The sequence below is a fragment of the Bufo gargarizans genome, chromosome 11 (assembly GCF_014858855.1).
Source record: "Bufo gargarizans isolate SCDJY-AF-19 chromosome 11, ASM1485885v1, whole genome shotgun sequence".
NCBI lineage: Eukaryota > Metazoa > Chordata > Amphibia > Anura > Bufonidae > Bufo > Bufo gargarizans.
In genome coordinates this window covers 14,152,830-14,297,008 of record NC_058090.1, presented here as the reverse complement: position 1 = coordinate 14,297,008, position 144,179 = coordinate 14,152,830, and the positions used below count along the sequence as shown (strand labels likewise).

Genomic DNA, 144,179 nt, shown 5'->3' with positions numbered 1-144,179 from the left:
CCTTATAGAGGGAGGGGGGGAGACTCCCAAAATCATCTCCCCCAGCGACATCAATAGATAGCTTCTTAAATGGCATCTGTCAGCAGTTTTTGTACCTATGACACTGGCTGACCTGTTACTTGTCCACTTGGCAGCTGAAGGCATCTGTGTTGGTCCCATGTTCATATGTGCCCGCACTGCTGAGAAAAATAATGTTTAATATATGCAAATGAGCCTCTAGGAGCAACGGGGGAGTTGCCATTACTCCTAGAGGCTCTGCTCTCTCTGCAACTACCTCTGCACTTTGACAGGGCCAGGCAGTGATTTTATCTTTTTTCACAGCTTGTCTCTGTCAAAGTGCAGGGAAAACAGCAGTTGAGGTTTTAATATATGCAAATGAGCCTCTAGGAGCAACGGGGGTGTTTCCCTTACACCTAGAGGCTGCGCTCTCTGCAGCTGTAGCACCCTCTGCACTTTGACAGACAAGCTGTGAAAACATCATCACACCTGGTCCTGTCAAACAAAGTGCAGGGGACACCGCTTGTGCTTTGCGTGAAAATCGCAGCAAGCTCTATAATATTCTGTGCAGGGGCCAAAGTGTTAAGAATTATTTATAACGATTTAGAATTTTTTTATATTTTTTTATTTATTTTTTGTCCCTGTGCAATTCTTAGACCCTTATCTGTCATTATCCTCTATTTTAGATCATATATAAAATAATCCATTGTGCCGTCACCTAGGGTCTGGCCAGCGCGCTGTGTAGGGGATCAGTTTGTTACTGCTACATAAAACCGCCTTATAGTCCAGTCTTAAACTCACTGAGCCAATTGCTTGGCCGAGCTGGCAGGTGCTCTCAATGGGGAGAGGGGAACAGGCTGCTGTCAGGTGGAGACCTCCCCATACATATTAGACGGTCTGCCACTAATTTGTATGGGCACCTTTCAGAAGGGTTGTGCCACCATGTCAGCTCATCCCCTTATCGGTGGGGGTATTGGCGTTCAGACTCCCACTATTCAGATGTTTGTTCCCTGTGCTTAGGGGGATAAGTTGATATCGGGGAACAACCTCTTTTCATTCTGGAGTTTGCATGTCGAGGCTGAATGTTACTTGTATGCGGACTGATTGCCAGACTAGGCAGCAGCATCGCCCCCACCTAAGAGGAGCACTGCGCTCGCATCTGCCTTACCCTGTCCATGTGATTTGGCACTTCCAACCCTGCATAGTACGAGTGCAATGATCTGGATGCAGATGGAACCGACCTGCCCGGGTGAGAACTGGCAGAGAAGTCACCTTCACAGGAATGCAGGGCATCTGGCAGTAGATTTTATCACTGCCTCTATAACTGCTGAGGCCTCGTTAATTTCCAAGCTCTGCGTTCATCTCTACGTGTTTTTTGTGATGAGAAGTAGCTCTAGATGGAAAGTTTCTAGAGCGCCTGCCAGCAGGATCAACCCCAGTAAGGCATTCTTGCTTATTGAGATACATGCGTTGTAAAAATCGATTGTTAATCCAGGATTAGTGTTGAGCGAACTTGTGTTTTAAGTTTGGCGTCTAAAGTTCGGGTTATGGATTCTAAATTCCGTTATGGTCTGTAGTAGCGGAATCCATAACGCGATTCTTCGATAACCCGAACTTTAGACGCTGAACTTAAAACACAAGTTCGCTCAACACTACCCAGGATCCACCCTACCAGGCAGCATGGGTTGATCCTGCCGACAGGTGCTCTTTCAGTCTATATAACCCCTCGCCTGCCTCCATCCTTATTGTCACGAGTGGACAAGATTCCTGCCACATTCCTGAGATACAAAGTAGCGGTGCCCCCCGCAGCACGGAGTAACTCCAAAAAGTTTGTGACCTCTCATTGGTCTTCATTCACAAGGCGCTCTACATTACCTTAGGCCTCATTCACACATACGTGGATTTTCACGGACCACCTGCTGAGTGCACGGCAGCATTGGTTGCTTTGACGCCGTGCGCTTTGTGCCGCCACCGCTGTACAGTAATACACTCCTATAGATCATAAGTGTATTACTTTACAGCAGCACGAAGCGCACGACATCATAACAACCAATGACGCCGTGCAATCGGCAGGACGGAAAATCCACGTGTGTGTGAATGAGGCCTTATTGTTACATGTTCCACCTCTAGATCCTGTCCTGAAATACGGCATTTATTGCAGCACGGCATGGAGTTTAAGGGGCATTCTCGCCTCAGACTTTGGCATATCGCTCAGACAGTTGCAGGTTCCACCTCTGTGCGCCTGCCCGCTGTTAATTTCTATAGGAGTTTCAGAAATAGGTGACTGTTGTCAGTTTTATTGAGGCAAATGGCACAGTGGCTGCGCTTGCGCAGTGCGCTCTCCATTCATTTCAATGGGACTCTCAAAAATACCCGAGCCAGCGCTCTGCCATTTTTGAAAACACCCAAAGAAATTAATACAGGGCGTTCACTTTGGGGGCTCTGTTTTAGACATAGGCGTGGGGCCCAGAGGTGGAACCTGCACCTGTCTGTTATGTCATCAATGTCTGAGGGGACACAACACCTTTAACCCCCGGACAGTATACGATTACAGTTGTCACAAATATAAAAAAAATAATAATAATTCCCTAAATATTTTTCAACATTTTCTGGACCTCTGCTTGCTGTCAGTATTGAATATGCCACTAAGTACGTGTCTGTACTGGATCTATTGTGACTGCAGCTGTGAGAGCTCTGACCAGACGGGTTCCGTTCACTGACAGTGTCTTTACAATGGTAGGAACTGTAAGGCAAAGTTTAGTAGAAAGTTGCAGAACTTGTTATACAATGAATAACGGAACGCCTCTAAAAGCATTCCCTCATAGAATTGCGTTATGGTCCGTGGTAACGGAATCCGTAACGCAATTCACCTTTTACCAGTGAACAAATTCCATAACCGTAAATTCGCTCATCTCTAGCTAGTGAATGGGGTTGGCCGTGCTTCCCTTCGAGGGGCCCATTCTGAGACCTGCTCTATGGCAGATGTCAGGGGAGGGGTGGGCAGGTTTAGAAGGGTCACAGCTCCACACTCCCTCTTCCAGGATCGGTGAGGGGTAGTAGTGGTATTGGGCGCCGCTGTCTTGCCCAAGATGTTCTGCAGCAGGCACAGACTGATGCAAACAGAGGACTGGGAACCCAATGGAGACTTGGATTCTGTGCGCTGCCTGCGATGTTCCTGCTTGCAGGATTCTTACCGTAGATCTCTATATTAATGTTTGAGCCATTGCACTAACCCCCGGTGTGTTACCCCAAGAAGCAGACCGACACATGAAGTTCTGTTATTTTATTTCTTGGCAGAATGAAGACAACCAATAAATAAATACAGAAATAAGTACCCGAAAAATGAACAGGTGAGTCTCCAGGCACGTCGTCGTATATACAGCTATTGTACAGTTTTATAAAGTGCTTTTCAGTATTTTGCATTTTCCGCGTCCGGTGACGTCCGCTACAGGACACTGCAACCACCAGTACATATCCTAGAGCAGGGGGTCGGCAATCGCCATCTCCTGTGAAACTACAATTCCCAGCATGCATGCTTGCTTGGCTCTTCTTAAAATTCCAATAGAAGTGTATTGAGCATGCTGGGAGCTGTAGTTTATAACAACTGCTGACCCATGTCCTAGGCAGTGATAGGGTGCCTCTGTGACTCCAGCTGTTGTGAAACTATAACTCCCAGCATTCACACTTGCTTAGCTGTTCTCAGAGGTCCCATAGAGATGAATGGCGCATGCTGGTATTTGTAGTTTTACAACAGCTGGAGTCCCGGAGGTTGCTTATCCTTGTCCTAGACCAGGGTTTAGCAACTACAACTCCCAGAATGCGCCTGAAAATTCTATAGCCGTTTTGAAAACAACCAAGTGAGAGTATAAATGCTGGGAAATGTAGTTCCACAACAGCTGGAGGGCCGGAGGTTACCGACACCTGTCCTAGACCCTGAAATGTGCATAGTTGGGGGGGCCTGCCATAAAAATTTTTTAAAAAGCACCGTTTATGGCAGTAATCTAGAGCAGTGCTCTCCAGCGGTTACAAGACTACAGCTCCCTACTTTTAGGACATGTTGGGAGTTGCAGTTTTGCAACAGCTGAAAAGCTACGAGTTGGAGATCACTGTTCTGTAGCTTCTGCAATACCCACCCATGGTGGTAACAGGGGGCCCCGTCCCTGTCATCCAGTCCAGTGAACTCCGGTAGTGGTGAAACTACGACTCCCAGCATGCACACTCGCTTTGTTCTTTGTGGAACAACCACAGAAGGTAATGGAGCATGCTGGGAGTTGTTGTTTCACAGCAGTTGCTGACCCCCGAACTAGTACGCCCACTTATCTCAGGCCCCGATATTAAATGAAAGGAACATAAACCAGAAAAGTAAAAGATTAAAACAGAACTGAAGTGCAAACGATGTGAGAATCTATTGTAAAATCTCTGCGAGGGGCGCGTTCTGACGGACAGATTTAGGTCTAAAAGTCTCCCAATGTGTAGAATTAAGTACAAAAAAAGTCCTTTAATCCGGGATTTCCAAAACACAGTCCACGCCGGATGATCAGATGTTCTAGAAACAATTTAAAACGTGTAATGATATAGACCCTCCAACGAAAAATACTAAATTTACAAGAACAAACTCCCCTTTAGGCCTCATGCACACGACCGTGACGTTTTTTGCGGTCCGCAAACCACAAAAAACTGAAGGTGCCCGTGTTGCCGTACGCAATTTACGGAACGGGCGCCAGCAATATAAATGCCTATTCTTGTCCGCAAATCGCGGACAAGAATAGGACATGTTATTTTTTTTTGTGGGGCCGCGGAACGGAGCCACGGATGCGGACAGCACGCGGAGTGCTGTCCGCATCTTTTGCAGCTCCATTGAAATGAATGGGTCCGCATCCGAGCCAACAACGGCCGTGTGCATGAGGCCTTAAAGTGATAGTAGCATATTGAATGTAAATGACGCTAACTGGTTAGTGCGGGATTAGAAAAAAACGTCTTTTTATTTTCCCAAAACAGCGCCACACCTGTCCTCAGGTTGTGTGCGGTATTGCTGCTTAACGTCATTCACTTCTTTGCGGACACCCCCTTTAATCATTGTACATTGTGGACTTGACTTTGTGTTTCTATTCCTCATCCCTTACATCCGATGTTAGCAACACCTGGCACTCCAGCTGTTCTCCAACTACAACTCCCAGCATGCTGCATTCACTTCTACGGAAGAACAGCTGAGTGAGTGTGCATGCTGGGAATAGTAGTTACAGCTAGAGTGGTGGAGCTTGCTGACCCCTGCCTTGCATCATCCGCTACTTCCAAAGCTGCATGACTTGTTCTACCAGTGCTTTGTTTTGTAAACGCTATGGGTTTCAACCACTGCACGTAAATGGATGTTCCCATACGCTGACAGAAAGCGGAGATCTTAAAAACCAGGGAGTTGAAAAACAAAAGGCAGGATGCAGTTATCCCTGCTCGTTCTAATGGTGCTGATCTTCAGAGATTGTATGGAATAGGAAAAAGCATGGTCACTTAAAGTGACTCGCTTTGTTCCAAAAAGTAGCGCCACCCCTGTCTACAGGTTGTCTGTGGCATTGCAGTTCATTCCCATTCACTTCAACAGAACAGAGCTACAACGCCACATGTAAACGGTGTACAGGGGCGGCGCGGCTTTGGAAAGGGAGCAGCCATGTTTTTCTCATCCTGCACAAGAACTAGATGCCCAGAATTTCTGAATGATTGGATGTTAGTTTTTTTTTTTCCTGAAAATGGCTCACTACTGATATATACACCTTACACGTGGGGTGCCCCTTTACACTGATACACAAGCAGCTTTGAACAAGTCGCCATCTTGGCGCAGAACTGGGCATCTGTCTGTTGTACATCATCAGCTGGCAGCCCCTGACATTGCATGCCAAGTGCCTGCGTATTGCGTGTCACCCTGCTGACACTACATGATGGGAGTTAGAGGTGGAGGTTGGGGATAATCATCCTTGGGTGTTAAGACCCTCACAAAACAAAAGCTGTTCTATTTTGGGACTTGCTTCTGTAAGGCAAGGGGTCTTAAGAAGTCTGGTAGGGAGATCTCCTCCAGGACCTCTGGGAACCTGTCAGCAGGGAGGGCCCTGAGCAGACTCTGCATAGACAGAGTGAAGAGGGTAGGGGGAGAGGTGCCAGTCAACCATCTGTACAAGTCCTTTCCCAGCATTTCCTGCCAAGCCGTGCCCTCTTCTTGAAGCCGCTGCCTGGTGGAGAGGGGCACTCCTGCGGCCATGTACAGCAGCACAGAATCCAGGCACAGCCTCTTCAGGTGCATATCCTGCGGACTGTCCTGTATTGCTTGCAGAAGGCAATCGAGGGGGAATTTGCCACTGCAGTCCTTAACATACGGGCAGGCGCCGTGCCCCAGCAGCAAAATCAGACAGTCAACTCGCTGCAGCTCACAAGCCAGGTGTATGGGAGTCTTGCCACCCTCCACCCGCTGGCACCCACGCTGGTTGATGTAGACAGTCCGGCTTTCGGAAGGGAATTTCCGGAGGGTGCACAGAATTTCTTGCAGGATCTGCAGCCGGTTATAGCGCACAGCCATGGTGAGGTGAGGAGCTCCAGACTGGCAGCAGCTGAAGCTCTTGCTTGGCACAGCTAGGGCATCGTTCGGGAAGTGGTTGAGCAGGTAGTGGGCGTAAGGCTGGTGGTCGTGTACCAGGGCGTAGAGCAGCGCCTCAGAGGGTGTGTATGAGCTGATGATGCCCCCTTCCTCCCAGTGTAGTACCTCCATAAGCCGCATGTCCTCCAGGAGCCAGACTGGGAGCAGGTCCCGCACGGCCTGGTAGAAAGCGAATGAGGTCTTCTTGCATTGCTTCTGAGACTGGTACTCGGGCGAGCGGGGTGCCCATTGAATGGAGCCAGGCATCTCTGCGTCACTGCATTAACGAGTCCAGAGTACCCTTCACCGAAAATGACAGAAGGTACATAGGTAAACGCTAACCCCTTACATGGGGGAGGGGGTCACTATAACCTCAATGACTTCAGGCTGTCGGCGCCTGTACACACCACAAAGGATTCATTTCTGCATAAAGCATACGGGGGTCGGTAGATTGGAAGTGACAGTATGGGGGCCAAATTACCAATATATGGACTATGAAAATCAGCAGCGGAGGAGTTCATTATACCATATACAGTATTGGGGGGTCAATACACCAATATATGTACTAGAGCAGGGATGCTCAACCTACGGCCCTCCAGCTGTTGTAAAACTACAACTCCCACCATGCCCTTCTGTAGGCTGATAGCTGTAGGTTGTCCCGGAATTATGGGAGTTGTCGTTTTCCAACAGCTGAAGGGCCGCAGGTTGAGCATCCCTGCACTAGAGGGTCTCATACTAGTATATACACGGGGGGAGGTCATTACATCTATAGATAAACTAGTATATACACACTATACACCAGTATATACATATACTATTATATATTTATAATAATGGGGATCATTACCTTTGTATAAACACTATTATGGGGGTCTACACTAATCTGTACATTATATCGACTATGTCGATCACTGCACCAGTATATACATGCATTAGAGGGATCATTACAGGCACATACAGTACACTGTGGGGTGTCATTACACTGCTATATGGATGATGGGGGTAATTGCACCAGTATATACATGCATTACAGCAGGCATCCTCAAACTGCGGCCCTCCAGCTGTTGTAAAACTACAATGCCCTGCTGTAGGCTGATACTTGTAGGCTGTTCGGGCATGCTGGGAGTTGTAGTTTTGCAACAGCTGGAGGGCCGCAGTTTGAGGATGCCTGCATTAGAGGGATCATCACACTGAAACATGGATGATGGGGGTCACTGCACCAGTATATACATGCATTAGAGGGGATCATTACAGGCACATACAGTACACTATGGGGTGTCATTGCACTGATATAAGGATGATGGGGGTCAGTGCACCAGTATATACATGCATGGGGGGGGGGGGCATTACACTGGTATATGGATGATGGGGGTCACTGCACCAATATGCCTTCATTATACCAGCATAGACACTACTATACAAGAGGGAATTCCTGCACCACTACTCCCCCCATCATTCTATACACTTTCCTTTGCACATACATAGGAGACCTCCATATACAGAGCATATAGGCCACAATAGCAAACATGTAGGAGGTCAATGCACTGACCTGTGGAGAGTAACCCACCGTCTATAGGTCGTGCACAGGGGCTACCTACCCTCTACACAGAGCAGCAGCGGTTCCCTCCCCGCAGCCATTACTCAGTGTCAGGGGCTGCAGCCCCCCTCCCCCGCTGCAGGGCTGGCACCCACTGACATGCCCATGGTAATGGAGGGGGCTGCCCGGGGTGTAATGGGTGCCGCACTCACCGGTCCCGGCCTCTCAGGCTCCTTGTGCTGTCATTGCACAGGCTCAGTGGTGCAGCTGTACAGCCTCAGTGGTGCAGCTCTGCTCCCCTGCACCGTCCACTCCGCGCCTTCCTCCAGCAAACCCTCGTTCTCTCCTCCGGGCATTTTTATTCTACAGTCCTGAAGGTCGTCAGCACCGCGGAACTGTCCGCTCCGCACTGATTGGCCGGCCAGTCACGAGGCTCCGCGCTCATTGGCTGCCCTAAACCCCCTTCCCCTCCCTCCTCAGACACAGTGACGTCATAGTTTGAAAAGTTTCCAAGAAAGTTTTCTGTGCTGGAGTGATAGCGAAGTGTTGTGGAAGGAGGGAGGCTGCAGGGGGCTGAAATGTGCAAAACACACTGCCTATTACATAACTATTATATGGGTGTGTATAGAATAAGGTGTCACCACCGAACCTCCTGCCTGAGGCTCCTTGTTATTTATTGCATTATTCAGGCCCATACCATGTCCCTGATGCATCGGCCCCAGCCAAATGGCAAGATTCCCAACATAAATGTCAATGCAATTAAATATTTGCAACTTTTTATACCGCACATTCCTGACTCATTGCGATGAATCTCCATGGCAATGGAGATAATGACCAGAGAGAGCATTAACAGGAGTGTATAATTTATTCCTTGGGTTGTTTAGTTACCACTAATATATATATGAGCCCTTGTCCCCAGAGGGAACCACTATACTGCCCCTATATACAAGAATATAACTACTATAATACTGCCCCCTATATACAAGAATATAACTACTATAATACTGCCCCCTATGTACAAGAATATAACTACTATAATACTGCCTCCTATGTACACGAATATAACTACTATAATACTGCCTCCTATGTACACGAATATAACTACTATAATACTGCTCCTATGTACAAGACTATAACTACTATAATACTGCCCCCTATGTACAAGAATATAACTACTATAACACTGCTCCTATGTACAAGAATATAACTACTATAATACTGCTCCTATGTACAAGAATATAACTACTATAATACTGCCCCCTATGTACAAGAATATAACTACTATAATACTGCTCCTATGTACAAGAATATAACTACTATAATACTGCTCCTATGTACAAGAGTATAACTACTATAATACTGCTCCTATGTACAAGAATATAACTACTAATATACTTGTACATAGGAGCAGTATTAAACTACTATAATACTGCTCCTATGTACAAGAATATAACTACTATAATACTGCCTTCTATGTACAAGAATATAACTACTATAATACTGCCTGCTATGTACAAGAATATAACTACTATAATACTGCCTCCTATGTACAAGAATATAACTACTATAATACTGCCCCCTATGTACAAGAATATAACTACTATAATACTGCCTCCTATGTACAAGAATATAACTACTATAATACTGCCTCCTATGTACAAGAATATAACTACTATAATACTGCCTCCTATGTACAAGAATATAACTACTATAATACTGCCCCTATATACAAGAATATAACTACTATAATACTGCCTTCTATGTACAAGAATCTAACTACTATAATACTGCTCCTATGTAGAAGAATATAACTACTATAATACTGCTTCTATGTAAAAGAATATAACTACTATAATACTGCCTTCTATGTACAAGAATATAACTACTATAATACTGCCTCCTATGTACAAGAATATAACTACTATAATACTGCTCCTATGTACAAGAATATAACTACTATAATACTGCCTTCTATGTACAAGAATATAACTACTATAATACTGCCCCCTATGTACAAGAATATAACTACTATAATACTGCTCCTATGTAGAAGAATATAACTACTATAATACTGCTCCTATGTAAAAGAATATAACTACTATAATACTGCCTTCTATGTACAAGAATATAACTACTATAATACTGCCTTCTATGTACAAGAATATAACTACCATAATACTGCCTCCTATGTACAAGAATATAACTACTATAATACTGCCTCCTATGTACAAGAATATAACTACTATAATACTGCCCCTATATACAAGAATATAACTACTATAATACTGCCTCCTATGTACAAGAATATAACTACTATAATACTGCCTCCTATGTACAAGAATATAACTACTATAATACTGCTCCTATGTACAAGAATATAACTGCTATAATACTGCCTCCTATGTACAAGAATATAACTACTATAATACTGTCCACTATGTACAAGAATATAACTACTATAATACTGCTCCTATGTACAGGAATATAACTACTATAATACTGCTCCTATGTACAATAATATAACTACTATAATACTGCTCCTATGTACAAGAATATAACTACTATAATACTGCTCCTATGTAAAGGAATATAACTACTATAATACTGCCTCCTATGTACAAGAATATAACTACTATAATACTGCCTCCTATGTACAAGAATATAACTACTATAATACTGCTCCTATGTACAAGAATATAACTACTATAATACTGCCTCCTATGTACAAGAATATAACTACTATCATACTGCCTCCTATGTACAAGAATATAACTACTATAATACTGCTCCTATGTACAAGAATATAACTGCTATAAGAAAACAATGGTCCCCTAAGTTGTGGTAGTTACCGTCCAATCTCCCTACTGAACACGGATGTGAAATGTTGGGATAAAATCCTGGCCCAAAGGATCCAAACTGTTCTCCCCGATATCATCAATAGAGAACAAGTTGGCTTTGTCTCTGGCAGACAGGGGAGTGAGAATACGGCCCGCCTGATACATTTGATAGCTCGTGCTAGACAAGCTTCCATGCCTGAAGCCCTACTCCGTACGGACGCGGAGAAGGCCTTTGACAGGGTTAATTGGCACTTCATGTCCCGGACCCTGATGAAATTTGGCCTCCTGGATCTATTTATCTCTGCTATCTTCTCCCTGTACTCGTCCCCCTCTGCCAGGCTCAGAGTCAACGGCACCCTCTCACCGGCCTTTTCCATCACCAATGGTACAAGGCAAGGATGCCCATTATCCCCGGCCCTCTTCATCATTGCCATGGAGACTCTGCTTGCTAAGATTAGGCAGGACCCAGATATAGAAGGGATCCGAGTGGGCTCACAATCCCACCTCACAGCAGCCTTCGCAGATGACCTCCTGGTCATAACTTCTAACCCCATGACCTCCTTCCCTAGACTTCAATCCCTCTTTGAAGAATACGGGCTGATCTCCAATTTTAAAATTAATTACAGCAAGTCGTTGGCCCTAAACGTATCCTGCCCAACCGCACCACCGCTTTCTCTTGGGCTTCCAAATCTATACCCTTTCTAGGCACCCACATCCCGGCAAACCCTGATGACCTGTTCAACCTGAACCAGGCCCCTTAATCAGTTCTATTAGGTCTCACCTAAGTTCCCTGAAGCTTCCCTTCATCTCGTGGATAGGTAGGAAAAACTATCTTAAGGCCTTCATAGTCCCAGTCCTTGTTTGTGGAGGTTCGCCCAATTTTCTCCGCTTTTGTGTGGTCTGGCAAGTCCCCTAGGATTGCCTATGCTACCTCAACATGAGAAAAAAGACTGGGAGGTTTTGGTCTCCCCGATATATACCTCTATTACAAAGCTTCGATATCGTGTAAAGGATTTAACCTCCTCTCCCGGCAACCGCCAAACCTCTGCTCCCAACTGGAACGTGACATACTTACCTATAAAGAAACGTTAGTCTTATGGGGATTACGTTCATGCACGGCTAATAATAAGTTCCCATCTCCCATATGGAAGGGCTTACTAGTAGAATGGGCCAAACTATACCGGTCCACAGAACTTCAATTCCCTAGTCCTCATATACCCTTGCACCTCCTTCAGTTTCATATACATCCTTCCACCCTTGCGCCATCTGGGATATGGCCCCTACTATCAGACCTTACCCTACAGGATATTACTTCTGAGACTGGTGATTTAGATTGGAAGGACGAAGATCCTACTCCAAAGGTCAGAGCGGCCTCATTTCTAGCTACCATGGCCTTTCAGAAGAACTTCTTGAAAGACCGCTCCGGCCTACTGACGAGCCTTCCTGGTTGGAGAAGAAGCTCTCCTCGACTCGCCTCCCATCTAAGCCCCTCTCTACGCTGTATAAGGAGCTGCTCTCTTCCGCACCCCCAGACTTACCGTTTCTGAAGGCCTGGGAGAAAGAGCTCTCAGTAACTATCTGAGCCTGACAAAGCTCTCATTCTAACACTCTCATGGATTTAACCGCTGCATCAAGATCCAGGCTAATTCCTACAAATTACTGACGAGATGGTATAAGACGCCAGAGTTTCTTCATAGGCTCAATCCGGACATCTCGGACCTGTGCTGGAGGTGCGGATCAGAAGTTGGCTCGCGCTCCCATCTATGGTGGCATTGCAGTAAAATCAGCCCTTTCTGGTCCCAGGTAGAGAACATGATGAACCAGATCTGTGACACCCAGGTCCAGTGAGACGCAAAACTAACTTTGCTCTGGTGCCCTAATGGCTCTTTGACTCCCTCTAAATCCAATCTCCCGACCATGCCTCTTACCGCGGCCCGCTTATTAATCCCTCTTCTTTGGAGGAACGACTCCCCTCCCTCTATTTTGGCATGGATTGAGAGAACTGACCAAATATTTAGATTTGAGGAATTGGCTCATTGGGAAACTCACTCCAGACCTCAGTTCCTGAAATGATGGTCCCCCTGGAAGCATTTCTGAAATTTTTAGATCCTAGTGAGAAACGACATCTTTCAAACCCCCCCCCCCCCCGCCTAACCCCCCCACCTAACCCCCCCACTCTGTTCTTCCCCTTGTCTCCCCCCTAAGGCTCCTTTCACACCTGCGTTCAGGTGTCCGCTCGTGAGCTCCGTTTGAAGGGGCTCACGAGCGGCCCTGAACGCAGCCGTCTGGCCCTAATGCATTCTGAGTGGAGGCGGATCCGCTGAGAATGCATCCGCCTGCCAGCGCTCAGCCTCCGCTCCGCTCAGTGAGCGTTCGGGTGTCCACCTGGCCGTGCGGAGGCGTGCGGATCTGTTCCAACTTACAATGTAAGTCAATGGGGACGGATCCGCTTGAAGATGACACCATATGGCTCAATCTTCAAGTGGATCCGTCCCCCATTGACCTTCAATGTAAAGTCTGAACGGATCCGCCCAGGCTACTTTCACACTTAGAATTTTTTTCTAAGTTTAATGCAGACGGATCCGTACTGAACGGAGCCACCGTCTGCATTATAGGAGCGGATCCGTTCAGAACGGATCGGATCGAACGCAGGTGTGAAAGTAGCCTAACTGTTACTCATGTTTACACATGTTTTTTCATACTACAATGAGATTGATGTTATTATCTGTGACTGACCTAAAATTGAATTGTGTCGCCAGCTGCTTCTTGAGATAACAGGTCTTACCGTTGTTGACAACTTGCCTCTTAATAAAAAGAGATGTGGTTAAGAATATAACTACTATAACACTGCCTCCTATGTACAAGAATATAACTACTATAATACTGCTCCTATGTACAAGAATATAACTGCTATAATACTGCTCCTATGTACAAGAATATAACTACTATAATACTGCCTCCTATGTACAAGAATATAACTACTATAATACTGCCTCCTATGTACAAGAATATAACTACTATAATACTGCTCCTATGTACAAGAATATAACTACTATAATACTGCTCCTATGTACAAGAATATAACTACTATAATACTGCTCCTATGTACAAGAATATAACTACTATAATACTGCTCCTATGTACAAGAATATAACTACTATAATACCGCTCCTATATACAGGAATATAACTACTATAATACTGCTTCTATGTACAAGAATATAACTACTATAATACTGCTCCTATGTACAAGAATATAACTACTATAATACTGCTCCTATGTACAAGAGTATAACTACTATAATACTGCTCCTATGTACAAGAATATAACTACTATAATACTGCCTCCTATGTACAAGAATATAACTACTATAATACTGCCTCCTATGTACAAGAATATAACTACTGTAATACTGCCTCCTATGTACAAGAATATAACTACTATAATACTGCTCCTATGTACAAGAATATAACTACTATAATACTGCCTCCTATGTACAAGAATATAACTACTATAATACTGCTCCTATGTACAAGAATATAACTACTATAATACTGCTCCTATGTACAAGAATATAACTACTATAATACTGCTCCTATGTACAAGAATATAACTACTGAAATACTGCTCCTATGTACAAGAATATAACTACTATAATACTGCCTCCTATGTACAAGAATATAACTACTATAATACTGCTCCTATGTAGAAGAATATAACTACCATAATACTCCCTACTATGTACAAGAGTATAACTACTATAATACTGCTCCTATGTACAAGAATATAACTACTATAATACTGCTCCTATGTACAAGAATATAACTACTATAATACTGCTCCTATGTACAAGAATATAACTACTATAATACTGCTCCTATGTACAAGAATATAACTACTATAATACTGCTCCTATGTACAAGAATATAACTACTATAATACTGCTCCTATGTACAAGAATATAACTACTATAATACTGCTCCTATGTACAAGAATATAACTACTATAATACTGCTCCTATGTACAAGAATACAACTTCTATAATACTGCTCCTATGTACAAGAATATAGCTACTATAATACTGCTCCTATGTACAGGAATATAACTACTATAATACTGCTCCTATGTACAAGAATATAACTACTATAATACTGCTCCTATGTACAAGAATATAGCTACTATAATACTGCCTCCTATGTACAAGAATATAACTACTGTAATACTGCTCCTATGTACAAGAATATAACTACTATAATACTGCTACTTTGTACAAGAATATAACTACTATAATACTGCTCCTATGTACAAGAATATAACTACTATAATACTGCTCCTATGTACAAGAATATAACTACTATAATACTGCTCCTATGTACAAGAATATAACTACTATAATACTGCTCCTATGTACAAGAATATAACTACTATATACTGCTCCTATGTATAGATATACTACTATAACTGTTCCTATGTACAAGAATATAACTACTATAATACTGCTCCTATGTACAAGAATATAACTACTATAATACTGCTCCTATGTACAAGAATATAACTACTATAATACTGCTCCTATGTACAAGAATATAACTACTATAATACTGCTCCTATGTACAAGGACATAACTGCTATAATACTGCCCCTATGTACAAGAATATAACTACTATAATACTGCTCCTATGTACTAGAATATAACTAATATAATACTGCTCCTATGTACTAGAATATAACTACTATAATACTGCTCCTATGTACAGGAATATAACTACTGTAATACTGCTCCTATGTACAAGAATATAACTACTGTAATACTGCCTCCTATGTACAAGAATATAACTACTATAATACTGCTCCTATGTACAAGAATATAACTACTATAATACTGCCTCCTATGTACAAGAATATAACTACTATAATACTGCTCCTATGTACAAGAATATAACTACTATAATACTGCTCCTATGTACAAGAATATAACTACTATAATACTGCTCCTATGTACAAGGACATAACTGCTATAATACTGCCCCTATGTACAAGAATATAACTACTATAATACTGCTCCTATGTACTAGAATATAACTAATATAATACTGCTCCTATGTACTAGAATATAACTACTATAATACTGCTCCTATGTACAAGAATATAACTACTATAATACTGCCTCCTATGTACAAAAATATAACTACTATAATACTGCTCCTATGTACAGGAATATTACTACTATAATACTGCTCCTATGTATAAGAATATAACTACTATAATACTGCTCCTATGTACAAGAATATAACTACTATAATACTGCTCCTATGTACAAGAATATAACTACTATAATACTGCTCCTATGTACAAGAATATAACTGCTATCTGGTCGAACAAACCATCTAGGATAGCTTACTCCACATTGACGAGGGAAAAGAGGTTTGGTGGCTTCGGCCTTCCCGATGTCCACCTGTATTACACTGCCACGCACCTAAATAGGTGCTTCTCTCTTCTTTCCCGAAGCCCCCCAAATCTATGCACAGCTCTAGAGCGAGGCCTCGTTACATACAAAGATTATCTCGTCCTGTGGGGGGTCCGTAGCTGTACGCCCTCACATTCCTTTGCCTCCCCCATTTGGAAGGGCATGCTCGTTGAATGGGCTAAACTCTATAGATCTAAAGATCTGAGATTCCCGAATCCTCGCCTCCCTCTGCACTTATTGCAAAACTTAGTTCATCCCGAGACCACTGCCCCTTCAGGTGTTTGGTATCAGTTGTCTAACCACACACTACAGGAGGTAGTATCTGCGAGTGGGGACTTGGCATGGGACACGATTCGGGCCTTGCCTGAGGTTCGAAAGCAATCCTTCTTGGCTCTTGCTGCCTTTCGCAAGGATACTGCGATTTTGAAACTCCCTCCCTTCTGCACGGAAGAATCCACCTGGCTGGAAAAGAAACTAGATATGCCGATCCCCCCGAAGAAGCCCCTGTCAACTCTCTACAAGGAGTTACTCTCTTCCACACCCCCAGTACTATCCTTTTTAGTGGCCTGGGAGAAGGAGCTCTCGTACCCCCTCTCAGAACCCGAAAAAGCATTTATCCTCTCCAACTCTCACGGATTCAGTCGTTGTATCAAAATACAGGAAAATTCCTTTAAGCTTCTTACGCGTTGGTACAAAACGCCTGAATTCCTTCATAATCTTAATCACGAAATACCCGATCAGTGCTGGAGGTGTGGAACAGAGAAGGGGTCCCTATCTCACATATGGTGGTCCTGCAGTCTAATCCGTCCCTTCTGGACACAGATTGAGAGCCTAATCGGGCGCATTTGCGGCTCCCCTATAAGTCTAGATGCGCAATTAGTCCTGCTTTGGTGCCCCAATATAACCCTCCGCCCCTTCTAAAAACAACCTACCAACGTTACTTCTAACTGCTGCCCGCCTGCTAGTCCCTCTGCTGTGGAAGAACGACTCTGCACCTACGCTGCTGATGTGGCAAGAGAAAGTGGATCAGATATGTCGTTTTGAAGAACTGGCTCACTGGGAATCTCACACTCGCCCTCGTTTTCTGGACATATGGAGTCCCTGGAAAGCCTATCGCCACCCGGCGTCTTGAAAGACCCTGTCATGATCTGACTGACACCGCCATTATTGAACCCACCACCCCCCCTCCCTCCCTCTCCCTCCCTCCCTTCTTCTTGTTTGGTATTTCTTTATCCCTGTCCGTTGTCTTGTTTGTCTATTTGTGTTCCCCCCCCCCCCTTCATTTGTTTGCCTTTTGTTATATTTGATTGCATTATTCTGATGCCATCTGCGTATGGCGTTTGCTGTATTGTGGCACTTTATATCTATTTGCTTTCTCAATAAAAAGAGATTTGGTTAAGAATATAACTGCTATAATACTGCTCCTATGTACAAGAATATAACTACTATGATACTGCTCCTATGTACAAGAATATAACTACTATAATACTGCCCCCTATGTACAAGAATATAACTACTATAATACTGCTCCTATGTACAAGAATATAACTACTATAATACTGCTCCTATGTACAGGAATATAACTACTATAATACTGCTTCTATATACGAGACTATAACTACTATAATACTGCTCCTATGTACAAGAATATAACTACTATAATACTGCTCCTATGTACAGGAATATAACTACTATAATACTGCTCCCATGTATAAGAATATAACTACTATAATACTGCTCCTATGTACAAGAATATAACTACTATAATACTGCTCCTATGTATAAGAATATAACTACTATAATACTGCCTCCTATGTACAAGATATAACTACTATAATACTGCTCCTATGTTACAAGAATATAACTACTATAATACTGCTCCTATGTATAAGCATATAGCTACTATAATACTGCCTCCCATGCACAAGAATATAACTACTATAATACTGCTCCTATGTACAAGAATATACTATACCTCCTATTTACAAGAATATACTACTATAATACTGCTCCCCTATGTACAAGAATATAACTCCTATACTACTGCTCCTACTGTACAGATATAACTACTATAATACTGCTCCTATGTACAAGAATATAACTGACTATAATACTATGCCTCCTATGTACAAGAATATAACTACTATAATACTGCCTCCTATGTACAGGAATATAACTACTATAATACTGCTCCTATGTACAAGAATATAACTACTATAATACTGCCTCCTATGTACAAGAATATAAACTACTATAATACTGCTCCTATGTACAAGAATATAACTACTATAATACTGCTCCTATGTACAAGAATATAACTACTATAATACTGCTCTATGTACAAGAATATAACTACTATAATACTGCTCCTATGGTCCAGAATATAACTACTATAATACTGTCTCCTATGTACAAAATTATAACTACTATAATACTGCTCCTATGTATCAAGAATATAACTACTATAATACTGCTCCTATGTACAAGAATATAACTACTATAATACTGGCCTCCTATGTACAAGAATATAACTACTATAATACTTGCTCCTATGTACAAGAATATAACTACTATAATACTGCTTCCTATATACAAGAATATAACTACTATAATACTGCCTCCTATGTACAAGAATATAACTACTATAATACTGCTCCTATGTACAGGAATATAACTACTATAATTACTGCTCTATGTACAAGAATATACTACTATAATACTGCTCCTATGTACTAGATATAACTACTATAATACTGCCTCCTATGTATAAGAATATAGCTACTATAATACTGCCTCCCATGCACAAGAATATAACTACTATAATACTGCTCCTATGTACTAGAATATAACTACTATAATACTGCTCCTATGTACAAGAATATAACTACTATAATACTGCTCCTATGTACAAGAATATACTACTATAATACTGCTCCTATGTACAAGAATATAACTAACTATATACTGCTCCTATGTACAAGAATATAACTACTATAATACTGCTCCTATGTACAAGAATATAACTATATATACTGCTCCTATGTACAAGAATATAAACTACTATAATACTGCCTCCATGTCCAAGAATATAACTACTATAATACTGCTCCTATGTACAAGAATATAACTAGTACTAATACTGCTCCTATGTACAAGATGACGTACTATAATACTGCCTCCTACTATAATACTGCTCCTATGTAATAAGAATATACTACTAAATACTGCTCCTATAGTACAGAATATAACTACTATAATACTGCCTCCTATGTACAAGAATATAACTACTATAATACTGCTCCTATGTACAAGAATATAACTACTATTAATACTGCTCCTATGTACAAGAATATAACTACTATAATACTGCTCCTATGTACAAGAATATAACTACTATAATACTGCTCTATGTACAAGAATATAGATACTATAATACTGCCTCCATGTACAGAATATAACTACTATAATACTGCTCCTATCGTACAAGACTATAGCTACTATAATATGCTCCTATGTACAAGAATATAACTACTATAATACTGCTCCTATGTACAGAATATAACTACTATAATACGCTCCTATGTACAAGAAATAATACTATAATACTGCCTCCTATGTACAGAATATAACCTACTAGAATACTGCTCCTATGTACAAGAATATAACTACTATAATACTGCTCCTATGTACAAGAATATAACTACTATAATACTGCTCCTATGTACAAGAATATAACTACTATAATACTGCTCCTATGTACAAGAATATAACTACTATAATACTGCTCCTATGTACAAGAATATAACTATAATACTGCTCCTATGTACAAGAATATAAACTATAATACTGCTCCTATGTACAAGAATATAACTACTATAATACTGCTCCTATGTACAAGAATATAACTACTATAATACTGCTCCTATGTACAAGAATATAACTACTATAATACTCCTATGTACAAGAATATAACTACTATAATACTGCTCCTATGTACAAGAATATAACTACTATAATACTGCTCCTATGTACAAGAATATAACTACTATAATACTGCTCCTATGTACAAGAATATAACTACTATAATACTGCTCCTATGTACAAGAATATAAACTATAATACTGCTCCTATGTACAAGAATATAACTATAATACTGCTCCTATGTACAAGAATAAACTACTATAATACTGCTCCTATGTAAAATATAACTACTATAATAGCTCCTATGTACAAGAATATAACTACTATAATACTGCTCCTATGTACAAGAATATAACTACTATAATACTGCTCCTATGTACAAGAATATAACTACTATAATACTGCTCCTATGTACAAGAATATAAACTATAATACTGCTCCTATGTACAAGAATATAACTACTATAATACTGCTCCTATGTACAAGAATATAACTACTATAATACTGCTCCTATGTACAAGAATATAACTACTATAATACTGCTCCTATGTACAAGAATATAACTACTATAATACTGCTCCTATGTACAAGAAATAAACTATAATACTGCTCCTATGTACAAGAATATAACTACTATAATACTGCTCCTATGTACAAGAATATAACTACTATAATACTGCTCCTATGTACAAGAATATAACTACTATAATACTGCTCCTATGTACAAGAATATAACTACTATAATACTGCTCCTATGTACAAGAATATAACTACTATAATACTGCTCCTATGTACAGAATATAACTACTATAATACTGCTCCTATGTACAAGAATATAACTACTATAATACTGCTCCTATGTACAAGAATATAACTACTATAATACTGCTCCTATGTACAAGAATATAACTACTATAATACTGCTCCTATGTACAAGAATATAACTACTATAATACTGCTCCTATGTACAAGAATATAACTACTATAATACTGCTCCTATGTACAAGAATATAACTACTATAATACTGCTCCTATGTACAGAATATAACTACTATAATACTGCTCCTATGTACAAGAATATAACTACTATAATACTGCTCCTATGTACAAGAATATAACTACTATAATACTGCTCCTATGTACAAGGAATATAACTACTATAATACTGCTCCTATGTACAAGAATATAGCTACTATAATACTGCTCCTATGTACAGGAATATAACTACTATAATACTGCTCCTATGTACAAGAATATAACTACTATAATACTGCTCCTATGTACAAGAATATAGCTACTATAATACTGCTCCTATGTACAAGAATATAACTACTTAATACTGCTCCTGTGTACAAGAATATAGCTACTATAATACTGCTCCTATGTACAAGATATAACACTATAATACTGCTCCTATGTACAGAATATAACTACTATAATACTGCTCCTATGTAGAAGAATATAACTACTATAATACTGCTCCTATGTATAAGAATATAACTACTATAATACTGCTCCTATATATAAGAATATAACTACTATAATACTGCTCTTGTGAACAAGACTATAACTACTATAATACTGCCATTATATTTATGAAGCAGAAAGCTCAGGATGAGCATTACACAGTAAATTGGGTATTACAAGAATATAACTATATAATACTGCTTGTTGTTACACTTTAATTCCATTGTAGAGAAACGTGATTCCATCCTGAGTCATGTCTCACGTGTCACCTCATGAGGTTGTCACACAGCCCCGTGGCATGTGAAGAGATGTTTTGTGGGTGGCACACGGGTGTGTCGGGGTACCCACCATTGTTCTAGAAAGACAAACAAATTGTTACCTGTGCGTAATGTAATGACGAGTCACCATCCTGACAACGCTATGTACTATCGCCGCCCACACCTGACCTTCTCCCGAGGGCATCAGCACCCACAAACTGCCCCCACCCTGATCTGACCTCTGCTTGTTCGGTTATTTTCCCCGACAACTACCTGTCCTTGGGGGTGTCCCACAATCACCAGGGAGCAAATATATTTCAAATACATCTCACAGCTGAAGGTTTGCTACAGTAGCATCTGGTCTAACCAATCCTCTGTGAGATAAACAGTAGTCGGATACATTTCACCTGCACTGATACATTGTAACAAACGGCCAAGACAGGAAGGGGATCTGTGGGGCTCCTTTAGCCTTGGATGGATACAGTTGCAGCCTTAGGATTTAAAGGGGTACTCCCATCCGCCAAAAATGTTAGATTGGAGCGGGTCCCAGACATTCGTTCAAGAAAGGGACCCCCGAAGTGAACAGAGAGCAGCGGCACATGCGCGACTACCCTCCATTCACCGCCATCGTTTCACTATTTCCAGCAGCCCCATAGCAAAAGGTGGCCGCGCTTGCGCTGTGTGCTCTCCATTCGCCGATATGCGACTTCCTATTTTCGAAACTCCCACAGAGATGAATAGAGAGAACGCTGCGCATGCGCTGCATGCTTCACTTTGGGGGCTCGCTCTGGAGATAGGAGTGAGACCCTCACCTATCTGACACAGATGCCATATCCACTTGACATGCCATTAATGTCGAACCCCTTCAAAGAAGAATGTTCCCATTCAGTAACAGCAAGCAGAGATTTTGAAAGTTGCTGACATCACTACATCGTACCCTGTACTGTAAGCTCTCAGCTGCTGGGAGCCGGACTGGATCAGAATGGGTTTTCAGCTTCTGTCCGTCAACATGGATTGTCTGATTGCACTATTTCATTCTCTGAGAGCAAGCAGAGATCTTAACCAGCATCAGAAAGTCTATGAGAAAGTTGCTGAACTTGTTTCCATTACAGAAAACCTAAATTTCACAGTCCACCTTCGGGTCCACCAGCGCTCACAGTCCCGAGATCCGGGTCCACTCTTCCGCTGCCATAACATGACAATAAGACGGTCGCACCTCAGGAGATAAGCGTCGCCGCAGGAGGGTGGTTCTAAGGTCAGTCGCCTCGTCACCCGGGTGACTTGACACAAAGTTCACTGACGTTTAGTCGCTGACAGGTATGTCGCTATCAGCGTCTGGGTGTGAACGCTTCCATACCAAGGAGCCAGCAGATATCCGAAATGTACATTGCCCCGCATCCCAACTGTCGGCCATGTTGGATTCTTAAGTCGGTCGTCTATAGATCCGCGTCCGGCCGAACCCTATGTCTGTGTGCGAGATTATAATGCTCTCACCCAAACGGCCGTCTTACTGACAGTTTCCATTCTCAGGTCTAAAGAGAGGCTAAAGGGATGGGACAGCAGGGTCACATGACTGCGCCGTCCAATAGCTTCAGGCCGCAGTAACGCTTCATCCGTAGTCACCGGTATTCATTGCTACATTTGGGGCCGAAGCAATTATTTTGCTACCAAAGCCAATAGCGTTATGGGCGGAGCACAGTGAAGTCCCGCCCACGAGTAACACGTCAAAAGCAGAAATAAAATGTAGAAAGTTTGTAATAAATAAATTAATCTGATTATGACTGGAAACCATCAACAAGCTGCCGCTCAGCCTTTACTGACAGCCCCGTAACATGGAAAAATCCAAGTAGTCCAATTAATATAGGAATATGAAAAACCTTTATTAGGTGCGTTTCAGGGAGCCATGGCTGGAGGGGGGAGTGCAGGGGTTCTCCCAACTCCCAAATGTATATATATTATACACATACACACACATACTGTATATATATATATATATATATATATATACAGTATTATACACACACACACATACTGTATATATATAGTGCAGTCCTAGAAGAAGTGATTTTGCTTCGCTGACCAGTGACCACCAACATAGCAGAGCTAATGAAGCCAAGTCATTTACAGTCATTTTGGTCCTCCATAGCACTCTGCTGCCACCCAGTGGACAAATCAGATATGGCACCTGTAGGAGGAATGACATCTCAGGCTCTTTCATTTTGCCATCTTATTGGATACAATGCAAGAATATTCGTAAGGCTCATTGGGCTGAGTCGATTTTGAGACGATTTCCCCAGGTGGTAGTAAACGTTACTCATTCTCGTCAATTTTAATTGGCTACTTTTATATTGATGCAGGACTGCTTTAAAGCCCGAGGCTGCACTACTGAGAAATTCTGATATTGTCGCCTTTTGATTCCTGTCTAATGCAAAGAGCTTGTGGCAAATCACCAACTACATCTCCCCGTGCACGCACCAGGGCTATACTTGGGCCAGCTAACCATTATGGTGCCCACATAAAGCCATACGGTGCCTAGATAAACCGTGCAGACACAGAACCTCTCAGTAGTGCAGCCTCAGGCTTCGGGCCTGCAAGTTTCTGTGATCATATCTCAGAGTGAGATATTCATGAGCGGTTGCACATCTGTAGTGGGCGCTGCTCTGGTGGGGATGCTGGGTGTTGTTACCCGTCATGTCCGCAGATTATTACGTTTTGGAAGGGTTACCGATATAAGGGTCCAGCGGTGCCCAGTAATGATGCCCGGCCGGCGCGGACTCCTGCAGTGAGCAGCGCGGGAATTAATTGGACTGGTCACCCCTCAGCCATGAGGATCCTTATCACATCTGGCAGTTATGCCTTCAGGGGGGGGGGGGGGGGGGCCGTGTCCTACATTGTGTGAGCGAGAAGACGACGCACATGTGGGGGCGCGAACCCATCGCTGCATCTACTGGTGCGGATATGTGTCCGTTATCTGTGCAGACGGAGAAGGAGGCGGAAAAACAATTATACACATTACACACCAGCTCAGCAGGCAGTATCACAGAGGAGGTGCTTAGATACACCAGCTCAGCAGGCAGTATCACAGAGGTCGTGCTTAGATACACCAGCTCAGCAGGCAGTATCACAGAGGAAGTGCTTAGATACACCAGCTCAGCAGGCAGTATCACAGAGGATGTGCTTAGATACACCAGCTCAGCAGGCAGTATCACAGAGGAGGTGCTTAGATACACCAGCTCAGCAGGCAGTATCACAGAGGATGCGCTTAGATACACCAGCTCAGCAAGAAATATCACAGAGGTCGTGCTTAGATACACCAGCTCAGCAGGCAGTATCACAGAGGAGGTGCTTCGATACACCAGTTCAGCAGGCAGCATCACAGAGGAGGTGCTTAGATACACCAGCTCAGCAGGCAGTATCACAGAGGAGGTGCTTAGATACACCAGCTCAGCAGGCAGCATCACAGAGGAGGTGCTTAGATACACCAGCTCAGCAGGCAGTATCACAGAGGTCGTGCTTAGATGCACCAGCTCAGCAGGCAGTATCACAGAGGAGGTGCTTAGATACGCCAGCTCAGCAGGCAGTATCACAGAGGTCGTGCTTAGATACACCAGCTCAGCAGGCAGTATCACAGAGGAGGTGCTTAGATACACCAGCTCAGCAGGCAGTATCACAGAGGAGGTGCTTAGATACACCAGCTCAGCAGGCAGTATCACAGAGGAGGTGCTTAGATACGCCAGCTCAGCAGGCAATATCACAGAGGTCGTGCTTAGATACACCAGCTCAGCAGGCAGCATCACAGAGGAGGTGCTTAGATACACCAGCTCAGCAGGCAGTATCACAGAGGAGGTGCTTAGATACACCAGCTCAGCAGGCAGTATCACAGAGGAGGTGCTTAGATACACCAGCTCAGCAGGCAGTATCACAGAGGAGGTGCTTAGATACACCAGCTCAGCAGGCAGTATCACAGAGGAGGTGCTTAGATACGCCAGCTCAGCAGGCAGCATCACAGAGGAGGTGCTTAGATGCACCAGCTCAGCAGGCAGCATCACAGAGGAGGTGCTTAGATACGCCAGCTCAGCAGGCAGTATCACAGAGGACGTGCTTAGATACACCAGCTCAGCAGACAATATCACAGAGGAGGTGCTTAGATACACCAGCTCAGCAGGCAGTATCACAGGTTATGTGCTTAGATACATGGGCTCAGCAGTCACTCACACTGATGTGCTTAGATACATGGGCTCAACAGGCAGTATCGAAGAGGATGTACTTAGATACACCAGCTCAGCAGACCGTATCATAGGTGATGTGCTTAGATACACGGGTTCAGCAGACAGCATCACAGGTGAGATGCTTAGATACATGGGTTCAGCAGACAGTACCATACTGACCTTAGATATACGGTTTGAGCAAACAGGTTCACACATGATAAGCTTAGATACAGCAGTTCCGCAACCAGCATCACATATGATAGACAAATACACTTGCTCTGCAGGCGGTATCACCAATGGCATATTTAAATACGTTAGCTGGTGTATCCAAGTTTCAGACAGCCTTGGATACAGTGGCTCAGCAGACAGAATCATACCAGATACGATTAGACAGACCAGTTCAGCAGACTGTATCACACATGATAGGCTTAGATACAGTGGCCCAGCGGACAGTATCAGATATTAGATACACCAGCGCAGTAGACCGCACCACACATCAGAGGCTAAGTATACTATATATACATCGACTTAGATACATGGCTCAGCAGACAGTAACACATAGGATGGCCATAGCAGAGCAATGTCCCCTAATTTTTACACTGACAGAAAATAATAAAGAGATGTTTTTGTAGACAGTTTACAAGCTACAGAACAAGTATTGTTATTGAAACAATATCATTTAAAAACCATAAAACAGACCCAAATGCGCAAATATATTAAATACACAATAAAATGTCTCGATTTCCTGCCCTGGATAAAAATTAACAAAATATAGAAAGACCGTCAACCTCAGCCTACAGGAGCGGATGGTACATTTTTTATACAGCAACAACAGACTATTCAATTTACACATTAATACTTGTAATTTTACCTTCTGCCAATAGATGGCGACGCAGCGCACTGGAAAACAAGTAAATGCCCAGATTCTGCACTAGTCAACACCAAGAGACCTAAACATTTGCCGACCACTCAAAGCTGCAGAGTGTATGGATCTGTACTACACATACTGGGAAAGCTGAACCAAAGCCCATGAAACCTGAATGTGCAGAACACTCTGGGGAGCACTGCTAAGGTTTAGATACCCTTTAATGCTTCTTGCATCTTCCATGTACAAGAATATAACTACTATAATACTGCTCCTATGTACAAGAATATAACTACTATAATACTGCCTCCTATGTACAAGAATATAACTACTATAATACTGCCTCCTATATACAAGAATATAACTACTATAATACTGCCTCCTATGTACAAGAATATAACTACTATAATACTGCTCCTATGTACAAGAATATAACTATTATAATACTGCTCCTATGTACAAGAATATAACTACTATAATACTGCTCCTATGTACAAGAATATAACTAGTATAATACTGTCCACTATGTACAAGAATATAACTACTATAATACTGCCCCCTATGTACAAGAATATAACTACTATAATACTGCCCCCTATGTACAAGAATATAACTACTATAATACTGCCTCCTATGTACAAGAATATAACTACTATAATACTGCTCCTATGTACAAGAATATAACTAGTATAATACTGTCCACTATGTACAAGAATATAACTACTATAATACTGCTCCTATGTACAAGAATATAACTACTATAATACTGCCCCCTATGTACAAGAATATAACTACTATAATACTGCCTCCTATGTACAAGAATATAACTACTATAATACTGCCCCCTATGTACAAGAATATAACTACTATAATACTGCCCCCTATGTACAAGAATATAACTACTATAATACTGCTCCTATGTACAAGAATATAACTACTATAATACTGCTCCTATGTACAAGAATATAACTACTATAATACTGCCTCCTATGTACAAGAATATAACTACTATAATACTGCCTCCTATGTACATGAATATAACTACTATAATACTGCCTCCTATGTACAAGAATATAGCTACTATAATACTGCTCCTATGTACAGGAATATAACTACTATAATACTGCTCCTATGTACAAGAATATAACTAGTATAATACTGTCCACTATGTACAAGAATATAACTACTATAATACTGCTCCTATGTACAAGAATATAACTACTATAATACTGCTCCTATGTACAAGAATATAACTACTATAATACTGCTCCTATGTACAGGAATATAACTACTATAATACTGCTCCTATATACAAGAATATAACTACTATAATACTGCTCCTATATACAAGAATATAACTACTATAATACTGCCCCTATGTACAAGAATATAACTACTATAATACTGCTCCTATGTACAAGAATATAACTACTATAATACTGCCTCCTATGTACAAGAATATAACTACTATAATACTGCTCCTATGTACAAGAATATAACTACTATAATACTACACTGTACTATAGCACTGGAGGTAGGTGACATTATGTAGTCACCAATGAGACAGAATTTTTCTGCCCTTGTCCTTTATCCAATGTGGGGTTTCGCTCTGGTACACAGGATTAGCGGATGCAGGATAGAGTTTTCACACCAAACAGGTAGCAAGCCTTCATCCAGACACAAGACCCCCAGATCACAACACAGAGACCTCACTTCTGAGCCCAGCTGCCTATTTAAGGACAGCCAGGTGCGGCCAAAACCTGAATCGGCACTGAAATCTGGTCCAGTATTTGATCTCGCCTGGCTGTAAATCAGCCCAGCAGCCCATGCTGGGAGGAAAATACCTGTTTTCCCAAACAAAACCTCTCACTGTGTCACACCTATTACAGTTACGTTTCCTTAAAGGGGTTAACCAGGATCTATAATGCCCCCCATATGCCCGAGCCCCTCACCCAGATTGTACTTATCTCGGTCCCTTGCACCCACATAGCTTCTGATGCCGGCGCGGAGCAGAGCGGGGGTGGGGGGTACAGCCAATAGCAGGCCATGACGGAAACTAGCCTCCCTAGCGTCGCCCGCGATGCTAGGGAGGCTTGTTTTCATCCACACAACAGGGAGATGCAGCGGCAGCCATGTCGGCATCAGAAGTGACACAGGTGCCGGGGAGCAAGGTAAGTACAACCTCTGCGAGGGGCCTGGGCATATGGGGGGGCATTATAGGTATTAGAAAACATCAGAGAACAGATTACACGTAATAAGTGGAGACCGTGGACTCTCTGGTTCTGGTGTCACATCAGTATTGCGGTGTATTTACGGTTTCTGTACGCTTTTACATCGCTCAGGGCCTCAGGTAAGGTTCACCCTTAGCCCAGATTCTTCAGGCGTCGGTGACTCTGGAAGGAGACGTGTCGTGCTTCTCAGGAGCCGCTGAGTCAGACGCCAGCACAGCGTGGACTGTGCATTCTGCAGCGCACTCCGGAGCGGATGTGGGAGGACACTAGAAAGTACAAGAGTGCCGAGAAATCTGCAGGACTAGATGTTCACTAACTAAAAATAAACTTTCTTTTTGGATTGGCTGGTAACCATGGAAACAGGACATTTCAGGTTGAAGGTAACTGGAAAGCGCAGCACTTCCTTGGATGGCAGGATGGGGGTTTACACAGCAGCGGGCGGCCGTTCTCATCTGAGGACAGTTTATTCCTCATTATACAAAAACGCTCATGTACACAGACCCATTGAAATGAATAGGTCAGGATTCAGTGCGGGTGCAATGCGTTCACATCACACATTGCACCCGCGCAGAAAACTCACTCATGTGAAAGGGGACTTACTCTGTGTAAGAAATGTCAATAGGAGTGGGAGAAAGGAAGGGTCAACTGGTCGGAAAATAGCTGTGCCTCGTAAAGTGCTTGTCATGTGCAAGAATATAACTACTATAATACTGCTCCTATGTACAAGAATATAACTACTATAATACTGCCTCCTATGTACAAGAATATAACTACTATAATACTGCTCCTATGTACAAGAATATAACTACTATAATACTGCTCCTATGTACAAGAATATAACTACTATAATACTGCTCCTATGTACAAGAATATAACTACTATAATACTGCTCCTATGTACAAGAATATAACTACTATAATACTGCTCCTATGTACAAGAATATAACTACTATAATTCTGCTCCTATGTACAAGAATATAACTACTATAATACTGCCTCCTATGTACAAGAATATAACTACTATAATACTGCTCCTATGTACAAGAATATAACTACTATAATACTGCTCCTATGTACAAGAATATAACTACTATAATACTGCTCCTATGTACAAGAATATAACTACTATAATACTGCTCCTATGTACAAGAATATAACTACTATAATACTGCTCCTATGTACAAGAATATAACTACTATAATACTGCTCCTATGTACAAGAATATAACTACTATAATACTGCTCCTATGTACAAGAATATAACTACTATAATACTGCTCCTATGTATAAGAATATAACTACTATAATACTGCTCCTATGTACAGGAATATAACTACTATAATACTGCTCCTATGTACAAGAATATAACTACTATAATACTGCTCCTATGTACAAGAATATAACTACTATAATACTGCTCCTATGTACAAGAATATAACTACTATAATACTGCCTTCTATGTACAAGAATATAACTACTATAATACTGCTCCTATGTACAAGAGTATAATTACTATAATACTGCTCCTATGTACAAGAATATAACTACTATAATACTGCCTCCTATGTACAAGAATATAACTACTATAATACTGCCTCCTATGTACAAGAATATAACTACTATAATACTGCCTCCTATGTACAAGAATATAACTGCTATAATACTGCCTCCTATGTACAAGAATATAACTACTATAATACTGCTCCTATGTACAAGAATATAACTGCTATAATACTGCTCCTATGTATAAGAATATAACTACTATAATACTGTCTCCTATGTACAAGAATATAACTACTATAATACTGCTCCTATGTACAGGAATATAACTACTATAATACTGCTCCTATGTACAAGAATATAACTACTATAATACTGCTCCTATGTACAAGAATATAACTACTATAATACTGCCTCCTATGTACAAGAATATAACTACTATAATACTGCCTCCTATGTACAGGAATATAACTACTATAATACTGTCTCCTATATACAAGAATATAACTACTATAATACTGCTCCAATGTACAAGAATATAACTACTACAGGGCTCCAGATGGCGACCAAAATGGTCGCCAATGCGACTAAGAATTTACAAATGGCGACAAGACTTTTTAGTCTTGTCGCCATTTGCGACTAGACCCTCCGCGGCAGCTCTGCAGTAGAACAGCGGCGGGCACAGGAGCTGATAGTTCTCTGCCACCGATGTTCTTCTCAGCCTGAGTCAGCTCGGTCACAGCACACAGAGACGCTGGCAGCAGGGAGGGGAGGGGCTGGGAGGAGTGTAATCTGATCCTAGAGTGGAGGCTGCTCCTGCCAACCCCTCCCCTCCCCGCCCACCAACCAATCAGAGCTGAGGCAAGGCGAGCACTAGCAGCTCTGAGTCACTGACAAGTACAGGGAGAAAGAATCGAATGAGTCACAGGTGAAAAGAACTAAAGATCCGACTTGTGACTCATTCGATTCTTTCTTAGACTCCCTGTACAGTGTGCCCCCCCCCCAACACCTCAGTATAAGAAACATTGGTGGCACAGTGTGCCCCCCCAACACCCCAGTATAAGAAACATTGGTGGCACAGTGTGCCCCCCCAACACCCCAGTATAAGAAACATTGGTGGCACAGTGTGCCCCCCAACACCCCAGTATAAGAAACATTGGTGGCACAGTGTGCCCCCCCAACACCCCAGTATAAGAAACATTGGTGGCACAGTGTGCCCCCCCCCCCCCCCCCAACACCCCAGTATAAGAAACATTGGTGGCTCAGTGGGAAGTGCCAATGAGGGTTAAAAATTAACTTAAAAAAATTAACTCACCTCCTCCAGTTGATCGCGTAGCTGTCGGTCTCCTGTTCTGTCTTCAGGACCTGTGGTGATGTCACTGAGCTCATCACATGGTCCATCACCATGGTGATGAATCATGTGATGTATCATGTGATGAGCACAGTGATGTCACCACAGGTCCTTTGACAGGTCCTGAAGAAAGAACAGGAGATGATCAATTGGAGGAGGCGAGTTAATTTTTATTTTTTTAACCCTCATTGGCACTCCCCACTGCGCCACCAATGTTCATTATATTGAGGAGGGGCACACTGCGCCCCCCCCAATGTTTATTATACTGGGGTGTTAGGGGGGTAATGTTTATTATATTGAGGGGGGCACACTGCGCCACCAATGTTTACTATACTAGGGTGTTTGGGGGGTGCGCACTGCGCCACCAATGTTTATTATATTGAGGGGGGCACACTGCGCCACCAATGTTTATTATATTAGGAAGGCACACTGCGCCACCAATGTTTATTATATTGAGGGGGGCACACTGCGCCACCAATGTTTATCATACTGGGGTGTTGGGGGGCGCACTGCGCCACCAATGTTTATTATATTGACCTTCTACTCTGCATTCTGTATTAAAGAATGCTATTATTTTCCCTTATAACCATGTTATAAGGAAAAATAATACTGTGAATAGACTTTCATCCTAGCAATCATGAGTGAAAATCGCACCGCATCCGTACTTGCTTGCGGATGCTTGCGATTTTCACGCAGCCCCATTCTATGGGGCCTGCGTTGCGTGAAAAACGCACAACATAGAGCATGCTGCGATTTTCACGCAACGCACAAGTGATGTGTGAAAATCACCGCTCATGTGAACAGCCTCATAGAAGTGAATGGGTCCGGATTTAGTGCGGGTGCATTCCGGTATTTTGAATGCCAGATCCGGCACTAATACATTCCTATGGGAAAAAATGCTGGATCCGGCATTCAGGCAAATCTTCAGTTTTTTTCGTCTGAGATAAAACCGTGGCATGCTGCGGTTTTATCTTTTGCCTGATCAGTCAAAATGACTGAACTGAAGACATCCTGATGCATCCTGAACGGATTACTCTCTATTCAGAATGCATGGGGATATGCCTGATCAGTTCTTTTCCGATATTGAGCCCCTAGGACGGAACTCTATGCCGGAAAAGAAAAACACTAGTGTGAAAGTGCCCTAAAATATTAAGTTTAAATCCCCCCTTTCCCAATTTCACATATAAAATATATAAACAATAAATAAATAAACATATTACATAGCGCTGTCCAAACTATTAAATTATTAAAAAATGTCTCCTATGCGGTGAGCATTCGCCATTTTTTAGTCACCTTGTCACCCCAAAAAATAGGATAGGACTGCTCTATTATGGGCCGAATGTTTCATAAAATGCGAAATGCACGCGGCTTTTTTTGGTGTTGTTTTTTTTTATTGAGTATCGCAATACTTTTTTATGGTGACGAAAGCGAATCAAATTTTGGTATCAAAACAACCCTACGCCGATCTGATCGGCGTAGAGTTGTCACGATACCAAAATTTTGATTCGGTTTCGATTTGGCGACTAAATTTTTCAGTTCAGGAGCCAATGGCTACTAGGTATTTTTTTTAGTCTGGAGCACTGTACTATAATACTGTCTCCTATATACAAGAATATAACTGCTATAATACTGCTCCTATGTACAAGAATATAACTACTATAATACTGCACCTATGTACAAGGATATAACTACTATAATACTGCTCCTATGTACAAGAATATAACTACTATACTACTGCTCCTATGTACAAGAATATAACTACTATAATACTGCTCCTATGTACAGGAATATGACTACTATAATACTGCCTCCTATGTACAAGACTATAACTACTATAATACTGCCTCCTATGTACAAGAATATAACTACTATAATACTGCCTCCTATGTACAAGAATATAACTACTATAATACTGCTCCTATATACAAGAATATAACTACTATAATACTGCCCCCTATGTACAAGAATATAACTACTATAATACTGCTCCTATGTACAGGAATATAACTACTATAATACTGCTCCTATGTACAAGAATATATCTACTATAATACTGCCTCCTATGTACAAGAATATAACTACTATAATACTGCTCCTATGTACAAGAATATAACTACTATTATACTGCTCCTATGTACAAGAATATAACTACTATAGTACTGCTCCTATGTACAAGAATATAACTACTATAGTACTGCTCCTATGTACAGGAATATGACTACTATAATACTGTCTCCTATATACAAGAATATAACTACTATAATACTGCCTCCTATGTACAAGAATATAACTACTATAATACTGCTCCTATGTACAAGAATATAACTACTATAATACTGCCTTCTATGTACAAGAATATAACTACTATAATACCGCTCCTATGTATAAGAATATAACTACTATAATACCGCTCCTATGTATAAGAATATAACTACTATAATACTGCTCCTATGTATAAGAATATAACTACTATAATACTGCCTTCTATGTACAAGAATATAACTACTATAATACCGCTCCTATGTATAAGAATATAACTACTATAATACTGCTCCTATGTACAAGGATATAACTACTATAATACTGCTCCTATGTACAAGAATATAACTACTATATTTTAGAGGTAAGGGCCCTTTAAGAGCGGTCATTAACGAGTTAATATTATGGCCTCAGCCGCTCCGGCTGTTTTCCTGGAGGGATCAGTTTTATTTCATCACACGGGGCCCCCAGGAGACATCATCCTGGTGTAAGGAGATTAATGTCCCGTGCAGGGCACTGCTGCAGCTGATGCAATGATTGACTCAGTGAGAACAAGCTGCAATGTCTGCGCCTCGTTGCGGGAGATGCTCTGCAGTGCACCCACTAGAAACACTCCACTCATCATCTCAGGTCACATGATTCCTGAGGATGATGAGAGTCTCCATATGACTGGCTCCATAGTGATTTCCAGGGACAGTCAGATGCCAGGAATCGGCTCCCATTCCAAATCTGTAATTAAAAGAGCAGGCACTATGCTTAGTGCAGGGGGGCGGAGAATGTGTCAAGCTCCACCCCTTCATGCTCTGCACTTGGCATAAACCAGTTTTTTCAGTTTTGCCTTGAGTGTTCCCTAAAAGGGATTATCCCATTTTATGCAAAAGATATGTATGTAGGTTCCTCACTAGTGTTGGTCGAGCACCAAAGTGCTCAGGTGCTCGAGTAGAACACCTCGGGGTGCTCGGGTGCTGGAGTAGAACACCTCGGGGTGCTCGGGAGCTGTACCGAGCACAATGGAAGTCAATGGGAGAACCCGAGCATTAAACCAGGCGCCCCCTGCTCTGAAGAGGGGAGGGTGTCTGGTTTATAGGAAAAGGTCAGGAATTGATGGAAACACCACCGAAATGGTTCGGGAACAGCAGGGGGATAATGTCTGGATGCATCTTGGACTCCCAGGTCGCTGCTGGGAACCATGTTGTCCGAGTAGTACGCCACTTTTACAGACTGACAATAATACGCACAAAACCGAAGATAAAATCTATTTTAGAGGAAACATTGTTAGGAAACATTCTTTCCTGTATATTTACTTGTATATAAAGTGCAAGTGCTGCCAAAAATTACAAGGAAGAGGCCCTCCGATACAACCTGTATATCACATAAAGGAGGGCCTCATTCACATTGTGGTACAATTGTTCAGGTAGTGGGACTCCTACACTCATAAAGCCTATGCACTAAGGGAAAGGGCTGCCAAAAATTACACGAAACCGGCACTACAATACACCCTGTATTACACATAAAGGAGGGCCTCATACACACCCTTGAAAAATTATGATTGATGGCTGCTGGTGACCCTCAAAAACATTAGGGGTGAGGGTCTTCTGCTGAGACTTAAAAGCATTAGGAGCGAGGGCAGCCTAATAAGCCTTTTGATATGATGGAGGAGGAGGACGAGAAAAGGACGATTCACCCATATACCCTTTTTAGTGGTGGAAGGGGTGCATGGGAATACAGTGTATTAACTACACCATGAAAGCCACATTTAAAGTGCCTTTTTGTTCAGCCGCTTTCCTCCGGTGGAGCAGAGAAGTCGGGGCAATCCAGGCCTTGTTCATTTTTAGAAGAGCCAACCTGTCAGCATTTTCAGTTGACAGTCGGATGCTCTTATCAGTTATTATGCCCCCAGCAGCACTAAATACCCGCTCTGACAAAACGCTGGCAGCAGGGCAGGCCAGCACCTCCAAGGCGTAGAGCGCCAGTTCGTGCCACGTGTCCAGCTTGGACACCCAGTAGTTGTAAGGCACAGCGGGATCATTGAGGACGCTGACACGGTCTGCTACGTACTCCTTCACCATCTTCCAAAATTTTTCCCTCCTTGTGACACTAGGTCCCCATCACGGTGAGGGTGCTGGCGGGGTGTCATGAAACTGTCCCAGGCCTTGGAGAGTGCTGTCAGAACTGCTGCGTGTTCCCCTCGTCTCCCCTCCTCGGTTGCCCAAGGAACTATGTACTATGCTGCCAGCGTTGTCAGCTGGAAATTTTTTGAGCAAGTTTTCCACAAGGACCTTCTGGTATTGCACCATTTTGCCCGTCCTCTCCACCACAGGAATGAGAGATGAGAAGTTCTCTTTGTAGCGGAGGTCGAGAAGGGTGAACAACCAGTAATCCGTGTTGGCCAAAATGCGTATAACGTGAGGGTCACGGGAAAGGCAGCATAACATAAAGTCAGCCATGTGTGCCAGAGTCCCAACAGGCAAGACTTCGCTGTCCTCATCAGGAGGATGACTCTCAATCTCCTCATCCTCTTCCTCCGCTTCTGCCCATCCACGCTGAACAGATGGAATTAAACTTCCATGGGTACTACTCTCTGTAGCGGAGGCAACCGTCTCCTGCTCCTCCTCATCATCCAATTCGCGCTGAGAAGACGAACTGAGGGTGGTCTGGCTATCACCCTGTGTAATGTCTTCCCCCATTTCCACCTCTTCCACATGCAAAGCGTCCTCCTTCATTGTGAGCAGCGAGCGTTTCAGTAGACACAGAAGTGGGATGGTGACGCTGATAGCGTTATCGCCGCTCACCATCTTGGTTGATTCCTCAAAGTTGTGTGAAACCTCACAGAGGTCAGACATCAATGCCCACTCCTCGCTTGTGAAGAGCGGAAGCTGACTGGAAAGGCGACGACCATGTTGCAGCTGGTATTCCACTACTGCCCTCTGCTGCTCACAAAGCCTGGCCAACATGTGGAACGTGGAGTTCAGCGCGTGCTCAGGTCGCACAACAGTCGGCGAGTCGGCAATTGCAAGCGCTGCTGCAGGGTGACAGACCGGTGGAAGCTGTAGATGATTTGCGGAAATGGGCACACACGCGGCGCACCTTCACCAGTAGCTCAGGCAAATTGGGGTAGGTTTTGAGAAACCGCTGAACCACTAAGTTGAACACGTGTGCTAGGCATGGGATGTGTGTGAGCTTGCCGAGCTCCAAAGCCGCTACCAAGTTACGGCCATTATCGGACACAACCATGCCTGGTTGTAGGTTGAGTGGCGAGAGCCACAGCTCAGTCTGGTCCCTTATCCCCTGCCACAGCTCTGTGGCGGTGTGCTGTTTATCACCTAAGCAGATCAGTTTAATCACGGCCTGTTGCCGCTTCCCCACTGCATTGCTACACTGCTACCAGCTACTGACTGATGGCCGACTGGTGCTGCAAGATGAGAATTCAGAGGTGGAGGAGGAGAAGGGGGGGTTGCAGCCACTAATGTAGGTGGTGGCAGAAATCCTGATGGAATTAGCGCCCGCAATCCTTTGCGTCGGTAGCACCTGTGCCATCCCAGCATACGACTCGCTCCCGGCCTCCACAACGTTCACCCAGTGTGCAGTCAGGGAAATGTAGCGTCCCTGGCCAAAAGCACTTGTCCATGTGTCAGTCGTTAAGTGGACCTTCCCAATAACTGCATTGGTCAGGGCACGGGTAATGTGACGGGACACATGCTGGTGTAAGGCGGGGACGGCACACCGGGAAAAATATTGGCGGCTGGGGACTGAGTAATGAGGGACGGCCACCGCCATCAGGCTGCAGAAAGCCTCCGTGTCCACTAGCCTAAATGGCAACATTTCTAGGGCCAGCAATTTGGAAAGGGGCCCATTTAGTGCTATGGCCTGTGGGTGGGCGGCTGGGGATTTGCGCTTTCGTTCAAAGGCCTGGGGTATGGACATCTGCGCGCTGGGACACAGAAGTGGATGTGGTCGCTGATTGTGCTTGCAAAGGTCCAGGTGCAGGGCGGGAGGCATCCGGGCCTGCGTCTTGGACAGGGGATTGGCCAGCATGTAACACAGGGGAAGAGGAGGCAGTGGTGTGACCCGCAGACACTGGTTGTGGACCCAGGCATTCGGCCCAGCTATTACGGTGCTTTGATGCCATGTGGCGGATCATGCTGGTGGTAGCGAGGTTGCTAGTGTTCACGTCCCTGCTCATTTTGGTACGGCACAGGTTGCAAATGACAATTCTTTTATCGACTGCACTTTCCTCAAAAAAGCGCCAGACTGCCGAACACCTACCCCTTTATGCTGGGTTCACACCTGAGCGTTTTACAGCGCGTTCAAACGCGCTGTAAAACGCTCAACACATGAAAACCAATGCTTCCCTATGGCCCTGGTTCACACTTGAGCGTTTTACAGCGCGTTTGAACGCGCTGAAAAACGCCCTACGCTCAAAAAAGTTCTTGAGCTTCTTTGGGGCGTTTTGTCGCGCGTTCCTGTACAGACTTTCAGGAACGCGCGACAATGGGCGTTCGCTTGTCTCTGTATGCGCGATTGTAAACGCCGGTACAATCGCGCATACAGAGCGCTCCTTTCAGAACGCTCAGGTGTGAACCCAGGGTTACAAGGGAGATTGCCGCAAGCGGGTGCTCCGGGGGACAGTTGTGCGCCTGTTTGGTGTGGCCCGCCTTCTCCTTTTTGTCACCTCACTGCCTCTTCCAGCCTGTTGTGGTGCTGCGGATCCCTCCCCGTCTGTACTGCTGTCATCGCTGGGCTTGCCACCTTCCCAGGTTGGGTCAGTGACTTCGTCCACCACCTCCTCTTCCACTTCCTCACTCTGGTCATCCTCCTGACTTGTTGACCTAACAACAACCTCAGTTATTGACAACTGTCTCATCATCATCAACCTCTTGAGACACTAATTGCGGTTGACTTATTGGCAACTATGTCTCATCATCATCATCCACTCTTGGCTACAGAGACTGGACTTTGTGGAAGACAGGGTGGTGCTTAACCGACTGGAAGCATTATCTGCTGCAATCCAACCGACCACCTGGTCGCACTGGTCCGACTTCGAGAGTGGTGTCCTGCGCCGCCCTGCAAACTGGGACATGAAGCTTGGTATCGTGGATGAGTGTGTTTCTTGTGCTCGCTCTGGCAGCAGTTTCACCGCGCCCAGGGCCACGGCCTCTGCGTGCACCATCAGCAGCATGGCCACTTCCCCTTCCCTTACTGCTCGCTTTTCGCATATTAAATGGTATATATGCTTGCAAGTGTTACACATACAGTAGTGCAGGTTTTGTAAGTGTATGTGCAAATAAAGTACACAATGTCACAGATATTTAGGATATGCAAATGTTACACAGGAGATGTACCCCAGGTAATGTAAATGTCCGCAGCGGACACAGTCTACGGAAAAAGTACACTGGATGTCAGATATTTTTAGGCTGCGCACACGTTAGACAGGAGATGTAGCGCAGATAATGTCGCTGTCTGCAGCGGCCAAACAATTGCAAGTTATTCAGCGCCGGTTGCGCTAAAAATATATATTGCTGCCAGACATAATAGTCCTTAAAAGGACTTTTGGGTCTATAACAAGTATAAAAACTAAAATATTCCTAATGCAATCCCTACACTCTCTCTCCCTTCTGCTCTCCAGCTCTCCCTAAGGCCTCATGCACACGACCGTTGTTTCATTCCGTGTCCGTTGTTCCGTTTTTCGTGATTTTCTGCGGACCCATTGACTTTCAATGGGTCCGTTGAAAACTCGGCTAATGCACAGTTTGTCATCGGCGTCCGCGATCCGTGGTTCCAGTCCGTCAAAAAAAATATAACCTGTCCTTTTTTTTTTTCACGGAAAACGGTTCGCGGACCCATTCAAGTCAATGGGACTGTGAAAAAACGCAGAGGCACACAAGATTGTCGTCCGCGTCCGTTTTTTTCCTATAATTTGCATGGCAAACTTGACAGACTTTTTTTTACTTTCCTTCATGTCTGGAGATCCTCCAAAAATAAAAGGAAGACACACGGAAACAAAAACGGATAACGGAACAACGGAACCCCATTTTGCGGATCGGAACACAACAACGGTCGTGTGCATGAGGCCTAACACTGAGCCGAACACGTGTCATTGGATGCTTTATAGCACCCGAGGACGCGTTGCGGCCAGCCAATCCCTGTAATGCCAGTAACCAACATGGCTACGGCATTACAGTGAGTGCCAGTACTTACCTGCGCGTTTTTTGGCTGCGTAGCATCCAACAAACGTGCGGGGAGGAGACTCGAGCATGGCGCTCGAGCACACGCTGTAGTCGGCCGAACACCGATGCTCGAGTAAAATTAGTGTTCTGCCGAGCATGCTCGCCCAACACTACACATTTTCAAGATCACTGCTTGCTGTCACTGAACAGGAGCATTATATCATTCACCTCCACTTCGATATCTACAGCCCGTATACACAGTAACCGTATGAACAGCCCAGATTTAGGGGATTGCATTCACCCAGGCCTGCCAAAAAGTGGGTGCCCCCTGGGAGCAATGCAAGCGCACCACTGTCCCTTTCTCATACACTATTTAAAATTAACCCTTTCACTGCAACAGGCCTCCAAGAAACTTGCATTTAAAAAGGGGTTGTCTCAAGAAGACAACCCCCTGTCCACATGCCCCACATGGGGATCATCTAGTGGGGACGCCCCTCTATAGTCCACCATGGGGAGCCGCTCTGTACCTATTTTGGTTCCTATTTTTGGCATAGTGACGTCGACCTTGTATCACAAGGGCGTTCACTAATCTGAGCCTGTGCCATGTGATACCACATTCCTCCTTCACCGGCGGCTGTCAGCTGTTTGCCAGGGGTGCGGGGAGCAGGATCTGGGGTTGTCTCTGATGTCACAGCCTCTTTAACCCTTTTTCTACCCTAGACCACTAGGGATTTTGACTACCCGGGCCCTTGGATCTGAATATTTTTGTAATTAAAAATTTAGTATAGCCAGTAAGTTTTTTAATAAAATGTCTCTATATGGCGCCACCTGCTGTTTGTTATTTTCCTTACTTCTTGTCCACCTCAATGAGGTGGTCGCACATGCTCAGTTTAAATCTTCAACTGCACCCAAGCCATGTCTACTGTTAGAAGCTAAAACCGTTACAGGGAAAGAGCTGCAGCAGAAAGGACACTTTATCGCATCCGCCATCGTATGAAGCATTGTCCATACTGTCACTGACTTCCTGCTTATTCAAGCAGAGCTGCAGTGTAAAGCATGTTGGAGGCATACAGATACAGTGTCAGGAGCGGTATTGCAGACATTTTTACAAGAAATGCCGCTACGATCGCTGCAGTGCAAAACACGACAGTGCGGTCATATACTGGAACATAAGATTGCGGTATTTTCTTTTTAAGGTGGTCTGACGAGTCATAGGGAAGTTGCGTGTTCAACATTTCTCCGCTCTCCAGATAAAGAGCCTGAGGAGTTTTGGGTTGGAGTCTTCCGTCCGGCTCCAAGGAATTCCTGACAAATGAGGACACCGGGGGCAGGAACCGCCTGCGATAAAAATATCCCAAAAGTCCGTCCAGGGAGCCCGACTAAATTGATCTGCGCCTTAATTGCCTGTTATTTAATCTTGAGAGGAGATGACAGGAAGCGGCGCTTGTTACCATGGCGACCGCGGGGTGCGATTGCTTTTTTTTTTTTTGTAGACAGATTTTACGTGGTGACGGAGTCGAGTCTTATAATGGTCCGAAACGACGCGCTTCCAAGAGTGGGATATGGCGGAGGGGACCTTAACGGGAACCTGTCCCCTGCTTTGGGAGTTGGGAGTTTACGATCCCAGACCTGCCCAGGGCAAATCCATCCGTACTGGGAGAGTAAATGAAAATTGCAAAGAGTCCAGGACTCTTCTCCAGCGGCATCAGATGCAGGCGCGGTACACCTTGCCTCACTGAGAATGCGCCGCACATCGGACACATGCACAGTGAAGGGCAGCTCGTCGACACAGAGCTCCGGAGAAGATTCTGCTGGGGAAGAGTCCAGGACTCTTCTCCCAGAAGTTACGATTTACTACACTCTGCGGGTATGGACAGATTTGTTGTGGGCAGGTTTAGGACCCTAATCCCACATTTAGTGTCCCCGAAGCAGGGGACAGGTTCCCTTTATATAGCCTTTTAAAAAGCAGATGAACCAGCAAGCTCAGGATGAACAAAGTCTTTTTAATACACAATACTTTATGCTCCCATCAATTATTTTCAAGATCTCTGACTGCTGTCAGTGAACAGGATCGTTCTAGTATACAAGAGGCGACATCAGGTGTAGTTTGGTTGCTGAAATCGCCAATGCAAGATGCCCGGAAATCTCCAGCATAGACGAGTTGTATCCTCCTTGTTCCCTCCCTCCTAATGCTCAGCTGGAGTGTCAGTCTTCACTGTACTTCTACTTTTGTTTTATTCATGAACCTGGACATTCAGGTTGAACAAAGCTACAATGTGTCTTTTCAGTAGACAGTCCTTTATGCTTCAATCACCATTTTCAAGATCTCCGACTGTTGTCAGTGAATCGGATCATTCTAGAATACAAGAGACAAAATCAGCGGAAGGCTGAGTAACTGGGATGCCCCAGTATTAGAAGTACTTTGCAGAATTGTTTCTACCTTGTTCTCTCCCACTGCTCTGCCTGAGTGTCAGTCTGCACTGACTTTATTCATGAAGCAGGAAGCTCAGCTTTACAGGCTGTGCATTGCTGCAGGAGAGCAGAGTTTGGCTGACAGCGCTCTGTAAATCAGGAGCGGCTGGGATGTTCTGTGCAGAGTCTGTCTCCCTACAAGCACTTTCAGCTGATGCGGCGGCTCTGCCTGCTTGCACGGACTGTCGGTGATGAGGCAGCAGGGAGACTGTAGTGAGATCAACACAGGGAGAGCAAGCACTGCATCACTGGCATCACGTCCACTGCATCACTGGCATCACATCCACTGCATCACTGGCATCACGTCCACTGCATCACTGGCATCACGTCCACTGCATCACGTCCACTGCATCACTGGCATCACATCCACTGCATCACTGGCATCACGTCCACTGCATCACTGGCATCACATCCACTGCATCACTGGCATCACGTCCACTGCATCACATCCACTGCATCACATCCATCGCATCACTGGCATCACATCCATCGCATCACTGGCATCACATCCACTGCATCACTGGCATCACATCCACTGCATCACTGGCATCACATCCACTGCATCGCGTCCACTGCATCACTGGCATCGCGTCCACTGCATCACTGGCATCGCGTCCACTGCATCACTGGCATCGCGTCCACTGCATCACTGGCATCGCGTCCACTGCATCACATCCACTGCATCACAGGCATCACATCCACTGCATCACTGGCATTACATCCACTGCATCGCGTCCACTGCATCACTGGCATCGCGTCCACTGCATCACATCCACTGCATCACAGGCATCACATTCACTGCATCACAGGCATCGCGTCCACTGCATCACTGGCATCACATCCACTGCATCACTGGCATCACATCCACTGCATCACTGGCATCGCGTCCACTGCATCACATCCACTGCATCACAGGCATCACATCCATCGCATCACTGGCATCACGTGGACTGTAAGCAGAGGGTGGCATCCTGACTTTTTACAAAAGCAAAGCTTAAAGGGGTTGTCTGAGTGTTTAATACTGATGGCCTGTGCTCAGGATGTGTCATCATTATCAGATTGGCGGGTGTCCGACCCTAGCCGATAATCTGTTACAGGAGGTCTGGTGAGCGCAGCTAGCTCACAGCATCTCTCCCAAGCACAGCGCCGTCCATTGTATAGTGGCTGCGCTTGGTATTGCAGCTCAGCCCCATTCACTTCAATCGGGTTGAGCTACAACTAGGCCATGTGACCGATGTACAGCTGAACGGTGGGCCTCCCGGGTGTCGGACCCCCACCCATTATTTACTGATGACCTATCTTGAGGTTAGGTTCTCAATATTAATCACCGGATAATCCCTTTAAGTCCCATTCAAGTGAATGGAGCTGAGCTGCATTACCAAGTATAGCCACTATCTAATGGACGGCGCTGTTCTTGGTAAGCTGCGAGGAGTCCACAGCTCTCACAACAGAGAACAGCAGCCTCTTCGTACAGCTGATCGGAGGGGGTGCTGGGGGTCCATTTACGTCAGACTGGACGGGCCCTTTAATATATCGGGTCACCACTGAGACCCAAGCCCAGGATAGCTCATTTAAAGGGGGTTTCCACACTATGCCATTCCTCAGTGCTGTATCAGAAGACAACATGGGTGGGCGTCCGTTCGCCTCCACCTGTGTATAGAAACATCATACATCTATAACAGGTACCGACTGAGGGCTCACGCAACCGAGCGTATTTTCTTTCCGTGTCCGCTCCGTTTTTTTTGCAGACCGTATGCGGAACCATTCATTTTAATGAGTCCGCAAAAAAAGAAAAAAAAAAACGGAAGTTACTCGGTGTGCATTCTGTTTCTGTATGTCCGTTCTGCAAAAAACAGAACATATCCTATTATCCGAATTACGGACAAGGATAGGACTGTTCTATTAGGGGCCAGCTGTTCTGTTCCGCAAAATCCGAAATGCAAGCAGACGTCATACGTATTTTTTGCAGACCACAAAATACATGCAGTTGTGTGCATGAGCCCTAACTGGTAAAAGGTCTACTATTGACGAAGTGCAAAATCTGCATGCGTGTAATTACACATGTGCCCTATCTGCACGCGGTGCGGCATCGTATGATGCGGATTAGCCTCCGATCTGTTGCACCGGGCTGCGGGGGGGGGGGGGACGTTGCTCCGGCCATGATGCTGGATCTCCAGTCACATTACTAGCCCCAGGGTCACAAAAGGCAACAGGTGGAAAGCTGAGATGGAGGGAGAGTATCAGCAGGAGGCAGCGGCGGAAGAAAGAGGCTGACACAGCAGGAAGGAAGCATCTGCAACACCCGAGAAGGAGTCAGATTTCAGACAGACGGTCTGCAGAGGAAGAGATGGGGAGGGGGCAGGCACCATCTTTATACCTTGACGTCACCGACTAATCGGTGAGGACATCTGTCCGTCATTAAGCATTAAATTGATGGCCTCAAGATTCACTGCTGTTCTACTGAACCAAAGAAGCAAGGTTGCAGTGTAAAGCATGGGGGAACCTTCTAACACACTGCATAAGACTTCATAGATTTGCTGCATTTTGACCTGGACGACAACGAGTGGGATGCAAAGCACGATGAGAAATATGGCGGAGGAAACCAAGCAGCAAGAGGTCCCGCAGCTTTAGTTCACATGAATTGATTCACTCCAACAAAATGTGCCGCCCTCCTGTTATTTCTAAACATAGCAGAGGCGAGGGGCCGGTTCACCCCCCCCCCCCCCCCTCAGCGCCTCCGCCTGCGAATTTGCATGGACGCTTTTAGTCTTTTTGCTGCCAGAGGCAAAGGGTGGATCTGGAAAGTGCAGGAAAGAGCATGCCAAAATGCTGCCCCCGGCGGTCAGGGAACGATGCCCCTGAGCGAAGGGCTCATGCAAACAACCGTATGTATTTTGCGGTCCGCAAAACACAGAACCGCAAAAGAAGAAGGATGACGTCCATGTTGCATCCATTTTATTTATTTTTTTAAAACGGACAAGGACGTAGACATGGAATGCACAAGTAGTGAATGGTTCTGCATACGGACTTGTAAAAAAAAAAAAAACGGAACGAAAAAAAAAAAAATACGTCCGTTTGCATGCGCTCTTGGGTAAAGTCCCTAGGAAGGTACATCTCCTTTAATCTAAAAATAGTGCAAAATCTTATGCGGTTCGCTGATCCCTTGGACGGGCGCCATCATAGGACTACTCCCCTATAAAACACCATTATGCCATAGCTTCTGTGCAGGGCAGTGCTATGCAGGTTTGTGCCTCTAGGGGGCACATTATAGTAGATGTTCTTTGGAGTTTGCAGGACTATACTATATTTTGTGGCACCAGCTTCTGTTGAGCAGGAGACCCCAAGATCCAAGGATCAGAATAAAGCGGATTACGGAGAACAGACTGGCGTTACATAGCAATATACAGCATGCCATGTTAAAGGGGTTCTCCAGGACTAGAAAAACATGGTTGCTTTCTTCCAAAAACAGCGCCACACCTGTCCTCAGGTTATATGTGGTATTACAGCTCTGCCCCATTCACTTCAGTGGAGCCGAGCTGTAATTCCAGACACGACCCATGGACAGGTGTGGTGCTGTTTTTTTTAAAGAAACCGGACATGTTTTTCCAGTCCTGGACAACCCCTTTAAGGCTTAAAGGAATTGTCCAAACTGAGCAGCCCCTTCTCAGAACAAAGCCCCCGCTTGTGTTCAGCTAAAAGCAGCAGATCAGGCTTCTTGGACCCCCAACGTTCATGGGGAAGTGTAGTATTACATGACATCCATGCTTTGTAGGTCCACCAGGGGGAGCTGTTCCTCCAAGGGGCTCCATGCTGTAGTTTATGGGGGGCATCAAGCAGATTTCCCCTCCTCCCCATGATGTCCATATGTGACGACATCACAACAGCATCAATGTGGCCCGTGACCAGCAGAACAGGAACAGCACTGACATTTTTATGACTTTTTTTATGCCCCACAAATTTTTAAGGGTGTAAAAAAAAAATATTTAAAAAAAAGGGCCCTCTCGAAATTCCCATTCACATCAATTGGGTAGCTCCATTTCAGTCCCCCCACGAGCCCCTCCGTAGATCTGACCACAGGCCTCCAGGCATCACCCTCCTTCCGAGAGCCACCGGAGAACCTGTCTTTCCAGTATAATGCCGAGGTAAAGGGAAGGGCAGGCAGCGAGGATCGGGGAGTTTTCTCCAGGTGGGTGGAATATTAGGGGGTGCGGGGGTGGGTCGGCTCACTTTTATCATCCACCTGGTTAACCCTTTAAATCCCGAGAGGGGCTGCAGAGGACGGAATGTTCTTCGCAGCCGGGAGGATGAACTTCTCCTTGTTCTCTTCCAGGACGAAGACAAATCTACAAGTCGCCCGAAGGCCTCGTGTCCCCGTGAAAAGGTCTATTCATCCGTTCTGTCATAGGAAACGCTCAAAAAAAAAAAAAAAAAAAAAAAGGGCCATTTAAAAAATTCTGCAGATTCAATGAGGAATTAGCAAAAAACTTTAAATTCACTTTTTGTCCCAGATTTACAGCGGATTTCACTCTATGCCTAAGGCCTCATGCACACGACCGTTTTTTTTTTAAGGTCCGCAAAAACGGGGTCCGTAGGTCCGTGATCCATGACCGTTTTTTCGTCCGTGGGTCTTCCTTGATTTTTGGAGGATCCACGGACATGAAAAATGAAAAAAAAATCTAAGTCAAGTTTGCAATTGAAATGATAGGAAAAAACGGACACGGATCACGGACACGGATGACAATCTTGTGTGCATCCGTGATTTTTCACGGACCCATTGACTTGAATAGGTCCGTGAACCGTTAGCCGTGAAAAAAATAGGACAGGTCATATTTTTTTCACGGCCAGGAAACACGGATCACGGATGCGGCTGCCAAACGGTGCAGTTTCCGATATTTCCACGGACCCATTGAAAGTCAATGGGTCCGCGAAAAAAAAACGGCACAACGGCCACGGATGCACACAACGGTCGTGTGCATGAGGCCTTACAATGGCTAAAATGCAAAGTAAATTATGCAATATCACGGTGCGGATTTCAAATCTGCACCACGGATCAGTTTTCGTTCAGCTAACATGCTTTTTGTGTAATAGTCTGCAGATTCCCCCACACACAAATTTACAGTTTGTCCCCCACATATATCCTTATAGTAGTTTTATGCCCCATAAGCAGTATTATAGTCGTTATATTCCTGTACATAGGAGCAGTATTATAGTAGTTATATTCCTGTACATAGGAGCAGTATTATAGTAGTTATATTCTTGTACATAGGAGGCAGTATTACAGTAGTTATATTCTTGTACATAGGAGGCAGTATTATAGTAGTTATATTCTTGTACATAGGAGCAGTATTATAGTAGTTATATTCTTATATATAGGAGGTAGTATTATAGTAGTTATATTCTTGTACATAGGAGGTAGTATTATAGTAGTTATATTCTTGTACATAGGAGCAGTATTATAGTAGTTATATTCCTGTACATAGGAGCAGTATTATAGTAGTTATATTCTTGTACATAGGAGCAGTATTATAGTAGTTATATTCTTGTACATAGGAGCAGTATTATAGTAGTTATATTCTTGTACATAGGAGCAGTATTATAGTAGTTATATTCCTGTACATAGGAGCAGTATTGTAGTAGTTATATTCCTGTACATAGGAGCAGTATTATAGTAGTTATATTCTTGTACATAGGAGCAGTATTATAGTAGTTATATTCTTATATATAGGAGGTAGTATTATAGTAGTTATATTCTTGTACATAGGAGGCAGTATTATAGTAGTTATATTCCTGTACACAGGAGCAGTATTATAGTAGTTATATTCTTGTACATAGGAGCAGTATTATAGTAGTTATATTCTTGTACATAGGAGCAGTATTATAGTAGTTATATTCCTGTACATAGGAGCAGTATTGTAGTAGTTATATTCCTGTACATAGGAGCAGTATTATAGTAGTTATATTCTTGTACATAGGAGCAGTATTATAGTAGTTATATTCTTGTACATAGGAGGCAGTATTATAGTAGGTATATTCTTGTACATAGGAGCAGTAATATAGTAGTTATATTCTTGTACATAGGAGCAGTATTATAGTAGTTATATTCTTGTACATAGGAAGCAGTATTATAGTAGTTATATTCTTGTACATGGGGAAGTATTATAGTAGTTATATTCTTGTACATAGGAGCAGTATTATAGTAGTTATATTCTTGTACATAGGAGCAGTAATATAGTAGTTATATTCTTGTACATAGGAGCAGTATTATAGTAGTTATATTCTTGTACATAGGAGCAGTATTATGGTAGTTATATTCTTGTACATAGGAGCAGTATTATAGTAGTTATATTCTTGTACATAGGAGCAGTATTATGGTAGTTATATTCTTGTACATAGGAGGCAGTATTATAGTAGTTATAGCCTTGTACATAGGAGCAGTATTATAGTAGTTATATTCTTGTACATAGGGGGCAGTATTATAGTAGTTATATACTTGTACATAGTAGCAGTATTATAGTAGTTATATTCTTGTATATAGGAGCAGTATTATAGTAGTTATATTCTTGTACATAGGAGGCAGTATTATAGTAGTTATATTCTTGTACATAGGAGGCAGTATTATAGTAGTTATATTCTTGTACATAGGAGGCAGTATTATAGTAGTTATATTCCTGTACATAGGAGCAGTATTGTAGTAGTTATATTCCTGTACATAGGAGCAGTATTATAGTAGTTATATTCTTGTACATAGGAGCAGTATTATAGTAGTTATATTCTTGTACATAGGGGGCAGTATTATAGTAGTTATATACTTGTACATAGTAGCAGTATTATAGTAGTTATATTCTTGTATATAGGAGCAGTATTATAGTAGTTATATTCTTGTACATAGGAGGCAGTATTATAGTAGATATATTCTTGTACATAGGAGCAGTATTATAGTAGTTATGTTCTTGTACATAGGAGCAGTATTATAGTAGTTATATTCTTGTACATAGGAGGCAGTAGAAGCATACTAAGTGTATTACTCAGCAGAGGGACACATTAAAAACTAGGAAACACTCATGCAGGGTTGAACTGGGAACTTCAAGTGGTCCTGGAAAAACAACTAAAAGTGGCCCTAAGTTGTAGACGGGTCAATTAACATTAGACTGGGTAACATAAGTTGGTGGGGCCAGCACAACCACAGTGCAGAACAAAATACTGCACACATTAATTAATGCTGAGAGTATCAGATCTTTATGTAACTGGCCGGCGGCCTAGAGGAGGACTTGGGCATCGGCCCACCAGGAGATTTCCCTGTAGGGTCTATTGCCAGTGCTCCCAAGCTGCGAGTTTTATACACTGTCCTTCATTAGCCATTTTGCCCTAGGGCAGTGATGGCTAACCTCCAGCACTCTAGGTGTGGTAAAACTACGACTCCCAGCATGCTCCATCCATTTCTATGGAGTTTAGAGAGCAGCCAAGCAAGTGTGCATCTTGGGAGTTGTAGTTTTACCACAGCTGGTTCGCCATCACTCCCCTAGGGACACCAGAACAGGCTGACAATGCTTGCCTTGTATATCAGTAGAGGACTTGGATTTTGCATAAGTAACTGTTCAGACAATGGCTGGACATGGACTCTGTTGCCTCCGGAGCTTCCTCTTCAACTGTAAATAGTCAAACAATCATAGGAAGCTATCGCCACTAATTCAGCTGTTCCTGGCACATCGGGAACCCGAATTAATAGGAATCAAGGAAGCTGCAGCTCAGTGATTTCATATGTGGCTGGACTGGAATCCTTGCTGTAACCTCTAATTGGCAGCTGACATTCCAGGAGGGGCCCTGCTCTGCATCGGGCCCTCTCATCCCACAGCTCATTTTTCCTGCGGGCGCCGACAGTGTGGGCTGCAGTTGTGACTGGCGGGCACAACCTCTGCTTCCTGGGCACCACTTCCAAGATTCCTCCCATCTACAGAACAATCCACCCCACACACAGACACCAGCATCTTGGAGCCTGCGTCCCTTCCAGCTTCCCCGGCTGCTTGTCTTGGCAGGACGGCTTGTGTAAAAAAAAATAAAAAAAAATATATGTATATTATATTCTCCCTGCAGGTAAGAACCACATCTCAGGATGGAATATATACATTATTAGAATATGCAGCTTGGGGCCCCTGTACAAAGACAGTATGGTTTTCAGCATCTATTCTATCAATACAGGAGCTCCTCATTGATCCCTAGAGAAGAATGCAATTCCTGGAAATCCTTGTGGCAGGCCCCATTGCCTACAGCAATCGTTCTCGCGGGCCCCTGTACAGCAGCACGTGTAATTGACCGAATTATGAGGAGGAGCTCTGGTAATTTAAGGAAAAAAAAAAAAAAAAGGCATCTTTGTGATTTAAGTGGAATTTCCAAGATAATGTATTCTTGCAAGATGCTAATGTATATGAACACTATGCTCAATCAGCAGTAATGCATGGTCAGCAGTTACCTGTATGGCTCCCTCTAGTGGTGGCTGCAGGTAGACAAAATGTCATCCATCTCAGACATTGATGGCATATCGCTAGGATCTGTCAGCAATGTCAGATAGGAGCACGTCCCAGCTACCTACCTACCCCCGAAAGGAATCGGTGCACGGCACGCTTTCCATTCTTTGCTGTGGGAATTCTGGAAATAGCCGAGCGAGCACGCCTGGCTATTGAATGGAGAGCGGAGGGCACACCCTGAATGCATGGCCACCTCTCCAGTGACCGCTGTGGGACTGCTGGGAATCGACAAGACAGCGCTCTGATATAGCGGTGAATGGAGGACACGCTCACTTTGGGGGGATTTGTTCTGGAGAAAGCAGAGGGTCTCACAGGTAGGACCCGCACCTATCTGACATTGATGGCATATCCTAGCGAGATGGGAGCACCCTTTTAAAGGGAATCTGTCATCACCTACCTTGAAATGACTGTAGCGGTCATGGGAGATGTGCAGTTTTTATGGTCTGGGTCCCATCTCGATTTATGCTCGCAATTAGAGAAAATTTTCCTTTTACTTTTTATGCAAATTAGATTTTTGGTGCAACGAGGGTGCTACTGTTGCACCCGAGGTTCCACTCCTTTTCATTCCTGGCAACGCCCCACCGCTTTGTCTGACAAGGCCAGGCAGTGAAGAGGCAATCCTGCCTGGTCCTGAAATCTCACAACAGTGTATGCGCCTCTCTGATGGCTGTACAGTGCTGAAGCTAGCCGGACCGGTGGAACCTGTACTGTTCACGTATCCATCAGCCCTACCTTCCGTACTGTAAAGAGCGTGCGCCGGTCAGGTGCAGGCACGGTCGGTAGATTTCAGGGCCAGGCATGATGCCCTCTTCACTATCAGTGAGGTGGGGGAAGCTGGGATTTAACAGGAGCGAGCCTTGGGTGCAAAAGCCATGCCCTCGTTGCACCAAGAAGCCAATTTGCATAAAATTTAAAGGCTATTTTCTTCTAATTGCAGGCACATATCGAGAATGGACCAATACCATTGGATTAGTGATGAACGGCATAGGCAATATTCGCAATATTTTCCAAATTTTGGGCTGAATATATTTGCAAATACGAGAATTCGTGATCTCCAGTCATTGTTTATTTGATTGCGAAAATCGGCAATCTAATATATTTGTGATAAATTTGCGATTAGAATATTCAAACACTATTTGCAAATAAGAATATATAGCACTATATTCTAAATATTCGCGAATTCTCGAAGTGGCGATATTTGCGATTAAAATTTGCGATTCGAAGACTCGCGCTCAACACTACATTGGATTATGCTAATAAGCACACATCTCCCATGTCAGCCTCATTCATTCCAAGGTAGGCGGTGGCAGATTCCCTCCAACTTTAGTTATTTGCTTTAAAGGACAAGTCATGCTAAAGAAAAAAATAATTATGAAATCTTATAGTTGTCACTTCCCTTCCCCCGTTCCTCTTGGCAGTTCATATACTTTGCATTATGCAGCAGGGGGGCAACAATTAGCACAAAAGAAAGTGAAGTGTGCTCCACCGGAGGGGGGAGGGGAGCGACATTCGAAAAAAAAAAAAAAAAGAGAAGATGATCGGTTTTATACAGAATGTGACACACGATGTAAGTGAGTAATGATTACTGCACTAATGATGTCGGTGTAATGTAAGGTCTGTGCGCCGGCCGGGTACTGCATAATGCAGATATCATACACATAGTGATACCGCTGCGGTCACCATAGATACCACATTCACCTGCTGATAACGTAGGGGCCGCCATTCTCCATCTCCTGAGACGTCTTATCTTCTTCCTGTCAAGATTCCTCGGAATGATTAGTTTATATTTCCATTTTAGTTCTCTGTAGATTTCAGCAGCAATGTATGATAGATAGATAGATAGATAGATAGATACAGATAGATACAGAGGGATAGATAGATAGATACAGAGGGATAGATAGATAGATACAGAGGGATAGATAGATAGATACAGAGGGATAGATAGATAGATACAGAGGGATAGATAGATAGATACAGAGGGATAGATAGATAGATACAGAGGGATAGATAGATAGATACAGAGGGATAGATAGATAGATACAGAGGGATAGATAGATAGATACAGAGGGATAGATAGATAGATACAGAGGGATAGATAGATAGATACAGAGGGATAGATAGATAGATACAGAGGGATAGATAGAGAGATACAGAGGGATAAATAGATAGATAGATAGACAGACAGAGAATAGATAGATAGATATGAGATAGATAGATAGATAGATAGATGGATACAGTTGCAAGAAAAAGTATGTGAACCCTTTGGAATGATCTGGATTTCTGCACAAATTGGTCATAAAATGTGATCTGATCTTCAGCTAAGTGACAACAATAGACAATCACAGTCTGCTTAAACTAATAACACACAAAGAGTTAAATGTTACCATGTTTTTATTGAACACCCCATGTAAGCATTCACAGTGCAGGTGGAAAAAGTATGTGAACCCTTGGATTTAATAACTGGTGGAACCTCCTTTGGCAGCAATAACTTCCACCAAACGTTTCCTGTAGTTGCAGATCAGACGCGCACAACGGTCAGGAGTAATTCTTGACCATTCCTCTTTACAGAACTGTTTCAGTTCAGCAATATTCTCTGGATGTCTGGTGTGAATCGCTTTCTTGAGGTCATCCCACAGCCTCTCCATCGGGTTGAGGTCAGGACTCTGACTGGGCCACTCCAGAAGGCGGATTTTCTTCTGTTTAAGCCATTCTGTTGTTGATTTACTTCTGTGCTTTGTGTCGTTGTCCTGTTGCAACTCCCATCTTCTGTTGAGCTTCAGCTGGTGGACAGATGGCCTTAAGTTCTCCTGCAAAATGTCTTGATAAACTTGGGAATTCATTTTTCCTTCGATGACAGGAATCCGTCCAGGCCCTGACGCAGCAAAGCAGCCCCAAACCATGATGCCCCCACCACCATACTTCACAGTTGGGATGAGGTTTTGATGTTGGTGCGCTGTGCCTCTTGTTCTCCACACATAGTGTTCTGTGTTTCTTCCAAACAAATCAACTTTGGTTTCATCTGTCCACAGAATATTTTGCCAGTACTGCTGTGAAACATCCAGATGCTCTTGTGCAAACTGTAAACGTGCAGCAATGGTTTTTTTGGACAGCAGTGGCTTCCTCTGTGGTGTCCTCCCAGGAAATCCATTCTTGTTTAGTGTTTTACGTATCGTAGATTCGCTAACAGGGATATTAGCATATGCCAGAGACTTGTGTAAGTCTTTAGCTGACACTCTAGGATTCTTCTTCACCTCATTGAGCAGTCTGCGCTGTGCTCTTGCAGTCATCTTTACAGGACGGCCGCTCCTAGGGAGAGTAGCAGCAGTGCTGAACTTTCTCCATTTATAGACCATTTGTCTTACCGTGGACTGATGAACAGCAAGGCTTTTGGAGATACTTTTATAACCCTTTCCAGCTTTATGCAAGTCAACAATTCTTAATCGTAGGTCTTCTGAGAGCTCTTTTGTGCGAGGCATCATTCACATCAGGCAATGCTTCTTGTGAAAAGCAAACCCAGAACTGGTGTGTGTTTTCATAGGGCAGGGCAGCTGTAACCAACACCTCCAATCTCATCTCATTGATAGGACTCCAGTTGGCTGACACCTCACTCCAATTAGCTCTTGGAGATGTCATTAGTCTAGGGCAGTGGTCGGCAACCCGCGGCTCGCGAGCCACATGCGGCTCTTTTGATCCTTAGATGCGGCTCTTTGGTTCGGGCTGGCGGGTGGGCGGCCTTTCTTGCAAAATGTCAAGCTTTCAAAAGGTCCGTCATGCGCCTCCTGCCCCGTCTGTCTGCTCCTTCCACTTTATGAATGAAGCAGGCAGGCGGGGCAGGAGGCGCATGACGGAGGGTGAGATGTCACGCTGCGCACAGCAGCAGAAGGGCGGGCAGCGGCGGACTTTCAGCACAACACCGGCCATGTGAGGAGTGGTGAAAAGGCCGCCGCTCAGGTCCAGGAGGAGCGAAATGTCCTGCAGAAGAAAGGTAGGAGCTGCCCCCGGTGTGTGCACCGGCCCCACCGCAAGTGTCCCTGCCTCCTCCCTTCCCCCCCACTAATACATTACTTTACTTACTGGAGGGCACTTATGGGGGATATCTGTGGAGGGCACTTATGGGGGATATCTGTGGAGGGCACTTATGGGGGATATCTGTGGAGGGCACTTATGGGGGATATCTGTGGAGGGCACTTATGGGGGATATCTGTGGAGGGCACTTATGGGGGATATCTGTGGAGGGCACTTATGGGGGATATCTGTGGAGGGCACTTATGGGGGATATCTGTGGAGGGCACTTATGGGGGATATCTGTGGAGGGCACTTATATAGCATCTTATGCTATATATGTGTCATCCACAGATATCCCCCATAGGTGCCCTCCACAGATATCTCCCATAAGTGCGTCATCCACAGATATCCCCCATAAGTGCGTCATCCACAGATATCCCCCATAAGTGCGTCATCCACAGATATCCCCCATAAGTGCGTCATCCACAGATATCCCCCATAAGTGCGTCATCCACAGATATCCCCCATAAGTGCGTCATCCACAGATATCCCCCATAAGTGCGTCATCCACAGATATCCCCCATAAGTGCGTCATCCACAGATATCCCCCATAAGTGCGTCATCCACAGATATCCCCCATAAGTGCGTCATCCACAGATATCCCCCATAAGTGCGTCATCCACATTACATCCACATCTGCAGACAAGTTTAATAAACGTAAAAAATGATAAAGATAAAATGAAATAATAATCAAGATCCAAATAAAAGAAAGTACATATAAAAGTATGTAAAAACACACTCTGGGCTCATGCCCACGAATGTAAGGGCGCCGTGCCTGTGCTGCGGACCGCAAATAGCGGTCCGCAATGCACGGACACAGACCATGGGGCAGCTGTATGAGGATCGCGGACCCATTCACTTAAATGGGGTTCGCGATCCGCATCCGACTGCCCGCACCGCAAAAAAAGTAGCGCATGCTGAAGTGAATGGGTCCATGATGCGGGCTGCACACGGTCGTGTGCAGCCCGCATCATGGACCCATTCACTTCAATGGGTCCAGGATCCGGGATATGAGTGCTACAGTGTGCTTCCGTAGTGCTTCTGGCTGTGCCTCCGCACCGCAAAAAAGTAGTGCATGCGCTACTTTTTTGCGGGGCGTAGGCACAGCCAGAAGCACCACGGAAGCACACTGTAGCACTCATATCCCGGATCCTGGACCCATTGAAGTGAATGGGTCCTTGATGCGGGCTGCACACGGCCAGTGCCCGTGTATTGCGGACCCGCCGTATGCGGCCTGCAATATGGCAACGGCGGGCACACAGTCGTGTGCATGAGCCCTAATAGTCCTCACTGGTACTGTTGACACAATATTTTAGGTTTTAAAAATGTGGCTCTCGAAATAAATTTTAATCGTGGTTTTGGCGATATTTGGCTCAGTTGAAAAAAAAGGTTGCCCACCACTGGTCTAGGGGTTCACATACTTTTTCCACCTGCACTGTGAATGTTTACATGGTGTGTTCAATAAAAACATGGTAACATTCTTTGTGTGTTATTAGGTTAAGCCGACTGTGATTGTCTATTGTTGTGACTTAGATGAAGATCAGATCACATTTTATGACCAATTTGTGCAGAAATCCATATCATTCCAAAGGGTTCACATACTTTTTCTTGCAACTGTAGATAATAGATAGATAGAATATGAAATAGATAGATAGATGATAGATAGTAGATGATAGATATATATATATATATATCTATATCTAATAAATAGATAGGCGATAGATATGAGATAGATAAATGATATACTATATATATATATATATATACACTCACCTAAAGAATTATTAGGAACACCTGTTCTATTTCTCATTAATGCGATTATCTAGTCAACCAATCACATGGCAGTGGCTCCGATGCATGTAGGGTTGTGGTCCTGGTCAAGACAATCTCCTGAACTCCAAACTGAATGTCAGAATGGGAAAGAAAGATGATTTAAGCAATTTTGAGCGCGGCATGGTTGCTGGTGCCAGACGGGCCGGTCTGAGTATTTCACAATCTGCTCAGTTACTGGGATTTTCACGCACAACCATTTCTAGGGTTTACAAAGAATGGTGTGAAAAGGGAAAAACCTCCAGTATGCGGCCGTCCTGTGGGCGAAAATGCCTTGTTGATGCTGGAGGTCAGAGGAGAATGGGCGACTGATTCAAGCTGATAGAAGAGCAACGTTGACTGAAATAACCACTCGTTACAGCCGAGGTCTGCAGCAAAGCATTTGTGAAGCCACAACACGCGCAACCGGGGCGGATGGGCTACAACAGCAGAAGACCCCACCGGGTACCACTCATCTCCACTGCAAATAGGAAAAAGAGGCTACAATTTGCACGGGCTCACCAAAATTGGACTGTTGAAGACTGGAAATATGTTGCTGGTCTGATGAGTCTCGATTTCCGTTGAGACATTCACATGGTAGAGTCCGAATTTGGCGTAAACAGAATGAGAGCATGTATCCATCATGCCTTGTTACCACTGTGCAGGCTTGTGGTGGTGGTGTAATGGTGTGGGGGATGTTTTCTGAGCACACTTTAGGCCCCTTAGTGCCGATTGGCCATCGTTTAAATGCCACGGGCTACCTGAGCATTGTTTCTGACCATGTCCATCCCTTCATGACCACCATGTACCCATCCTCTGATGGCTACTTCCAGCAGGATAATGCACCATGAAAAAAGCTCAAATCATTTCAAATTGGTTTCTTGAACATGACAATGAGTTCACTGTACTAAAATGGCCCCACAGTCACCAGATCTCAACCCAATAGAGCATCTTTGGGATGTGGTGGAACGGGAGCTTCGTGCCCTGGATGTGCATCCCTCAAATCTCCATCAACTGCAAGATGCTATCCTATCAATATGGGCCAACATTTCTAAAGAATGCTATCAGCACCTTGTGGCATCAATGCCACGTAGAATTAAGGCAGTTCTGAAGGCAAAAGGGGGTCCAACACCGTATTAGTATGGTGCTCCTAATAATTCTTTAGGTGAGCGTATATATAGAGAGAGAGATAATAGATAGATCAGACACAGGTATGGCAGCACACAACCTACTTTCTGATTTTCTTCTGTAAAATCAGTTTGAGGTTTATGAAAGTTTAGAAACACAGGAAACATCCCCTTAAAAGAGGGACTTTGGGGGTCCTCGTTTTTGACACCGGTCTTAACCCCTGCGCTGGCTGTGGATCAGCCGAAGTTAAGTAGAGGCGCTGGCCGGCCGCACAGAATCCAGGAAGCCTCGGTAACAGATACGGCGTTGCCTCCTCTGTTTTCCATGCACTGACACATTCCCCCAGGGGTAGGCAACCTCCGGCACTCCAGCTGTTGTGAAACTACAACTCCCAGCATGCACACTTACTTGGCTGTTCTTGTAAATCCCGTAGATGTGAAAGGAGGATTCTGGGAGTTGTAGTTTCAGAACAGCTGCCGTGTCGGAGGTTGCTGATCCCTGCCCTATCAGGCATTATCCCATCATCCAGATCCTTCCTTATCTAAATGTCTGACTTAGGGCTCATGCACACGACCGTGTGGCCCCCGTGGCCGTATTTTGCGGCCCGCAATACACGGGCCACCGGCTGTGTGCATTCCGCATCACGGATTGCGGACCCATTCACTTGAATGGGTCCGCAATCACGGAGATGGGGGACGGAGGCACAGATCGGAAACCCCACGGAAGCGCTACGGAGTGCTTCCTTGGTGTTTCTGGCAAAAAGTGGCGCATGCACTACTTTTTTGCAGTGCGGACCGTCGGATGCGTATCGTGAACCCCATTCAAGTGAACAAGTCCGCGATCCACATGCGGCTGCCCCACGGTCTATGCCCGTGCATTGCGGACCGCAATTTGTGGTCCGCAGCACGGGCACGGTTCATTCACACGACCGTGCCGTGTTTTGTAATCCGCAAAACACGGATGCCGCCTGTGTGCCTTCCGTAATTTGCGGAACGGAACAGGAGGCCCATTATAGAGGTGCCTATTCTTGTCCGCAAAACGGAACGGAGCAACGGATGCGGACAGCACACGGAGTGCTGTCCTCATCTTTTGCAGACCTATTGAAATGAATGGTTCCGTATACGGAATGTAAAAAACGCTTGTGTGAACGAGCCCTTATCCTCAGGTTCTGGAGCATTTACATAGCAGTGTCCCCTTATTAGATCAGTCATATTCAGCTGTAATTTACATATCACGTTTCTATTGGGGTTACCTGGTGGGCCACAGACCTAAAGAGTTAATTGCATTTCATGGAACTTTCCATCTGTTCAAATAATGCAAAAACGATTTTACAATCTGGCGAGATCCATAGACGGATGCAAGAACCTCTTCCATGCAGCCGGTGGAAGCGGGGAGGACCCAGAGCTGATAAAGGGGAATATTCCGATTTTATGTATGAAGCGCTGGTACGAAAACCTCCGACAGATTATTACTACTGACGAAAACGGAGCTAAAACATTAACATTCAAATCCAAATCGCACGTCGTCGGGAGGCTCAAACATCGCCCTGATTTCATTAAGGAATCCACCAAAACCAAATGTGACAATGAGACACGGAATACAAACTGCACATTAGAAGATCTGGGCCTTCAGTAATAGAAACCTGTCCGTCTAATTCTCCACCCAAATAAAGAACACAGGCAAGAGCAGCTAGATAGATACGAGATGGATAGATTTATATCAGATAGACAGACCGATGCGGTGCTGCATGTTCACAGCTCAATGGGCCTTCCCTGCTTGTGGTGCTGCATGTTCAGAGCTCAGTGGGCCTTCCTTGCTGGTGGTGTTGCATTCTCAGAGCTCAATGGACATTCCCTGCTTGTGGTGCTGCAGGTTCAGAGCACAGTGGGCCTTCTCTGGTTGTGGTGCTGCATGTTCACAGCTCAATGGGCCTTCCTAGCTTGTGGTGCTGCATGTTCAGAGCTCAGTGGGCCTTCTCTGGTTGTGGTGCTGCATGTTCAGAGCTCAATGGGCCTTCCTTGCTGGTAGTGTTGCATTCTCAGAGCTCAGTGGACATTCCCTGCTTGTGGTGCTGCAGGTTCAGAGCTCAGTGGGCCTTCTCTGCTTGATTTGTTACATGCTTCAGAGAGCCTTCCCTGCTTGTGGTCCTACATGTTCACAGCTCAGTGAGAATTCCCTGCTTGTGGTGCTGCATGTTCAGAGCTCAGTAGGCATTTCCTGTTTGTGGTGCTGCATGTTCAGAGCTCAGTGGGCCTTCTCTGGTTGTGGTGCTGCATGTTCACAGCTCAATGGGCCTTACTTGCTGGTAGTGTTGCATGCTCAGAGCTCAGTGGACATTCCCTGCTTGTGGTTCTACATGTTCAGAGCTCAGTGGGCCTTCTCTGCTTGCCGTGCTGCATGCTCACAGCTCAGAGGGCCTTCCATGCTTGTCGTGTTGCATGCTCAGAGCTCAGTGGACATTCCCTGCTTGTGGTTCTACATGTTCAGAGCTCAGTGGGCCTTCTCTGGTTGTGGTGCTGCATGTTCACAGCTCAATGGGCCTTACTTGCTGGTAGTGTTGCATGCTCAGAGCTCAGTGGACATTCCCTGCTTGTGGTTCTACATGTTCAGAGCTCAGTGGGCCTTCTCTGCTTGCAGTGTTGCATGCTCAGAGGGTGTTCCATGCTTGTGGTGTTGCATGCTCAGAGCTCAGTGGACATTCCCTGCTTGTGGTTCTACATGTTCAGAGCTCAGTGGGCCTTCTCTGCTTGCAGTGTTGCATTCTCAGAGCTCAGAGGGTGTTCCATGCTTGTGGTGCTGCATGCTCAGAGCTCAGTGGGCGCTCCCTGCTTGCGATGCTGAATGTTCACAGTTCAGTTGGTGTCTCTGTGAAGCTGTACTCACCTGCAGGTTCTAGCTTGCAGATATGCAAACTGAAATGTGTGCTCCCCTCATCATACTGAAAAGATTTCTGGCGGTGCACGCTGAGATTTCTAGGAAGAACCAAAGCTCAGGAGGTTCTCGGGGATTCACAATCTGCTGCACGAGACTAAAACTGACCTGCGCCGACTACAGATGTCTCCGCAGCGCTCCACAGGAAGAGGGGTGATGAAGGTTTCTTCATAGTATATAGGCACACAGCGTCACGCTGGAGCCCTTAGGTCTGGGCAGGAGCTGCGTACACAAAACAGCTGAAAATTTGTAAGCAAAGCTCATTACAAAGTTGCTTTATATCTAGATGATTACAAAAAACATTCACTCCCAATGATGCTTAAAACACAGCTACGGTTAACCCTTTCAGTCAGGCTTCCTGCAGATGCTGCAGACCCATGTGTACCAGATGAAACATGAGACCTGCTGGGAAATAATCAGCTACTATGCGGTGGATTGTGATTTAATCAAGAAGTCAATACCGCACAATTCTGAGCAGTGAAGGCCTAAAAGAAGAACACTTTTTGACGGTGGGCGATATACGCTGATTTATGCAATTCAGCCACCAGATTGCAGCACAAAGATTCTGCTTGTAATGCAAAAACCTGAGCTGAAAGATCCAATCACTTCCACCTCTCCTCCCCTCCTTTCCACATGCGTCCCACACCTACAATTTCCTATTAGGACAGATAATCGGGCGGTCACCTGCGTCTGCTGCGCCGAACCCCGTCCTGACCCTCCCTGCGTTCTGCTGCTTTTATATCTTATCACCGGCAGGTGCTTGAGACGAAGGTTTCCTGTTGTCCCAGGCTTAGTCACTTCGTGCTGGAGACTGACACAGCCTGCATTCTTGCTGGAGGAATTCACAAGGCCATCTGGTCCGGGGACGCTGCGACGATTTTATTCTTCATTGTGGTAGTAGAAAACCGCCAGATGATGTCATGTTAATATTGTGGTTTCTTCCGGAACAAAAAGAGTTAAATGCAGTACATTCTCTGCTGAACTGAGGTCCAAGGTCAAAGCACCAAGAAAAGTCAGAGATACATTCAGTTCAGCAATGTCAATGTCTTGATCTGATAAGTCCAAAGTCCTGAGACATTTTACATTCACATAAAAAGCTTAGTCGCAGTGTATATCCTGTACTGATCCTTAGTTACATCCTGTATTATACGCCAGAGCTGCACTCACTATTCTGCTGGTGCAGTCACTGTGTACATACATTACATTACTTATCCTGTACTGATCCTGAGCTATATCCTGTATTATACTCCAGAGCTGCACTCACTATTCTGCTGGTACAGTCACTGTGTACATACATTACTTATCCTGTACTGATCCTGAGTTACATCCTGTATTATACTCCAGAGCTGCACTCACTATTCTGCTGGTGCAGTAACTGTGTACATACATTACATTACTTATCCTGTACTGATCCTTAGTTACATCCTGTATTATACTCCAGAGCTGCTCTCACTGTTCTGCTGGTACAGTCACTGTGTACATACATTACTTATCCTGTACTGATCCTGAGTTACATCCTGTATTATACTCCAGAGCTGCACTCACTATTCTGCTGGTGGAGTCACTGTGTACATACATTACTTATCCTGTACTGATCCTAAGTAACATCCTGTATTATACTCCAGAGCTGCACTCACTATTCTGCTGGTGCAGTCACTGTGTGCATACATTACTTATCCTGTACTGATCCTGAGTTACATCCTGTATTATACTCCAGAGCTGCACTCACTATTCTGCTGGTGCAGTAACTGTGTACATACATTACATTACTTATCCTGTACTGATCCTTAGTTACATCCTGTATTATACTCCAGAGCTGCTCTCACTATTCTGCTGGTACAGTCACTGTGTACATACATTACTTATCCTGTACTGATCCTGAGTTACATCCTGTATTATACTCCAGAGCTGCACTCACTATTCTGCTGGTGGAGTCACTGTGCACCTACATTACTTATCCTGTTCGCCAGAGCTGCACTCACTATTCTGCTGGTGCAGTCACTGTGTACATACATTACATTACTTATCCTGTACTGATCCTGAGCTATATCCTGTATTATACTCCAGAGCTGCACTCACTATTCTGCTGGTGGAGTCACTGTGTACATACATTACTTATCCTGTACTGATCCTGAGTTACATCCTGTATTATACTCCAGAGCTGCACTCACTATTCTGCTGGTGCAGTCACTGTGTACATACATTACTTATCCTGTACGGATCCTGAGCTATATCCTGTATTATACTCCAGAGCTGCACTCACTATTCTGCTGGTGGAGTCACCACCATCTGAAATCAATCAGTGTTAGGGCTCGTTCACACGAACGGATCCGCAAAAAAACGGATGCCACCCGTGTGCCTTCCGTAATTTGAGGAACGGAACAGGAGGCACATTATAGAAATGCCTATTCTTGTCCGCAAAACGGACAACAATAGGACATGCCTCATCATTTTTGCGGGGCCACGGAACGGAGCTACAGATGCGGACAGCGCACAGAGTGATGTCCGCATCTTTTGCGGACCCATTGAAATGAATGGTTCCGTATACGGACCGTATGTGGAATGCAGAAAAAGGCCCTTAGTAAGCACGCCTCTAATGGATTTCTCTACACTCCCAAGATGCAATACAGCTTCTACAGATGCTGAACCAGTACGGGCAGGGGTAAGATATGAAGCTGCACACCCTTAGAGGACCCACAAACCTACGTCCCTGCCATTTTTAGTCATGCCCAAAAGCTGAAAACGGACGCTCTCCACTTCCTACTTATTTTCTTATGACGCTGCCTATAGAGAACAATGCGAGGACTTTCCCGGGAAAATCCTTGAATCCTGTCTCTGTCCTGGAGACGTGCGGCAGCTGCAAATCCATAATGAAGTGCAACCACCTCCAATAGATGTGCAGCATTGGCAGAGGCGCCAGAGGAAAACCTGGGCACACGTGAGGCCCTGCATGGCAGCTGCTCAGAAACAATATGGCTCTTGTTCCCAGTGACCAATCTGCTCACCCTGTGATTAGTGCACTTAATGTTGTGTTCATCCTCATGCAGTGCACCCCTGCCCCCACTGAGCTGACACCCTACCCCTCCCCTCATCTGCCAGGCTCCCGCCCGTCTGGCCTGTCTTTTTTTTCTCCTGCATTCACTGAACTGCCCCCCCGGGCCCCCACCGAAATACGTGAGGTTCCTTTAAGGGCTCCTGCACTACGCCCCATAGAGCTGCTTACTCATAATGGTCCTCCCATAATTCCATACACTATAGCATTCCCCTTTCTGGGCGGGGCTTACAGGGTTGTTCATCCTGGGCTTCCTGGTTAACAAACTGCAAAAACTAATAGGAGTAACAGAAAGGGGAACTCCGCATACTACATGCCAGGCATCAGCAACCTTCGGCACTTCAGTTGTGCTGAAGCTATATTTCCCAGAATACTCCGTTCACTACCAGGTCTGTTCATCCTGTGCTTCCTGGTTCATAAACGGCAAAAACTTCTAGGGGGTCACAGAAAGGGTGCGATTTACAAGGGAACGCTGCATACTATATGCCAGGAATCAGCAACCGCCAGCACTTCAGCTGTGCTGAAACTACAACTCCCAGAATGCTCCGTTCACTTCCAGGGTAGTTCATCCTTACCTTCTTGGTTCATGCAAAAACTACTAAGGGTAAAAGAAAGGGTACAATTTAAAAAGGGAACTCTGCACACTATGGGCCAGGGATCAGCAACCTCCAGCTTCCAGAGTTGTTCATCCTGGGCCTCCTGGTTCATGAACTTCAAAAACTACTAGGAGTAACAGACAGGGCGCGATTTAAAAGGGAACTCTGCATACCATATGCCAGGGATCAGCAACCTCCAGCACTCCAGCTGTGCTGAAACTACAACTCTCAGTATGCTCCATTCACTTCTATGGGAGTTAGAAGAACAGTCTAGAATGTTTGGATGCTGGGAGTTATAGTTTCACAGCAGCTTGAGAGCTGAAAGTTGCTGATCCCTGCTATATGCTATTCGGGACCTTTGGAAAAGCTGGGTGACAACCTTTCTCAGGGGGCGTGTCCTTTCTCAGGGGGTGTGTCCTTTCTCAGGGGGCGTTGTCACGTAGAGCGCAAGGATGATTTTAGGGCAGTTTCGGGGGGGGGGGGGCTGGCGATATTTTGGGGCGATGCATCGTCTCCTGTTTTAAACGGGATGCCACTTGCCGTCGCCGCGCCGTTTTTATGTTGCCGTCAGGTGCACGAGCCTCACTGTATGTGCCCCACATCTCCGTGTAGATCCAACGCACACGTCAAGATCATGTATCATCCGCTGCACACCGGAAGCAAAGCAGATCCTCACTGCTGCAAAACAGCGATAATTTAACCCCTTCTTGCCTCCAAGCACATACACTACGTGCAGAATTATTAGGCAAATGAGTATTTTGACCACATCATCCTCTTTATGCATGTTATCTTACGCCAAGCTGTATAGGCTTTCGAGCCAAACACTCCATTCCAGGAAAGCAAGCCGTCTTTACCCCCCATCCTTTGTGGGCAGCTTGACCCTGAGGTCACTTTCTTCTCCCTTGTTTGCTATGGTTGTGGTGGCGGCGCATAGCTTTACCCCATGGGGCAAAGGGAGGAGGCCCCCCATACCCCTCCTTGGGCCCCCTGGTAGCTGCAGGTGTTGGCTCCATGGTCTGCTCCCACATGGGCAAAGACCCCAAAGACATCGCTGTAACTGTAAAGAATCAGCATAAGGCCTCTTGCACACGAGCTTATTTTCTGCTGTGTCCGTTCCGTTTTTTTTGCGGACCGTATGCGGAATCAATCATTCACTTCAGTGGGTCCGCATAAAAAACGGAAGTTACTCCGTTTGCATTCCGTTTCCGTATGTCCGTATTCCTGTTCCGCCAAAAAAATAGAACATGTCCTATTATCGTCCACACTACGGACAAGGATAGGACTGCTGTATTAGGGGCCAGCAAAATACGGCATGCACACGGATGTCATCTGTATTTTTTGCGGATCTGTTTTTTGCAGACCGCAAAGTACATACGGTTGTGTGCAAGAGGCCTAAGGAAGAAAGAGAAACATTTCTCAGTGTCGGGACCCCCCCCCCATAGACAGAAAAGGAGAGTCCCTACAGAGTCAGAGTGCCCCAGTAAATAGTTCCAGAGCAGCCACATAAACAGAGACTGGGTGCCCCCATATACAGCATCAGGGTGCCCCCATATACAGCATCAGGGTGCCCCCATATACAGCATCAGGGTGCCCCCATATACAGCATCAGGGTGCCCCCATATACAGCATCAGAGTACCCCAATAAACAGCATCAGAGTGCCCGCATAAGCAGTGTCAGAGTATCCAAATGAACGCAGTGTCGGAGTGCCCCCATAATCAGTGTCAGTCTGCGCCTATTAACAGACAGAGTGCCCCCATAGACATCGTTAGGCAGACTGCCCCATAAACAGTGTCAGACAGAGTGCCCCCAAAAACTGTGTGAGGTATAGAAAGCCCTCATAATACATTGCGATCGACGTGCCCCGATAAAGTGTCAGGCCGAGAGTGCCCCCATAATCAGTGTGAGACAGAGTGCCCCCATTAACAACAAGAGACTGAGCATCCCCATAAACAGTGCCAGAGTGCTGCCATAAGCCGTGTCAACCAGACAGTGTCCTCAAAATAAGGTGCAATCAAGAGAGTGCACAAATGACAGCCCATGAGTGCCCCCCATACAGTGAGAGAGTGCCCCCCATACAGTGAGAGTGCCCCCCATACAGTGAGAGAGTGCCCCCCATACAGTGAGAGAGTGCCCCCCATACAGTGAGAGAGTGCCCCCCATACAGTGAGAGAGTGCCCCCCATAAGGACTTAGACTGAAAGTGTCCTCATAAGACCGTGCAAGCCAGTGAGAGGTAGACAATAATGTTTTCATTCACTGACAGCAAGCAGAGAGATATGAAACATGATTGCAAAACAAAATATATTAGAAAGGTAGAGAACCCGTCAGTATTTGCTGGCTAGCAGCTCTGCTCCCAGTGCACACTCAGGTTGGCTGAGCTCCCATGCCTGGCACCGCTTATCCCTCAGGGAGACAAGTGATCAGATGTCAAACCGCAAAACCCCTAAGTAACTGGCCCCCGAGGTAAGTGACCGCCGCTTTCTATATCCTGCAGACACCTGCAACGAGTAAATCACCACTAGCAGAAAATTCTTATAAACGTATGTGAGGAACAACAACTCTCCCCGTAGGAGGCGCATCCTGTAGGGACTAACCTTATAGGGGGCCATTTACTATCAGCGATACGCCAGTTTTCCGGAGTAGATCCGTCACAGATTGCGGCGCAAAAAGTTATTGGTGCTGCAATCTGCAACTTTTCACGACTCACGCCCGGTCTAAAAATGGGAGCGTGGTGCGGGCGGGGGAAGGGGGGCGGCCAGCAGACCCGTCCCATTCATCATGGTGTAGAAAAAGTTCTAAATCTGCGCCACCAAGGAAGCTGTCGTATATTTAGACCGGCGGTGGATGCGCCGAAGTTATGGAGAGGCCGGCGCCTCTTCGGCAGATTCACTGCCAGATATAGGGGCTATTAAAACCGGCGTCTAAAATGCCGGTCTTAAAAAAAAGTCCCTCTTTTAGGGGATTTATCTAATCTCTAAGTATCTGATATCTAATTTAATATCCGTCTACCTATCGCAAATGTATCTAATATATATCTATGTAAATATCTCTCCATTTTATATCCATCTCCTAGTCAATCCATCCATCCATCTCCTATCTATCCATCCATCCATCCATCCATCTCCTATCTATCCATCCATCCCCTATCTATCCATCCATCCATCCATCTCCTATCTGTCAATCCTCCATCTCCTAGTCAATCCTCCATCTCCTATCTATCCATCCATCTCCTATCTATCCATCCATCCATCTCCTATCCATCCATCCATCTCCTATCCATCCATCCATCTCCTATCCATCCATCTCCTATCCATCAATCCATCTCCTATCTATCCATCAATCCATCTCCTATCCATCCATCCATCTCCTATCCATCCATCCATCTCCCATCCATCCATCCATCTCCTATCCATCCATCTCCTATCCATCCATCCATCTCCTATCCATCCATCCATCTCCTAGTCAATCCTCCATCTCCTAGTCAATCCTCCATCTCCTAGTCAATCCATCCATCCATCTCCTATCTATCCATCCATCCATCTCCTATCTATCCATCCATCCATCTCCTATCTATCCATCCATCCATCTCCTATCTATCCATCCATCCATCTCCTATCTATCCATCCATCCATCCATCCCCTATCTATCTATCCATCCATCCATCTCCTATCTGTCAATCCTCCATCTCCTAGTCAATCCTCCATCTCCTATCTATCCATCCATCTCCTATCTATCCATCCATCCATCTCCTATCCATCCATCCATCTCCTATCTATCCATCCATCCATCTCCTATCTATCCATCCATCCATCTCCTATCCATCCATCCATCTCCTATCCATCCATCTCCTATCCATCCATCCATCTCCTATCTATCCATCCATCTCCTATCCATCCATCCATCTCCTATCCATCCATCCATCTCCTATCCATCCATCTCCTATCCATCCATCCATCTCCTATCTATCCATCCATCCATCTCCTATCCATCCATCCATCTCCTATCTATCCATCCATCTCCTATCCATCCATCCATCTCCTATCCATCCATCCATCTCCTATCCATCCATCTCCTATCCATCCATCCATCTCCTATCCATCCATCCATCTCCTATCTATCCATCCATCTCCTATCCATCCATCCATCTCCTATCCATCCATCCATCTCCTATCCATCCATCCATCTCCTATCCATCCATCTCCTATCCATCCATCCATCTCCTATCCATCCATCCATCTCCTATCCATCCATCCATCTCCTATCCATCCATCCATCTCCTATCCATCCATCCATCTCCTATCCATCCATCCATCTCCTATCCATCCATCTCCTATCCATCCATCCATCTCCTATCCATCCATCCATCTCCTATCCATCCATCCATCTCCTATCCATCCATCCATCTCCTATCCATCCATCCATCTCCTATCCATCCATCTCCTATCCATCCATCTCCTATCCATCCATCCATCTCCTATCTATCCATCCATCTCCTATCCATCCATCCATCTCCTAGTCAATCCTCCATCTCCTATCTATCCATCCATCTCCTAGTCAATCCTCCATCTCCTATCTATCCATCCATCTCCTATCTATCCATCCATCTCCTATCTATCCTCCATCTCCTATCTATCCATCCATCTCCTATCTATCCATCCATCTCCCATCTATCCATCCATCTCCTATCTATCCATCCATCTCCCATCTATCCATCCATCTCCTATCTATCCTCCATCTCCTATCTATCCTCCATCTCCTATCTATCCTCCATCTCCTATCTATCCTCCATCTCCTATCTATCCATCCATCTCCTATCTCTCCAGTGTGCTAATCCTATCTTGCTGATGTGATTTTGCAGCCTCTCCTCCCTTCTGACATTAGATCATTAGTCGGACCCTGTTGCTTGAGGTTGTCCATGGACGGCAGGTAATTCTCCCATTAGGAGTAATAATACGCTTTCACGCTGATAATCTGCGCGTCTATGGTAACTGCCCCCTCCTTTACGGCTGGTAGGAATCTGAGGGGCCCGCTGCGATATGTTTATTGCTGGCAGATTATTATGACGCTCTGGAGAATTTTCCCAGGACGGAGCGACGAGAGTCTCCGTCTAATCACCGACCCATTGTCCTGAATATCTACGCTTTGGTCGTAATGGGGCTTGCCTGCTCCGGCGAGGAAAGGGTTAATGTGCCGGCTGCTGATTTTCATAGACTGCCTTTGGTGTCCCTAGTAAATTATTCACCAGGCAGATTGCTCATCAGAATCCCCAGGAATAAATACGGATCCATGTCGCAGCCCGAGCGGCCACACGAGGACTGATCTGAGGCGCAGCGATGTATATCAAGGGGGGGGGGGCGTTTGGACTATCTTCAATGTTAATTAGATTAGTTTGGCAGTGTTTTATGGCTCGGCAGGTCACACACAATGCAAACTGCGATTTCCTCCATGCATCCCTCCCCGCTGCTCACCACCATGGGGTGTGGGGTCACGTGGCTGCTGTACGGGGTGTATGGCCCTTTAAAGACCAGGGAATGGGGTCCTGCTCTTTGGGCTGGCACTGGTCCTTATCTCTACAACATTGAGGGGGGCTCCTTTACTGCAGGCAAATCTGGATGGGGCATAATGGGGGTCATGCGGAGTCCCTGTTTGTCTGCCCTATGGATCCTCCACTATCAGCCAGAGCAATTAGAAATAAAGGGCCCTGGCCATGTATTACATGGTTGCCCATTCGATTAAATAGGACGCTACATTTCGCCTGTAGTTGCGCGGCTGCAGCGTCTTCCCACAGGTGATCACAGGGCTTTTCCAGACCGTATTCACTACCTCAGCTACAAAGAAGAAGGCGAATATCACAGTTTCATCGGTTTCCTGCATCTAGGCCTATGGAAGATCGCCGCAGCACGTGGAAAAATCGCCCAAAATGTGTCCCTGCTGGGACCGGTAATCATCGGCACCCAGAGGTGAAAGCTCAGAAGGTCACTTCCATTTCCTTGCAGCAATCAATGCCCCGTGTGGATAAACAATCTCTAATACGATCATTCATCCAACTTCCCTGTTCACATGAAGTAGGGGGAGGGGGAAATCAGGGAACTGCCGGCGCTGGACTGAAAGTACTGGTTTAAACTTAAAGTATTAATCACTATTTTACTTCCCTGACATAAAATTGATGGATCAGAGAAGCTTTTGTCGCTCAGGGATTGGCGCCCCCCGCTTTTATCCACACTCGTTCTACCCGAGCGGTAGCTGCATCTACGGCTGAGAGGAGCCTAGTCCCTTTGGAGCACACTTGTGCTGCTGCCTCGTGGAGTTCCCACTCTTCATTTGTAAGCCATTACAGGCTTGACTTAAGGAGTTCAGAACACACCGCCTTTGGCAGGTCTGTCTTGAATTCCGTTCAGCTGGAGGACCCTCCCTCATAGGTTCTCTTCTTGGTAAGTCCCCAGTTGTGCTGCTGTTGGGACGTAAGGGAATCTTTAATTTCTAACGATAATCTGTTTTCCCTTAGTCCTAACAGCAGCACATGTATATCCCTCCCTCTAACTTTTTGTGGGTTTATCACTTAACATTTCGCACAGTGTGTGTTTGGGGAGGTCTTTATAGGGGCCTAATTGGTTAATTATTACTTTATTTTGATTTCATTAATAACATTTCCACCTGTCCTGATTGTCCACAGGGGCAGTAATACCCCAGTTGTGCTGCTGTTAGGACTAAGGAAAAACAGATCATCATTACAAATTAAAGGGGTTCTTAGGGGCTTTTAATATTGATGACCTCGCCTCAGGATAGGTCATCAATATCAGATCGGCGAGGGTCCAACACCCGGCACCCCTGCCGATCAGCTGTTTGAAGAGGCAGCGCGCGCCGTGCCAGCGCTGCCTCCTCTTCTCTGTTTACCTTCTCTGCAGCGGTGAGCAGGTGTATTAAAAGCCCGGAAAACCCCTTTAACGATTATTATTCTCCAGAAATGATCAAATCAGCCGCCAAATGAGAGTTTCCTTGTTTGTAGAGTGACAGGAGGCAAATTTGCACATGGAAATGATTGGAAAGTAGTGACCGCTCCTGATCATCAGCTCGTGAAAATAGGCCCTAAGGCGCAGGTGCAATGTGTGATGCGAACGCATTGCGCCCACACGGAATCCGGACCCATTAATTTCAATGGGTCTGTGTACATGAGCGTTAGTTTTCACGCATCACTTGTGCGTTGCGTGAAAATCGTAGCATGTTCTATATTCTGCGATTTTCACGCAACACTGGCCCCATAGAAGTAAATGGGGCTGCGTGAAAATCGCAAGCATCCGCAAGCAAGTGCGGATGCAATGCGTTTTTCACTGTTGGTTGCTAAGAGATGTTGTTTGTGAACATTCCGTTTTTTATCACGCGCGTGAAAAACGCATTAAATCATATTGCACCCGTGCGTTAAAAACTAGACAAAACTGAATGAACTTGCTTGCGAAATCGCGCATTTTTCACTGAACGCATCTGCAACTATTCCGCTCACGCTCGTCTGCAAGGGCCCTACGTGTTGAATTCCCCTGCAGCAACACCACATGGGAAATTAAAGGTGTTTTCCAAGTGTTTAAGGGCTCATGCACACAACAGAGCCATGTTTTGCGGTCCACAAATTGCGGATCCATAAAACACGGATGCCAGCCATGTGCGTTCTGCAACTTACGGACCGGGCGGCCAATGCCTATTCTTGTCTGCAAAACAGACACATTTTTTTTGGTGGGGGGAGCAACGGATGCAGACAACACGTGGTGTGCTGTCCGCATCTTTTGCTGCCCCATTCAAGAGAATGGGTCCGCATCTGAACTGCAAAAAATGTGGCTCAGATGCGGACCCAAACAATGGTCGTGTGCATGAGCCAAAGTACTGATGACCTATCCTCAGGATAGGTCATCAGTAACTGATTGGTGGGGGTCCGACTCCTGTCACCACTGTTTGAAGAGGCCACGGTGCTTTGATGACCACCGGGGCCTCTTTCTAGGCCAGTGACATCACATTTATTATTCATATGGCTTAGGCGCAGCTCAGTGCCATTCAAGTGAATTTAGCTGAGCTGCAATACCAAGCACAGCCACTATCCAATGGATGGCGCTGTGCTTGGTGAGCTGCGAGGAGTGCCACGGCCTCTTTAAACAGCTGATCGTTGGGGGTGGTGAGAGTTGGACCTCCACCGATCAAAAACTGATGACCTATTCTAGGATAGGTCATCAATATTAAACCCCCCGAAAACCCCTTTAACTTCATAATAGGCTATATGCAAAGGGATTTCCAGAAATAACCCTCATTTCTGGGACCCTATTCCCACTAATGAACTGTTATTACAAAGGGAGCAGACAAAAAGTGACTACTTGCTGTCAGTGGGCAGCCTTTAAGTAGAGGCAGCGATGAAGTAAGTGTCCTCTTTGGAAATCTCTTTTTGGTAGAAGTGTCCACTGATGATAAGCTGACCACGAGGTGTCCGACTGCTGAGACCTCCAGCGATCAGCTCTGCTCTATGGGGGGACGGCCTCTCAGTAAGGCCTATTGGACACGTATGTTTTTTTTTCTGTTTCGTTTTTGCGGGTAACCATTCCGCTAAAAGATAGAACTTGTCCTATTATTGTCCGCAAATAAAGTTCCGTGGCTCCATTCCATTTAATGGGGCTGCAAAAAATACAGAATGCATACGGAGCACATCCGTATGTCATCCGTTTTTTGCGGATCCATGCCAGGATCCTGATCAATCTTATAAATGCCATCAGTTGGCATACGTTTTCCCGGCGACAGAACTGCCTGCCGGATCACTCTGCCGCAAGTGTAAAAGTAGCCTTAGTGTTCAATTTCCCTGCAGCACCACCACAGGGCAAATGTGGCATTACATGGTACCCATCAAAATAAAAGGATTGTTTATCCAATGCAGGAATGAATGTGCTGTGTCCTCCAGGGAAGGACGGGAGCTCCTTGCAGCTGCTCTGGCTTATAGAGTAAAGTCCTGAATGATGCATCCTCTATATTAACTCAGAATTCCCAAACAAAAAATCTGCAAAAATACACACACCATACAGCCTTTAATCTACCGCTATCCTATGCACATGTCTGGGGAAAAGCGCAATCTCACCCTGCCAATAAGAGGTGATCATGGAGGAGGAGGAGGACTGGCGGCAGTGCTGAGCACACCTCAGTGCGGAATGGAGGTTCACATTTAAAGGGGGTATTCCCATCTCAGACAATGGGGGCATAACGCTAGGATATGCCCCCATTGTCCGATAGGTGCGGGTCCCACCGCTGGGACCCGCACCTACAACGAGAACGAAGCGAGGAGAGCTGTGGCTGGAGGTGGAGAACCCCGGATTTCCCAGGGCCCGTCCACCACCAAGCGCTGCTCCCAGAGAAGTGAATGGGGGCGCACCACGCATGCGCGGCCCCTGCTCCCATTCATTTCTATAGGGCAGACGGCGATAGCCGAGCCAGCGCTCAGCTATTTTCGGCGGCCCTATAGAAATTAATGCAAGGGGCGGCTGCGCATGCACAGTGCGCCCTCCGTTCATTTCCCGGCTCCGTTCTCATTGTAGGTGCGGGTCCCAACGGTGGGACCCGCACCTATCAGACAATGGGGGCATATCCTAGCGTTATGCCCCCATTGTCTGAGATGGGAATACCCCCTTTAAGTTTCTTACATTGAGAGAAACCTACCTCCTCATAGATTGTAAGCTCTTGCGAGCAGGGCCCTCATTCCTCTTCTTTTAATTGTTGACTTGTTTATGTTTGTACATGAACCGCCTGATTGTAAAGCGCTGCGGAATAGCTCGGCGCCATAAGAATAAATATTATGGCAGGTTCCCTTTAAGGACAGTTATGTGAAGTGAAACATTGTATCAAATAATGCTGTGAAATAAAGGTTACATCAGGAGACGTGGTATAATGCCGCACTCTCCCTTCACACAGATCTCTCAGCTTTTCAGACAGCAGGGCCTGCAAGGTCTTTTCTGAAGCCGAATCATCACGAGTTCATCTGTGAAAAGCAAGAACATATCCCCCGGCTTCCTACCCTGGCAAACAACCTGCAGCGCCTGGCAGGAGCGCTCTACCCTGACCCTAATGAGTTAATGGTACCTACCTTCATGAGGGCCTTCTGAAAACGGATATTTGTACCTACAGGAAAGCAGCAGAGACTGGAATCCGAGGTTATGTTCTCATTGCACAAGTACCTTCAGTTCTTAAAGGGGTATTTTCATCACAGACAATGGGGGTATATCACTAGGATATTCCCCCATTGTCTTATAGGTGTGGGTCCCACCGCTGGGACTCACACCTATATCGCAGCTGCCCTCCATTCATTTCCTATGGGGCGGCAGAAAATAGCCGAGGGCTATTATATTATCATAAGTAACACAGGATGTAACTGAGGATCAGTACAGGATAAGTAATGTATGTACACAGTGACTGCACCAGCAGAATAGTGAGTGCAGCTCTGTAGTATAATACAGGATGTAACTCAGGATCAGTACAGGATAAGTAATGTAATGTATGTACACAGTGACTGCACCAGCAGAATAGTGAGTGCAGCTCTGGAGTATAATACAGGATATAACTCCGGATCAGTGCAGTGATGCAATATATTTATAAGGTTGCTTAGCATTTTGCAGATATATCAGTATGAAAACTGTTTAATTCTGTTCAAGGGTGAACAAATGCTGTAAGTATAGGTTCAGCAAATATTCCCTATTTTTAGCTAAAGCTGAGAACTGCATTTGACAAGGGGGAGGTGTCCCTCCTTCTGAATAGGGGGCTCACAATGTGAAATAGGCTTGTTATAGCGATGCCACCCCTTTCATAACATCATCATCCATTCTATACAAGCCTTTGCTAGGCACTGCATCAGCTCTACATACATTGATGCAAAAAAAAAACTGTACACAGATACAATGGTAAACAAAGAACTGGGACAAACCCCTGTAGGGTCCATTTAGAGATGTAGCTCAACCCCCCCCCCCATCTCATGGGTGATGTGATCCTGCAGACAACTTCTCTTTTCCTCTGGCACTGAAATGTTAGGACACACACAATGGGGGGGGGGGGAATCCCAGGGCTTACTCTGCCCTTCTTTGCTAGAAGATATTGGAGGAGGACCAAAAAGCATTAGGCCCACCAGCTCCATGACAGGGTATAGTGTGGTAGTGTGAACCATCACTAAGATGGGGAGGGGGGGGGGGGGGGGGAATTCACACTAATCAGTGCTAAGAATGGGCGAGCAGTGATATCGCCCACACAGGTTACAGACAATGCACTGCCATCCTGCAGGTATTCATCTGCAGCTTTGTTCGTACAGGATGCTGAAGGGAAGCAACAGACATACATAATACAGAGTCGGGGCATTACCAACAACCAGAACCTGCGCCACTTAGATGTTATACACAGAGTGGGATGGATTTAATTCAAAGAAGATGATTTATGCCTAAGAAAGAAACCAAACCTTCCCCCAACTAATAGGAACTTAAATGCTACAGTCATCATCATATCTTTAGATACATTGTAACATATAAAAGAATACGTTTTCCTAAGTAAACTAAAAAAAAATATATACTATGTGCAAAAATATTGCCCCTATTTACAATAAAACAACTATAATACTGCTCCTATGTACAAGAATATAACTACTATACAACTGCTCCTATGTACAAGAATATAACTACTATACAACTGCTCCTATGTACAAGAATATAACTACTATAATACTGCCTCCTATGTACAAGAATATACCTACTATAATACGGCCTCCTATGTATAAGAATATAACTACTATACAACTGCTCCTATGTACAAGAATATAACTACTATAATACTGCTCCTCTGTACAAGAATATAACTACTATAATACTGCCTCCTATGTACAAGAATATAACTACTATAATACTGCCTCCTATGTACAAGAATATATCTACTATAATACTGCTACTGTGTACAAGAATACAACTACTATAATACTGCTCCTATGTACAAGAATATAACTACTATAATACTGCCTCCTATGTACAAGAATATAACTACTATAATACTGCTCCTATGTACAAGAATATAACTACTATAATACTGCCTCCTATGTACAAGAATATACCTACTATAATACTGCCTCCTATGTACAAGAATATAACTGCTATAATACTGCTCCTATGTACAAGAATATAACTACTATAATACTGCCTTCTATGTACAAGAATATAACTACTATAATACTGCTCCTATGTACAAGAATATAACTACTACAATACTGCTCCTATGTACAAGAATATAACTACTATAATACTGCCTCCTATATACAAGAATATAACTGCTATAATACTGCCTCCTATGTACAAGAATATAACTACTATAATACTGCCTCCTATGTACAAGAATATACCTACTATAATACTGCCTCCTATGTACAAGAATATAACTGCTATAATACTGCTCCTATGTACAAGAATATAACTACTATAATACTGCCTTCTATGTACAAGAATATAACTACTATAATACTGCTCCTATGTACAAGAATATAACTACTACAATACTGCTCCTATGTACAAGAATATAACTACTATAATACTGCCTCCTATATACAAGAATATAACTGCTATAATACTGCCTCCTATGTACAAGAATATAACTGCTATAATACTGCTCCTATGTACAAGAATATAACTACTATAATACTGCCTCCTATGTACAAGAATATACCTACTATAATACTGCCTCCTATGTACAAGAATATAACTACTATAATACTGCTCCTATGTACAAGAATATAACTACTACAATACTGCTCCTATGTACAAGAATATAACTACTATAATACTGCCTCCTATATACAAGAATATAACTGCTATAATACTGCCTCCTATGTACAAGAATATAACTGCTATAATACTGCTCCTATGTACAGGAATATAACTACTATAATACTGCCTCCAGCACCAGAGAGGCCGGTGCCTTTTCCTATAGTGTGCAAGCACGACCACCTCTGATAGATTGCGGAGTGCTAACTATGGAAATAAGCAGTGTATAATGTGATGGAAAAAAATGAATCCAACCAGCAAAGGAAGCAATATGGAGAATCACAATACATTAGTAAGTGACTTGTAGTAACTATCTCTACATAAAAAAAATTCTACTTTCTGAAGTGCGAGAACCCTTTTAAGATAAAGATCCTTAAAGGGGTTGTCTAAGTTATATTTATTGATGACCTATCCTCAGGATAGGTCATCAATGTCAGATCGACTGGGGTCCGACAACCGACAACAGCTGTTTGACGAGAAGGCGCGCGCCGTGCCAGCGCTGCCTGCCCTTCACGGTTTACCTTCTCGCCATTGCATCTGCAGCGGTGAACAGGTGTAATTACACCCAAGCCGTCCCATTCATTTCAATGGGAAGGATCGCTCCTTACACACTTGAGTGGGACGGCTTGGGTGTAATTACACCTGTTCACCGCTGCAGATGCAACGGCGAGAAGGTAAACCGCGAAGGGCAGGCAGCGCTGGCACGGCGCGCGCCTTCTCGTCAAACAGCTGATTGGCGGGGTGCCGGGTGTCGGACCCCAGCCGATCTGACATTGATGACCTATTCCGAGGATAGGTCATCAAATAATATAATTTAGACAACCCCTTTAAAATAAATTGGCCAATAAAAATGTGGTTTTAAATGTGTGCACGGAGGAGGGTCTATAATCACCGGGTTTTCCTGCACTCCGGCCACTGAGTGACGCAGGGGGATCGCCGGGTCCCTGCAGACAGTGAGGCTTGTTCTGGAGCGCTGCACGCAATTACTGCGCGATCAACACCATTCGGAAAAAAGATTAAAGACACCAGCAGGACCCACCACAACCTCCCAGTACAGATCCATCACCTGAAAGAGCTATCCGGCAGCAGCAAGGCCCCCTCCCCCGCTTTCCTTCCTATTTAGGAGACATTTTGATAAATGGATTGTGCAGTTTTCCAACAGATCATAGGAAACTATTGTGAGAAAAGGAAAGATGGCGTTATATGCGGTAATCCATTTCACCAAGTGTCTCCAATCATCTGACAAGGTCACACAGAGAACAGTCCAAAATGAGGGCACGGCGACATCCTCGTAGAGGGGACGGCGACATCCTCGTAGAGGGGACAAGGGCGTCAAATGTTCCGTAGGGTTGTCCTATCTTCCCTGAATTTGCACCTGTCCCCTCTCCTGACATCAATATTTTACAAACTACTTGCATTCCCCATGTAATAAGAATTCTGGGGCATCTATTCTTATGATTCTATGTTGTGCCATTCCTCTGATATTCCTCCTAGAATTTTATGAATGAATTGCCAGCAGTATGCAATGAAGGTCCAGCTGGGTGTTACCAGTTGGGGGGGTGTACCTGCACAGTCTGTCAATGGTTGCATTGACCAGAGTAGGCATGCTCAACCTGTGGCCCTCCAGCTGTTGCAAAACTAAAACTCCCATCATTCTCTGACAGCCTACAGCTATCATCCTACAGAAGGGCATCGTGGGAGTTGTAGTTTTACAACAGCTGGAGGACCGCAGGTTGAGCATCCCTGGACTAGACGGTTTCCGACTGTGCAGGGACACACCGCCAACTGGTAACCCCCAGCTGGACCTTTATTGCAGACAATTCATTACTGCTGCTCCATCCCATTAATATAAAAAAAACGGACAACCCTCTTAAATAATAGAAGGAATAATAGAGTCCTAAGAAAAGATGCTGTTGAATTGTTAGCAACTAGTTACTACAACAGACAAGTCAAGAGAGGGGACAGGTCTTCCAAGACTTTAATACTGAATAGGTCATCAGTATCTAAAATCGGTGGGGTCCGACCCCCGGGACCCCCGCCGATCAGCTGTTTGAGGATGCACCGGCGCTCACAGTAGCGCCGCAGCCTTCTCTCAGCTTTTCCTAGGCCACGTCACATTCATCTGCCACGTGGCCTAGGAGCAGCTCAGCCGCGTAGAAGTGAATGAGGCTGAGCGCGATGCCAAGCACGGCCACTATACAATGTGCGGCGCTGTGCTCGGTGAGAAGACGGAAGGCTGCAGCACTCACAGGAGCACCGCTGCCTTCTCAAAACAGCTGACTGGCGGGGGTCCCGAGTGTCGGACCCCCACCAATCAGATACTGATGATCTACCCAGAGCATAAAAGTCTCGGAAAAACCCATTTAAGTTAAAAGGTAGCTTTCCAATACACTTTGAATTTCAACTCTTTAAAATTTTACGATGTCTGCTTACTGTCAGTGAATGAGAACATTCTTGTTTATAGTCAGAGGCTGAAAGTCCTGACACACCTTGTCCCACTGCGCAGCGTGGTATACTGTACCCGTGCCCTGCGCTCAAGACTGGTCACTGGCGGTCTATGCCGATTTACGGCGTGCGATGCGATGGCACGGCAAATGTATTGTAAATATTGCAATTTCAATTGCATTTTGCATTGAGAACTTACATGCAATGAGATTTTAAAAAAAACGTGCATATATCCCGATTGAATGGAGCTGCATGCCCACAAGACATTTTAGCAGCAAAACTATATTTTGATACATTTTATGCCATTTGCGCCATTCTCACTGACAAGTAAACGCATGCATCCTGCCACACACTATTGACAGATCCTCCCCTCGGAATACAATCAACATCGCCATTCACTGACAGCAAGCAGTGGCTATTAAGGCAATGAGGAATTGAAATAGAAAGTAGCTCAGGTCTTATGGGAGGGGGGGGGGGGTGCTGTACTGGGGGGTCCCTTGTTTTATACTATTTACAACCCTAGGGGGCGCAGTGGGGGTGACAAAACGGATGCACTGGGGTACTTACAGTAAGGGAGGGTCCAGCTTTAGGGCTCATGCACACAACCGTATGTATTTTGCGGTCCGCAAAAAATGTGGATGACGTCCGTGTGCATTACAGTACAGCTGGCCCCTAATAGAACAGTACTATGCTTGTCCGTAATGCGGACATACGGAAACGAATTGCACATGGAGTAACTTCCTTTTTCTTTTTTGTGCAGACCCATTGAAATGAATGGTTCTGCATACGGTCCGCAAAAAAAACTGAATGGACACGGAAAGAAAATATGTTTACACTGGACACATCTGGTCAGGAAGGATATACGAGACTGTACATAGGGCCAGTTTTCCTTCACAGCAGAAATCTGAGTGCTTCTTCTCGCCGTCTGCTATCTATAATGTACGGTTGCATATAGCGGGGCAGTGTACCCATGACCTAATGTACATGTGCCTACCAGCGGGCGGTCACCAGAATTCGCAGGTCATAGGTGTTTTTTTCCCCCTAGGAATTCTGGGAAGTGTAATCCAATGAGGGAGGAAGTAGCTAACTTCTCCGCCATCTAGGTTTCAATGCTAATGAGTATACATACAGCCCGAGACATACGAGTATGAACAAAGACGTAGCAAATCTACTGTACAAACCAAGACACATATCTGGAACCGACTGTATCCAAATCTTTGGAAATATGGAGGACTAAGTGCCAGAAAAGACATCCGGTGGCAATCAGACAGCTACTTCCTGCCGGAGAAACTGCAGACGGGTGACATATGCAGCTCAAGAGCTTGAAGGGGTTTTCTGAGAATTTAATACTGATGACGTATCCTCAGGACGCAGCTTACCAAGCACAGCGCCGTACAATGTATAGTGGTGGTGCTTGGTATTGCAGCTCAGCCCCATTAAAGGGAGTCTGTCACCACATTTTAGCATGTTAGACCGTTAAAATAGGGTTATGTGATCCACCCAGAACATAAAAACGGTACCTTTGTTGTAGAAAACTGACTTTTCTTTTTGCCGAAAATGAACTTATAAGATTATGTTCTGAGCCCTCTCAAGTGCCCAGGGCGGTCTCTCAATCCTCGGAGCCCCAGGCAGGCACCTCCTAAACGGCTCATAACCCCGCCCTCCGTGCGCCTCTGCCCGCCCGTTTACTCCCCTCCCCTGTCCTCTTCCACTGCTGCTGTGCGGTCCAAATCGTAGCGGGCGCAGCTCATATAGGATTCTGTAGACTGGATACCATTGTAGCATATCCTCAGCTGTGACTGTGAAGTATTCGGTCTGTACAGGTTTTCAGGCCCTGCAGTGTATGCGAGAAGTTCTCATTCACTTACAGCAAGCGGAGGTCTTGAATACGGCCAGGAATCAAGGCATTAAATATATGAAAGTTGAAATAACTTCCTGTTTAAAGGGGTTTAATACTTGAAAAAAGTGGCCATGCTTTTCTAACCCGGAGCATCCCCTGTAAAGGTTTATTTTCAGGAAATTACAGTTTTTCTGACTATAAGACGCACTTTTTCCCTCCAAAATGGGGGAAATGTGCTTCGTATGGTCTGAATGCTAACGACTGCCTCCATCATGACACTGGTCACCAGCATGCGGGAGGCTCAGGAAGGTGAGGGCAGCACTGCGCTGGCTGTACTCACCTTCCCTGGTCTTCTGCCAGGTCTGGCTGTGGTGTTCTGACCGGGCACAGTGGCAAGACGTAGTGCGCGTAGGCACGCACTATGACCTGACGCTGTGTGTGGTCAGGACATCACGGCGGGACCTGGAAGAAGCAAAGGAGCTGTGTGTCCTGGATCTGCAGTGCCGTCCTGAGCAGGCAAGGTCATTTTTGTTTGTTTTTTGTGACGTCATAGGTCTGATGGGGGCTGGGTGTGCAATCTGAGGCTGATGGGATCCCATTAGGGGTCTGATCTGAGGCTTTGGGCCTGGGGGGTCCAATCTGAGGCTGAGTGTGGTGGGGGATCTGAGGCTGATAGGGTCTGATGGGGGGATCCGATCTGGGTCTGATGGGGGGATCCGATCTGGGTCTGATGGGGGGATCCGATCTGGGTCTGATGGGGGGATCCGATCTGGGTCTGATGGGGGGATCCGATCTGGGTCTGATGGGGGGATTCGATCTGGGTCTGATGGGGGGATTCGATCTGGGTCTGATGGGGGGGATCCGATCTGAGGCTAATGTAGGCTGGGGGGGGGGTCTGATCTGAGGCTGGGAGGGATCTAATGGGAGGCTGATGGAGGTTGGGGTCTGATTTGGGGGTCTAGTGAGGATTAGGGATCTGATGAAGAATGGAAATCTGATTTGGGGGGTCTGCTCTGAGGTCTAATGGAAGATATTTTTTTCTCATTTTCCTCCTCCAAATCCTAGGTGCGTCTTATAGTCCAGAAAATATGGTAAATATTGCTAACTTATTCTCAGTATCTCATTGGTGGGGGGTCTGACTCCCTGCACCCCCTCCAATCAGCTGTTGCTGTCTGGTGAGCGCAGCAGCCTTTTCATAGACCAGTGACTTCACAGTCATCGGTTACATGGCCTAGGCTGAGCTCAGTCCCGTTCAAGTTAAAGGGAGTCTGTCACCACATTTTAGCATGTTAGACCGTTAAAATAGGGTTATGTGATCCACCCAGAACATAAAAACGGTACCTTTGTTGTAGAAAACGGACTTTTCTTTTTGCCGTAAATGAACTTATAAGATTATGTTCTGAGCCCTCTCAAGTGCCCAGGGCGGTCTCTCAATCCTCGGAGCCCCAGGCAGGCACCTCCTAAACGGCTCATAACCCCGCCCTCCGTGCGCCTCTGCCCGCCCGTTTACTCCCCTGTCCTTTTCCACTGCTGCTGTGCGGTTCAAATCGTAGCGGGCGCATGCGCAATGCGATGCCCGCTCCTGGCAGGGCATCGCAATACCTACATGCTGCTGGGTTCAGGATTGTCTAGACTGGACGCAACTGGAACAAACCCTCAGCTGTGAGACGTCTTAGGCCTGTACACATTTATAGCCACTGGATGTGCACAAGAACGTTCACCTCTGCTGAAAGCAAACAGAGGTCTTAAAAATGGTGTCACAATATACAATAGAAGCCTTGAGTTATTTCTATGAAAATGGAAACTCCCTTTATGGCAACACTATTGCCACTGTGTCAGTCTTCACTGCTGTACTGGCGTTCTGTTTCTGAACCTGGAAGCTCAGGATGAGCACAGGTCTGGTGAAATTCCTTATCGGTTAATGTGTCAGAGGAAGCAGCGCTGTGTCTGTCGCTGAGGCTTCCCGGATTCTTTGCGGCCCCGTCATATGTATTAAATCTGATCACGTGTTACGGTTAGCGCTAAATAGGGCAGGTCAGCACGCACTATGCTAAAGTGGAACTCCGAAATCGCCTCCACATGTTCCCTCGCATTGCATACTTTTACTGTGCAGTAAAGGGCGGCTTTAACTCCTGCATTGCTGGATGGTCAATTCCTCCGTCCTACCATTACCGTGTTTACCAAGAGCAAATAAAACGTCTTAATACGCAGCTCAGGCGCCTTGCAAGCGTTAACCCCCGGCGGTCTGCAGGGGACAGCTGCATGCAGCGAGCGCTCCTGTGATCGCTCAGCAATGTCACCTCAGGAGACAGAGGGTGGAATCGACGTCTGCAGGATCCTCACTGCACAGGAAGTAGCTCGATTTCTGCTTGAGAGAAGAAGAAGAAATGAAGTCTGACCCCCCCCCGGGCCCCGGAGCCAGCAGAGCCGGAACCCAACGGATATACCACATGTATCTTGTAGATTTCTAATCCTAATGGAGCAAACCGAGGGATCCCTTCCTAGGATCGGGGGCAGGTTGGCTCCACTGCACATCATCACATGCAATAATAAAGTGACCCTATGAGGAAACAAAATGCCTATAATTTGGGGTTATCCCCCAAAAATCCAACATGAAAACACGAGTGCAAACACAATTCTGTGCAGCAGAGCTGTGCCCCCCCCCCCCGCCCGCCTTTAAAATGTCGTGAGACTACAACTCTCAGTCTACCCAGACCGACAGAGGCTGCAATCACTACAATTCCTACAGCAATGATTTCTGCATCCCATACTGTTGTGAGACTACAACTCTCAGCATGCACAGACAGCCCAAGCTCCTAAGGGCAGTGACCTCTGGATCTCTAGCTGTTGAGAGACTACAATTCCCAGCAGAGCGGGATAGAAAGAGGCCGTGACCACTACAAATCCTTATGGGAGTGATCTCTGCAACTCATACTGTTGTAAGACTACAACTCCAAGCATGCACAGACTACCCAAACTCCTTAGTGCAGTCACTTCGGAACATCCAGCTGTTGAGAGACTACAACTCCCAGCACACCGGGACAGCCAAAGGCCGTGATCGCTAAAATCCTTACGTCAGTGATCTCTGCAACACATGCTGTTTTGAGACTACAACTCCCAATGTGCCCAGACAGCCAAAGCTCCTTAGGGTAGTCATCTCTGGACCTCTAGCTGTTGAGAGACTACAACTCCCAACATGCCTAGATCCCCCAAAGACAGTGATCTCCAAATTCCTCCTGTTGTGAAACTAAAACTCCCATCATGTGTGAACAGCCAGATCTCAGCGATCTCTAACCACTAACCGTTGTCATACTACAACTCACAACATGCACAGCCAGTGATGTTTGGATCTCCAGCTGTTGAGAAACTACGACTCCCAGCATACCTGGACAGAAAGAGGCAGCGATCTCCAACCTCTGACTGTTGTGAGACTGCAACTCCCAGCATGCCTGGACAGCCAGAGGCAGTGATCTGGAAGCTTCTTACAGCAGCAAGCTCTGGACCACCTGCTGGTGTGAAACTACGACTCCCAAAATGCATGGACAGCCAGAGGCAATGATCTCCTCCCTCTAACTACTGTAAGACTACAACTCCCAGCATGCATGGACAGCCAGAGACAGTAAAGCTTCTTACAGCAGCAAGCTCTGGACCTCCTGCTGGTGTGAAACTACGACTCCCAACATGCATGGACAGCCAGAGGCAATGATCTCCTACCTCTAACTACTGTAAGACTACAACTCCCAGCATGCATGGACAGCCAGAGACAGTAAAGCTTCTTACAGCAGCAAGCTCTGGACCTCCTGCTGGTGTGAAACTACGACTCCCAACATGCATGGACAGCCAGAGGCAGTGATCTGGAAGCTTCTTACAGCAGCAAGCTCTGGACCACCTGCTGGTGTGAAACTACGACTCCCAACATGCATGGACAGCCAGAGGCAGTGATCTGGAAGCTTCTTACAGCAGCAAGCTCTGGACCACCTGCTGGTGTGAAACTACGACTCCCAACATGCATGGACAGCCAGAGGCAATGATCTCCTCCCTCTAACTACTGTAAGACTACAACTCCCAGCATGCATGGACAGCCAGCGACAGTAAAGCTTCTTACAGCAGCAAGCTCTGGACCTCCTGCTGGTGTGAAACTACGACTCCCAACATGCATGGACAGCCAGAGGCAATGATCTCCTACCTCTTACTGCTGTGAGAGTACAACTCCCAGCATGCCTGGACAGCCAGCGACTGATGCAATGATGGGCCCAAGTCGTACTGTGCCTCATGTCTGTCACATATGTACACCAAATGCTCATCCAGAAGAAAGTGTACGACTTGCTGTCAGTGAATGGAAACATTTGTAACAAGTCTGTAACAAGCTGCTCAAGAAATGTTTCCATTCACTGCCAGCAAGCAGAATACATGAAAACAGTGAGGAATGTATATTATTATTTATACTTCGATTACGTAAAAATCTGAAAATTCTTTTAAAAATTGAGACATTACCATTTCTTACCGGCCGCTCAAAAGGGCACCTCGATCTATAGAGGGTCATTAGAAACTATGGTCTGCATTTTTTCACAGAAACAGCGCCGCCCTTGTGGGCCGTGTCTGATATGGCATCTAACTGTAACAAAAGACACAGTTGGATTTATTTGTCCAGCGCTGGGGAAAGTTGGTAGCTTACTAATACAGACAGCGCCACCCCTGCCCACAAGGTTGTGTGTGGTACTGCAGCTCAGTCCCATTCACTTCTCTCATGGGGGGAGGTGTTTTGACCAGAAGGCCTGCCAGGTTTCCCTGATCCTGGACAACTCAGTTTCAAGCAAAAAGCATTTACCACCTAGCCATAGTTTTCTATGATGGGAGAGAAGCATCCACTTGGGCACCGCTTATCTGGAGACAAACAAAAGGAAAAAAATAAATAAATCTAACCTGTCTACTTTTTTTTTTTTACCATGGGGTGGGAGGGGCAGTTTGTACAAGCATTCAGTATTTGCACCTACCTCGCCATGCCCAGGTCCAGACGACTCTCCTTCTTGTGCTGAAAGAAGAGAAACATGCTTAGAAAAAAGCTCAGGCCTAACGAGAAAAGCCATCACCCAGCTTTCCCGGGATCCTGACCAGCATCAGCCTATTAAGCAACAGTCAGAGAGCAGGCGGCCCCCCAGGGAGTAGGGCAGGGAACAGGCTGTCCCCCCCCGGGGAGGGGGTGGCGAGGAGCAGGCTGTCCCCCTGGGGAGGGGGGGGGAGCAGGCTGTCCCCCTGGGGTAGGGAACAGGCTGTCTCCCTGGGGAGGGAGGGGCAGGGAACAGGCTGTCCCCCTGGGGAGGGGGGACAGGGAGCAGGCTGTCCCCCCCCGGGGAGGGGGTGGCGAGGAGCAGGCTGTCCCCCTTGGGTAGGGGGCAGGGAACAGGCTGTCCCCCCCGGGGAGGGGGTGGCGAGGAGCAGGCTGTCCCCATGGGGTAGGGGTCAGGGAGCAAGCTGTCCCCCCGTGGAGAGGGGAGGGCAGGGAACAGGCTGCCTACCCCAGGGAGGAAAGTGGGTTAATCCCCCCTCCCCCATGGAGGTGGGAGGGGCAGGGAACAGGCTGTCTGCTGTCCCCCCATGAGGGCAGCAGGGAGCAGGCTGCCCCTCCCCCCCTCAAAGTGCCATTTATTTTGTTGGAATGACCCAAATAAATAGGGATTCAGCCTACTCCTGGCCACCCTGCTCTATAGGGGGAGGGGGCAGCCTGCTCCCTGCCTCCCTCAACAGGGGGATAGCCTGTTCCCTGCCCCTCCCACCTCCATGGGGGTAGGGGTCATGGAGCAGGCTGTCCCCCCCCCCTGGGGAAGGGGCAGGGAACAGGCTGTCCCCCCCCCCCTGGGGAAGGGGCAGGAAACAGGCTATCCCCCTGTTGAGGGAGGCAGGGAGCAGGCTGCCCCCTCCCCCCATAGAGGATGGTGGCCAGGAGTAGGCTGAATCCGTATTTATTTGGGTCATTCCAACGAAATAAATAGCACTTTGAGGGGCTTGCAATAAAATGACCGGAAGCTGCAGAACATCTTAGGCAGCAGAGCCGTCAGTCATCATTAGCGTAGCTCAGATTTACACTAGAACAGAAATCCCCCCCCCCCCCCCTCAGTAAACATGTCTCTCCAATATGTTCTGCAGCTTCCATTGACCTTCCTACAGGGTCCTCTTAAGGAAATATAAGTTCTTGAGTCACGCTCAGCCCCCTGAAGACGTTCTGCAGCGTCTTCTGACCCGACAGTAAATCTCAAGCCTTCCTTTCTATTTACCTGGTCCAGAGTGACCCATTGGAGTCCGCTCCAGTAGGATGACAACCAATATGGCCGCCGTGCCATTTCCCATAGGATTCAGTTTGTTACCCTAGCCTTGTACCATTTAGAATTGCTTATTACCCCCACCACGACACCCTTCCCCTCCCCCAAACCTAGAGGAGTTGTCACCCATCTTTGGGTATGCACTGCAGGCGCTGAACCCAGTGCTGTATATTTGGCCGCTCCGCTAAACCTGGATGACCAATAACGCAGCGGCCATCTCGACGGCCACTCAGCTTTCCCAGGAACGGAACGGATGTGGATTTTCTGGAAATGTCATTTAAAGGGCCCTGAAGGAATGTGAAAAGAAGCTGCAGAACCTCTTGGGGAAGTAAAACGCTGATCGCCGCTCTGCTCGGAATTAACGTACTGTGAATTTACGGCTAATATTTCGTCCCATAAGGCGCTCGTAACCTTTGCATAAGGCGTTCATCGTCACCCGTGCCCCGTTATTAACAATAAAATTATTATTAATTACATTTATGGGAAATGTGCAATAATCAGATAATTAGAAATAAATTAGGCGGTGGAGACGGAAAAACTCCTGGAAATGCGCTCATTCCACAAGTTGCATGTGGATGCCTGATTTTTCTGGCTAATAAGACATTGCAAAATTATTTGCCCCCCTCCTATCTAAATCTCTCTCCCCCCCCTCCAATACTCCAGGCCTAGAAGCATAACCCCCATCATGGACCTATCACTCTTCCCTATGTATTATACTAAGAGATAAAGAAGTCTACTCTGTGTATCCTTCCGCCCCAGTGAGCAAAAAAATAGTCCCCTTCACTTCTAATTCTTTTTATTGCTTTCAAAGTGTCTCCCACAGCCGGCGGAGCCTCCTTCTCCCCTTCTGTGGAGGTTTCCCGGTGACTTTCATTCAGGTGCCTCTATTTCCACATTCTTTCCACATAAAAAAATAAAAATCCTCACAATAAAAAAAAAAGAACCTGATATCAAGGGGCGTAGAGATTGCAAACCCCAAACCCACGTACAAGAGAGAGAGAGGAGCTGCGCCTCAACCAAGCGCGGACAAACGGAAGCGCCGGCTTTCTTTTGACCGACGGCCCCATCGACCAATGGAAAGAGAGATCTCCATCCAAAATTCCCCAGCGCCCAATAGGGATGTCGGAAAGGCGGGAATAGCCCGAGCAGCGGGTTAGGTTGCGCCCTCAGCCGCTGTGGCTGTGAGGCAGAGTGTGGCTGTAGTCGTGCGGGCGGCGATGTGACGGGAAAGTTGTCGCTTGTTTTGTGGGTGACTCGCTCGGGCGCCCGGCGCGGACTTCTCATTACCGGGGATTTATTAATCGCCTCCTTTTAATTCGACTTCACGCCTGGTGACTACTGCCTTCGCCCATTTTTATTTTATTAGAATTTTTTTTTTTTCCCCTACCTCGGAGGGGCTCCCCTCTAAATGCCGGCAGCCATGCTAGAAAAGGGGACAGAGGGGTCGGCCAAGAGGAGGGGCAGGAATAACGCTGCCAGCAGCAAAAGTTTGACGGCTCCCAATGGCAATGGCAGCAACTCGTGGGAAGAAGGCAGCAGCTCGACCTCGTCCAGCGATGATGAGCACGGTAAGGTGGTAGCCTCGAACTCCCCGCCCTGCACCCCCTCTCCGGGGTCTGCCACCCCCCCATCCTGGCCTCACCCTCTACCTGTCCTCTCTTCCAGGTGGCGGGGGCATGAGAGTGGGCAGCCAGTACCAGGCTGTGGTGCCAGAGTATGACCAGGGTAAGTTCTGCACTATTGTGCTGCTGCCAGCGGTGGAGGTGGTAGCCTAAAACTCTAGTCATGTGCTCGCTTCCAGGGGGGGCTAGCTCTTCCCATGGCTTGTCTGATGGGTGACATGTCTGCTTAAGGAATGGATTGAATGGGAATTAAAGGAAAAAAACAACAACTTTTTTTTTTTTCATTATTATTATTTTTCTTTTCTTGTTGCATGGAGAATAGCAGGAGATGTGCATCCTGGGAGGGAGAGGATGCACCGCCTGGTTAATTACTGGGGGCGGGCGGTTATTTGTTGTTTAGTCAGTGTGATGCAGGGTAGTATTGTGTGAAGTCACCCAGCTTACCCAGCTGACAAGGGGGGGGGGGGGGGATAGGCAGCCACTTAGTTTTCTTAGACAATAGGTGGTCGTGCATGTCCCCAGTCATAGATTAGAGGGAGAGAATGGCGGGGCACCCAGCTTCCCGAGCCTTGTCGTTACATGGAAGTGAAGGATTGTCACCCAGCTTTCCCAGACTCCTGACCCTTAGTTACAAGGACGGGGAAGGTGGTCACCCAGCTTTCCCAGACTCCTGACCCTTAGTTACAAGGACGGGGAAGGTGGTCACCCAGCTTTCCCAGACTCCTGACCCTTAGTTACAAGGATGGGGAAGGTGGTCACCCAGCTTTCCCAGACTCCTGCTCCTTAGTTACAAGGATGGGAAGGGTGGTCACCCAGCTTTCCCAGACTCCTGCTCCTTAGTTACAAGGATGGGAAGGGTGGTCACCCAGCTTTCCCAGACTCCTGCTCCTTAGTTACAAGGATGGGGAGGGTGGTCACCCAGCTTTCCCAGACTCCTGACCCTTAGTTACAAGGATGGGGAGGGTGGTCACCCAGCTTTCCCAGACTCCTGACCCTTAGTTACAAGGATGGGGAGGGTGGTCACCCAGCTTTCCCAGACTCCTGACCCTTAGTTACAAGGATGGGGAGGGTGGTCACCCAGCTTTCCCAGACTCCTGACCCTTAGTTACAAGGATGGGGAGGGTGGTCACCCAGCTTTCCCAGACTCCTGGCCCTTAGTTACAAGGATGGGGAGGGTGGTTATCCAGCTTTCCCAGACTCCTGACCCTTAGTTACAAGGATGGGGAGGGTGGTCACCCAGCTTTCCCAGACTCCTGACCCTTAGTTGCAAGGATGGGGAGGGTGGTCACCCAGCTTTCCCAGACTCCTGACCCTTAGTTGCAAGGATGGGGAGGGTGGTCACCCAGCTTTCCCAGACTCCTGACCCTTAGTTGCAAGGATGGGGAGGGTGGTCACCCAGCTTTCCCAGACTCCTGACCCTTAGTTGCAAGGATGGGGAGGGTGGTCACCCAGCTGTCCCAGACTCCTGACCCTTAGTTGCAAGGATGGGGAAGGTGGTCACCCAGCTTTCCCAGACTCCTGACCCTTAGTTGCAAGGATGGGCAGGGTGGTCACCCAGCTTTCCCAGACTCCTGACCCTTAGTTGCAAGGATGGGGAGGGTGGTCACCCAGCTTTCCCAGACTCCTGACCCTTAGTTGCAAGGATGGGGAGGGTGGTCACCCAGCTTTCCCAGACTCCTGACCCTTAGTTGCAAGGATGGGGAGGGTGGTCACCCAGCTTTCCCAGACTCCTGACCCTTAGTTGCAAGGATGGGGAAGGTGGTCACCCAGCTTTCCCAGACTCCTGACCCTTAGTTGCAAGGATGGGCAGGGTGGTCACCCAGCTTTCCCAGACTCCTGACCCTTAGTTGCAAGGATGGGGAGGGTGGTCACCCAGCTTTCCCAGACTCCTGACCCTTAGTTGCAAGGATGGGGAGGGTGGTCACCCAGCTTTCCCAGACTCCTGACCCTTAGTTACAAGGATGGGGAAGGTGGTCACCCAGCTTTCCCAGACTCCTGACCCTTAGTTACAAGGATGGGGAAGGTGGTCACCCAGCTTTCCCAGACTCCTGACCCTTAGTTACAAGGATGGGGAAGGTGGTCACCCAGCTTTCCCAGACTCCTGACCCTTAGTTACAAGGATGGGGAAGGTGGTCACCCAGCTTTCCCAGACTCCTGACCCTTAGTTACAAGGATGGGGAAGGTGGTCACCCAGCTTTCCCAGACTCCTGACCCTTAGTTACAAGGATGGGGAAGGTGGTCACCCAGCTTTTCTTATATCAGGGTTCAGCACTGCCAGCTTCCAGAATCCTTTCACGTTTTCTTCTTCTATGGGAGGTCCAAGAACAGTCGAGTAAGTGTGCATGCTGGGAGTTGTAGTTTAGTTTCACCGCAGCTGGCGTGCTGAAGGGGACATCGCTATGAGGAGGAAAACGATAGTCACCCAGCTTTCCCAAACTCTTGGGCCTCATAGCTACGAAGGAGGGAAGGGTAGTCGCCCAGCTTTACCAGTTTTCTTAGACTTCTGGCTATAAGGAAGAGACGGATCGTGACCCAGCTTTCCCAGACTCCGGAGCTTCATCGCTACAAGGGAGGGAAGGGTAGTCACTTTGCCACTTTTCTTGGCCTTAGCTGTAAGAAAGAAAAGCATAGCTGCCCAGCTTTCTCAGCTGCAAGGTGGGTAAGGGGAAGTCACCCAGCTTTCCCAGAATCCTGAGCCTCATTCCTACAAAGGAGAGATGGGTGGTCACCCAGCTTTCCCAGAATCCTGAGCCCTATAGCTACAAAGCAGAAAGCGTATCCGTATTTCTTAGACTCACAGCTGTAAGGGAAAGTAGAGTAGTCACCCAGCTTTTCCAGGCTGCTGAACATAATGGACACAAAGGGGAGACTAGACAGGCACTCTGCTTTCCTGGAGAATAAGTAGACGACAGACTTCCCCAGACTCCTGAGCCTCGTAGATACAATGGAGATAAAGGTGGTCACCCAGCTTCCCCAGGTTCCTGAGCCTCATTCTTACAAAGGAGAGATGGGTGGTCACGCAGCTTTTCCACATGACTGAGATTTCTACAAGGTGGAGAATGGCTAGGCACACAGCTTTCTCAGACTCCTGAGTTTCTTGGGGGGTCGTCACCCTGTCTAAAATTAACCTATATAGAATCTGGCAAAGCTGGGTGACTACATTGCTACTTATGCAGCTCGTTGCTGTTCATATGGCTGATTTATGCAGCAATCTGTTTCTGGGTGACAACCAGTATGATAGCCATACTATCTAAGGCAGGGGTTGTCACTCGGCTTTCTTAGCTTTGCAGGCCTTCAGTCTGTGGTAGTGTGCGGGCAGACAGATTAGCTTTTCAGGAGTCTTGAAAAGCTGATTGGCAATCCCTAGAAGAGCTGCAATAGATTCTACCTAGTCACCCAGCTTTCCCAGGAACAGATCTACCTAAGCAATAGTGATTTAGAGGTAGTGGTAGCCTAAAACTCTCCAGCACTTGCTGCCACGCTGCAGCTGTTTCCTCATGTAATCCCCTATGTGGACAGCAGGGGGCACCATCCTAATCTCCTGCAGATCCACCCCCCCCCCCCCCCCAATATCCACCATTACTTGTATCAATTCTGGATTTATATATTGATTAAATAAATAATAAATGTGATTTCCCCCTCCGTAACAATATGGTATCTGGCCAGGAATTGTGCCCTGCAGAGAGAGGATGAGACAGGGGCTTCACTGCTTGGGGTGGGTTGTAGGATGAAAAGCCAATTTATTGTGGTTCCATTCCATGGATGTTGTGTTTTATATATTATTTATTTGTATATGTTTTGGTTTTACTGCAATGTCTTGTTATTTTGTAAACAAACAAACAAAAAACCTGATGTAAAAATAGCAATTTGTATCTGTAGGCACACCCAGCTTTCCCAGAAGCCTGAGCCCCTGAACGGACTATGTGTCCTGGCTGTATGACCTCATGGCCGTCAGTCGTGGTCTTAGCTGTGGGTGGGCGCTGCAGAGATTCAGTCACACCTTGTGCCTGAGGGGGTGAATGGTTCCTCCTGCTATAAATGCCGAATTATGGATTTGCCTCAGGAATCCATAGGTTGCAATGACTGCTGTTATTTGGGGGGTTTGTAAGACTGTATTAGGGGGCAGGAGAACATTTGCTGCATGGCAGTTCCTTTTACAGTGTGTGTTTTTTTTTTTTTTCTTTTCTTATTCATAAGTAGAGCTAAAATAAGGAGTGATATAAGAGCACCTACTGTTCAGAGAGAGAAACGCAAGCGAGGAAAACGCGTCCTGCCAATATAGACCCGAATAGTCCCGGCTGCAATGCCCCGGGTCAGGAGCGCACGGCCGGCTGCTTGCTCTATGCAACTCCTTGGGAAATTGTGCACTAGGTTTTTACCAATGCATCCATTTCCCTAGATTTCCGCGGAGTGTGACTGTTGTCTGATCCAAGTCGCCGACCGCTGCAGGGAGGTAATGAGACTGGCTGGCTGCCAGGCTATAGGCCGTAATGTTGGCGGAAGTTGTCGTCTGTCCCCGGGCCTCATTGCCTAGTCCTGCTTTTGATGAGAGTACCACCATTGGAGAATATCTATAGACCTCCTGTCAGTGTGTATATATTAGGATAATCTCACTGAGCTGATTCGGCTGCACTTACTAAGCCGGCCTGCAGGAGGTTTTATATTTTTTTTATTTTTTTTTTCGCTAATGCAGTGTATTGGAGCTGGCCGTGCATTCGTCGTTTAGCACCTTTGTGGATGGAGGGTGTTGACTTTGCTGGAGAAGTGCACTGCCTGCTGGAGAAGTGCGCTGACAATTTTTTTTAATTTTTTTTTTTCTCCCCATTATTCACTATGCATTGTTATGGGAGACTGCATTAACCAGTTCAAGGCTGGAAACTATTCACAAAGCTTTTTTTTTTTTTTTTCCCCCTTTATTTTACGCCGGCACATATTGCACACCCTCCTCTCTCTATTCAGTGAGGCCCTCTTTTAAGCTATGCAAATGGCAGCAGCCCGGGCCAAGACAGATTCAATCACTTGTTCTCAGCAAAGACTCCTGCATTGTATTTCTCATGAGCTGTGAAAACTGCCCGTCCGCCTACTTTACAATATGGCGAGCGTGCGTGTGCTTTGTTAGGGGGGTCTGCAGTCCTGAATAACTTTTGTACTTTTTATTGCTCACCATAAGCTCCTTGCAATTAGGTCCTTCCTTATATAATTCTGTTTATGTTGCTGTACATGGAGAGTATTGATAGTCGGGCGACTACGTCCTCTTTACTGCTGCATTGTGTGTTCATACTGTGTAAACGCCTGTTATTTTGTTAGAAATATAGTATTTTATGAAATGTTTATTTAAAAATTTTTTTTTTAATGTCCTCCCCATAACATTGTTTCACACTGTATAACATTAAATGGGTATTCCCATCTGGGATATCTATGGCATATCAATAGGAAATACTATACACGTCTGATAGGAGCTGGTCCCACCTCTGGGACCAGCGCTTATCTCAAGAACCGGGTCCCAAAGTGAACAGAGGGCACACTGCGCATGCGCAGGATCTTGTCAGTTCACTGCTGTGGGACTTCCCAAAATAGCCGTAACCATAGAAGTGGATGGAGAGCGAACCACACAAGCCTGGCCACTTCTCATTTGACCACTGTGGGGCTTCTAAATAACAGCCGGCGCTCAGTTATTATTGCCCCAAAGCAGTGAATGGAGAGTGGCTGCGCATGCACAGCTTGTTCTCCCTTCACTTTGTGGCCCTGTTCTGGAGATGGGAGTGGGTCCTTTCTCTGAGACTTGCTCCTATCTGACATTTATGGCATATTGGAAGAATATGCCATAAATATCCCAGATGGGGATGCTCTTTTAAATTCTTTAGGTTATGCAGATATATATATTGTATTTAGGTTGATCTTGTTCTAAAAACAAATATATATATATCAGTTATGCCAAAACAGATGAGCTCGCCTAAATTATGCAGATGCATAATAGCTTTTTTGTTTTTATCTAAAAAAAAAGCATTTTGATCACTTTTTGTAACTTTATTTTTTTTTCTTTGTATTGAATCTTTGAATCTCTTTAGGTTTAGCATACATCTGTCATCTGTAGACGTCATTGTGTGTGACAGTTGTTAGGGCAGTATGTAGTCTACAGACAACACTGGAGTCGTTTCTAGGCCCCTGAGGCTAAATGCACGGGATTCCCAATTGCGTCCCTGAGAAAACAGATGACGCGATCTAATGTGGGAGTTCTGTTTTGATCATGTTGCAGTCACTCCTGCCCGAGAGGTTTTCTGGGTTCAGGATATTTTTCTTAGGGATAGGCCATCAACATTGGGTCGGTGGGGGTCCAACTCCCTGTCCTGCCACTGAAGGGAGCACCGGGTGCAGAATGAATGGCAGAGGTGCTGAGTTCGACCCCCTGTGATATTGATGGCCCATGCTGACTACTGGCAAGCAATACTAAACCCCTTGAAGTGGCTGGGGTCGGAAGTACTGCTATAGCATGAACTAGGCTGTCATTTGTAGGACTGCACAGGACACCCATGCAGCACTGTGCTCTAGAATTAGACCTAATAACCCTTTCAGGACCAGAGGGGTATTTTGTAAATTTCTTTTTTTTTGCGTTTTCGTTTTGCGCTCCCTAACTTCTGTCTGTTCACATAGCCATATGAGGGCTTGTTTTTTGCGGGACAAGTTGTACTTTCCAACGCCACCATTTAATATTGCATATGATGTAGTGGGAAGCACTATAGTTTTTTTTTTTTTTCTTGTGTTTTGATAGTGCTAAAAAAAGTGGGCAAAAAGTTTTTTTCTTTTATTTATTTTTGTCAGCATATTTTGACCTCTAACTTTTTTATAATTATGTGTACGGAGCTGTAAGGGGGGCTCATTTTTTGCGGGACGATCGTAACTTTTCATACCATTCTGGGGTGTGTGTGACTTGTTGATCACTTTTTCTACAAATATTTTTTGTTTTTTTATAAAATGAAGCAACCAAAAAACGGTGAATTGGCCATTCGGACGCTTTTTTTCCGTTTCACTGTATGGGGAATGTATTTTTATACTACGGGCGTTTTCGCACACATTGCAGCACCCATGATGTGTATTTATGTGTTCTTGCATAGCAAGACCACATACTATTATCTCACATATATATTATTATTATTATAGCCAAATTTGCCACCCTAACTCCTCCCACAGTTTTTACACTACATAGACAAAAATTTACCAAAACGTGCAGATTGTACCCGATCGGATTGCTATTACTTTGTGGAGCGATCCCACCCCCGGGGCCCCCGTGGCGAGCCCCGGAAGCCCCCTTTTTTCCCATAGACTTTGACAGGGTAAATTTTCAAATCGCTCCCACTCGCCAGGCTTTGACGCTAAAGTCACCAAACTTGGGTCACTTAGTCATGGAGTCAACCCGAAAATTTTGGGCACATTTCGGGGACCCCAAAAAGTGGGCGGGGCCATACAGAACCAATCAAAATCTCCCCATTGACTTTAATGAGAACTTCAAATTGCTACTCCTCCCACATTTTTAGGAGTACAAATTCCAGACTTTGCAGACTTGGTCGGCACCCACCCGAGTACCTTGCTTTTGCTTTGTTACCCGATCCCACCCTCCGGGCCCCTGGGACAGGGCCCCCAAAATCCATGTTTTTCCCATTGACTTTGACAGGGACAATTTTCAAATCGCTCCCAGTCGCACAGATTTTAAACTAAAGTCACCAAACTTGGGTCACTTAGTCATGGGGTCAACGCGCAATTTGTTAGCACATTTCGGAGACCCGAAAATGTGGGCGGGGCCACACAGAACCAATCAAATTCTCCCCATTGACTACAATGAGACGTTCAAATTGCTACTCCTCCCACAGATTTAGGAGTATAAATACCGAACTTTGCACTCTTGGTCGGCACATACCCGAGTATCTTGCTTGTGCTTTGTTAACCGATCCCACCCTCCGGGCCCCTGGGGCGGGCCCCCGAAAACCTCTTTTTTTTCTCCCATAGAGTTTTATTGGAAAGATGCAAATGTTTGTCACTCATACAGCTTCGGAGTGAAACTCACCAAACTTGGGTCACTCAGTCATGGGGTCAACCTGAAAATTTCTGTCACATTTTGGGGACATTAAAAAGTGGGCGGAGCTACAAACAACCAATCAGATTTTCCCTATTGACTTCAATAAGAAACCTTTAAATTGCTGTCATTCTCACAGTATTTAAGCCAGAATACCCAAACTTGGCACCGTAGGTCATTGGGTGACTGGATTCAAAAAATAATGAAAAAGTGGGCGGAGTCTACAACGGCCAATCAAATTTCAGCCATTTGTTTAAATGGGAAAAATTCAAACTGCCGCTGCTCTTAGACTGTTAATGGCAGGTTTCCCAAACGTGGTACAGTTGGACAATTTAGGATTAGGATTAAAATTTTGAAAAGTGGGCGGGGCCAAAAACAACCAATCAGATTTCTTTCATTGATTTCAATGTGGAAAAAAAAAATGCAGAAAATTGAAAAATGCTTCCATGATTGATGTCAGGGGCTTCAAATCTCTGAAATCAGGTGATAGATTAATTTGGATTCAAAAATTTAAAAAGTGGGCGGAGCCAACAACAACAAATCAGATTTTCCCTATTGACTTCAATGAGAAACCTTTAAATTGCTGTCATTCTCACAATATTTAAGTCAGAATACCCAAACTTGGCACCGTAGGTCATTGGGTGACTGGGGTCAAAAAAAATTAAAAAGTGGGCGGGGTCTACGGCCAATCAAATTTCAGCCATTTGTTTAAATGGGAAAAATTCAAACTGCCGCTGCTCTTAGACTGTTAATGGCAGGGTTCCGAAACTTGGCACAGTTGGTCACTGGAGGACTGTGCCAATGTATATCTCATTTTGGGGATGCTAAAAAGTGGGCGGAGCCACAAACAACCAATCAGATTTTCCCTATTGACTTCAATAAGAAACCTTTAAACAGCTGTCATTCTCACAGCACCCAAACTCGGCAGGGTGGGTCAGTGTGAGACAAAGGTCAAAATTTATAAAAGTGGGCGGAGTCTACACTCCACCCAGTTACTCCGCCCACTCCAGTTGTAAGCTACTGGTGGAGGCAAGAACACATCACACAATTTCCCCAGAAATTGTACCTTTTCTAGTTTTAAATTATTTTTTTTATTTTTTGGGGAAAATGTTTTGGTTTTATTTTTTATTAAATTCTCCAATTGCCACACGGTGGAGCTGAAACACAACCGAAAGTGCGCACTTTCAGTTTTAGCGCGCTCAGATGCCTTGGTCAGGATTGACCACCGCATCTGAGGGTTTAAATGTCCGCGATCGGCATTACTGCCAGTTGCGGACATGAGCCGCGGGTGTCTGCTAAAAGAAGCAGGCGGCCCCTGCGGCTATGGCGCCCGCAGCTGGCATGAGAGGGCGCAATCTTTTAAAAACCCGCCCAGCGCCGTACATGTACGGCGCTGGGAGTGGAAGGGTTAATGACCGCTGTGTAAAAAAAAAAAAAAAAAAAAAAAAAAAGTTGACTTTTATTAAAGGGGTTATCGTAACAAATTTAATCCAGACATGACAATCTATTTCTAACAAAGCTAGAACCGGCCCTGTACCTCACATGGTTCCAGAGATCTCGCCATTCATTGTTCTGATAGATTTATTTCAAGCTGACAGCTCAGGAGGTGTGCCCTTTCTGCTGCAGCAGGGTGCAGCCCTGTCATTCTGCTGGTACATCAGTGTTTCATTTGCATGGAGAAATGAAAGGACTAGGAGGTGGTATGAAATTCCTTCAGTATGGCATCTGATCTGATGGAAGGGCGATGCGCTTCTATTAATCTTTATGGGGATTCTGAAAATGGCACTTGGCTATTTTCGGCGGGCCAATAGGAAGGCTTGGTGGTGGCCGGACCCGTCCCTGCCGGCCACCACTTTGCCTGCTTCGTTTCCGGCTGCGATTGAGATTGGTGCAGGTTCTGAGACCTGCACCAAAGCAGACAATGGGGGCATATCCTTTGGTGTCAGTCTAAACTGTAGTTCAGGTGTTTTATTCTTGTACCAGGTATAAATCCCAGGTTTTCAGCTGTCCTGCAGTGTGTGGTCATGCATGGAAACTGAAATCAGTGGGACTTTAAAGACGCTGGGCACACGTGCTCAGTCACTCTCCTGACAGGCAGGTCTCTGCATAATGATCCTCTTCACTGCCGAGCAGCCAGTAGAAGGAGCTTTTTGCCTTTTGTCCAGGAAGAAGCAGAGCCTCGGCAGTAGCATGGCAGTAACCCTCCTTCTGCAGAGGAAGCACATTGTCAGCTGCCAGAGGGGGAAGGTGACTGATTCTGTTCAGATCCCACCCCAGCATACAGATTAGCAGCAGCAAGGGAGCATAAAATAATGAAAATGGTATGTTTACCGCTAGAAATACTGCAAATTACTTGTGATTAAACTGCTATTAACAGCTTGAGGGGAAATGCGATGACTATTTGATGTGATATGATTATTGGATTTGATTGAAAATTGTTGTATGAATTTGCCTAATTGTCAGGTCAGTGGCAGCGAGGGTCATGGAGTCTTGTACTGGGAGCATGTTAGCGAGTCGTAAATGGCTGCCAGTGCCGTGCCTGAGCGTGACCTTGTGTACTGCAGACTATTGACCGTGTGCTGGAGTATAAAGCCATGGTGGAGGGCTGTCTGGCTCTGTCCAGAATGATTGCGTTTTTATATATTTACGTACAGACATATGGGAATAGACTGTTTATTGTAATCCGAGAGAAAACTCTAGGATGTGTCTGTGGCATTGTTCTATTGTTCAGCAGCTTTGTGCAGCCATTTCTGTGACTATTCTGACTTTCACATATACAAAATAATAAATTTAAAGTGGGGGTATTAGATCTTTTTGCTGAAAAGCTCAGTGTTTCTTGCCCCATTTGTGTGCATCCCCCCCCCCACCACCAAAATACCCAGCAGCCCTTTGTTACCGCAGCAGCTTTTGGACAAAGCCTGGCGTACGCTGTAATGCGGATCTCCCGGCCGCTGTGGACCGGTACTTGTAAACCATCCCATAAAGTGATCTAAGGCTCTGTTCACATCCTCCAACTGACTTGTGTGGCCTGCCACAGTTTAGGGAGGAAACTGAGCCACTGACACAGATGTGAATGGAGACTTAGGCCTCTTTTCACACGGGTGCAATGCGTGAGGTGAACGCAATGCACCCGCACTGAATCCGGACCCATTCATTTCTATGGGGCTGTGCACATGAGCGGTGATTTTTAGAAGTGAATGGGGCTGTGTGAAAATCGCAAGCAAGTGCGGATGCGGTGCGATTTTTCACGCATGGTTGCTAGGTGACTATCGGGACCCGATATTTATTATTTTCCCTTTTATAACATGGTTTTAAGGGAAAATAATAGCATTCTTAATACAGAATGCAAAGTACAATAGGGATGGAGTGGTTAATATATATATATATATATATATATTTTTTTTTTTATTAAACTCACCTCATCCACTTGTTCGCGCAGCCCGGCTCGTCTTCATTCTTCTTTGATGACCTGGGAGGAAAAGGACCTTTGGTGACAACATTGCGCTCATCACATGGTCCATCACCATGGTGATGTACCATGTGACGAGCGCAGTGCAGTCATCAAAGGTCCTTTTGCCAGGTCCTGAAGAAAGAAGAGGAGATCCGCTACGCGGCCAAGTGGATGGGGTGAGGTAAATTTATTATTTTTAACCCCTCAATGGACATTTTACTAGGCATTCTGTAATAAGAATGCTATTATTTTCCCTTTAAAACCATGTTATAAGGGAAAATAATAAAACCTACAGAACACCTAAACCGAACTTTAGTGAAGAAGTTCGGGTCTGGGTACTAAACATGCCGATTTTTCTCACGCGTGTGCAAAGCACATTAAAACGCTTTGCACTCGCGTGGAAAAATCGCGCATTTTCCTTCAACGCACCCGCTTCCTATCCGGCCCTCACACGCAATGCCCATGTGAAAGAGGCCTTAGATTACAGATAAAGATGCAGGTCCCATTTATATTAAACATGGGATCCTATTGTCATGGCATACATTATGGCGGCAGGTTGTAAAATGCATAATTATGCAGATCTACTTGTCGCTGTAATGCCATTAGTGGCTGTAATACAAGGGACAATGCGCTAATATATCTGCATAGAAATAGCTGTTTTTGTGACACAAACTAGGAGCTTAGTCCCATGTTCCCAGCTGATGCATTGAGGATGAATGAATGGCCGTCAGCATCACATTTCCCACTGCCTCGACCTTAAAGGGGTTCTCCAGGAATTAAGAAAATGATAAAAATTACTTTATTAAAAAAAGATGTTCTCAAATACCTTTTATTTATAATGGCTCGTTTTTTTTCTGGGGTGCAATAATCAGGGGAAACAAAATTACTTCAGAGCACTGAGGTAAAGAGCTGCCTCATCCTCCTCCTCCTCCTCCTCCCCTCTACCTGTCAGGGATTATGATCCTGAATACAGATGATAAGAACTTTAGCTGAATCTCTGGGGAATTTAGTTCATGAGGAGACATGAAGTACAGAGAGGACGGACTGTGGTAATGGAGACTGTAAACCAGTGCTGCTGCTCATTAGCCTCACCTCACCCTCCTCTCCTGTCTCCTCATCTTCTCCATTCCCACAGAGATTCGCCTGTATTCAGGATCATGGTGACCAGCAGAGCAGAGAGGAGGATGAGGCAGCACTAAGGCTCATTGTGGTGAAGTAACTTGTCCTCCTGTGTGATTAGGACAGGTATCGTGTGTACTAATAGGACGGCGGCCATTTTATTTCACCTAATTGCTCCCTAGCCAAAACAAGCCATTCTAAGTAATGAAAGGTATTTGAATATATTTATTATAAAATAATGTTCAAGTATTTTTATTTTTTTATTTTTTATTCCTGGGGAACCCCTTTTAAAGAGGTTTTCTGAGACTTTTAGGCCCCCTGCACACGATCAGGATTGCGTGCGGAAAATCCGCACCGTAGGTCATGTACATTGTATTCTATGAGAATTTGAAATTCTCAATGCACACGATGCAGATTTTTTCCGCGCGGATTTTGACCTGCGGTGCGGATTTTAAAATCCGCGACGTCAATTTTTTTTTTTTTTTTTCCTGACCGGATTTTCTTATTCACTTAGTGAATTCCGCATGCGGAAAATCCGCACGCAAATCCACACCAATTAATGCGGATTGACCGCACGGATTTGCCTGTGAACACGTGCGGATTCTCCGCACATGAATCCTGAACGTGTGCATGTAGCCTAATACAGATGACCTACTCTCTGGATAGATCATCAACCTAAATACAATATATATAAGTTATGCCAAAACAGATAAGCTCGCCTAAAGTTATGCAGATACATAATGATAGCTTTTTTGTTTTTATCTAAAACCCCCGCCGATCAGCTGTTTGAGGATGCACCAGAGCTCACAGTAGCACCGTGGCTTTCTCTCCACTTTCCCTAGGACAGTGACGTCACATTCATCTGCCACGTGGCCTAGGAGCAGCTCAGCCATATAGAAGTGAATGAGGCTGAGCGCGATGCCAAGCACGGCCACTATACAATGTGCGGCGCTGTGCTTGGTGAGAAGAGGGAAGGCTGCAGCACTCACAGGAGCACTGCTGCCTTCTCAAACAGCTGACTGGCGGTTGGACCCCCACAATCAAATACTGATGACCTATCCAGAGGATAGCTCATCAGTATTAAAATCTCCGAAAACCCTTTAAAGCCTTATTCACGCGTCAGTGATTGTGAGCCAAATTCGGGATTGGAGCCTCCACAGACTTAAGGTATGAGGCTGGGTTCAGACCTGAGCGTTTTACAGCGCGTTCCTACGCGATGTAAAACGTTCAACAGGCAAGAACCAATGATTCCCTATGGGAATGGTTCTCACCTGAGCGTTTTACAGCGCGTACGATCGCGCTGTAAAACCCCCGACGCCCCAAGAAGTACAGGAGCTTCTTTGGGGCGTCTTGTCGCGCGTTCCCGTACATAGACTTCCGGGAACGCGCGACAATGGGCGTTCGCATACTACTGGAGCCGCGTATGTGAGACGCCGGAGAATCGCGCATACACAGCGCTCAGGTCAGGACGCTCAGGTCTGAACCCAGCCTAAGGGAAAGATCTGCACTTGGTATTTGCTCAAAATCACTGATCAAACACTGAAGGTCCCTTTACATGGGACGATATTGCAGCAGATTGTCCAGAAGGAAGGCATTAGGAGGACAATCCATAATAATAATAATAATAATATTATTTTTCAAATCCTGTTGGAGATGAGCGGCACTTTGTGTTGGCAGCTGATTACCACAGCGTTCCCCTTGTAGTCGCTTTCTGCTCATCCTTCATTCTTAGGGCTCTTTCACACGAGCGAGCGCAATGCGTGATTCGAACGCGTTGCTCCCGCACTGAATACGGACCCACTCATTTCAATGGGTCTGTGCACATGAGCGTTGTTTTTCACGCATCACTTGTGCGTTGCGTGAAATTTCGCAGTATGTTCTATATTCTATGATTTTTCACGCAGCCCTGGTCCTAAAGAAGTGAATGGGGCTTCAGTGAAGAAGGCGCATCAAAATGCATTGCACCTGCGCGATAAAAACTGAACGCGATCGCAGACAAAACTGACTGAACTTGCTTGCAAAATCGCACATTTTTAACTGAACGCATCCGGAGCCCATCCGTCACGCTCGTGTGAAAGAGGCCTTAGTTGCCGTCTTTGGTCTTAAAAAGTTGGACGTTACCTCTACAGAAGAAGGTGCATTTCTAAGGCCTCTTTTTCACATGAGTGAGTTTACCATCCAGAGGCAATGCGTGTAGAGGACGCTGAGCATCCGGACTGAATCCCGACACGTTAGTTTCAACGAGTGTCGACATTTATTTATTTTTTCCCCTCCGCATCATCTCTGCATCCAGGGAAAATCCCAGCGTGTTGTATATTGGGCATTTTGTACACAGCCCTAGCTCCATAGAAGTGAATGGGGCTTGAGTAAAAAATCTGGATGCAATGCGTTTTTCACAGTTGCTAAAAGAAGTAGATTGTTGGAAAAAACGCACACAGTTGCAGAAAAGATAACTGATAAAAATAAATATTTATTTATGATATTTTTATTTATTTTTTTGTCCTGACACAATCCGTATAGCTCGTGTGAAAGAGGCCCAATTGTCTTCAGCGCCCTTCCCTTGTAACAACGTGTTCCCTTCTGTGCGGCTGTAAAGCCAGCAGCCCGAGCGGCACAGTCCTGGGCAGCAGGAACGTTACACATCAGACGGCACAAACACGGGCAGATTGCTGAACGCTGCATTGTACTGCGTGTTCCCAGAGTGCTCTCAGCACCCACAGAGATCCTGCTGATGCCAGCCGCTCTCCCACCGCCAGCTCTGGGAGGTCTTTATGTGGTGGTCTTATGCTTCTATTTCTGCCATTTAGCTCCCATATGTGGATCTTTTTAATTTCTACTTCCTTCCCCTTTTGCCTCTGCACATGGATGTTTATAGTAGGACCGAGCGCAGACAGGACGTTGGATGCGTCAGCAGAATCCACACTAGAGCCGTCTGCGTGCAGTTTCTGCTCTGAAATTGTGGCTTGGAAACAAGCGGAGTGCCCCCTCTTACTATCTTTTCCCTCTTAGCTGATCACATATTCATATTGAATAGAGAGAAAAAAAATTCAGCAGTTCCTCCTTCTAGGCGTTATCTCTATACCCCCTCCCTCTAGTAGCCAGAGCAGAAACCTGCCAAGTAAAAGTAAAACAACCTCCCCCCCCCCCCCCTCTCTCTCCTGATTGCCTACCCAAACCCCTCCACCCCTGACAGTAGTGCTGGCTCCCTAGTGCGCCAAACCCCCTCCGCTGACAGTAGATCTGGCTCCCTAGTGCCTCCCACCGACACTAGTGCTGCCTCCCTAGTGCCTATACATCCCCCGACAGTAGAGCTGGCTCCCTAGTTCATACACGTCGTCGCCCAACCTACAGTAGTTCTGGCTTCCTAGTGCTGCCTCCCTAGTGCCGATGCATCCCACCGACACTAGTGCTGCCTCCCTGGTGCCTAGCGCCCCATCCCCTGACAGTAGTGCTGGCTCCCTAGTGCTGAAACCCCTCACAGCTAGTGCCGATGCATTGCGGACTGCTAAATGTAGTCCACAATAGGGGCACGGAGTACTTATGGTCGTCTGAATGAGCTATAAATTCAAAAAATCTGGGATCTTAACCCCTTGTGTTCTCTGCAGGATTTGTAGGATAAAACTTCAGGGCATAGGAACCCCAAATGGTGCAAAAGTTAAGTGCTGGAGAAAAGACATTGGGGGAGATTTATCAAAATTGGAGTAAAGTAAATTTTACTTAGTTGCCCATAGCAACCAAGCCAGGTTTCATTTTCACCAGTTTTGATAAATCTCCTCAGAAGCGTTTTTGCTGATCCGTGGCAGATCCAGCAAAAACGCTGGTGTAAAAGTAGCCTGTTCTAACAGGGTGCTGGCAGCTTGTGGTTTTTTTTTTGTTTTTGTTTTTTTACACAATACAGATAAAGGGAGGTTTTCTTAGTTCGATCAAGTCCATTTGACTTTTTAGTTCTATGGAGGAGATAAGCGGCTCTCGGACCTCAGTGGTGCTGCTTATCGCAACAGGTTAGGACAAAAAAAAAAACATCCTATCTGTTCCTTCCTTGCAGTTATCATCTGATTAGTAAAATTAAAAAATATTAACATGAGTTAAAAGCCGGATTCATTGATTACTCTTACATGGAGGACAGTGTATCCAAGTAACTGGTCTTAATTAGATTTTCAAGGTCTTGCTGATCTATAGACCATCTGTCAGACCATGTAGGGTTGAAAGGTAAATCAATTTTTTGTTTCCTGGAAATCCCTATATTTAACTTCCTGTTAAGATTAAGAGACTATTTGATGCAGGTACACGGCACTGAGCTAATTTTAATTGCTTCATACTCCTCATTAGAGAACACGGTAACGTACTGCTTTCATATAGCTTCTTGTATCGGCATGCCTGTGTAACCTAGTACGCCATGAGCCTGGAGCTGTGATCCCCATGGTCAGCTCTTAGGACTTTTGAAGGGCTTGTAGAAGATCAAGAGAAATGGTGCCACTCTTGTTTGCAGCCTGCGACTAGTATTGCAGCCCCATTCAACTGGGCGTTTCCAGTTTTTCACTTTCTAATAAACTATGAGGGAGAGCTCCTCCGCTGCCAGACTATGCGCCCAATACACAATAGAAAACGGATCGGTCCCCCATTGACTTTCAGTGGTGTTCATGACGAATCCGTCTTGGCTGTATAAGACCTAATACAACCGGATCTGTTCATGACTGATGCAGGCGGTTGTAATATTGTTACGGAAGCATTTTTGCAAATCCATGACTGATCCGCAAAAAAAACGCTAGTGTGAAAGTAGCCGTGTTTTCATTCCTCATCTGTTTCCAAGATACTTTTGTTACAATTGTATCCACAAGTCTTTAGTTTTCCTGATAGTTTGTTAGGGTACTTTCACACTTGCGTTGTTTGATTCCAGCAGGCAGTTCCTTTGCCTGAACTGACTGCCCGATCAGGCAAACTGTATGCAAACTCATGTAATTTTTTTTCTGACTGATTAGGCATTTTTCAGACTTATCAGGATCCTTATCAGTCTTAAATATTCCTGATCAGTCAGAAAAATGCATTGAAATACCAGATCCGTTTTTCCGGTGTCATCCGGCAAAATGGATCCGGTATTTATTTTTTTCACATTTTTAAAGGTCTGCGCATGCGCAGACCGGAATGCCGAATCTGGCATTCAGGCAAGTGTTCAGTTTTTTTTGGATGGTGCGGTATTATCTCCGTCCTGAAAAGTCAAAAAGACTGAACTGAAGACATCCTGACCGGAATGCTCTCCATTCAGAATGCCTGGGGATAAAACTGATCAGTTCTTTTGCGGTATTGAGCCCCTAGGACGGAACTTGGCGCCGGAAAAGAAAAATGCAAGTGTGAAAGTAGCCCCTAACACGAGGATTCTCTAAAGTGGATACAATTGTATCAGACCCAGAGAAGTAATAGTTCTGTACAGCTTCTTAGTCTCTGAACAAGAAAGTTCCTATTCACTGTCAGCAAGCAGGGATATTGAACATGGTAAGGGATTGAAACGCAAAGTGTACTGGAAAGCAGGGGATCTTTTCATTTCACAGTGAGAGCATTGGTTGACCCCTTAAAAAGGGATATACCATTATTGTCAAAGTTGTGGGTCCCATCTTTCTAAAATCCAATGTCCAGAATGGGGTTCCTGGAGTAAAGGGGGGAGCAGCTGAGCGTGCAAGGCCACCCTCCGCTCACTGCTATGGGAGTACTGAAAATAGCTGAGCCAGTGCTTGGCTATTTCCGCAAGTCCCATAGCGGTGAATGGAGAGGTTGCCACGCATGCGCTGTGTTCTTTGGGTGCCCTGTTCTGGAGATGGGTGTGGGGCCCGCAACTTTCTGACTTTGCTGGCTTATCCTAGCGATATCGATGTCCCATATGGGAATACCCCTTTAAGTTCCACACCTCTTTTTCACAATTGTTTCTTTCATCAGTCCCTGTCCCCTTCAGATACTTCGGTGCAAAAGAGAAGATTCTGGGAAGATGTTCATATTCTCAAACTATTGACACCCCCCCCCCCCCCCCTGCTTTTTACAAATTTGATCAGTGATGTAAAATATCTCCACCTGAAAAATAAAACTCACCAATTTCTGTGAAATTTTATGCCTGGGTTATCTGTAGGTCTGTTGTTCAGTTATTGTAACGGGCTCTAAATTCCATAAAGGGGTTATTTCCTGATTGATGTAAAGAATGGTAATCTGACATCATACAGTTGTCATGGCAATCTCTAATAAAGCTAGAACCAGCCCTGTACCTCACATGGATCCAGGGATCCTCCCATTCATTGCTCCAACTTCTTTGCTACATTTTCTTCCAGCTGGAAGCTCAGGGGGGGTGTCCTTTCAGCTGCAGCTCTCCCCACATCGCAGCTCGGGGGGTGTCCTTTCTTCTGCAGCTGTCTCTGTTTCTCGGACTCTGTCTCTCGCTCGTTTCAGACCAGCATCTTCACTACAGGAAAAGAACTGCTCCTGTGACACACCCTGATGGCATTATAACAATTCATAATGCTGTTTGCCCCTGCCCGACCTTCTCTGTACTAAATTGTACTGACATGATGCCATAAGTGCAGGGACGCACAGCATTATAAATCGTTTTAATGCCAGGAGGTTGTGTCACAGGAGCCCTGGAAATGGCTCTGACACAGGGAGTGAACACACTTGTCTGAAACTAGCCTAACTGTCCAGCTTCTAACGGTAGATCCGGCTGGTGGAAGTTGAGGGATGGAACTGAGCATGTGCGACCACATCAGCAATGTTACTGAGGCGGACAGAAAAATGGATACAAAAAAAAAGAGCAGGTGGTGCTATACAGGGATTATATTGAATAACTCCGTGGCTACACAAAATTTTTACTTGCATAAAGTGACAAAATTATTCAGCTCCAGATGCTGCTTTGAAAAACGTACAATAATTTTCGGGGGGTGACCCCATTCTAGAAAAACCATTTTCTTAATTGTGGCAAAAAGAACGGAACAGCTGCCCCCTGATAACAGTATTATCCTTGTCCGTAATGCAGACAATAATAGGTCATGTTCTATCTTTGAACCGAGAAACTGAAGACATACGGAGGGCCTTTTTGTGTGTGTTTGTATTAATTTTTTTATTTTTTGGTTACGTGTTGAAGGTAATGAAGGTGAGTTGTGCTTAGTCAGAATAATTACACGGATGTAACTGCGTCCACGTGGCCTCTGTCTGTTCCTAATCCTGGGAATCCCTGTGTTCGGGGCTGTTTATCTCGTCCGCAGCAGGATGTTTCCCGGGTCTGTCATCCGATACGGAGAACTGAGACTTGCGGCCATTAATACGAAGCTATTGCCAATTATTGAAGCCTATATCCAATCTTACAGTGGTCTGCAGATGCGAGGGGCAGTTCTGCTTCTCCTTGTATCGATCAGGAGGATGGCTTCTGCTGTCCGGGCCTCCTCCTCTTCACCAGAACGGCTCTACCATGTGCTGAAATATGTATAACCCTGGCTGCTTCTAGGAAGCGAGCTGACCGTCTGACGGCATCCTGGGTCTGAGGTTCGCTTATTTCATTGCTACAAGTCAAAAAAAAATGAGGGGGAGGGGGGAGGGATAGGCTCCTGGTGCAGAGGGGAGGGGGGGGAGGGGGGAGGGATAGGCTCCTGGTGCAGAGGGGAGGGGGGGGGGATAGGCTCCTGGTGCAGAGGGGAGGGGGGGGGAGGGGGGAGGGATAGGCTCCTGGTGCAGAGGGGAGGGGGGGGGAGGGAGGGAGGGATAGGCTCCTGGTGCAGAGGGGAGGGGGGGGGAGGGAGGGAGGGATAGGCTCCTGGTGCAGAGGGGAGGGGGGGGGGGAGGGAGGGAGGGAGGGATAGGCTCCTGGTGCAGAGGGGAGGGGGGGGGGAGGGAGGGAGGGATAGGCTCCTGGTGCAGAGGGGAGGGGGGGGGGAGGGAGGGATAGGCTCCTGGTGCAGAGGGGAGGGGGGGGGAGGGAGGGATAGGCTCCTGGTGCAGAGGGGAGGGGGGGGGAGGGAGGGATAGGCTCCTGGTGCAGAGGGGAGGGGGGGGGGGGAAGGGAGGGATAGGCTCCTGGTGCAGAGGGGAAGGGAGGGATAGGCTCCTGGTGCAGAGGGGAGGGAGGGATAGGCTCCTGCTGCAGAGGGGAGGGGGAGGGAGGGATAGGCTCCTGCTGCAGAGGGGAGGGGGGGAGGGATAGGCTCCTGGTGCAGAGGGGAGGGGGGGGGAGGGAGGGATAGGCTCCTGGTGCAGAGGGGAGGGGGGGGAGGGAGGGATAGGCTCCTGGTGCAGAGGGGAGGGGAGGGAGGGATAGGCTCCTGCTGGGGAGGGGGGGGGGGGAGGGATAGGCTCCTGCTGCAGAGGGGAGGGGGGGGGGAGGGATAGGCTCCTGCTGCAGAGGGGAGGGGGGGGGGAGGGATAGGCTCCTGCTGCAGAGGGGAGGGGGGGGGGAGGGATAGGCTCCTGCTGCAGAGGGGAGGGGGGGGGGAGGGATAGGCTCCTGCTGCAGAGGGGAGGGGAGGGGGGGGGGAGGGATAGGCTCCTGCTGCAGAGGGGAGGGGAGGGGGGGGGAGGGATAGGCTCCTGCTGCAGAGGGCAGGGGGGGGGGAGGGATAGGCTCCTGCTGCAGAGGGCAGGGGGGGGGGGGGGGAAGGGAAGGGAAGGGATAGGCTCCTGCTGCAGCCAGTTGTCTCATAGCCAGAATCTGGACAGTGAGGAGGAACAGGAGGGGTCCAACGACACAAGATATTTTTCAGTTTTAATAGTAATAGGGGAAAAAACAGGATTAAAGAAGAGACAAAAAGTAATGGGATCTTTCTTGTGCGTTTTCTATGCCATTTCCTCCCAACCAAAAGCTTCTCTGTCTGAACAGCCACGTACCACAGCCCAGACAGCAGGCAGATGTATGCATCGTGGCTGGGTCTGTATCAGGTAGACGACCTGTCAAATTATTTAGAGAGCTTTATTGCGTCCTTGCTGAACTCCGAAGCAGATCTTGTAGTGACTACTGTGTGTTTCCTAGTTTGGAGAAGCATCGGGGGCCGTACTAGACAGCGGCTGGGAGCAGGGGGTTTGCACAACAGACGGGTGCACTGCTTGCTGCACAGTGCAACTTCCTGCTCATCCAGATCCCTACAGTATTAACCGTATTTTTTGCAGCTAGGGTTTTAGAGGAGGACAATAAGAAAGAAATATTTTTCATTGGACCTTAGCTAACAGCCTCAATCAAATTTCCAATGTTAATAAGACCCCAATCAGACCTTATGAGCCCCCATTGCCTCTCATATTGGCCCTCATTGCCTCATATCCTCATATTAATCCTCAGTATCCCCCATTGCCTCTCATATTGGCCCCCAGCATCCCCATTGCCTCATATCAGCCCTCTGTAGCCCCCATTGCCTGTCATGTTTAATAAAATAAATGCACCACTTACCTCTCCTGCTCCTGGACGCGGTCGCTCCTCACCGCCTGCACTCTGTTTTCCTCCTGCTGTTGGCTGTGCTGTGAACCGGCAGCCCTGCGCAGCTGACAGCCGATGACTAGGAAGCGGTGAGTACAGAGCCTTCACCGCTTCCCGGTCCTCTGGTACTAATGAGCGCTTCCATAATGGAAGCGCTCATTAGTATTTGCCCCATAAGACGCAGGGGAATTTTTTTTTTGGGGGGGGGGGGGGATGCGTCTTATGAGGTGAAAAATACAGTAATCTCTGAGAAGGGCCTGGTTAGGAAGTCGCCTGCGCAATCTTTTGCTGCTTCCCTTTGGCGGTGGACATATCTTCCCTGCACGTGGTTACTGTATCTTAGTTACTTGTGTAAGGGATACATTTACATTTTGTTAGTGTGTACTGGTATATAAAGAGTATTTTCACCTGTAAACATTGTGTTATACATAGTGCAAAAAACAGAAAAAGAACTGGTTGGCACATCCACATGCTTTGATCTCATAACTGCTACTCGGCGCATGTGTACCGCCTGCTATGCTACATGCTAACTGAGGCATTAGTGTACATTTTGATCAAAAGACATAAGCCCACTCACCACGCCAAGGTTGCCTCTATAAGTAGGACCTACTCTAAATTTGGTGCGGCGACCACTGACACCGCAGCGCCAACCCAGCAGCCAAACCTAGCACTGGGCATGTGGATGTGCGATCCAGTTCTTGTTCTTTTTTCATTTATTTTTTTTTGCACATGGTGTTATACATAGGTATTATGTCTAAAGTGTGATACTTTGCAAATACCTTACTTCTCATGTACCTTTCTCCAGTTACAGACTGTATGCTTCAGAGCTGCACTCCCTATTCTGCCTGTGGAGTCATTGTGTACATACATTACATTACTTATCCTGTACTGATCCTGAGTTTCATCCTGTATTATACTCCAGAGCTGCACTCACTATTCTGCTGGTGGAGTCACTGTGTACATACATTACTTATCCTATATTATACTCCAGAGCTGCACTCACTATTCTGCTGGTGGAGTCACTGTGTACATACATTACTTATCCTATATTATACTCCAGAGCCGCTATCACTATTCTGCTGGTGGAGTATCTGTGTACATATATTACCTATCCTGTAAATATAGCATAATACAGTATGTAATGTACAACATAATATATTATGATATATACAGGATAGGTAATGTATGTACCGTTACTCCACCAGCAGAATAGTGATTGCGGCTCTGGAGTATAATATAGGATAAGTAATGTATGTACACAGTGACTGCACCAGCAGAATAGTGAGTGCAGCTCTGGAGTATAACACAGGATGTAACTCAGGATCAGTACAGGATAAGTAATGTAATGTATGTACACAGTGACTGCACCAGCAGAATAGTGAGTGCAGCTCTGGAGTATAATACAGGATGTAACTCGGGATCAGTACAGGATAAGTAATGTATGTACACAGTGACTGCACCAGCAGAATAGTGAGTGCAGCTCTGGAGTATAATACAGGATGTAACTCAGGATCAGTACAGGATAAGTAATGTATGTACACAGTGACTCCATCAGCAGAATAGTGAGTGCAGCTCTGGAGTATAATACAGGATGTAACTCAGGATCAGTACAGGATAAGTAATGTATGTACACAGTGACTCCATCAGCAGAATAGTGAGTGCAGCTCTGGAGTATAATACCGGATGTAACTCAGGATCAGTACAGGATAAGTAATGTAGTGTATGTACACAGTGACTGCACCAGCAGAATAGTGAATAAAGCTCTGGAGTATAATACAGGATGTAACTTGGGATCAGTACAGGATAAATTTTAGGTTGTGATGTTTCATAGTAATATGGATTTATTTCCTGTTCAGACTTTGTAAAAGCAAATGATGACATCACCCATTATCTGTAACCTATACTTAAGAGCAGATACAATATTAAATATTTCTGGAAATATATATAATTTTTTTATTATTATTATTTGATGGTAACCTTACCCCTTGTCATCTGTCTCCTTGTTCTGGTGAAGAACCTTTCCCTGGTGTCACATATGAATGTATTATCAGCGTTCAGCCTTTCTGTTCTCCTACTCCGTAATAGGGGCAGGAAAAAACGGAATGGACGGATTCGGCACATAACGGAGCCTACGGACCCCATAGACCCCCATAGACTATAATTCGGTCCGTTAGGTTTACGCTCAGAAGATGATTTTGGAACGGAGACAAAAGTAGTAGATGCAGGATTTTTTTATCTCCGCTTCAAAAATCTTCCTCTGGGCGGAAATCTAACGGACCCCATTATAGTCTATGGGGTCCGTAGGCTCCGTTCAGCTCAGTTATGTGCTGAATCCGTCCTTTCTGTTTTTCCTGCCCATATAACGGAGTAGAAGAACGGAAAGGCTGAACGCTGATGTGAACTTAGCCTAAGTGACAAGATGGCATATCCACAAGAGCTGCTGTCGCAGGTGGCCTTGCCCTTTTGTTGCAGCAGCCGGAGCATAGCCTGGCTGTAGGATGATTACCTGGATGTAGTTCCTGACTCGTTAATGACTATTTATTTGAGCTGCCCATAAGCATTAGATTAGAATCTGCAGATTGTGTAGTTGTGCAGATCAGCGCTCCCTTGTCCAGGCTACTGAGCAGGATCACGTGGCCACCGCTCCATAATGCAGATCGTCTGCCCTCTAGAGGGCACAGCCGGAACTTCTGCCTCAGTACATCAAGCCTATAATTTCTGAGATTTAAGATGTGTTCAGTCACTGTATAGTGAAAGTCCTGAGATAACCTTAGTTTTCTGCTGCATAATGTATGGGTTCCGTCCTAGACGTATTACAGCATTATTTTATGTGCTCTTCAGTGACCTGTTTCCGAGCAGGAGCCTCATGATATACACAATTTATCTTTAGTAGACAAGGTATCTGCTTTTATAAAATTTATATAAAGGTGCAGCAGAAGATGCTACAGCTCCGCGTGAACCTATATTTCTCTGTTTATGACATCTTCAAGTCCACATTCAAAAGAAAAATCTCTGGTTTTATGGTGCTAAGGCCCAATATTGTATAACTAGAGAAAGTCGAGAAGATTTTAAGTTTTCCACCTTTACCCTGCAGGCAGTTCAGGCCCCCGCTTGCAGGAAAATTTTGTTTGCTCATAGAAAGTTCTGTTCTCGTATTTTCAGATATAAAATGTATTTGTCATGTGTTTTTTTTTGTTTTTGTCTCTCACAGAAGTAGCAAAAACCTGTCAGGAGCGAGAGAATCTGGGCATGCTGGTGTGGTCACCTAACCAGAATCTATCAGAGGCTAAATGTGAGTGTCCCACCCTGTATAACATGGTCCGTAGCTTTTATTGAGGAACAGGGCTGCATTGCAGGTTGGGTCATGTATTCATGCTTGTGGGCCCGTCTTTAGATATTCAGTGTTCAAAATTATTATTCTCTTTCTGTGGATTTTTTTGTTAAATAACCCTCAATAGTTCATGTCTACGAGTCTTATTTTCTCACCTTTTTACAGCAGATAAATGTCTGTGCTGCATTCTGTACTCTGCCACTAGATGGCAGTCATGAGCTGCGCATGAATCCCATTGCACGCTATGGTCGTAGGTGTCAGGCTGCAGGGTTCAGTCCCAAATCACACATTACTATAACATTGGGCTCTACACACAGTTTACCTTTTGATTTGTTGGGGAAATGATGGAACAATCTTTGCTGTAACATCTTTTCTGTAACAGTTACATCTTTGCTGTAACAGTTTCTGATGTTTACAATCCCCTCCACCTTCTTTGGACAGCGTGGCATTGGGTCCTTATATTGAATTTTATAAATCATGCCACACTCTTAAAGGGGTTGTCTCACTTCAGCAAATAGCATTTATCATGTAGATAAAGTTAATACAAGGCACTTACTAATGTATTGTGACTGTCCATATTGCTTCCTTTGCTGGCTGGATTCATTTTTCCATCACGTTATACACTGCTCGTATCCATGGTTGTGACCACCCTGTAATCCAGCATCGGTGGTCGTGCTTGCACACTATAGGCAAAAACACCAGCCTGTGTGCACGTCCATGGTCCTGACCACCAGAGAGGGCGGCACTTTGGACTTATTCAGATAGTCGTCCTATGATCTCGCCTCATCCATTAATCTAACCTCTGTCTGTTTTTCAGTGGATGAATATATTTCTGTGGCAAAAGAGAAACACGGCTATAACATGGAGCAGGTAATGAGTTGTTTCTACCGTTTGTAGTGTCAGGCCGGGTTTAAACGTGACAAAAAATCTGCTGTGGTTTTTGGCGCCTTCCTGCAGCAGAAATCGCATGTGTGTTACATGCGGTGTTGGCAGCGGAAAAGCCAGCAGATTTCACTCTCTCCATTATAAAGGGTGAAATCTGCTTTATAAATTGACTGGGTGCAGATTTCAATTCTACGATGCAACACCTTTTCTGCTGCATTTTATTATAATTTTTTTTTTAGTTTTTTTTTATGCAACGTGTGAATGAGAATTCAGAAATTCGAATCCACTTTGCTGGTACTGTACAACACTGCGGATCTGCTGCATGAAGATCCTCAATGGCAAATTTGCAGCTGATCAGTCACTGGTTCAAAGTGGGATAGAAAAAAGATAAGCCTATATCCATCCTTCACCGCTCCCGTTCTGGCACCGGGTTCCTCTGGTCTTTGCTTCCTGATCCAATCTCGACACGTCGGAAATGCCTGGGGATGTCCGTTCTGCCAATCACTGGCTGCCGTGGCAACCAGCCTCGTCCAGTGATTGCCAAAGCGTGCCTCTCGTGAGGTAGAGACTAGCGGCGACTTGGCAAGCTTCACAACTGGAGCGGTGGGGGCTGGTGAGCGAATGGCCTGTTACAGGGCCCCTTTCCTTTCCTACACTATTACAGCTGCTGTGCAGGGAAACATCACTGCTCTGTCTTCATGTAGCAGGACTAGTGAAATCCCTGGCATCGTGTAGCCAGTGCATGCAGAATTTGCCACCAGCACCTAACTTGTTGGCTTGTCTTTTTTATTACTTTCTATGATATTCCCCAAATTGTAGCTTTCTGATTTTTGCAAAAATGCATCTCCTTCCATGCCTTGGCCACGTGTGGCTAAGAGTCGTAGTCCTGCAAAAGAGTTGGGGATGCAACAGGTATAGGATAATTTATCAGAGCGGCCCATAAAGTGTGCAGAGCTTTGCTTGTCCCTTCTTCCAATGTGCTAATGCTCCAGGCTGAGGTACTCGCGGTTGTTATATTAAAGGAACCTGGGTCTTATTATTGTCACATAATTTATTTGAAAGCAGATGACCTCCCATGTTAAGCTCTTTGGCACATTGTAAAATGCTAGATTACTGGACGGACCAGAAGCGCACACGTCTGTGTGCAAACATTGGCCGCTTGCTTCTGACATGTTGTTCACGTCCCTGCCGTGACTTACACAATTACATGCTTCCGTCACAGGCTCTTGGAATGCTTTTCTGGCACAAACACAACATTGAGAAGTCATTGGCTGATTTACCTAACTTTACCCCATTTCCTGACGAATGGACGGTGGAGGATAAAGTTCTGTTCGAACAAGCGTTCAGCTTTCATGGAAAAACCTTTCACCGGATCCAGCAAATGGTAAGAACCATGCAGGGAAAATCTCTGCTGCAGCGAAGCTGTGGGTTACACTGGTACTACATAGGGGGACACGTTACACACCATTGCTTGCAGAACTACATTATACTAGGTGTCATCTGGAAAAGTTTCTGCACCTTCCCATGGCAGTAGCAGTAGTGTTACAGCCATATGACAAGCCCTTTCTGTGCAGTTGAAGGAATTGCCAACTTATAGATGGCCCAACTGTCAATGTGATAGTTGATTGGAGCCCTGTGCAGAGTTTTATAAAGGGGGTTATCAGGGATTGGTATTGATGGGTAGGTAATCAATATCAGATGGTTCGGGGTCCGAATCCTGCCCCCCCCCCCCGTTGACCAGCGGTCTGAAGAGGCTGCAGCGCTCTGTGAGGCTTCTTCCTAGGTCAGTAACGTCACCCTACATGGGTCAAACGGCCTAGATGCAGCCCAGAATGGTAGGTAGCTGCAATACCAAGCACAGCCACTACCCAGCTTATAGAGCACAGCACCGTACACTGTAAAGAGCACAGTGGCCTCTTCATACAGCAGATTGCTGGGGGGTGTCTTGATCGGACCTCCGCTGATCTGATATTGATGACCTATCCTGAGGATAGGCTATCAATATAATATTTCTGGACAACCCCTTTTAATGTATATGCTTGATCTCCCCTTGGATTGCGTAATGGGGTATCTTTGCGATGCTACCAAGGCTTATGCCATGTATTGCAGAAAGCACATTGAAGGACTCCCCTGGGCTGGCTGACTACATACCCTGTTAAGGCATACGTTTGAATACCCAAACAATTAGTGTGCAGGCTAATTTACTTTAGTACATGGAATTACCCTTTGGGTTTTAATAAGAAAAAATAAAATTGACTGAAGCTATGCTAAATAAAAATTATAACCTCACTTGTTTATTAACTGCAAGTCCCAAAACCTAAAATAATACACAAACTTGGCATCAAGAAATAACCTGTACAATGCATTCTGCCATCATTTATGATGATCTGTGTATGCTGTAAAATAAATAATTTAAAACTGCAGCGGGATTGCTTCCCCCCCCCCTTCTCAGAATTTTTACCATTACGAAAACCTAGATTAATTTAAAAACACAGAATGCAATCGCACACTGCAACCAGCACTCTGCCTTGCCTTTATGCTGGATGTTGAATAAGGCATTGGTGTACATTTTGGCCAAAGCGTAATAAGCCACTCACCGCGTCAAGGTTGCCTTCATGAGTGGTCCCTAACACTAGTTCCTACCTTTTATGGGCCATGACAGCCACATCATGAAGGCAACCTTGACGCGGTGAGTGGCTTATTACGCTTTGGCCAAAATGTACACCAATGCCTTATTCAACATCCAGCATAAAGGCAAGGCAGAGTGCTGGTTGCAGTGTGCGATTGCATTCTGTGTTTTTACATTTATATTTCTATTTCGCCATAGCAATCTGCACCTGCTAGGGGTTGTGCGGGCTGAAATTTTCTAGATTAATTTAAGTTGTATGTTACTAGCCACATCCTCACAAGGCATCAGAACATGCACTTGCACCAACTTTATCCAGCTGGGCCGGCACAGACTAATTTTCTGACAAATCTTTGCTTAAAGGCGTTGTCCTATGAAAACTATTCTACAAGCACCTGGATCTGATTACTTCGTATTTGCTTGTCATTAAAATGTAGTATGGCCGCTGAGTTTGCCAATAAATTGTATCTGTATAGCGCCACCTGCTGTTTTAGTTCTGAAATTTTTCTGTCCAACTCGCTGAGAAGGCTGCACATTCTCACTTCGAACCTGCAACTGCCTCCTAAGCTGTTATAGGGAGAGGGCTGCCTCAGAAAGGACACACCCTCTGAGAAAGACATGCCTCCTAAACTGCCAGCTTGGAGCCATGAATGGGGGAGATCTGTGAGGTACAGGGCTAGTTCTAGCTTTGTTAGAAAGAGATCGTCATGTACTACATGATTTTAATTTTTTACATTAATCATGGGATAACCCTTTTAAGAGGGTGATCCCATGATTGATGTAAAATGATCAGACATCATATAGTACATGACCGTCTCTTTCTAACAAAGCTAGAACCAGCCCTGTAGCTCACATGGATCCAGAGATCTCCCCATTCATTGCTCCCATTGCCCCGCTAGATTCCCTTCGGGTTGGCAGCTCGCTCCCTATGACAGCTCAGGGGGGCGTGTCCATTCTGCTGCAGCTCGCTCCCTATGACAGCTCAGGGGGGGCGTGTCCATTCTGCTGCAGCTCGCTCCCTATGACAGCTCAGGGGGGGCGTGTCCATTCTGCTGCAGCTCGCTCCCTATGACAGCTCAGGGGGGGCGTGTCCATTCTGCTGCAGCTCTCTCCCTATGACAGCTCGGGGGGGGCGTGTCCATTCTGCTACAGCTCGCTCCCTATGACAGCTCAGGGGGGCGTGTCCATTCTGCTGCAGCTCTGTAACTGTCACAGCCTCTAACAGTAGATCTAGCTGGTGGCAGTTGAAGAATGGAACTGATCATGTGCGACCAGCCCAGCGACGTATCTGAGATGGACAGAGAAATGCAGAAAAAAATAAACAGCAGGTGGCGCTATACAGATAAACATCAGTTAATAATTCGGTGGCTATACAAATTTTTTCATCGCATTCAATTTCGGAGGCATTCAGATCCAGGCGCTGGTTTGAATGTAGAATATTCTTCATGGGACAACTTGTTTAATTCCTTGCAGCTTCCCGATAAATCCATCGGCAGCCTAGTGAAATTTTATTACTCCTGGAAGAAGACCAGGTCCAAGACCAGCGTGATGGATCGCCATGCGCGCAAGCAAAAACGTGAACGAGAAGGAAGGTAAAAGAAGGATTCTAATGTGATTTTCTGCTTTGTGTAAGGAGCGCCCGCTCCCCCGCCTCTCACCTCCTCGCCCGCACCTGCTCCAGATTTATCAATGTACTTTCTGTTCCCAGTTCTGTATTTTACAGTGAAAAGTGTCCTTTTGTTAATCACTCCAGGAATAAGCCGAAATGGTCCTCAATTCACTGGGGGAAAATATCCATAGCAACATTACTTTCAGTTAAGCGCCAGCATTATTTGGACGGCTGGTGGCTTTGTCAATTACATGTAGGAGTTTTGCGGAGTGCGTTTCGATGCCGGCTTAAGTCTACTGAATGCTCGTTCGGTCGACGACTGTGTCGCCCCATAGACAAGCATTTAATTCCCTCGAGAGGGGGGTAAAAATCTGTGGCGCTGGCAGCACTAATCTCCTGCAGGGGTAGGTAGGTCGTGCTGCCCCGTCCAGAGGAGACTGTAGCTCAGGAATCCTCCAGTGTTCATGTTGTGTGCGGCCAGATGTGGCCTCTGTTCAGACAGTGCAGATGTCTGCAGGAAAAATTCTGCCACGTACACATGGGCGAAAACAGAGAGAAGCACGGCTGTTGCATGAGAATGTAAACGCCGCTTAAGTGGCTGCTGGCCCTGCTTGAAGGGGTTTTCTGAGACTTAAATCTAGAGTATAGGTCATCAGTATCTGATCGGTGGGGTCTGACACCCAGGGCCCCGCTGATTGGCTGTTTTAGATGGCAGGGGTGCTAGTACGGGAGCCGAGGCCTTCTCTCAGCTCGCCAAGTGCAGAGCCTTACATTGTATAGCCACTGCTTGGTATCGCGCACAGCCCCATTCACTTCTATGAACGTGTCACTGGACTAGGGAAAGCTGGAAGTAGGCTGCGGTTCTACTGCGGGCGCCAGTGCCTCCTCAAACAGCTGGCTGTCAGACCGCCACTGATCAGATACCGATGACCTAAGTCTCAGAAAACCCCTTCTAAGATTTGTCTTTTTTAGTACACGGCCATACTTCTCCGTGGCTTGTGTCGGGAAGTGAACTTGGCTGAGCTGCAGTACCACAAACAGCCTGTGGACCTGTGTGTCGCTCCTTGTGCAAGAAAGCCGGCATGTTTTTCTAATCCTCTACAACCCCCTTTAAATTGTCTGACAGATCAGTTTTCCACTACATTGTAATGGCTGACAAGGAGCAAGCTGAAATAGATTCTGTTAATTTTTGCATGTATGTGTTTTGTATGTGTATTTTAAAAAATCTTTTTTAATTTTCTTAGTGGAGACGAGGTGGAAGAGAACAATGGCAACAACGCGATTGATATGGTGGTCGATCCGCAAAAAGAACCTAAAAAAGAGGCAAGTAATGCACGGGGGCTGCTCTAAAAACATATTCACAGAGGACCTGTCTGCATCTGTTATCAAATGCAGGCATTGGGGCATTGTTTCTCAGAACTCTGCGTTGTGCTGTTCTTCTTTTACTCCTCCTGGAAGTATATGTACGGTAACTATATTGTGTGTTACCAATCCCCTTGTCTGCAAGGTGTATCGCTGCACTGATTGGTCTGTGTATGGAAATGTCCCATTTATTAGAGGAATGGTTAAACCAACATTTCCAGGAAGAGTGAGATGAACACCACAATGCAGAGTTCTTGATAAGGAAGCTCCAGAATTATTTTATGGGGAAAGCCATTACAGGATTTTTTTATAGATGACCTATCCTCAGGATGGTCCTTTGACTCCCGGCATCCCCTCCAATCAGCTGTTGTAAAGTAGCTCCAGGACTGCACAGCTCCGTCTATTGTGTTGTGGATGGAGCTGGTTACTGCAGTGCTTGTGGAAAATCCCTTTAATCAGTGCAGGTTCAGTATGCCAAAGACTTGAAGGCAGCAGCGTGGTCCCTAATTTAGATGCAGCTTTCCTCTAAGATGATTTCTGCGGTAATTTTGCATCTATAAATGGAAGCACGAGTCCTTGCTTAGAATGAGGGAGATGAATGTGTTGTGTTTAATTGTCAGCAGGCTTTTGTGTGCTAATGGTGAACATTCATCTCTCGCTGCTCTCCGCATATTCTACATTCACCAGCTACAATCGAATTAGAGGATCAGTCGCTGATGAGGAAGCTCCTCATGCAACAGTTTTCCTTTGTGCTTTAATTCACCATATATTCTGCTAAAAGTTGTACTGTTTAGAGAACAGCATTGCCATAATTGAAAACACCATCCAGGGTCAAATATATGTCCAGTGTAGAGTGGTATCAGTTTTATTATCAGTGCTAATAAAAGTATCAGATTTAGTTTTCACATTACATAATCTGAGTTACATCCTGTATCATACTCCAGAGCTGCACTCACTATTCTGCTGGTGGAGTCTCTGTGTACATACATTACATTACTTATCCTGTACTGATCCTGAGTTACATCCTGTAATATACTCCAGAGCTGCACTCACTATTCTGCTGGTGCAGTCACTGTGTACATACATTACATATTCTGTACTGATCCTGAGTTACATCCTGTATTATACTCCAGAGCTGCACTCACTATTCTGCTGGTGCAGTCACTGTGTACATACATTACATATTCTGTACTGATCCTGAGTTACATCCTGTATTATACTCCAGAGCTGCACTCACTATTCTGCTGGTGGAGTCACTGTGTACATACATTACATTACTTATCCTGTACTGATCCTGAGTTACATCCTGTAATATACTCCAGAGCTGCACTCACTATTCTGCTGGTGCAGTCACTGTGTACATACATTACATATTCTGTACTGATCCTGAGTTACATCCTGTAATATACTCCAGAGCTGCACTCACTATTCTGCTCATAGCTGGCATAGATTTTAGTAATTCATTTATAATGATAAATGTTCCTCAATATTCCCCACTGTTTCAGAAACTGGTGAGGATCGTGTAAAAAAAAAAAAAAAAAAAAATGGCAGGTGCAACTAAATTTGGTCGTAATTGCATTAAAAAAAATTGCAATACCGTGTGTTGCAACTTTTTAATAATATATATATATATACCTGGCATAGGGAGAGGATAAATCTCCGAGTTTTTATGGGAAATGAAAGGTCTCTGGTAGGAATAAGGCCTCATGCACACGACAGTATTTATTTTTTCACGGCCCGCAAAAACGGGGTCCGTAGGTCCGTGATCCGTGACCGTTTTTTCGTCCGTGGGTCTTCCTTGATTTTGCGGAGCCAAACGGATCCGTCCTGAATTACAATGCAAGTCAATGGGGACGGATCCGTTTGACGTTCACACAATATGGTGCAATTGCAAACGGATCCGTCCCCATTGACTTTCAATGTAAAGTCAGGAGTCCCTTTACTTTCACACTTGCGTTCAGAGCGGATCCGTCTGCATTATATTGTTAAAAAATTTCTAAGTGTGAAAGTAGCCTCAGACGGATCCGTCCAGACTTTACATTGAAAGTCAATGGGGGACGGATCCGTTTGAAAATTGAGCCATAGTGTGTCATATTCAAACGGATCCGTCCCCATTGACTTACATTGTAAGTCTGGACGGATCCGCTTGCCTCCGCACGGCCCGGCGGACACCCGAACGCTGCCAGACTGATGCATTCTGAGCGGATCCGCGTCCACTCAGAATGCATTAGGGCTGGACGGATGCGTTCGGGGCCGCTTGTGAGCCCCTTCAAACGGAGCTCACAAGCGGACACCCGAACATTTTAACTTGAAGCGTCCCCATCACCATGGGAACGCCTCCATGTTAGAATATACTGTCGGATATGAGCTACATTGTGAAACTCAGATCCGACAGTATATTCTAACACAGAGGCGTTCCCATGGTGATGGGGACGCTTCAGGTTAGAATATACAAAAAAACTGTGTACATGACTGCCCCCCCCCCTGTTTTTAACTCATTGGTGGCCAGTGTGGTCGGCACCCCCCTCCCCCCCTGTAGTTAACTCATTGGTGGCCAGTGGGCCCCCCTCCCTCCCCTGTAGTTAACTCGTTGGTAGCCAGCCCCCCCCCCCCCTCCCTCCCCTGTAGTTAACTCGTTGGTGGCCAGTGGGCCCCCCCCCCCCCCTCCCTCCCCTGTAGTTAACTTGTTGGTGGCCAGTGGGCCCCCCCCTCCCTCCCCTGTAGTTAACTCGTTGGTGGCCAGTGGGCCCTCTCCCCTCCCTCCCCCTCCTAATTAAAATCTCCCCCCCTATCATTGGTGGCAGTGGAGCGTACCAATCGGAGTCCCAGTTTAAATCGCTGGGGCTCCGATCGGTAACCATGGCAACCAGGACGCTACTGCAGTCCCGGTTGCCATGGTTACTTAGCAATTTGTAGAAGCTTCATACTTACCTGCGAGCTGCGATGTCTGTGTCCGGCCGGGAGCTCCTCCTACTGGTAAGTGACAGGTCTGTGCGGTGCATTGCCTAATGATCTGTCCCTTACCAGTAGGAGGCGCTCCTGGCCGGACACAGATATCGCAGCTCGCAGGTAAGTATGATGCTTCTACAAATTGCGAAGTAACCATGGCAAACGGGACTGCAGTAGCGTCCCGGTTGCCATGGTTACCGATCGGAGCCCCAGCGATTTAAACTGGGACTCCGATTGGTACGCTCCACTGCCACCAATGATAGGGGGGGAGATTTTAACCACCTCCCGACCGCTGTACGCACATATGCGTCCGGGAGGTGGTTGCTTTACTCCTCCTGGACGCATATACGCGTCATCTCGCGAGACGCGAGATTTCCTGTGAACGCACAGGCGCGCGCGCTCACAGGAACGGAAGGTAAGCGAGTGGATCTCCAGCCTGCCAGCGGCGATCGTTCGCTGGCAGGCTGGAGATCCGAATTTTTTAACCCCTAACAGGTATATTAGACGCTGTTTTCATAACAGCGTCTAATATACCTCCTACCTGGTCCTCTGGTGGTCCCTTTTGTTAGGATCGACCACCAGAGGACTCAGGTAGGTCAGTACAGTCCCACCAAACACCACACTACACTACACCCCCCCCCCCCGTCACTTATTAACCCCTTATAAACCCCTGATCACCCCATATAAACTCCCTGATCACCCCCCTGTCATTGATCACCGCCCTGTCATTGATCACCCCCCTGTCAGGCTCCGTTCAGACGTCCGTATGATTTTTACGGATCCACGGATACATGGATCGGATCCGCAAAAAGCATACGGACGTCTGAATGGAGCCTTACAGGGGGGTGATCAATGACAGGCGGGTGATCACCCATATACACTCCCTGATCACCCCCTGTCATTGATCACCCCCCTGTCATTGATCACCCCCCCTGTAAGGCTCCATTCAGACGTCCGCATGATTTTTACGGATCCGATCCATGTATCCATGGATCCGTAAAAATCATGCGGACGTCTGAATGGAGCCTTACAGGGGGGGTGATCAGTGACAGGGGGGTGATCACCCTGATTACCCTGATCACCCCCTGTCATTGATAACCCCCCTGTAAGGCTCCATTCAGACGTCCGCATGCGTTCTGTGGATCCGATCCATGTATCCATGGATCCGTAAAAAATCATGCGGATGTCTGAATGGAGCCTTACAGGGGGGGTGATCAGTGACATGGGGGTGATCACCCTGATTACCCTGATCACCCCCTGTCATTGATAACCCCCCTGTAAGGCTCCATTCAGACGTCCGCATGCGTTCTGTGGATCCGATCCATGTATCCATGGATCCGTAAAAAATCATGCGGATGTCTGAATGGAGCCTTACAGGGGGGGTGATCAGTGACATGGGGGTGATCACCCTGATTACCCTGATCACCCCCTGTCATTGAAACCCCCCTGTAAGGCTCCATTCAGACGTCCGCATGCGTTCTGTGGATCCGATCCATGTATCCATGGATCCGTAAAAAATCATGCGGATGTCTGAATGGAGCCTTACAGGGGGGGTGATCAGTGACAGGGGGGTGATCACCCTGATTACCCTGATCACCCCCTGTCATTGATAACCCCCCTGTAAGGCTCCATTCAGACGTCCGCATGCGTTCTGTGGATCCGATCCATGTATCCATGGATCCGTAAAAAATCATGCGGATGTCTGAATGGAGCCTTACAGGGGGGGTGATCAGTGACATGGGGGTGATCACCCTGATTACCCTGATCACCCCCTGTCATTGATAACCCCCCTGTAAGGCTCCATTCAGACGTCCGCATGCGTTCTGTGGATCCGATCCATGTATCCATGGATCCGTAAAAAATCATGCGGATGTCTGAATGGAGCCTTACAGGGGGGGTGATCAGTGACAGGGGGGTGATCACCCTGATTACCCTGATCACCCCCTGTCATTGATAACCCCCCTGTAAGGCTCCATTCAGACGTCCGCATGCGTTCTGTGGATCCGATCCATGTATCCATGGATCCGTAAAAAATCATGCGGATGTCTGAATGGAGCCTTACAGGGGGGGTGATCAGTGACAGGGGGGTGATCACCCTGATTACCCTGATCACCCCCTGTCATTGATAACCCCCCTGTAAGGCTCCATTCAGACGTCCGCATGCGTTCTGTGGATCCGATCCATGTATCCATGGATCCGTAAAAAATCATGCGGATGTCTGAATGGAGCCTTACAGGGGGGGTGATCAGTGACAGGGGGGTGATCACCCTGATTACCCTGATCACCCCCTGTCATTGATAACCCCCCTGTAAGGCTCCATTCAGACGTCCGCATGCGTTCTGTGGATCCGATCCATGTATCCATGGATCCGTAAAAAATCATGCGGATGTCTGAATGGAGCCTTACAGGGGGGGTGATCAGTGACAGGGGGGTGATCACCCTGATTACCCTGATCACCCCCTGTCATTGATAACCCCCCTGTAAGGCTCCATTCAGACGTCCGCATGCGTTCTGTGGATCCGATCCATGTATCCATGGATCCGTAAAAAATCATGCGGATGTCTGAATGGAGCCTTACAGGGGGGGTGATCAGTGACAGGGGGGTGATCACCCTGATTACCCTGATCACCCCCTGTCATTGATAACCCCCCTGTAAGGCTCCATTCAGACGTCCGCATGCGTTCTGTGGATCCGATCCATGTATCCATGGATCCGTAAAAAATCATGCGGATGTCTGAATGGAGCCTTACAGGGGGGGTGATCAGTGACAGGGGGGTGATCACCCTGATTACCCTGATCACCCCCTGTCATTGATAACCCCCCTGTAAGGCTCCATTCAGACGTCCGCATGCGTTCTGTGGATCCGATCCATGGATCCGTAAAAAATCATGCGGATGTCTGAATGGAGCCTTACCAGGGGGGTGATCAATGACAGGGGGGTGATCAATGACAGGGGGGTGATCAGGGAGTCTATATGGGTGATCACCCCCCCTGTCATTGATCACCCCCCTGTCATTGATCACCCCCCCCCCCCTGGTAAGGCTCCATTCAGACATTTTTTTTGGCACAAGTTAGCGGAAATTTTTTGTTTGTTTTTGTTTTTGTTTTTTCTTACAAAGTCTCATATTCCACTAACTTGTGTCAAAAAATAAAATCTCACATGAACTCACCATACCCCTCACGGAATCCAAATGCGTAAACATTTTTAGACATTTATATTCCAGACTTCTTCTCACGCTTTAGGGCCCCTAAAAAGCCAGGGCAGTATAAATACCCCACATGTGACCCCATTTCGGAAAGAAGACACCCCAAGGTATTCCGTGAGGGGCATATTGAGTCCATGAAAGATTGAAATTTTTGTCCTAAGTTAGCGGAAAGTGAGACTTTGTGAGAAAAAAACAAAAAAAAATCAATATCCGCTAACTTATGCAAAAAAAATAAAATTCTAGGAACTCGCCATGCCCCTCATTGAATACCTTGGGGTGTCTTCTTTCCAAAGTGGGGTCACATGTGGGGTATTTATACTGCCCTGGCTTTTTAGGGGCCCGAAAGTGTGAGAAGAAGTCTGGGATCCAAATGTCTAAAAATGCCCTCCTAAAAGGAATTTGGGCCCCTTTGCGCATCTAGGCTGCAAAAAAGTGTCACACATGTGGTATCGCCGTACTCAGGAGAAGTTGGGGAATGTGTTTTGGGGTGTCATTTTACATATACCCATGCTGGGTGAGAAAAATATCTTGGTCAAATGCCAACTTTGTATAAAAAAATGGGAAAAGTTGTCTTTTGCCAAGATATTTCTCTCACCCAGCATGGGTATATGTAAAATGACCCCCCAAAACACATTGCCCAACTTCTCCTGAGTACGGCGATACCAGATGTGTGACACTTTTTTGCAGCCAAGGTGGGCAAAGGGGCACCTTTCGGATTTCGCAGGCCATTTTTTACACATTTTGATTGCAAGGTACTTCTTACACATTTGGGCCCCTAAATTGCCAGGGCAGTATAACTACGCCACAAGTGACCCCATTTTGGAAAGAAGACACCCCAAGGTATTCCGTGGGGGGCATGGCGAGTTCCTAGAATTTTTTTTTTTTTGTCACAATTTAGCGGAAAATTATGATTTTTCTTTTTTTTCTCTTTTTTCCTTACAAAGTCTCATATTCCACTAACTTGCGACAAAAAATAAAAAATTCTAGGAACTCGCCATGCCCCTCACGGAATACCTTGGGGTGTCTTCTTTCCAAAATGGGGTCACTTGTGGCGTAGTTATACTGCCCTGGCAATTTAGGGGCCCAAATGTGTGAGAAGTACTTTGCAATCAAAATGTGTAAAAAATGCCCTGCAAAATCCGAAAGGTGCACTTTGGAATATGTGCCCCTTTGCCCACCTTGGCAGCAAAAAAGTGTGACACATCTGGTATCGCCGTACTCAGGAGAAGTTGGGCAATGTGTTTTGGGGTGTCATTTTACATATACCCATGCTGGGTGAGAAAAATATCTTGGTCAAATGCCAACTTTGTATAAAAAAATGGGAAAAGTTGTCTTTTGCCAAGATATTTCTCTCACCCAGCATGGGTATATGTAAAATGACACCCCAAATCACATTCCCCAACTTCTCCTGAGTACGGCGATACCAGATGTGTGACACTTTTTTGATGCCAAGGTGGGCAAAGGGGCACATATTCCAAAGTGCACCTTTCGGATTTCACCGGTCATTTTTTACACATTTTGATTGCAAAGTTCTTCTCACACATATGGGCCCCTAAATTGCCAGGGCAGTATAACTACCCCACAAGTGACCCCATTTTGGAAAGAAGACACCCCAAGGTATTCCGTGAGGGGCATGGCGAGTTCCTAGAATTTTTTATTTTTTGTCGCAAGTTAGTGGAATATGAGACTTTGTAAGGAAAAAAGAGAAAAAAAAAAAATCATCATTTTCCGCTAACTTGTGACAAAAAATAAAAAATTCTAGGAACTCGCCGTGCCCCTCACGGAATACCTTGGGGTGTCTTCTTTCCAAAATGGGGTCACTTGTGGCGTAGTTATACTGCCCTGGCAATTTAGGGGCCCAAATGTGTGAGAAGTACCTTGCAATCAAAATGTGTAAAAAATGGCCTGCAAAATCTGAAAGGTGCACTTTGGAATATGTGCCCCTTTGCCCACCTTGGCAGCAAAAAAGTGTGACACATCTGGTATCGCCGTACTCAGGAGAAGTTGGGGAATGTGTTTTGGGGTGTCATTTTACATATACCATGCTGGGTGAGAGAAATATCTTGGCAAAAGACAACTTTTCCCATTTTTTTATACAAAGTTGGCATTTGACCAAGATATTTTTCTCACCCAGCATGGGTATATGTAAAATGACACCCCAAAACACATTCCCCAACTTCTCCTGAGTACGGCGATACCAGATGTGTCACACTTTTTTGCTGCCAAGGTGGGCAAAGGGGCGCATATTCCAAAGTGCACCTTTCGGACTTCACAGGCCATTTTTTACACATTTTGATTGCAAAGTTCTTCTCACACATTTGGGCCCCTAAATTGCCAGGGCAGTATAACTACGCCACAAGTGACCCCATTTTGGAAAGAAGACACCCCAAGGTATTCTGTGAGGGGCATGGTGAGTTCCTAGAATTTTTTATTTTTTGTCGCAAGTTAGTGGAATATGAGACTTTGTAAGAAAAAAATAAAATAAAAAATCATCATCATTTTCCGCTAACTTGTGACAAAAAATAAAAAGTTCTATGAACTCACTATGCCCATCAGCGAATACCTTAGGGTGTCTACTTTCCGAAATGGGGTCATTTGTGGGGTTTTTCTACTGTTTGGGCATTGTAGAACCTCAGGAAACATGACAGGTGCTCAGAAAGTCAGAGCTGTTTCAAAAAGCGGAAATTCACATTTTTGTACCATAGTTTGTAAATGCTATAACTTTTACCCAAACCATTTTTTTTTTTGCCCAAACATTTTTTTTTTATCAAAGACATGTAGAACAATAAATTTGGCGAAAAATTTATATATGGATGTCGTTTTTTTTTGCAAAATTTTACAGCTGAAAGTGAAAAATGTCATTTTTTTGCAAAAAAATCGTTACATTTTGATTAATAACAAAAAAAGTAAAAATGCCAGCAGCAATGAAATACCACCAAATGAAAGCTCTATTAGTGAGAAGAAAAGGAGGTAAAATTCATTTGGGTGGTAAGTTGCATGACCGAGCGATAAACGGTGAAAGGAGTGTAGTGCCGAAGTGTAAAAAGTGGCCTGGTCATGAAGGGGGTTTCACCTAGCGGGGCTGAAGTGGTTAATTAGGAGGGGGAGGGAGGGGAGAGGGCCCACTGGCCACCAACGAGTTAACTACAGGGGAGGGAGGGGGGGAGGGGCCCACTGGCAGGGGAGGAAGGGAGGGGGGGCACTTTCTACCAACGAGTTAACTACAGGGGAGGGAGGGGGGGGGGGCCCACTGGCCACCAACGAGTTAACTCGTTGGTAGAAAGTGCCCCCCCCCCCCCTCCCTCCCCTGTAGTTAACTCGTTGGTGGCCAGTGGGCCCCCCCCCCCCCCCCCCCTGTAGTTAACTACAGGGGAGGGGGGGGGGTGTCACTTTCTACCAACGAGTTAACTACAGGGGAGGGGGGGCCGGCCGCACTGGCCACCAATGTGTTAACTACAGGGGGGGAGGGGGGGGTCTGCCCCCTGCTGCCTGGCAGCACCTGCCAGGCAGCAGGGGGCAGTCATGTACACAGTTCGTTGTATATTCTAACCTGAAGCGTCCCCATCACCATGGGAACGCCTCTGTGTTAGAATATACTGTCGGATCTGAGTTTTCACGAAGTGAAAACTCAGCTCTGAAAAAGCTTTTATGCAGACGGATCTTCCGTCTGTATGAAAGTAACCTACGGCCACGGACACGGATGCCAATCTTGTGTGCATCCGTGTTCTTTCACGGACCCATTGACTTGAATGGGTCCGTGAACCGTTTTCCGTCAAAAAAATAGGACAGGTCCTATTTTTTTGACGGACAGGATACACGGATCACGGTCTCGGCTGCAAAACGGTGCATTTTCCAATTTTTTTTTTTTTTTTTTCCACGGACCCATTGAAAGTTAATGGGTCCGCGAAAAAAAACGGACAACGGCCACTGATGCACACAACGGTCGTGTGCATGAGGCCTAACCCTGATTATTATTATTTTTTTTTAAAGTAGCTGTTTTTTGAATTTGCACTTCATATGTGTTTTATTATGTGGACAGGAGCCAAAAAACGATACCATCCCTCATGTGAAGAAAGATAAACATCCATCACAAGCGAAGAACAGAGCTAAGAGGAACCCTCCCAAGGGAATGTTCCTTTTCCAAGAAGATGTTCAAGCAGTTTCTGCAAACGCCAATGCTGCGACGACACTGCTGAGACAGCTGGATATGGAGCTAGTGTCCATAAAGAGACAGGCGAGTACCAATACCCAGGGATCGCACGGATTGTAATTCTTAAACGCCGTTTTTTTACGGCTGCCATTAAAATGTTTTTTCGAGATCTTGTTACCGATGACCTACCCCTAAGTCATGGTCGATCAACTTTTTGAGAAGGCTCCGTGGCCTTCTCCGTGCTCGCCACAGCGCTGTCCATTTGATAGCAGCTGTCCTTGGTATTGCAGGTCAGCCCCATTCACGTCTATGGAGTGGAGCTGCGCTTAGGTCACTTGACCAATGAACGTAACATCACACGCCCTAGGGCAAGCTGCGAGAAGGCGGTGGCAAAACTGCGAGCGCCAGTGTCTTCTCAAACAGCCTATCAATAGGGGTCCCAGGTGTCGGAACCCCCACCAATCAGATACTGATGACCTATCCCGATTATCGTAAAACCCTTTAAGCAGCCTTATTTTAGGGTGCCCCCCCCCCCCCCCCCACCTCGTTTCCCTCCTACGGTGCTGAAACATAAGCCTTGCACCGATGTCCCATTCCTCCCTGATTGACAGCTGGGCTTCTGCTGTAATGGGTGGGATCAGAGGAACTCTGCCTATTAACTCTTTCATTGGTTTGGTCAAGATTAACTATGGAATGATCAGAGGGTCACCTGTACAGAAATGGGCCCCAGGGCTGTCTGTTCATTACACTTGCTTTTAGGGCCACCAAGCATTGCCCTAATCTCTGCTACCGTGACACAAATCATAATGCATTGATATCCAGAAGCATGATGATATAACTGTAAAATAAGTGTAAAACAGTATTTCTGTAATAGGTTTTAAAAAAAAATGTTAAATAAAAGCTATAAAATATATAACGAGGCAATAAAGCTTATATACACCCTCAACTTCTCATGCATAGGAGAAGCCCTCAAACACGTCATTGAAGAAATTTAGAAAACATCTGCTGACATGAAGAAATTTAGCTGATTATCAAAGGGGTTGGCCCATCTGGGACTTATGGCATATCGCTAGGATATGTCATCAATGTTGGATAGCTACTGGTCCCAGCTGTGGGAATGGAGCCTCTAAAGAAAAGGAGAGTATGACGTGCTCTCCATTCATCGCTGTTAAAGTTCTGAAAAAAGCCAAGCGAGAGCGCTCTGCGGTTTTCAAGTGTCCCATAGTGGTGAACGGAGGGTGGCTGTGCATGTACGGCTGCTCTCCGTTCAATTCGGGGTGAACGTTCTAGAGATGGGAGTGGGTCCCTGAGGTAGGACCTGCACCCATCTGACACTGATGGTATATCTTGGTGATATGCCATCAATGTCCCATATGGTCCAAACAGGCCTGGTTATTAAAGGTTTATTGCTGACCTATCATCAGTGCATAGTAAGTTAAGAGTCCAACCCTGGAACTCCTGCTCCTCATCAGAATGGGTGGTTTGCAGTAATGTGGTCCAAGTGTTAGAAGAATTGCAAGTCTTAACGGGATATACCAGCTTTTTCAACTGATGAATAATGTGTAATTGATGGGAGCAGGACCCCGGGAAACCCTATGATCAGCAGAACAAAGGAGACACACTAAGGATTAATGACCTTACCTAGAGATTGGACATTTAATGTTAAAGGCTAAAATTCCCATTCACTATTTTTGTCTACACCATAAAGGGATTTTCAGGCTGGGCCATCAGTATCACATTGACAGCTGTCCGTCACCCTGCACCCCTGCCAATCGGCTGTTTATTTGTAGCTTCGGTGGCAGAACTACACAGTGAACAGAGCTGGTAACTGGACAACCACTTTAGGATCAGTGGTGGTGTGTGTTTTTTTTTTTTTTTTTTTTTTTTTCTAAATTCTCTCTTCTCCTTAGATCCAAAATATTAAACAGACAAACAGCGCTCTCAAGGAGAAGCTACAGGGAGGAGTGGAAGAGTTCAGGATTCCTGAGGTAAGTACAGACCTCCAAGCCTGAATTGACTGTTTTCTATCATGTTTGTCTTGTGGTATCGAGGCTTTGTTCACACCTGCATCGTGGCTTCTGCTCCTTAAGGAAGTCACGACTGTGTTGGATCCGTCATGTGGTAAATCCTATTGACGTCTGTTTTTTGACAGCAAGAATAGCGCTGCCTACTAGTGGGATTACTGTAAGTGAAAATAGCCTGATATGTGTATTAGGGCTTATTCACACGACCATATGAATGTGTCCACATCCGTTTTGTAGTTTTGCGTAACTTGTTCGGACCCATTCATTTCAATGGGGCCACAAAAGATGCGGACAGCACACCGTCTGCTGTCCGCATCCGTTGTTCTGTTCCACGGCCCCCACAAAAAATATAGAGCATGTCCTATTGTCAAAAATAGGCATTTCTTTAATGGACCTCCCTTTCCACAAATGTATGTATATTTATTTTTTATTTATTTTTTCACCAATTTTCTGGTGTAATCTTGAAGTTAATTTTCATCTCTCACCACCTCAAATTTTAAGATTTCTGTATGCTGTCAGTAAATGGAAGCATTTGTTTTTACTTGCACATGTGTCAGTGGGGCATATGGTATAGATGCTGTCTTATATGTTTACTATGCTTGAGGTTAATTTTTTTATATATATTTTTTTTAAATATATTTAGGTTGCTCAAAAGTTTAATGCTCGCTGGACAACAGAGGAGCAACTTCTCGCCGTACAAGGTAGTAATAAATGGCCAACCCTATTATGAGAGTACTGTATCAGCTATGCGCTGTTTTATTTGTGTTTTTTGCGCAGTCCATATCCAAGGAGTGCTTGCAACTCCTAGGCCTTGATGCAAAATCTTTACCAGGAACCCCCTTCCTTTTAAAGCATCCTATGTCGTATATAGCACTGCTGACCTCTTGTATGTCTTTGGGAGAAGGCAACAGCCCAGATGAGTGTCTGTGCGGGCTCTCCGCAGTATGTTACACGTGTAACAGTATAATCAACCTTGCTGTGAATCTTGCATCGGGTTACTCATTTTTACGTTTTGTCTTGCTGTGCCCAGATCTGCTTCTTACTTTGTTCTTTGATCTGCAGCCATCCGAAAATACGGACGCGATTTCCAAGCAATCTCTGACGTCATTGGAAACAAATCTGTGGTTCAAGTTAAAAATTTCTTTGTGAATTACCGCCGTCGCTTCAACATTGACCAAGTTTTACAAGAATGGGAAGCTGAGCACGGTAAAATCGAGGAGAATGGAGACTGCATGGAGAAGCCAATAAAGTTACCAGATATTGCTATTAAGATGTCAGATGAGGAGGAAGAGGTAAGACTCACTCGGATGTACTGGACCCTACGCTCGCCTACTTCAAAGCTTTCCTCTGGAGCTATTAGGCCCCTTTCACACGGGCGAGTATTCCACCCGGGTGCAATGCGTGAGTTGAACGCATTGCACCCGCAAGCACATGGCCAGTGCCCGTATACTGTGGACCCACCATTTGCGGTCTGCAATATGGGCACGGAGCCTTTATGTTTGTGGGAATGAGCCCTAAGCCACATTCTTATCAGTAAGATAAGAATTGAGCTATAATGAGTATTTAGGAGGTCAGATATGAGGAGCCATCAGCTGAGCTGCCTGACAGGAAACAGTAAAAATACAGATCCTGCTACTAGAGAAACTCAAGGCTGTACAGAGAAAGGGGCTCAAAATATTTGAATAAAGGCCAATTGAGAAGTTGTTTATTTATTTTTTTTTGCTCAAAATGAGTACAATGCAATAATAAAAAATATATTGCCCCCAAAGGGGTCCATAGCCTTTAAATCATGTTTGAGACGTGTTTAAATTCGTTAAGGCCATATGGATGTGTAATAGAGGAGAATCTCCCAACTAAGGGCTTTCACATGACCGTATGTATTTTGCTTTCCGCAAGAAACTGATCCGCAAAAAATACTGATGTCGTCTGTGTGCATTCCATATTTTACGGAACGGAACAGCTGGCCCTTGATAGAATAGTCCTATCCTTGTCTGTAATGCGGACAAAAATAGGACATGTTCTATGTTTTTGTGGAACGGAAATACGGAAACAGAATTCTCACAAAATAAGTTATGTTAAGGGCTAATAGGCACCTATTCAAACCATGAGGACAGCTGATGTGCGGAGTTTTGCAGGGGCCCTCTGCTACGAATGCTACTACAGTGGTTTTATTATTTTAAATAATTTCTTACATTTTGTCTCCACAGGCTGCTCTTCTAGACGTCAGATTCACCCCTGCCTCATGAGACAAAGAACTGTTAGTGTTGACTACTTAATTTGCCCAGAATTTCAGGTATTACAAGAACTCAGCCAACCACCCGCGTCATGCTTTGTGGACAAGCAGCTACTTACCAAAAAGGCAAATGACTTCCAGCCCTTTGAGAGATCTGCCTTAATCATCTCTAGTTACCCTCACACACACATCCACACTCTGCTTCCAATCTTAGTAGCGAGGACAGAGACTAAACTTGGAACAGTGTGACCTCCTTCTTCAGTCTGTAAATAACTCGCCGCCCGTTCCCCTCACCCCCCCTGAGTCTGAGACACGTTCCCGGCTGCCTGATGACCACAGTTCCGGCTGTACAGATGCTGCATGCACAAACTTGTTTTCTTTGCTTTTTTGGATGTTAAATTAGTTTAGCATTAATGAAGACCACCACCACCACCCCCCTTGTACACAGGACTTGCCCCCTCCTTATTTTGCTTTATGGACAAAAACTCTGCAACCGATTGTCTGGTTCTGCGAAGGAGGGGGGGGGGGGGGGGGGGGAGTTGATATCTGTGGACACCTTGCAAATCTTGTTTAGTGAATTTTTACGCCATGCTGGTTTTCTGGGTGATGTCTCCTAGCCAGTTATCCTTTTGACCGTAGCTCGGGAGGGAGAAAGATCTGTTAGTTTCCCTAAATATTAGGGAATTTTTAGTTGTTGTTTTTTTTGTTTGTTTTTTTCATTATATAGATTTTTATTTCTTTAAGATATATATATTTTTTAATTTAAATAGCTGCTTATCGTCCTCGTGTACAATTCACTTCACAAGCAAAATATCACAACTTTGCATTTACATCCTCAGATCATGTATAATAACTGTAAGGCCTCTTTCACACCTCGGTGGATCAGACGTGTGCGGTCTGTGGGTTCCTTGGACAGCACACGGACACACCCATCACATCAGTGGTTTCCCACAGACCGCGCCCACGGTAGCATGCCCTATTTTGTCCATGCTTACGGATCCTGCATGCATGTTATAGTCTATTGGTCCGTGAAAACCACAGATACAACACGGATGCCATCCATGTTTGGTCCGTGATTTTCACAGATTGGTGCTAGGCGATGCTCTGGAAATTAATTTTCAGCTTACCCGTGTCCGTGAATGCGATTTGACATGCAGATAGCAAAAAACTGGTACACGGATCAAACACTGACTCTTCCAGGATGTGTGAATGAGGCCTAAGAGTGTTTTGAACTTCGACATCCTATTCTCCAGTCGCACCAAGAGCTACTTTAAAACCTGTGCTGTTGGAGTTTGGAGTCAGACTGCGCTTCATTGATGAAACCCAATGAGGCTTAACGACTCTGTTCTTTACAGTCTGCTATCTACACCGCAGTTTCAGGAAACCAATGGGAACTTTGTATGCAGCTTTGGCTGTGAGTGGAGCATAAAAGGCAATGTAACTGAAAAGCTGAAGATGGGTCATTTTGCTTTACTGTACATTTTGTGTAGATCTAAAATGAAAAGAGGATTTCCTTCTGAGCATTGACATGCAATGTCCAGGTGATCCCGCTTGCAATCCATAGTTGTTGCACATGTAAAGTTTATATCATGTCTATAATTTTATTCTTTATACACATCTGTAACTTTACAAAACTCTGGAAACCAATTTACTCCCCTTCGTATCTCCATGATAGTTAATACAAATTTTTATTTTATTTTTTGCTTCATAATTTATTTCTTCAACAGATTGTCTTTATTTAATCAGTTTTTCAGTTTTGCTTTTTTTTTTTTTTTTTTTTTTTTATTTGCATGCTTGTCTTACGTGCCTTTACATTTAACTACTGGCTAATATACTGTATTCGTAGGTATATTAAGATGTCCTTTTTTTTTTTTTTTCCCCTCTTGTATTGTAGCTATTCTTTCCGGTTCAGAAAATTAATATATTCAAAAATTATTTCTATTGTATGCAATAATTCTGGAAGCAAACGTTATATTTATTTGACATTGATGATTACCTGTAAACTCTATACAGAGTTGTACCTGGAATCTGTCGCTGCGTTGTACTGTTAAAGCAGATTTGTTAGATCTCTGTCTGAGGGCGGTGTAGAGTAAGCAAGGAGCCGCTGGTCTTGGGGTTAGTTTTCTATGATATAATACAGTATTTTCATTTAAAAAGCTGTTTATATGCTGCCAGAGGCTGTGAGGCCTGGTTCCCCCACATTGTCCACTGTATACAAATGGAGACAAATAAAGCTGTCCGTCATTGTATGGGCGACAGGAATCGGGACAGTCTGAGTGATCAGGGGAAGCAGGACTCTCAGGCTTTGGCCTTCTGCACACGGCCGTTGGTTTTGGTCCGCATCCGAGCCACAGTATTTGCGGCTCGAATGCGGACCCATTCACTTCAATGGGGCCGCAAAAGATGCGGACAGGACTCCGTGTGCTGTCCGCATCCGTTGCTCCGTTCCGTGGCCCCGCAAAAAAAAAAGTAACGTCCTATTCTTGACTGCGCTTTGCGGACAAGAATAGACAGTTATATTAAAGGCTGTCCATGCCGTTCTGCAAATTGCGCACCGCAAAACACACCACGGTCGTGTGCATGTAGCCTTTATCTATGTGTAGGTGGGGAAAGCAGGACTCTTGGGGTGCCTACACATGATACAGATTTAAAATGCTTTCGTAGATTTTCTGTCCATGCCTCCACATGCCAAAAAGTAGTCCATGCACTACTTTTTAGCGGTGCGGTCCATCCGATGTAGATCACGGAGCCCATTCAAGTGAACGGGTCCGCGTCTGCAGATGGCGGACCCATGGTCGGTGGCCATGCATTACAAACTACAATTTGTGGTCCGCAACGTGGACATGGCCAGCACACAGTCGTGTGCATGAGCCCGAAGTAAAAAAGCACAGTACTACGTCAGATTAGTCAAATCTCATTCACTTTACTGATACTGTATTATGCTGCAGTTTTTCCGCACAACATCTAAACCAGGGATGCCAAACCTGCGGCCCTCCAGCTGTTGTAAAACTACAACTCCCAGCATGCCTACAGGAGGGCATGCTGGGAGTTGTAGTTTTACAACAGCTGGAGGGCCACAGGTTGAGCATGCCTGGTCTAAACTGTGTGCAGCCACCCTTCCGCTACGTGCACACTGGTGAAGGATTCAAAACACAAAATCTACAGTTTTTCATGCGGATTTCTGTGTGTTTTCTCACCACAAAGTGCACGTGTTACTTAAGGTTTTTGGTGCGGCTTTGCTGAATCCCACACCAAAAATCTCGCAAACAATTGATATGCTGCAGATTTTTAATTCCACATAGTGGGTCAATAAAAAGCAAAGTGTATATTTGTACTAATTTGTCTAATTTTGTACACTGACTATTACACCATGGTTTTTCCACTTGAGAACCCACACGCGTAATCCACAGCATGTGCAGTTAGCTTTAGGCTCTCTCTGGTAGGTGAAGCAGGGCTCAGACCTCTACCCCCTGCTTCTCTCTGATAGAGACCTGACGGGTCCATTTAAAAACCCCTAAGTCACAAAGATGAAAATGGGACTTTCTTCCATCGAGAGTTATTTGCGTAGCTTATAGTACAGTTGGTACCTTCCTCCGTTGCTGAGCTTTTAGCTGCCTTTCTTACATCTTCAGATCATGCTAAGTAACAGCAAAACTACTCCAATCCCACCGAGAGCTGCTTTCAAAACTCTGCTGTTTAAAGAGATTCAGTTATTCAAGTTATGAATATAGTTGGTACCATCCAGACCCATTCTCTGCTGCTGAATCTCCTTTCTTCTTGTACAGCTTTTTGTAATGGAGCTCTGGTTTGCAAATCTAATATTTCAGGTCTCCTACAGAAGACGGATGATTCCTTTTCTAAAGCGCTCTAGTTTTGAACCCCGGGAATGGCGATCACACATACGGCTAAGGCCTCTTGCACACGACCGTAAGCCGTCCGTGAGCGGGCCATATGTCCCGGAGCAGCATACATCGTGTGCACAGCATCTGGCCGCCCACGGGACTATTTCCGCATTCATAATATCATATGAGTGCAGGACAATAGTCCCGCGGGCGGCCCGATGATGCTGTGCGCTCCCGTGCACATGATGTATGCCGCTCCAGGACATATGGCCCGCTCACGGACCATATGTCTCGGACGGCGTATGGTCGTGTGCAAGAGGCCTAAAATCTTGTTTTAGTTTCCAGCATAAGTGTTTTTATTATAATCTAGAGAACAGTTGCACAAAAAAAACCCTTATTTTTCCATTTCTTTTTTTTAACACTAGGAAGAATAGTTACCATTGAGCAGAGGGGTTGTAGGACTGACTCCCCTGAATCTCTGTAAGTTCTTATTAGCATTAATTTAAAATTCTGGCCTAATCTATCTATCGATGTGAAGATTTAATGCTCTATTCTAGTGAATTCTGGAAAAGTATAATTTATTGTGGGAACTCTAGAAAACGAGCTTTAGTTATCACAACTGAAAGTTTTCCAGCTTTTATAGACTGTTTGTGAAGGTTAACAGATTATTTAATTTGAGCACAATTCACTTACAGCAAGAATATGTGGAAGATGGACCCCAGTACAATCCTGTTTTTGAGTAATGAGTCACACATTTCCAACCCTCTTTTATTCCTGTTATCTTATTGTGTATAATATCTTATTCTATTTATTATTCCTTCCATAAGGAGCAAAGTGCAAATATTTAATTAGATGTTTTTGGATGTGCCCGTCCTTTACATACATCATATAGCTGACAAATGCCCTGCAAAACCTGATTTTAAGGGGTTTTCCTGGACTTGGCTATTGATGACCTATTCTGAGGATAGGTCAAATCGGTGGGGGTCTGACACCTGACCACCCCACAGATAAGCTATTTTGGACTAGCCTCAGAAACTATACAGTGGATGGGAGCTGAGCTGCAGCACAGTGTACGGAACCTTCTGCTTCCGGCTTCATCCGCTGTATAGTTTCCAGTTGCCCAAAACAGCTGATTATTGGGGGTGCCAGACCCCTGCTATTCTGAGCATAGGTCATTAAAGGGCATCTGTCAGCAGTTTTGTACCTATGACACCGGCTGACCTGTTACATGTGCACTTGGCAGCTGAAGGCATCCGTCGGTCCCATGTTCCTATGTGCCCGCATTGCTAAGAAAAATGAAGTTTTAATATATGCAAATTAGCCTCTAGGAGCAAAGAGGGCGTTGCCATTACACCTAGAGGCTCTCCTCTCTCTGCTACTGCCGCACCCTCTGCAATTTGAAAGGGGCCAGGCAGTGTAAACGTGATCACACCTAGTCCTTTCAAAGTGCAGAGCGCGCAGCAATTGCAGAGAGAGCAGAGCCTCTAGGTGTAATGGTAACGCCCCTGTTGCTCCTAGAGGCACATTTGCATATAATAAAACATAATTTTTCTCAGCAATGCGGGCACATACGAACATGGGACCAACACTGTCTTCAGATGCCAAGTGCACATGTAACGGGTCAGCCAGTGTCATAGGGATAAATCTGCCAACAGATGCCCTTTAATATCAAAGTTCTGGAAAACCCCTTTTAAAGTGAATGTTCACTTTTTATCAACTTGTCATGTTCAGGTCCACCAATTTGATTAAAGGGTTTGTCTGGGTTCAGAGCTGAACCTGGACATGCCTCCATTTTCACCCAGCACCCAGGCAGCCCCCCCAGCAGCATGAACTGCTCCGATGCACTCCTTTGCCCTGCGCTAAATCTCGCAGGGCAAAGGCATTTATTTGGAGATCCAGTGACGTACCGGGGCTCTCCATGGGGCTGCCAGGAAGCCCTGTGACGTCGCCGAACACGCTGCCGGTAAAAAATAAGGGTATGTCTAGGTTCAGCTCTGAACCCGGACAACCCCTTTAAGTTCACAATATATCTTTATAGCCTTGGGTGCTATATTTTGCTGATACAGTGCTCCAGATCCCCTGCATAAATGTAGAGCCTTCAGCTACCCCTAGAGCGGGGATGGCCATCCTGCGGCTCTCCAGCTGTTGTAAAACTACAATTCCCACCATGCCCTGCTGTAGACTGATGCCTGTAGGAAGTCTGGGCATGCTGGGAGTGGCAGTTTTGGAACAGCTGGAGAGCCGCAGGTTGGCCATCCCTGCCCTAGAAGAAGCTTGCTGTGCTATTGATTTCAGTGTAGACGCTGTATGCAGTGAGCTCCCTCTAGTGGTGGCTAGGGGAGCTGTCTCTGTGCAGGCTGGGCCATAAGATCATTACAGCGTGTTTCACCTCTGCTACATAGTATTGGGGGTCAGAGACTTGATCGACTGAAAGCAGGTTCATCCAGTGGACATGGCTTCCAGCACAGTTTATGTAGGAGGCACTTTAGGTTGCTGCTCTGTGCAGGGATCCCCTTCTCCGGCAGCACTCATAACTTTTTATTATGGTGAGTATGAGATTTTTATAGTTCATTTCTCTTTTTTTATTTTTTAAATTTGCATCAATTTAAAAAAATTCAATCGACTTGACAACTGAGAACAAATTTGTCGTGCTTTAAATCGGGTGCTTCTGCTGGGAGCTTAAGCCACTATGTTCTGACACTTCAGAATAATGAATACTAAGGAGCAGCTTTGCTTTTGAACATCGTTTTGCCGTTTACGTCTACACATTCGCTTGCAAAATGCTTTGTTTTTGCTGCTCTTGTACTGATTTGGGACTTATTTACTCCAGTCACATCCAAAGCGGCATTTGGATTAGCCGCCTCTGCAGCAGTAAAGCACTACTACATTACAGTACATTGTAATAAATGTAATGTTTGAAGCACGGGGATGTGAAGTCATAGACTTTGAGAAGAAGAGGAAACTTTTTAACTGCAGCTCCGGATGTGGCTGGAGTATACCGCTCCAAGTTAGGTTAGAATATTTGCAAGGCTGCTTGATGATTTATACTTTAAAATGATGATCAAAGGCCAGGGTTACATTAGGAGTCTATGTCCTGCACCCCCTGGAAATAAACTCCTTCTTTCTTAAAATGCATCTGTTAAGTTCCTGTAAGAAGCAAAGCACAATGGCCGGGAGGTAAGATTAGGACCCAGGGTATACTTGTTTTTGGCCAGTGTGTTATCTCTGGTTTGCAACTCTAGGTAATTCGTTAGCAAATGATGATGGGGGTTGTATTACCGCCACAGCAAATCATTACGCCAAGCACTGGCGACCCCTGGCTTAGACTATGCATGTTGTATAATACGGTGTTTACATATATGAAATTGCATTTATACCTGCGATTCTGCTAAAGCGTTGCTACCTGATGCTTACAATTTGCTACAGATGTACAGGATAAGAACAACATGCAATATTTGTAGAAAAATAGACGTGTAAAATACGAAACTAGGCCCAGAAAGGGGTTATACATGGTGTGTTACGTGTTGTCGGTAAACTCGTCTTTTTTTTTTTAAATTTTATTTTCTGTTCGTTTCCTTTACTTTGTGAGATGAATGTCCATTGCTTATCAA

The 144,179-nt window shown here is 45.6% G+C and overlaps 2 protein-coding genes across 3 annotated transcripts; one reads left to right on the top strand and one right to left on the bottom strand.

Moving 5' to 3' along the window:
• Window positions 1-3,265: 3,265 nt before the first annotated feature.
• LOC122922046 (ankyrin repeat domain-containing protein 9-like) lies at window positions 3,266-8,520 on the bottom strand. Of its 2 annotated transcripts, none has more exons than XM_044272474.1 (2): window positions 8,366-8,520; window positions 3,266-6,917 (listed from the first exon to the last, which is right to left on the bottom strand). In XM_044272474.1, exon 2 carries the CDS (start codon window positions 6,881-6,883, stop codon window positions 5,999-6,001), a length of 885 nt encoding a protein of 294 aa, XP_044128409.1. In that variant the 5' UTR covers window positions 6,884-6,917; window positions 8,366-8,520; the 3' UTR covers window positions 3,266-5,998. The 2 variants fall into 2 exon arrangements, with proteins under 2 accessions (XP_044128409.1, XP_044128410.1); XM_044272475.1 differs by lacking the exon at window positions 8,366-8,520 and adding an exon at window positions 8,166-8,358.
• Window positions 8,521-89,826: 81,306 nt separating this feature from the next.
• Window positions 89,827-137,246, top strand: LOC122921770 (REST corepressor 1). The gene is made up of 12 exons (XM_044271999.1): window positions 89,827-90,229; window positions 90,327-90,386; window positions 115,563-115,643; window positions 116,500-116,552; window positions 117,790-117,951; window positions 120,667-120,785; window positions 122,047-122,125; window positions 132,359-132,553; window positions 134,380-134,457; window positions 135,137-135,194; window positions 135,556-135,785; window positions 136,701-137,246. Exons 1-12 carry the CDS (start codon window positions 90,070-90,072, stop codon window positions 136,737-136,739), a joined length of 1,314 nt encoding a protein of 437 aa, XP_044127934.1. The 5' UTR covers window positions 89,827-90,069; the 3' UTR covers window positions 136,740-137,246.
• Window positions 137,247-144,179: the final 6,933 nt, after the last annotated feature.

What these genes read in the sequence shown, in the direction of transcription:
- LOC122922046 (XM_044272474.1), bottom strand. Translation starts at nt 6,883, where the DNA reads ATGCCTGGCTCCATTCAATGGGCACCCCGCTCGCCCGAGTACCAGTCT.
- LOC122921770 (XM_044271999.1), top strand. Translation starts at nt 90,070, where the DNA reads ATGCCGGCAGCCATGCTAGAAAAGGGGACAGAGGGGTCGGCCAAGAGG. An exon ending in GAATCTATCAGAGGCTAAAT is followed by an intron (nt 115,644 to 116,499) that starts GTGAGTGTCCCA and finishes TCTGTTTTTCAG; the next exon opens with TGGATGAATATATTTCTGTG. An exon ending in ACGGCTATAACATGGAGCAG is followed by an intron (nt 116,553 to 117,789) that starts GTAATGAGTTGT and finishes CTTCCGTCACAG; the next exon opens with GCTCTTGGAATGCTTTTCTG.